The sequence below is a fragment of the Hemicordylus capensis genome, chromosome 1 (genome assembly GCF_027244095.1).
Source record: "Hemicordylus capensis ecotype Gifberg chromosome 1, rHemCap1.1.pri, whole genome shotgun sequence".
Lineage (NCBI taxonomy): Eukaryota > Metazoa > Chordata > Lepidosauria > Squamata > Cordylidae > Hemicordylus > Hemicordylus capensis.
In genome coordinates this window covers 181593030-181728977 of record NC_069657.1, presented here as the reverse complement: position 1 = coordinate 181728977, position 135948 = coordinate 181593030, and the positions used below count along the sequence as shown (strand labels likewise).

General features: G+C 43.3%; 2 protein-coding genes and 1 long non-coding RNA gene across 8 annotated transcripts; all 3 read left to right on the top strand.

Moving 5' to 3' along the window:
* Positions 1 to 28444: 28444 nt before the first annotated feature.
* On the top strand, positions 28445 to 34568 carry LOC128332748 (uncharacterized). Of its 2 annotated transcripts, none has more exons than XR_008310752.1 (2): positions 28445 to 28930; positions 29569 to 34568. It is a non-coding gene; the product is annotated as an uncharacterized LOC128332748 (long non-coding RNA). The 2 variants fall into 2 exon arrangements; XR_008310751.1 differs by having other exon boundaries at positions 28445 to 28934.
* A 2687-nt stretch (positions 34569 to 37255) lies between these two features.
* NMI (N-myc and STAT interactor) lies at positions 37256 to 65203 on the top strand. 5 transcript variants are annotated; one of them, XM_053267376.1, is made up of 11 exons: positions 41745 to 42018; positions 42355 to 42451; positions 46097 to 46167; positions 51408 to 51482; positions 51642 to 51800; positions 54300 to 54416; positions 56530 to 56686; positions 57790 to 57896; positions 59484 to 59670; positions 61670 to 61776; positions 63244 to 65203. In XM_053267376.1, exons 3-11 carry the CDS (start codon positions 46120 to 46122, stop codon positions 63439 to 63441), a joined length of 1155 nt encoding a protein of 384 aa, XP_053123351.1. In that variant the 5' UTR covers positions 41745 to 42018; positions 42355 to 42451; positions 46097 to 46119; the 3' UTR covers positions 63442 to 65203. The 5 variants fall into 5 exon arrangements, with proteins under 5 accessions (XP_053123326.1, XP_053123351.1, XP_053123335.1 ...); XM_053267360.1 differs by having other exon boundaries at positions 42157 to 42451; XM_053267368.1 differs by lacking the exon at positions 42355 to 42451.
* Positions 65204 to 66436: 1233 nt separating this feature from the next.
* RBM43 (RNA binding motif protein 43) lies at positions 66437 to 82670 on the top strand. Its single transcript, XM_053267395.1, has 4 exons — positions 66437 to 66584; positions 77584 to 77782; positions 78294 to 78388; positions 81169 to 82670. Exons 1-4 carry the CDS (start codon positions 66582 to 66584, stop codon positions 81970 to 81972), a joined length of 1101 nt encoding a protein of 366 aa, XP_053123370.1. The 5' UTR covers positions 66437 to 66581; the 3' UTR covers positions 81973 to 82670.
* Positions 82671 to 135948: the final 53278 nt, after the last annotated feature.

Sequence of the window (135948 nt, the reverse complement as noted above, 5' to 3'; positions counted from 1 at the left end):
TTGTTGGGTGACAGGCACTTATTTTGTTGGTTTGTTGTCATTCTGCCTCTGCTTGCTTTCCCTCACAGTACCCGCCTCCGTGGCACCTTGCGGATTAAGTGCAGCCAGCTAGCTTGCTTTTACTGTTACAATTAAGCCATTGCTGCACCTTGCCTTGCCGTCAACACTCACCCAGCCTCACAGCTAAGCTCCCCTGACTCAATCCGCCTGCCCTCACCACTCACCAAACACCTAACGAATGTGGGCCAGCGTCGCAACTGTGCCGGAGCCATTATCAGCTGTTCCATGGCAGTGGCTGAGGCATTGGTGGTGGCATGCTTTTGAGGCTGGCCTTGGGCTTCCAGCCAGGCCCCAGTGACAGTTGGACTCAAGCGGCACCAGGACTTGCCCATGACCCTCTAGCAGCTCCCACATGTCCCTATTCTCAAGTGGCCCGTGTTCCCAGAACACACTCACCCAGCTCTGTTTCTGTGGCTCACACTGCCTCTCAGTAATTTACTGCGTTGCTGCAGGTGATCTCCTGCTCCAGTTCAGGGATCCCACTGAAGCTTCAAAGGCCTTCTGCAGCTTCTTCTTCAGTCTTATGCAAATATGTTATGCAAATGGGGTGGGGGTTCATGGCAAATACTTGAGGATCTGTGGGGTCCGTAGATGCAGAAAGCTTAAGAGCTCCTGACTAAAGTCCTTCTGTGCCCTGTAAGGTCCTAGTACACTGTCTGTGGTCAGAATGGAGAAACAAGGCTCTGTAACACCCTACAGGGGTCCCTCTGAAAAAAGCTTTGTCTGTACAATAAAGTGGATTGAAACCCATATATTTGGAAGGGGCAACCCTTTTGTCCACCATCTATATGTGCGACCTACCACTATCTGCAAATATCTCTGGAACAAGGCTTCAGAAAAGGTATTATTTTTACCTCATAAAAATAAACTTACGAGTGCTTCTGGTCATGGGTGTCTAGTTCATATTGCCTCTTCCCATCCACGCCTTCAAGTCTGATTCATGGTATGACAGATGTCTGCCTGTCTTCCCTTGTGGCTACAGGGAGAGTGCTGCTTCAGCAGCTGTTTTTGTGGACATGATGGAGGAAAGGTTAAGATGGAAAATCTCTGCTACCCCTTATTTTTAAAGGTCTTGAGGTGGAGTCCAATTTCTTGTATTGCACAAGTGACTTCCAAGCATTGTTTTTGCAATACCCCTGGTAGAGGGTGTTGTTTTAAATGGATATAGTTTATCTATAGCTACTTGTCTCAATCTCACATGACATGGTAAATTATTGAAAACAAAAAACAAAAACAGATGTGAAAACAAAATAATGTCTTGTCTCTGTGTTTCTTTATCTGAGGTGTCTGAGAGGGATAGGGAAGGAAAGAGCTGGTAGGTGGGGGTGGGACCCCACTCTTTATTGATGATGATGATGATATGATATAGTACTCTCTACTTCCCCAACTAGCAAGAGGTTTCTGGGGCAGTGGTATACAGCTTTAGATCTTTTGGATGAAAGAGTACTGGAGGATTAAAAGTGTCTTCATAATATCTGTTTTACTGACAAATATACAAACAAAGCTTAAGTGGAAGCAAATAGGCACCCTACTACTTGTGTCAGATTCCCAGAACAGAGCCCTCCATCCAGAAGATGCCTTCAGCAAAGTCACAGTGCGTGCGCTCTCTCTCTCTCTCTCTCTCTCTCATTCATCTAAACTGCAAAACTGTAAAGCTGCTATTTCTTCACCCACCAAGCTTCATCCTGCCCTCTGTGTGTGAACAAGTGACTGAGAGAGTAATCTCCTCCAAACTACCATGGATATCTCAGTCAAACTTCCTCAGAGATTCCCTGTCTATCAGAAAACCATCTGCTAATCATTTGCTCCCATCAGTTGACCATTTTGCATGATTAGACTAACAAAGAATAGTCAGTCAGCCACTGTAACATTATCCTGTTTCCTGGAATAAACAAAATTAATGCACAATCTTGTTTACATACACATGTGTTCAATGCTTTATATCCCTTTCTCACCAAAATAGCCAAGCAAAAGGGATTGCTATACACTTGATATAAAATGAAGTTGACTTGCAAAGAGTCCCACGCACATCCTCAAGCATTTTTGTTCACATACTAAGGCTTTCCAAGTTTTCTTTGTTGGCTGTAGCTTTTCTTAGTGTATTAGAGACTACTCTGGAGGGTCCCCTAACTTCCTGGAGCCGTGGGAAGGGAGGTGAGGGCCTCAGAACCTTGGAGCACAGATGGAAGCTCCCAGGGGCAGATAAAAGCCCCATCTGCGTTTTGTTTATCCCATCTTCTTTATCCTACAAGAACCCAGGTGTGCATGAATGGGCAGCATTAAACATCCGGCTTCAACTTGGCACACAGTTCCAAATCAACTTGCTTTGTAGTTTCTGATTATAGGGCTGATGGTGGTATCCAAACTGTGCTTCTTTTATAATGAAGTTGAATTTTTAAAAATAAAATATGACATATTAATCAGTTTTATGGACAGGAAAGGTGAAGTTTTGTGGCTACTGAACAAGCTAACATTAGATATGTCTCCATGCTTTCTCTTTTTCTCATTAAGAAAAATATACTTGAGTCCAAAAAACCCTCTGGGGAGATGAACCACAAGGATTTTCCTAAGTGGATCCCCTTGAGATTTCCATTTGAGGAGCATAAGAGTAGCAACAGTCAGGTCAATTTACATGACCAAATCAGTGTGCAGAGAATCTGGGCTGAGAGGCTTTGAACTATGAATATTCATATACCACTTTCCAACAAAAGTTCTCAAATAACGTTTATATAATAGATAAATAATACAATAGATAGGTTCTCTGTCCCCAAAGGGCTCACAATCACATTACACAAGGTGAAATAGTCATTAGATTACTTTGCCTCATGCTAAACTCACAGATCAACTCACATTTATCCTGCCAATGCTCCATCCAGTTTTGACAGATGCATGATAGTTGTGTACGTTTGTCCTGTGTGGTCAGCTGGATTATCAACTGCAATTGCTCCACCATGCCCAAGATCTTCTCAACCTACATTATTTACTGTATTTGAACAAGTCTTCATGCCTTTTCACAATATTACTGCAGAACAGATGAATACAGAATTGCTGATGGCTTCTGCTACATCTTTACAGTAGAAGAATGGAATTTGGTGCCTGTTTTGAATAGCTGGATTTAAACCTGCCAGATGAGCTGGGCAGGAAGATGGCTTGTAGGCAGGCAAAAAGCGGCAGGAAGATGAGCTCTTCCAGGAAGTGAAACACTTTCACTTCCTGGAGGATCTCATCTGCCTGCCTCTTTGCCTACCTACAGCCATCTTCCTGCTCAGCAAATCTGGCAGGTTTAAATCCAGCTATTCAAAGTCGGCACTGATGGTATTTTCTTTGCTGGAAGAATCCAGAATTGCCTCAGGGACCACCATTGCCCACAGTTTTCTTGGCAGTACAAACTGTCCCCATTTCCTCATTCAGCAGCAGTTTCTCTCACACATTGTCAGCGACAGCACATGCTTTCGAAAACAAAATCTCCCTACTATAGATTATAGTATAGATTGACCTTCTTATCCAGAAAATGTTGGTCTGTAACAAAACCTGGACTTTTAAAACCTAGGAACCTACTTCTGTTTATACAGCACTGAGTCTTTATAACTATTGAGTTCATGGTTGTGCAATTGCTTATTTTATTATAGGAATCTGCAAAGTGAATGGCGCATTGTTGGGGAAAAATCCAGACACAACATGATTAAATTTATATTTATACTGGAAAACATACTAAGAGCATTGGGCAAACTATTTTCTGACCTGAGGTAGTTTGGATCCATCCTGTATGAAGTTTTTGGCACACTGTTCCCAGACAAAGTCCGCACCTCCCCCCCCCCCCCGCCACTCTCCAGTGCCTATGAGCTTCAGATTTGTCATTACCATCAATAAAACATTTTTGTCCTGGACACAGAGCAGTTCCAGGACACTGTACCTGCTCCAAGATCTGGCTGTACAATGAACTCAGGAAGACGGGTCTAGCAGCAGGAATAGCTTAAGCAGGAGCCTTGCCTCTCTCCCACAGTTATGACTGCAGCAGCAGCAATAAATACCCGAAAGGAATGAGTTGGTCCTGACGGTAGGGTAGAGAAGGGTGCGATAGCAGTTGATCATGTTCTTACCACAGGGTTTGATCGCATTCTCACCACAGGAGTATGATATAGTTTAATCTAGATAAATAAGCTCTGCTGTACCAGTCTGTAATTTTTGCTTCAGGAATGACAGCCACAGACATGGCTGGAAAAAGACAGTGTTTGTTTATATTTTCTTGCACTTCTGTTGTGACAGCAGGATGTGAAATAACCACAAATGGCCACAATTGCTAGCTAATTTTCATAAACATAATCTGGAGTGACAGTGGACGGAAAGCTTGTATTCACTGACTGACACTGATCCTAATTAATTGGAACTAATAGTAAAGCCAAAGCCAAGAGAGAGGAATAGTATCTGCTCTGCAAATAGAATCCTAGAAACGTAGGGTAAGCAGGGATTTAATGCGCCATTTTCCAATGCTAGAAAAGAGTCCTACGTAAAAAGTATTCTTTGTCAAAGAACTGTGTGTGTCTCCGTCTCCACTGATGGACATCCTTTCAGAGGCGTATCTACGGAAAATAGCTCCCAGGGCAAGCACTGAAATTGTGCCCCTGTCCAAACATCTGACGCAAACTTCGAATAAAAACTGCTCTGTTCCAGTAAGGTGGGAAAAAGTAACTTAGAAGGGAAATATAGAAACAAGCCCACCTCCCACACAAAATCAGCACAAGGTTCCTGTAAGAATTCAGCAGTAAACTGGGTTTTCCAACAGTCCCCAAAATTGTCACCTCCCTATTGACTGAGCCATCCATGATTGATCCCTACAGGAAGCATAATTCATTACAGTAGAGGTTTTCAAATGTGTGCCCTCTGATGTTGCTGGACTACAGCTCCCATCATCCACAGCCAAAAACCCATTGTGAGTGTTGTAGTCCAACATGTTGTAGTCCAACACCTGGGGACCCATGTCTGAGAACCCCCTGCACTCAACAACCGAGAAACAAAGAAATAATTACTTTGACATTTATTTTTTACATTTGTATTCAACTCTCCTCCTAAGGAATTCCGGGTGGCATATATGGTCTCCCACGTTTTAGTCTCAAACTTGAAGGGGACACTCAAAAACATTCAAAAACCTGATTCCCACATGCACCCTGTAGTAAAAGGTGAAGGTAAAATGTGTAGTTAAGTTGATTTCTGCTCCTGCCGCCCACAGAGCCCTGTTTTCTTTTGGTAGAATACAGGAGGGGTTTACCAACCCTGAAGTGGTACAGTCCAATCTTTCACCCCAGGGCTATACCATATCACTTTAATGAATATGTAGGCTAGAGCTGCAGTGGATTCGCCTGTCACAAGCTCTTCAGACCTTGAGTAAAGATATTTGTAGCGTTTGCATTCTTACTGTAGCAAAAACTACTTTTATTTGTTCTTACAATAAACTCCTTTAGTTAATTAAAAACTCTCTCCCAAGCCAGCTTTCTTGAGTTCTGACACTTGCACAAATTAAAACTGCTTGGAACTGTCTCCCCTTTGGAGCTAAATTCCCCACATTTACCCAAATTGGGGGTGTTGACCAATCATCCCCAAGGCAGTTCCATCAACTGTACAGGCTGACAAAGGATGGAGAACAACATTGCGTAGTGCACACATGTACCTGATAAACACAGTATCACAGTTCCAGACTAAACAACAAGTCTGGAAGTGCCCTTCTATTCCTTTTGGCCAGAGAGATATTTGAAAAATATATTTTTTTAAAAAAACAAAGAAGCCATAAAGTGCTGAATAAAACTTCTGATAGTCATACACTGAGATTTTGATGCTTGTTGGCTTTCCTGAAGATTTACAGAAGCAACGTAGATACATGGGAAGCTGCTTTATACTGAGTCAGACACTCCATCTAGCTTGGCATTGTCTACTCTTGACAGGTAGCGGCTCTCACTGACTATTTTTTTTAAAATTACCTGTAGCCCCTTTGGGGGGCTTCTTAAATGCTGTGGGGGGCAGGTCCTGCAAAGGTTCTCTCTCCCCCTGCCAGCTTCTTAATTTACCGCCACAGCCTGTCCCAGGCTGATTTCCGGGCCTGTTTGGGCCTGCAAAGATCGGCTCAGTGGCTATTTTGGAGGTAGCCACACATGCTGAAATGGCCTCTGCAATGCCTGGCAAGGCCTACAGCCGCACAGGGACCATTTGAGCATGTGCGGTGGCCATTATTTTTAATGGCCACCAAAAACAAAATGGCCACCACACATGCTCAAACCCCAAATGGGCCAGAAAATTAACCCAAGATGGGCTGCTGCAGTAAATTAAGAGACTGGCGGGGGGTGGGGAACCTTTGCAGACCCCCCCACGGCCTTTAGGAAGCCCTCTGAAGGGGTTACAGGGTACATTTTTTTGAAAAAATAAATAAATCACAAACTGGGGAGGGGGTAGGAAGCAGCAAGGCACTGGCCCCCCCCTTCAAGCGGCACCCAGGGCACGTGCTCTGGCTGCCTTACCCTAGATATGCCTCTTCATCTTTTCATATATGCTGAAAGTTAGCATTAAGATGATATTGTGGATCATCCTGCCTCATTAATTGAATTCACCTACACAAATGGATCCCAGTAGATGCCTGACCTGCTCCTAAAGATCTCCCAATGAAAATTCCAGCACATCCCTAAGCAACATATTACTTTCTGTTGATTTATCTCCCAGTTTAATAATTTGGATTTACGCTCATTTTTCTAAACTTTAATTAGGGATATGCATGAAATGGATTTTGCATTTACAGATGACTGAAATGTTTTGTTGAAATAGCAGTCGACCCAGTTGTTTTGACAGAAGAAAAATCCAAATGTTTTGAATGTTTTAGCCATAGGGAACAATGGGGAAACTCAAAATACCCCATTGTTCCCCATGGGTAGCTCCTAGGGACACCAAAGTGGGTTGGGTGGTAGGGCATGATGGATGCTATCTACCACCCAACATACAAAAGAAAGGAGGGCCGGTGGGGGGGGGGAACAGTCAGTTGGCACTGAAAAAAGGAGGCACTCTTTGTCTATCTCTCCACTGCCGCCACCAGTTTGCTCTCTGCTGCTGCAGCCTCTGAACCTTCCTCCTTTCCCGATGTATCCTCTTCAAGAGAGGCACACTATAAGGGCTCTCTCTGTCTCCCAATCCCTTTAAATACATATTGAACCTCCTTTCTTCCTCCAAAATGGCACTCAAAGCATCAAAAGATTTCAAATCGAAACAGGGTTATTTTGTCCCGAGCTTGAAATACTCAAAATGGCCTGTTTTGAGTCGAAACATTTCAACATCAAAACATTTTGCACATCTCTAACTTTAACTCAAGCTTTATATGAAAGGAGCATACTATAACTATCATCCTCTTTAAGGCAGCCTTCATCTTTTGAAGGTTGATTTGAAGTACCCTGTAATCTTCTCTTCAGTCTAAACAAAGCTAATTCCTTGAGTATTTTCACATATATCTATAAAATGTTCTCCATGCCCACTATATTTTTACTCCCAGACTTTTTTCAACTTCTTCTTGGCTTATTTAAAATGTGATGACCAAAACTGGGCATAATAGTCATTATAAGACCTCAGCAGAGCAGAGCAGAGCAGCAGAAGACCCTCCTATATTTTACCCTCCTATATTTTACTCACAATCTGACTTCACTGTTAAGGCAAAAGTAATATTAATATGATGAATGTGACAAATATTTATATACCACTTTTCAACAAAAATTCCCAAAAGCAGTTTACATATAAATAAATAAATAAATAAATAAAAGGGCTCTCTGTCCCCAAAGGGCTCACAATCTTTAAAAGAAATATAAGATAGACACCAGCAACCGCTCCTGGAGAGATTCTGTGCTGGGGATGGATAGGGCCAGTTGCTCTCCCCCTGCTAAATAAAGAGAATCACCACTTTTAAAGGGTGCCTCTTTTGCTCAGTTAGCAGGGGACAGTAATGATGGCTACTTCCTTTGCAATGGTACTACGTTGCTTGCTGATTCATATTCAGTTTGTCAGATGTTTTCTGCACTGTAGTTTGAGAGAGTGGAGAGAGAAAGAGAGAGATAGAGAGAAAGACAGAAAGACAGATAGAAAGAAATTATCCAAGTATGATGATAATGCCTACGGTTCTTACTCAAGTCAAAGACCTTGCTCTTTCCCTTATTGAACTTCACTCTAGTTATTTTTGCCCATGCTTTCAGTTAGTTGGGATCATCTTGGAATTATGACTATCTTCACTCACCCTGAATTTGGTATCATCAGCAAAATTTGGAAGAAGACCTCTTCCTCCTTCATACATTTCATATATTGTACCACTGGAGGTTTTCCAAATAGTGATTTACTCCTGCTTCATGACACTTAGTATAGGGGTGCATTCATATGAGGGAGGTATTTACAGCACCTTCAGTTTGGTGCTGTCAATTCAGCTAGTGGCATTATTATATCTTCTTCCTCTTCCTCTTCTCCCTCTTCACAATTGGCCCCTAATGGGTAACATAAGCATCTTAAAAGGTTGCACTTTCCTGGAGATTTCTCATACTGGAGGTTTTACTGTGGTGTAAAGTGCTGTAAGCTAGGACAAGTTAGGATAAGAATATATAAAGTATATGTACTTTATAAGCATCAATAAACTTTAATAAGCATAAATCGGAGTAAATCTGGGCCATTTACATTGCTGCTTCCTATTACAGTTGATTATGCTTCCTTTTGTTTTTTCAGACATTGGTTTGTTCACACAACACTCTATCCTCTGATCCATCTTGCCCATTTCTGGCCAATAGGATTCAAGAGGAGGCAGGGTGCCCTGCTTTCTGCTTCCTATTGGTACACTCACCTTGAATCCAGGTAGGTGAGATGTACCTGTCTGCAAATGTATGGTGCCTCTTTGTTGTTGTGGGTTTTAAACATTTTATTAGGGCTTCATTGTGGGGGGGAGTGATTTTCGGTGGTCTTGTGGAAGACCAATCTCACATACGCTCATTCAGATCCCTGAGCAAACTACTTGGCTTAGTTAGTCATGTTTCTATTTTTTCACCAGTGGAGGGCTATAGGGGACTATAGCACAGTGTGCAGCCTCACAAACCCGCTTACTTCCCATTGCTGTATTTACCTCTGGCCCAGAAAGTGGGTGAAAAGAACACATGTATATTCTTATTTTTCTCTCCCCCCGCCCTTTGATATTATTGAGTGCTCTTGCACAAGAGTACTGGCATGCCAGATCAACTTGATGCTCCAGCTACTGTCATGGAGTACAGTACATCCCAAGCATCCCAACTTTGTGGGGGAAAGAGAAAACAGTCAGAAAGCAGAAATAACTTGGTGGAGAAGATTGGCAGGCAGGTAGTGGAAGATGGCAGGATTCTGTGTTCAAGTAAATCGGTCAATCTTTTGATTTTTAATGATTTTTTAAAAAAATGTTGAAGCCAAAGTAGCCCTAACAGAGAATTGCGGCAAAAAAATTACTTCACATCCAAGAATCACTGAATTTTAAAAATAAACATTTAGAAATCAATGTATGGATGGATTTACTTGAAATTAAATACACAACATCCTGCCACCCTCTACTACTCCCTGTGTGCAAATTTTCAGAGTTCTTTCCAGCCATTGCTGTGTTTGGAATGCTTCTCTGTCTCTCTTTTTGTTTGATAAGGTGTAATCTTGCACAGCCTCACTATTGCAAAAGGAAGAAATCAATACAGAAATTATTCTGAAGTAGCACAAGAGCACCTCCTTACTTACACCAAAAAACAAACAAACAAAACACCATAGCCTTCTATGAGAAAAAGAAGGGAAAACTCAGAAGATGGTAAGGGCTGGGCAGAGAGCTCTGAAAATTGGTACATGGATAATGGAGGATAGCAAGACTTTGCTTATTGAATTTCAATTAAATTGGTCCATGACTTGAAAAATCAGTGATTTTGGGATGTGAAGTTATTTTTTTGCCATGATTCCCTTTAGTGTGGCAGGTAGTCAACCTATCTGCTTTATCCAGGGGCATAGCTAAGGGAGAGGGGGCCCGTGTTCACCCCTCTCCCTGGCGGCCCCTCAGAATAAGGGAGATAATGAAGAAAATAGGGAAGGGTGGAGGTGGGAGGTCCCTCAGGAGCTGGGGGGGCCTGGGTTCTTTGAAACCATCCACTCAATGATAGCTACACCCCTGGCTTTATCCATAGGGTCTCTCCACATGGCTCTGCAAAAATGCTGGAGTATACCACACAATTTCAAGACTCCAGCTAAGTGCAGCTTCTAAAAAACACTCACTTCTACTAGGTATTGTGAAGCAGGAGCAAATCACTCTTTGGAAAACCTCCTGGAGCTACTGCTGAGCTTTGTGCTACCTCTTATATTACTAAACGATTTACAGCAATTCTTTGCATACTGCTTTCCAGTCAAATATTTGCCTTTCTAGACTGTATCCCATGTTTTGTTAATTTATTGAGCAGCAAGCTGTCAAAAGCCTATTAACGTCTAAATACTTGAAAATATTTGCTGCTTTTCCATTGTCACTTTTATTTTGATATGGTCTCCCCCTGTCCCCACAAACACACATTGACTTTTCTTCAGCAGCTCATTATGACTCATGTCCCACACCGACAATTCAATTAGTTGTGCAAGCATCTTTCCTAATATTGAAATGAAGTCTATCATTCCTGGGATCTTCCCGGTTCCCCCTTTAAAAGATAGGCACCACACTCTCCCTGTTACAATCTTTGGGATTCCGCCCAGCTGCCATGCTTTCTAAAAGTTCTTTGCCCAAAGCTCTACAATAATTTTAAACAATTAATCAAGCACTCCAGGATGTAAATTACCTACCCCATCAATTTCCTTGCCATACTAGGCGAACTTTGGCAAGGTGGCCAAATTTGCCGATGATACTCTTCCGGGTAGTGAAATCCAAAACGATTGTGAGCAGCTCCAAAAGGATCTCTCCAAACTGGGGGAGTGGGTGACAAAATGGCAAATGTGGTTCAGTGTTGGCAAGTGTAAAGTGATGCACATTGGGACGAAAAACCCCAACTTCAAGTATACGCTGATGGGATCTGAGCTGTCGGTGACTGACCAGGAGAGGGATCTTGGAGTCATGGTAGATAGCTCATTGAAAGTGGCCACTCAGTGTGCGGCAGCTGTGGAAAAGGCCAGGTCAATGCTAGGGATCATTAGGAAGGGGATTGAAAATAAAACGGCTAATATTATAATGTCCTTATACAAAGCAATGGTATGGCCACACCTGGAGTACTGTGTACAATTCTGGTCACCACATTTCAAAAAGGACATTGTAGAACTGGAAAAGGTGCAGAAGAAAGCAACCAGATGATCAGGGGTACCTTTCTTATGAGGCAAGGCTACAATACCTGGGGCTATTTAGTTTAGAAAAAAGACAACTGTGTGGAGACATGATAGGGGTCTATAAAATCATGCATGGTGTTGAGAAAGTGGATAGAGAGAAATTCTTCTCCCTCTCACATAACCGTGGGAGAAGGGCAATTTCATACCAGAAAGCGTGATTTTTCAAAAAAAAAGCTGATACAAATAGAGGATTTTTTACCCCTGGCATAATTTGGGCCAAGCTAGAATGTGCAGCAGTAATTCGTGGAAAAGCAGAATCGGGTGTGTACTGGTCCATGAAAGCTCACAGGGACTTCAGGGTAAATCCAGCTGATATGTGGATTTACACCCTCCACTCCAGAGGGAATGCAAGTTAAAAGACATGTGTGTAAAAGTCCCTGGGAAGAGAATGAAACCTGAGACTATCAGTCTAACAGAGGGAGAGTAGAGAACACATAGTCAGAGAGGGAATTCCCTTGCTCACTGTCTCTACCCATAGTGGTCAATAGGATTGCTGGTGCTAACAGTTGATGCCATCAGAAGCTGCATCTCCAGCAGTTTTGTCTTAGTTTTGTCATGTTTTTTCACCAGAAGACATATCAATATAAGCCAGCATTTGTTTGTCCACAGACTTTGCCAAGTTATGACATAAATAATGTGCTGTGGCTTTTCTTAGAAATATGGGGATATGGATGAGGTGAGCTGGGTTCAGATAATTCTTTGTTATTTCCATTTGGGAAAGGATGACTGAACTCTCACAGGAAGGGCAGCATTCAGCAATCAGAAGCTTTCCTCTCTCACCACTAACATGAGAAAAACTCAATTGAAGTAGATGGGGTTATCTGCAGGCACAAGGGGGATGACTGTGGGTCATTTTGTCTATTGTCCCAAACCTCCATCTCTGGGCAATTTACAACAACATAAAATAGATTACAAATGAAAACCACTTAAAACAATTTAAAACCACATGATCATGAGATCATGAACACAGAGCACCAGTTTCTCATCCCTATAGCCAGCTTCTGTATTCTTGGGGGCCACTCTATTCTCCTGACAGTGGTCCAGGGGTCAAAAGTTTATTTGCCACATAAACATACCCCTACATGAGTACACTCCATCTTCATGCGTGGTCAGACCTCTTAATAAAGCACTCAAATTCCATGAGCAGTCAGGCTCCATCTAACACTAATAGTGTCCCAGTTATTGAACATACACCCTGAGGCAAACTATAAACCATTATCAATGAAAAGGTAGACAAACTTATCCAGGCATTGCTTAAAATTAGAGGTAAGATAAAATTGCTTTGGGGACCAAATTTTCCCAAGTGCGGATAGCAGCTGGCCATCTCTGTATAGTGTATTTTACAAAAATCTTCCTTTGTCTTGTTGAACTGTGATCCGACTCTAGCTGAAATCTGTGGGCACTTTGCCTGTAAGGATCTTGGGTCCATAAATATGAACCAAGGAATGAGGTCTGGCATAGAGCACAACTTTATTTGTAGCAAGTCTGAACAGCAATAATAAATATATTAGGCCAAAACTTTCCACCTAGGTGGCAGATCCATGTCCACAAATTACCATTTTCTAAGAAGTGGTGGTCTTATAAGCTGGATTTGGATCTAATAGGAGGTCCCCTCACTTCTGGTTTCCCAAGCCACATGTCTGAATTGAGAAAACTGGAATTAAGGATGAAAAGCGACCCACGGTTTTCCTCCCCAAACTCCGCTCTGAACCTTCAGTCAGAGTGGAGTTTCACCACCCTCAACTCTGGTTTTGCGGCACCCGCCTTATATCCAAATGCTGGCACTACATTTTTGGCCCCAGGGGACTGGAGTTGAGGGAGGAAGCTCCTCCCTCAACTCCAGCCCAATTGGCTGTGTGAGCTGTCCTTCTGTCAAGAAGGAAGCCTGTATAGCCTGCTACCCCACCTCTCTGCAGTCTCGTTGACTGCAGAGAGACGGCTCTCTTGAACGTCTGAATTCGGGTGCAGGGAGAGGGTGCGGAACTGCGAGTCCGCTGGAATTGTTCGATTGTAGAATTAAATTTCCAATTATTATCACACCAGTTGAAAACAGAGTAATTTCTTATGGGGAAAAACCTTACTCAGGGAACTTACAGAGATGGCCCTTGTAACCATCCTTTGCAAGTTTTGAAAATGGCACAGGGAGTGTGGTGGAGAGAAGGTTGCTATCTGTCTCCTCTCCTTTCTTCTCCTCTCTCCCCCCTTCCCTTCTCCTCATGCTTCTTGCACACTTTGCAAAGAGTGTGAGGAAAGGAGGGCAGTCTTCTTTCCATGTTCCTTGAAAAGCTTGCAAGAATCAGAGTTCTAAAGAGCTGCTCTGATATGGTGGCAGAGGGCATCTTAGCACCCTGCCTCCTGGCCTGTGGCCACCTCACAAAAGGACTGCGTCTGAGAACTTGGAATTATAAAGCGCAAACGTTAGTGGACATGCAATGGAATTTTATGCATGTTTGCTCAGAAGCTAAATCCACTGAGTTCAAAGAGATTTACTCTCTAGTAAGTGAATTTAGGAATGCAGCCTTAGCTGACTCAAACACTGAGCACTGGCCACAGTGATATTTGCGAGAACGTTAAATGAGAGCAATTATTAAGAAAACACATGATGAAGACACTCAAGCTACTGCTCAGCCTTCATTTTTTTAAATATCGCAATATATTTTTACAGTTGTGCAGCGCTAACCCATACATGGTGATTCAGAAGTAACTCCCACTGAGTTCAATGAGCCTTATTTCCAAGATAGTGTGTATAGGACTGCAGCCTCAAATGCAGTAAAATAAATAAATGTGAGATAGATGGACAATACACGAATGATGGAAAGGCAGCAGAACTTGAGTTTAAGCTGTGAGCAATCCTTGTAGGCTAAAGTTTGTGAAACCATGTTAAGTATCAAAACACATTTCCAAACTATTACAAAACCATCCTGATGGTCGTAATCCAGAAGATTTACAATAAACTTGTAAAAAATTAGGGATCCAAAGCAAATAGATAGCAAAGGCATTGGTGGCAAAGTTCTCCAAGGAAAAGCTATTGAAGAACAAGCCAGGCAAAACAGAAAGACGCAGTAGGTAGTGTATCACTGTGCAGTCTTGCATAACCGCTTGCAAAGTCAATCTGTATTATAGACTCAGCCAAATTACATTCAGGTTATTTCCAAAGGAATGCTTGTGGCATTTATTTATTTTAAATTTTACGGTTTCTTGAATGAGAGTATATGGTAGGTAATGCTTAAAAAGAAACATATAACTTTTTTTAAAAAAACCAGTAAATTATAGAGTGTGGGTAGATGAGGCTGGGTTTGGAACCTGAACTGCGGGATGATGCCATTAGTGGGCATACTGAGTTTTATTGTTCTAACAATGTTTGAGGGAGAAATCAAATCACAGTAGTTCAAGTCTTTCCTATCCTCCTTCGAAAATGGATAGGATCATCAATGGATAGGAGAATAAAAAATGACATGTAGAACACTGCCCTAAATGTGCATTTCAAAATTTTTAATGCTGGTTTACCTTACAGGGATGTTGTAAGGATTACTAAGAATGCATGTGAAACATTATAAACTCATAGGTAGAATTAAATAAAACTGATAAAACTGATAAACCACATACTGAGTTGACACTTTCAGTGAGCTGTCCACCATGACCCCAAGATCTTTCTCCTGGTCAGTTACCGACAACTCAGACCCTATCAGTGTATATGGAAAGTTGGGGTTTTTTTGCCCCAATATGCATCACTTTACACTTGCTTACATTGAATGGCATTTGCCATTTTGGCACCCACTCCCACAGACTGGAGAGATCCTTTTAGAGCTCCTCACAATCGGTTTTGGATTTCACTACTCTAAATTGTTTACTGTCATCTGCAAATTTGGTCACCTCACTGCTTAGCCTAACTTCTAGATCATTTATGAACAAGTTAAAGAGCACTGGTCCCAGTATAGATCCCTGGTGGACCCCACTGCTTATTTCCCTCCATAGTGAAAACTGTCCATTTATTCCTATCCTCTGTTTCCTGCCTTCTGTTTTATTTACTTATTCCTATCCTTTTATTTATTTACAGGTGAAACTCAGAAAATTAGAATATCGTGCAAAAGTCCATTAATTTCAGTAATGCAAATTAAAAGGTGAAACTGATATATGAGACAGACGCATTACATGCAAAGCAAGATAAGTCAAGCCTTAATTTGTTATAATTGTGATGATCATGGCGTACAGCTCATGAAAACCCCAAATCCACAATCTCAGAAAATTAGAATATTACATGGAACCAAGAAGACAAGGATTGAAGAATAGAACAATATCGGACCTCTGAAAAAGTATAAGCATGCATATGTATTCAGTACTTGGTTTGGGCCCCTTTTGCAGCAATTACTGCCTCAATGCGGCGTGGCATGGATGCTATCAGCCTGTGGCACTGATGAGGTATTATGGAAGACCAGGATGCTTCATTAGCGGCCTTCAGCAATTCTGCATTGTTTGGTCTCATGTCTCTCATCCTTCTCTTGGCAATGCCCCATAGATTCTCTATGGGGTCAGGTCAGGCGAGTTTGCTGGCCAATCAAGCACAGTACACTGTATACTTTTCAGAGGTCCGATATTGTTCTATTCTTCAATCCTTGTCTTCTTGGTTCCATGTAATATTCTAATTTTCTGGGATTGTGGATTTGGGGTTTTCATGAGCTGTACGCCATGATCATCACAATTATAACAAATTAAGGCTTGACTTATCTCGCTTTGCATGTAATGCGTCTGTCTCATATATCAGTTTAACCTTTTAATTTGCATTACTGAAGTTAATGGACTTTTGCACGATATTCTAATTTTCTGAGTTTTACCTGTATTTATTCCTACCCTTGTTTCCTGCATGTAACTCCCACATTTACAACAATCCATCCAAGACTGTGCAGTCTTTTCCCTTTACTGAAGTACTGTCTGTTCACCTGCCAAGAGTGACAAATTGCAACATTATATTCTTGACATTATATCTCACTACAACATTTATTTTCTAGTGGAGCAATCTTAGGATTGCCCACAGTCAAAATAGGATATTCTCAGTTCTTCAGAAGCTCTTGCTGCTTGATCTCCATGTGCTAGTCATCAGTAAGCACCTCCATTGTTTCCCAAGAAAATCAAGCTGTTTTGTTAAAATAACTGGTTGATTTCCCATTTAAATACCTGGTAGCATAGCATGCCACACTCCCATATAGCTAGGGCCTAATCCACAGAGATATCAAAAAATGAGGGGAAGAGGAAACCATTCCTTTTTTCACTGTAAAAAATCCAGTTTTTTCAGCTGACTGTAATTGGTTACTAACATGGTTTATGAAGGCTGATCTCTTTTACATCTGTCATAATTTAGCAGTTTCATCATGGCCAAGTTAGACAAACCCAGCCATCTATCTGTGAATGTCGAAAGATGGTAGCTTGTTCTTAAAGAGCACTAACTATAAAAGTCACACCAGTTATGGCAATTTATACGCTTGTAAAATGCAGCGAGGCTCAAAAACAGATTTTTCTTTTGTGTGCTTGGAATATCAGTCAGCATTAGTCATGCTGATAGGGGACTGAATATTCTCACTGGTGCATAATTATTATTTCAGGATTGTAAAAATCCCTTTCTTTCGACAACGAAAAAAAATCTGCAAGGATTGGAAAGTTAACCAAAAGAACTCCAATCCCATGTGGGTGTTTAAGTGCTGTTATATTTTTAAGTTTTAACACGAGTAACTGGCTAGTTATCTGTTCAATCTTGCTCATTTTAGGGCATCTTCTTCACAAGCTCTTTTCCCATGATATATTCCAGGGCATAGTGGAAGAAAATGAAACTCTCAGTAAATTATTGCAGATAGTCCCTGGTAGTGGCTCCATTTCTGAATTTTGTTCCAAAAAAGTCAATGCCACTTTCAAGATACACAAACTTCCCCAGGAGGTCTTGGTAGACACCGTTAGGAGCTTTATTCTGTTCAATCTTGCTGAAATTCTGGATAAATTTTCTCCCAGGTAAGCACGCCTCCCTATTGTTTTGGACAAGTTTTAATGAGGCAGCGTATAAAGATATTCAATAGAATAAATACACTTTCAAGCTCAATATATTATTTATTAATTTGTAACCCACCTTTTTTTTTTACAAAGCAATGCAAAAGATAAAACACAAGATAAAATCCAGCACTGAACAAACTATTCACAGCAACTTAAAACAACCATTTGAAACAGCGCAAAAATCAGACTTCTAAAAAGTCTTCTTCAAATGATCTTCAGTGTCTGCAAGATGTGTGAATACCACATCTAGAATCAGTTTCTACATGTTTCTACTCTGCACACAAAACAACAGAATACCACTCATGTACAATGAGCAAAGCTTAGCAAGTCAACTTTTTTTAATATAAAAAGAGTTAAATACATATTCTGACTCACTAGGTTTTGCCCTATTGCTTTCCGGTCCAATCTTCCCAATAGTTTCTACTGTAGGATATTGATAAACTTATTATGTCTTAGAAAGTTTTCCATTTCCAATGTGTAGCCTACTAAGTTTCTTTTTCACTTACAAGTGTAAAACTAAGCAACTCATCTTGCTAGGTTTTTCCATTGGGTGGCTTCATACAACATGGAAGAAGCCGACTCTCCAGTTCCCAGAGTTTGGTGGCAAGCCCAGTTTCAAGGTGGGGGCAATAAGCCGACATTGGTCATATCGTCTGAATCCACCAATGCTTATACCACCCATTTTTTAGTTCCGGAACCAACATCTGTAACCAAGAGTTGGGTACAGATGTTGGCTCTGGAACCAAAAGGCAGCCAAAATAAGCTGATATTATGTTCAAATGACATAAACAATGTCAGCTTATCACCTCCACCTGGAAGCTGGAATTGCCACCAAATTCCAAGAACCGGAGAATCAACTTTTTCAATGCCATGTGAAGCCATCTACTATAATACAGTGAAAAGGTTTGGATATGCAATTGTAAAACATGATTTTTAAAAATAAAATTTAAAAGGGAGCATTTAGCCCCCCAATCAAGTAGGTATCAAATGCAGGGCTGCATTTTAGAGTCACATCTGAGGTTTGGCAGAGAGAGAGGTGACTGTGGCTGAAATCCAGACTAAACTACTCATGAGTAGTCCAATTTAAGTTAATAGGACATGTTAGTCATAACTAAGTTGCCTCATTAATTTCAATGGGACTGCTCATGAATAATAATAACAGGGGCGTAACGAGGCTGGAGTGGGCCCAGAGACAAAATTTTAAAATGGGCCCCTCGCTGATACACACACACTCACTTTAAATGTGACTTGCCTCTGGGGGGCCCCTCGAGGTGTGGGGGCCCCCAGGCAGACGCCTCCCCTTGCCTAATGGTAGTTACGCCCCTGAATAATAATAATAGGACTGCTCACGGATAATCTGGATGATCATGTGAGTTCAGTAAAGTTTTGTTACAAACAGTAGTTTGACTCAAGACTAGCTAGAAGAGCATTTGTAGGTTTTGCCATTGCACAATCCAGGAATTGTGTAAACCCCGATGAGCACAGCAGTCTATTTCATAGATGGGCTTAATTTCCTTAGCATAATAGTGTCCTTCATCTCCCTCCCCCCACCCAGTTTTACTAGATAGACCTAATTTGTGCATGCAAAGGAATGCCTGTGTAAATCACAGAGCCACTGCAGACTGATACAGACCAGGCCAAAGTGTTAGTGAGGGTGAGGTCTTGAGAGAACTGGAAGGGAGATAGAGAGAGGGACAAAAGGTGGGAGGGGGTAGATAGAAAGTAGGTTGGAAAAGAGACCTGGAAAGATGTAGGGGGAGGGGGAAGGGAGAGGGAGGGAGGGACTTGCTGGAAGAAACACTACACAAGATGTTTGGGTGTGAACATAACAAATAACATCTGTGGGATAATTGCAGGTACAATGCCTATATTCATGATGCAGCGTGTATTGGTTAAGAATATAAGAATATAAGTCCCCTTCCTACAATAGGAAGTCCCTATTTTTAATGCCATGCTCAGTCATGGATATTTATGTGGCTCCTCGGCCCAAATATGAAGATAATAGTAATACAAGTCTGCCTTACAGGGTCGTTGTAAACATTTCTGATAATATTATCACAGTTAGGGAAAGAGCATTGCTGTCCAAGGTTGTTAAGACTGCGGAGAGAATAATTGGGTGTACTCTTCCCACTTTAGATCAAATTTATGCCACCAGGAGTTTTAACAAAGCAGTAGAGATAGTGCAGGATCCCACACACCCTGGAAATGATCTCTTTCAGCTTCTGCCTTCGAGAAGGAGGTATGGGGTCATAAAGGCCAGGACCAGCCGCTTGAGAAATAGCTTCTATTCAAAAGCGGTTTTAGCTTTGAATGCAGCAAAATACAGTTTCTGATGGGGTTTTTGTTTTTCAGTTCTCAGAGTTCTTTAGTGCTTCTTTTAGAGTTTTTAGAGTAATGGGTATATGGGGGAGGTATATTGGGATATATTCAGCTATTCTTTGTTAGGTCCTGTAGAGGTTGTTGTAGATTCTTTCAATCTCGTTGTTCTGTACAGGACAATGACAATAAAGATTTATCGTATCGTATCGTATCGTATATGTGAAACCTTTTGAGTATTTAGATGCTAAATGCTAAAAAGTATTATCAATTTTATATGCTTTGGAGCTTTCACACCTGTCAAATTTATCTGGATCAGGGCTACAAAGAAGTGAATCCTGTAAGGCTACCTGGACCATGATCCTGCAAAACCCATCACGAGGAGACCAAACAATTTTTTAATTCCCTTTTTAATTCAGCAGTACTTTTCACCCCCTACAAATTCATTTGTACCCTTACCTCTCAACCACAAACTAGTTTTAAGTATGGAGAGTTTATGGATGTTATGATGCAGTAGAGTAAGAAAGTGCTACTACCTTTGACTTCCTGACTTCATGCTTCTCCATAATATCAGGAATAGAACCTTCATTCCTCCATCACCAACAAGATATGCCTATTGAGTTACTTCTGTACTGGGAACTTGTGCAATTCTTCATATAGATGCAAGTTCTGTTTCTGATTATAGGGAGAGCATGCCAGCTGGATGGCATGGGAGACTTGATCTTCCTGTTGCTCCTGCACCTTCATTATGTCCAAAAGTATTTATGCATGTGCAGCTATTCAACTAGAAAGGACACAGAAATCCAGATTTTAACTTCCCTGCTAAATCCCCTGCTAACTGGGCAAAGAGAAACATTTTAATGTGGTGATTCTCTTATTTAGCAGGAGGAGAGTAACTGGCCCTATCCACCCCCAGCACAGTACCTCCAGTGACTGTTGCTGGTGTCTATCTTGTGTTTCTTTTTAGATTGTGAGCCCTTTGGGGACAGGGATCCATCCTATTTATTTATTATTTCTCTGTGTAAACCACCCTGAGCTATTTTTGGAAGTGTTGTATAGAAATCAAATCAAAACAAACCAATCAATATGTGGATCAGGGATGTAGTATACCATCTCATATTGGAAATGTTCCCTGTTTATATATTTATTTCAATTTTTATTCCAATTTTTGACTCTCTGAAACAGTTATGAACTGAGCTAAAATTTTAAGTGATTTGTCATTATGGGACTGTCGTTCAGTACTTTCCATGCAGAAGGCGATAGGTTCAGTCCCTGACATCTTCAAGTTGGGCTTGGAAAGACTCCTGCCTGAAACCTTGGCAAGCGGCTGCTGATGTGGATACACAGTGCTGAGCTAGAAGGACTAGTGGTCTGACTCAGTAGAAGGCAACATATTGAGACATTGCTTTCATAAGTTCATCTCAAGTTTGACTTGCTTGATTACCGTGAAGGAGTTCATCACTGGGTGACTAATTGAAGGTCAAGGATTTTAGAAAGGAAAATTAATGTTCATTTATGGCTGGTAGCCTCTTTGCCTGTCTTTGGAATGTGATAAACCTTCGGCTAATAGGAAGGGTAATGAAACAGTGGATATCAGTTTGAATTTGGACAGAGAGATAAATATACAGCTGAATTTTTTTAGCTGGAGTTGGCTAAAATTCATATGCCCTGTTGATTCCGTTATGCAATTGATAATAATGCAATTATTGAATCATTATTCAATTATACTGTTTATGCAATTATTCTGTCTGTCAGTTAGGAATTTATTTTTTCCCCAAAGAGCTTGTATATTTCCAAGTAAATGCATATTACAAAATGTCATATGTCTCCAGGGCTTTCTTTCACTCAAAAAGAACTAAACTGTATATTGTTATTTTTGGACTTTTTAGTCCTCAGGAGTGGCTAATATTGTACTCTTTTCCAGAATTCCTTCAGTTTAAGGATCCCAACAAAGATATACATTAGAATGCAGTTGGGCACTTGCGATGAAGGAAATTTTGGATGTTGACTACAATGCTGTGGTTTCTTTATCCATCTTTGGATGCTCACCACTCCATGTAGCATAGGAACAAAGCTAAGTGTGTGTGGGCACAGCATCTAGCAGGGCTGTCTATAGCTTATGTGGGGCCCAGGGCAAAAATAGTTTGCAAGGGGCCCCCATGATGAATCTATTTCATCCCAGCCCTGCTGAAACTAGTCTCTGTGGGCCCCTTCCCATGTTTCACCCCCTTTCCATGACTATTATTGGGGTACAGATTTTATGACCCCCTCTATGCACAACAGCCTGGCATCCAGACTATGTCACATGTGAGGATCAGATATGGCAAGGTTTGTCTGGGCTCATGCTATCCAGGGCCAGTCATGCTTTCTCCCAGCATTTCCCTTTCGCTTGTCACATTTGACGGTCCTGTTACAGTTTCATCAAAGTGGTTCTAAGAGTGCATTCACATTGATAGGTTCCACTTGAAGGGGTTTTCCATGTGCCCTTTGTAGGGCACAATTCTGTGAGCAGAATCCTTGATGCTCATTGAAAGTCTTTGGTTTAAAAAAAAGCCATTCTTGCTTAACTTACCATTCACAATATCATCAAATAGTCATTGGGGCTATTCTCACGATGGACAAAAATCGGGCTAAGAGAGCCTAGCCCGATTTTTGCCGATCGTGAGAACTACTGGGCTTGGCTGCGAGCCTGGTGGTTCTCGAGCGGGTAACCCACTCAAGTACCCCTCTCCTTAGCCCGGGTTTGCGGAGCGAGTCACCTCCCAGCCTCCCAGCTCCAGTGGTTTCCCCAGTATGCCCTGTGCACTCGCACAGGGCATACTGGGGCTTCCGGGGGCTGCATGGCCCCCGAGCTCCCCAGCCCCCGCCGGCTCCGTCACAGAGCCGGTAATCGTGTGGGCGGCTGATCCAGCCACCCACGGCTCCCTCCCCGCTCACCCCACCAAACCGGGTCTCACTGATCGTGAGATCCGGTCCATCATGTGGATACTAAATGCTATATGAGACTCATTACGTGGTTTGGCAATGATTCAACTAAAGTTGCACTGGACATGTAATTATATATCCAAGGATTATAATAATTGTGTGTGTGTGTGTGTGTGTGTGTGTGTGTGTATAATTTGTTTACTTATTTACATTTTATATCCCACTCTTCCTCCAAGGAGCCCAGAGCAGTGTACTACATACTTAGGTTTCTCCTCACAACAACCCTGTGAAGTAGGTTAGGCTGAGAGAGAAGTGACTGGCCCAGAGTCACCCAGCAGGTATCATCGCTGAATGAGGATTTGAACTCGGGTCTCCCCGGTCCTAGTCCAGCACTCTAACCACTACACCATGCTGTGTATACACACACACACTTTCTTGATTATATTTGTTATATTTTCTTAATTGTTACCTCTTTTTGTTAGCACCCAGGATAAGAACAAGCAAACAACCAAAAATCTAACTAAATGAATATCTGCCTCCCCCTGCTAGTCCTGGTTAAAGCAGCGCCACTACTACTATTTATATACCACTTTTCAACAAAGAGTTCACAAAATGGTTTTACACAGAAGAAAAATAAGTTGGCCCCAAAGTCCCACAGTCTATCAAGAAACACTTTATTCTTGGTTTACAGCTAGTAAATACTAGTTTGTTTGTGGTTCCTCATTCACTTTACTTGATCACAGACAGCCGCTAGTTCCCATACATAATGACTCATAACTGCTGATAAAGCATGGCACACACGACATCAATAGCCTTTCAAAATCATAGGTGACTAATACAAACGCAACTGCACATCGAGTGGGATGCATGAAGTGCTGTATGTTTTCTCTGTTGCCATAACACCTCTCATAATTTGCTAACTCATTCATTTTCACCCAAACTCCATCCTTTCAACATACAATAAAAGTGCTAGCAGAACTTATGCCGTTTGCACATCTCTCCATTTGCATGAAGCTCTCACTGAGAAATATTTCCCTATTATGAAGATGTCATGAGGGGAAGAAAAATGTACAGTCTAAAGCAAGGCAATACTTTTATTTAGACCAAGTAAAGAATCACAAAACATTTAAACAATGAGCTTTTGAGTTCTACAGAATGATGGTAAGAAAAAAAGATGGCGGGGAAAGGAGGGCATATTGCAATGCCCCAATGGTCTGCAGTTTGTGGAATCCAAAGATGGGGTTTAGGAGGTTTAATGAAGACTTGGAATAGGAACATAGGAAGATGCCATATACTAAGTCAGACCATTGGTCCATCTAGCTCAGTATTGTCTACACAGACTGGCAGCGGCTCCTCCAAGGTTGCAGGCAGGAATCTCTCTCAGCCTTATCTTAGAGATGCCAGAGAAGTAACTTGGAACCTTCTGCTCTTCCCAGAGCAGCTCCATCCCCTGAGGGGAATATCTTACAGTGCTCACATGTGGTCTCCCATTCATATGCAACCAGGGCAGACCCTGCTTAGCTTAAGGGGACAAATCTTGCTTGCTATCACAAGACCAGCTCTTCTCCCATAATTTTGGGAGAATCAAGATTTTGTTTGCATATATAGAAGGCATAATTAAGAATTTAATCTTGAATGGATGTGAACATCCATTCTGAAAGATGTGAGATGGGACATTCTGAAAGTTGTGAGATGGCTGCAATACAGACCAAGGGCTGTCGAGACAAAGCAAAAAGAAAATTTATGTTTTGGAAATACAAAATCTGGAAGTTACTCAGGGCAGGTTCATACGACACATAAAAAGCCAAAACTCCAGTTACCAGAGTTCTGACATCTGTAACTGCCTTCAGCTCTTGGTTACCAATTTTAGCTCTGGAGTTATAAGGAGAATGGATGGTTCACACAACACAAATGAAAATTGGGCTCACTGCCAAACTCAAGTTTGGCTGTCTGCATGTCATGAGAACTCACCCTTAGTCATGATTAACTTTAGCTAGATTGGAGCCAATAGTTTTTAATAGGCTGTTAATCATTTAATGTTTCTTAATGTTACACTTACATGTTCAAATAATAAAGGATTCCATCAGGTTCAATTTCCATTCTAGTTTGATATTCTTGTGTAAATAGCTAGTTTTTGTTATCTATGGTTCCCACCCACCCCCGCCCCAGAAATGTTTTCTTTAAGTAGTATTTCAATTGAGAAACAAATACTGAAGATATAAGCATACCTTGGACATGTGTGGTGATTTGCTTTCAAGATTCAAGTATTGTCCTCAAATAATTATGAAAAATGAGAGGCAAAACCCTGCTTTAGGTTAGAGTCATACATTTTAATACTAACATTGATGGCTCTTTTCCTAAGATTAAATCCACAGAGCTTTAGATTTCCATTGCTCACATCTATGCTTTGTTTACCATTATCATCTGTTGATAAAGGCTAACATCCAGATGAATGCTGCTCTAGTGCAAACATGTTGCACTAGTGCAAGGATGCTGCACTTGCTAGTTCTGCTGTTGGGAGTTTACCTTCCAGGGCGCCTGTTACTCTGGCGCAACAGGTGTGCTTGCACAATCTATGGCATGTGTTCTGCTGTAAAACCTCTTCCTTAGTCCACATACAGTAAGTTGCAGGTAATGATGAAGCTTTCCACTATCCTTGTTGCACAAGCGCAATACTTGCACAAGTGGACCAAAACTGCAAGAGATTGCATAACTTTAAGGATCCATTCAACTATGTGAGTGTGTGTGTGTGTGTGTGTGTTCTTTGTTCGTTGCACTTGTGCAGTATTAATCTGGATGCCAGCCATAGAGAATATAATTATGACCATGATTTGGTCTTGCCATCATATCCTTCTGTCCGCTTTTCCTGATGTGAATGGCTGAATGTTTTGTGAACTGCCCTGGATTGAAAAGGTGGTAATTGAAAGGTGGCATCTAAATGTTAAACAGACAAACGGTAGCATCATGTAACATTTCTAATTATCTGATTGTTCTCCTTATGGACCTTAGTTAACATTGTTCTTTTAATTTCATAGTAGTGTTGAAAACCTTTGAAAATTAGTGACCGTGATTGCATAGTATGAGAGACAGAGAGATATAGCAGAAGGAGAAACCTCTGAATGATTCACCATTGCTGGAAAGCTGAATTCCATCCATTTCTTATTCACTAAACTGTCTAGCCCTTCAACTGAGTCAAGGCTGTTGTCCTCAATACTACATCATCAGCAATGATTCAAACATTCCATATTTGAATGTTGCCAATGAAAAAGTTCCCTGCATTTAGAAAAGTACATGCCAGGAAGAAGACTCTCCTATATGCAGGATAGTTTCTTTTGGTGGGAAAGCATTCAGAAGTGATCATTTATATAGTCTGAACTGGGACCATCCAGGAAAAGCAGCATTACATTATTTGGCGATATGCCCTAGGTTTTGTATTCCTTCACTTCAAATCACCAGAAAATTGCTGCTATGTTACTGGATATACTGTGTGTCATACGCATGCAGTGGAATGTGCCATTGTTTGTGCCATTGTTGCACAAGTGCAAAAACTGCTCAAATTGAATTGCACAACGGGTGCAGCCATATAGGGAAACACCTATATCAGGCAGCAGCAATATAGGAAGATGCTGAAAGGCATCATCTCATACTGTGCGGGAGGAGGCAACAGTAAACCCCTCCTGTATTCTACCGAAGACAACCACATGGCCCTGTGGTCGCCAGGAGTCAACACCGACTCGATGGCACACCTTTACTTTTAATGTCTTTCGTTCATTTTTGTGCCAATGCGATAATTTATGTAGCACTGTATTTCAAGTACTTTGCCATTTTAGACAAATGCTGACAAAATCAACTATAATATCTGGGTAACAGACTTTGCTCTGTATTTTATTATAAGATAAAATCCTGTGGTTTTCTTACACAATCCTTTGTGTTGTTGCTCAAGTGAATGTGCATATAACTTGTAGCCAATGACAAAATTATTTCACTCATAAATCACTTTTACTACATTGTTCTTTTTTGCGTGCTGGTCTGACTAAGAAATCTGTCTAAGTAACACCCTCCCTGTAATTTCCTTCCAGGACGTTTAGGAAAGCTACTCACAAGCAGCCAGAAACTTTTTTAAAGAGATAAGGGAAACATTTCAAGATTTTGTTTGCATATATAGAAGGCACAATTAAGAATTTAATCTTGAATGGATTTTGTCACAAGAAAAGTCCTATTCACACATAAAAGAAAACATGTTTACTCAGTGTGTGGTGCAGTGTAGCACTCAAGCTCAAATCCCTTGTGCTTTCCCTTCAGTGGGTCTAAACAGAGACTCACCTAGGTAATTGGGGTGCCTGGACTCAAGCCCACCCCCCGAAACCTGTTTTGGGGCCTCCCTGTACCTGCCCTGCCAAACCTCTGCCCCCCCCCGCCCAATTTAAGCCTCCATGTGCACAGCCGAGCAGTGGTAGCCAGGGAGTGAGCAGAGCAGGCCTCCCCACCCCAGTGGCAGATGGAGTGACCGCTGGGTCTGTCCATTCAGCCCAGTGGCTCTTGATAACTGTGAGGCGCTCCAGTGTGCCTGCGTCACGGGCTTGTGACAATCTATTTCAACTGCACCTCACAGTTACTAAGAGTCGCTGGGCCGAATGGACAGGCCCAGCGGTTGCTCCAGCCGCCACCACCGTGGTGGGTGGGAGGTGAGGCCTGTTTGGCTCACCTCCTGGCTGCCACCGTTCGGCAATGCACATGGCGGCTTAAATTATGGGAGGAGGGGAAAAGAGGTTCAGCACAGCGGGTGCAGGGTGGCTGCAGGAGGCCCCCCTGGCCATTTGGAGGCCCCCCAGACCTTGGAGGCCATGGACCGGGACCCCAAGGAACGGGGGTTAGAGCGCCTCTGGACCTAGCATACCTCCTTGAATATAAGTTGGAAGTGGCACTTAACTGTGTGCACTGCAGCATAGTAATAAAATATATAAAAAAATAAATAGAGTGACAGAGTGTCCAATGCCTGTAGGCCCAATAATTTGTAACTGTTGCCCTCATAATTGTTGAGTAAGAATCGCACTGGGCATGTACGCACAGGATGCTATGTGTGTGACATATGACACAAATACGTATGACATCCAATGTGTGTTGGTATTGTGGTCTGCCACAAGGAATCACAAGTCACTGTGTTTCATCTTTAGATACCTTTCTCTAAGCTTGGAATAACAGCAACCTGCCTTACTGGATTCCACAAATGCATATTGCCAGGACTGTAAAGCACTGTATACACTGAAAGTGCTATAGACACAATTAAAATAGTAATGAATGTGTATGTGTCACTAAGTTCAGGTCTTTAAAAAGAGCCTTCATTAATATTTATTTATTTAGTTATTTTTATTTGTATTTATTGTTCAATTTATATACCGCCTATCATTAAAAAAAAAACCCGAGGCGGTTTACAAAAGTTAAAAAATACAATAAAAATTGTGTAGAAACTATATGAATAAGCAACCTTGGCAGCGATCTCCAATTGTAGATCAGAAGGTTTTTAAAGTTCTCTTTTCAGAGGACTTTTCATAGTGATGTGTTTTAGAAAACCAAAGTAACTCCATTTTACTTAGAATACCAAAGTATCTCCAAATTTGCTTAGAAAACCTAATTCTAACTTAAAGTAACCCCAGCCAAGCTCAGAGACATCACGGCCAATGTCATTATCTCTCTCCACTAAAATGTATCTATGAAACTTGGTTCTCACAAGATTCTCATTGTTCTTTGCTGACAAGTTAATAGAACAGGATGTAACCAAATAAGGAGTGATCACCAGATGAACAATGAATCATTCGCATGCGTACTAGATACTTAGTCCACCATTTTACTGCCACGTATACTATGTCAGCATCATTCAGATTGTCTGTATAAATGTAAGATGCACCTATAACCAATTTGTATTCAATGTGAAGCGTGAGCTGCATTGGATATCTTGCTATCGCGAAGCAATTAAAGCCTCTGATTGATTCCCACTCTGTCTGTTTGATTGGCTTAAGGCGGACCCAGGGATGAACCGGAATTCACATCAATTTGGTGCCGTGACAGTCGGATGTGACTTGGGTGGACAGTCTGACCCATCACGGGACAGTGAGATCCAGCGCGCCCCACAGCTTTTGTCTGTGGAGGATTCTCATGGGCCCGAGACGCGCCAATCGTCACAACGCGCCACATCTGGGAATCGAGGCAAGAGTGAATGAAAGTGTGAACAGAGAGAGTGAGTGAGTAAGAGAGTGAAATCCCAAGACGTCTTTTGGTTCTCCTCAGCCCGTAGAGGGGCAAAGGGGAAAAAGCCCAGGGAGGGGCAATTTTCAGCCCGAGAAAAGGGGGGAAATCTTACAGCCGAAGAAGGGCTGCCCACGCAGGGGCCAATTAAGCAAACTGCCCAAGGGAGGGGCAATTTAAGCCAAAATCCCGAGAGAAGGGTGACTTAAGCCAAAAGCCTGAGGGAGAGGCGGCTGAGTCAAAAATAAACGGCCCAAGCACGAGCAAACTAAGGGGGGGACTATGGGGAGTAGAAATAGCAAGTACCTTTAGAATGCGTATTGAAAAATTGGGTGATTCTCACGAGAAGGGGAGGTGCCCTCAGAATGAAAGTTTAAAAACGCCTCTGTGCTCCAAGACAAGGGGTCTGAGGAAAGCATTAAAGAAGAAATAATGATTGTCTTTTGCTAAAATCATGTTGTCTCTATGTTCTGTTTCCAAGTTCAAAACTGCTAACAGTCTAAATTTCTTGCTGCCACTGTCCTGTTGTAACCAAGCCAAAAGATAAACACTGTTCTAGCTGCAAAAGTTTCTCTAACAAAAGGCTGCCTTTGTTCTCTCCCCGCCCCCCGCCACTTCAACTGCTGGCAGTTGGAAAAGAGGAAAGAAAATGGAGTTTTGGAGAAATGCACATGTTGAAGTTCTGTGAGAAAAGACTATAAGGAGACATAAAAGGATTTTGGTTGGAAGGTTGTTAAACAAAAAGAAAATTGATTGAAAGGAACCAGTAAGTTGGAAAATATAAGTTGTGGAGAGGTAATGTGGAAGTAATGTGGATTGTTTCTTAAGATGACTGTGATAAGTTTGTTCTATTTAAGCTACTTTTTAAACTGAGTTTATGGCTAACATATTGAAAATGTTATAAAATTCTTTGTAAAATTTCTTTTGTTTAGTCCCTTGTTCTGTGAAATACACAGACAAGCCTGTGTGTGTGTGTGTGTGTGTGTGTGTGTGTGTGTGTGTGTGTGCATGCATGTTTCTGAACGGGGAGCCCAAACCTCTGGTTCTGTGTAGGAATTCAACCCTGCATCAATCTTATAGCTCATCTCTGTGAAGATGAGGTTTCAGTTGTAATTATTCTGTTTATTCTCTTGTATTTGTGAATGTATTTATTCTAGTGACATGATGTTGTTTTTTCTGTAAACTGTTCCAGACCAAACTTGCTCTGACATTGAATTCCAAAATTCACAGTTGTTATATTAATTGAACATAAAATTGGTCATGAGCAACTGAATCTTCCCACCTCTGCAAAAGTGCTGCTTATGGCTGGCTAAATGAATTAGACATAGGAGCAAGCTCTATTTCATTCATTCTTATATCAAGTTGATTGTGATATTTCTGCCACTACTGAGTATCATAAGCCTTTATATGTTATGTTTACTGATTTCCTTGAGATGGTCTCTTACCTATTTTCCATGAGTTCAAAACTCTAAACCGGAAGTTTCCCTTTCAAATTCTTGCTCACAACTGAGCTGATCTCTGATGAACAACTCCGCCCATTTCCAGATGGGAGGGGGAAAGAGGTTCTCTGTGAAGCAGTTTGTGTTCCAGCCAGATTAATTGTGGGTGAGAAGGAAAAATGGATTTTAAGATAAATTAGTCTAATTGTATTACTGTCATGTTTTTGCAAAATCTATGCAATATTTCTGCTAGCTGAATTTGATGTAAACTAAGAGTATTGTCAAATGGTCTACGGCTTAAGTTTTAAATTTGTCTCATCCAGCAGCCCTGCTTTGCCTTCACAGTAGTTGAACCTTCAAATTCCAGAACCCAGACGGAAGATATGAAGAAATGAGAAATTTTGGTTTTATCACTCCTGCAAGTGGCAGGGAGTTCCAAAGTACCGGTCTGCAATTCACCTTATAAACTTCCCAGCTAAAGGGGATTAGTTTGGGGCAATAGATGGCTGATTCCCTCACACATGACCAAATATCATTTGACTTTGGTGGGGAATCCTAGGGTTTCCATGGCTACTACCTTTGTTCTTAATCCAGCTACTTTACTTCCTTTTGAGCCTACAGAAGACCAAGAACATAATTGCTTGCAAGCTGTGGACTGCATCTATGCCAAGCCGTCCTGATCTTAAAGATGCTGGTGGTGAAATCTCTTTCTCCAGGTATCTCAGCACAGCTTGCAGAGCTCATCACCTTCAAGGTAATTTTTACACAACTCATGGGGCCACTTGGAAAGAAAGAAGATTTTAACAGTGGGAAACAAGGAAGTAAAGTATGGGACACAGATATCAGAACTCTAGACTGCTGTTACACTACTAGAAGAGGTTGCAGCCATCCATAGCAGAGGTCACCAGAGGGAAATGACCCAGTGACAAAGAGTAATTGGATGGCAGATGCTGCAGTTAAAACCGCTGCTCCTTCTATTCCTGTTTCCAAGCATCTTTGATTCCTGTGCTAACTATCTTGGCACAAACCCCCCCCCACCACCACCACACACACACATATTCAGAAAAAGGACATCGACTTTGCACCACAGCAGGGGGGCGCACTTAGAAGAGGAAGGCTGGTAAAGAACAGCAGATGGATGTGGAATTCTTGCAGAACCAATCCTTTGGTTTTTCCTAGTCAATACAAAGACACTTTTGTGCCTCTTGGATGTACCCTTTTGCAAAACATGTGGCAACAGCCTGTGTAATTTGTGTAGTAAACAATCCTACTTTACCAAGGTATAGTATCTCACTGGACATGCCAAGTCAGGTAATGCCCAAGCTGTGGGTAAACAGAGGGCAGGGATTGACTTTACCTGTGCGGGGATCCTTTTCCTTGACTCGAGAGGTTGTTTTCGCTTTACAGAAATGTCAAACCCAAACTTGTATCCATCAGTGACTTGTTAATTATGAGGCTAAAGATGGAGGACTGGGACACCACAACTATGGAGATTGATTGCCCTGACAAAGGCCTGTAAGTATGATTTTCAGCCAACGTAGCACAGTGGTTAGAGTGCTGGACTAAGACCGGGGAAACCCGAGTCCAAATCCTCATTCAGCCATGATACTTGCTGGGCGACACAGAGCCTGCCACTAAAATGATTTGGCCTGCCTCACAGGGTTGTTGTAAAGAGGAAGAACAGGATGCAGAAGAGACTGTGAGATGCCACATGGAAACTGGACTTTGTTAGCAGTGACTATGCTTGACCTGAAAGGCTTTAATGCCTCCTCAAAGCCCCAAACTCACAAGGGGGGGTGAAAAATGTGAATGCCTTTTTCTTTTTGACTTTATTGCTTTGCTTTTGCCCAGGATTGCTGTTTTGTTCTCGTGATCAGACACCAGCCTACAACACAAGCCACCAAGCCTTAAAAGAAGACATCATCCCCTGTTCTGGTCTTCGAATAAGTGGGGGCCCAGGGAAAGCAAGGAAACAAAAATATAAATTGGAAAAAGAAAAAAAAATGCCAAAAGACCAAGTTGAAAATAGCCTCAGGTTTTATCCATTCTTTGTATTATTTGCCTTGAAAACTTGATTTTCCTTTTGTGCTGATGGTTGGCACCCAGAGACTTAGTCTCAGGATGCTGTCCCTACATGGCGGGGGAGGGAATTGGCAACTCACTTGCCTGTCTTTCTCTCAAGTAAACAGGTTTGCAACCAACCGTGCCTTGAATTGTCTTTCCAAGAAGGATTGGTCCTTCCCAGATCGAAGGAATACCTGGATCCATCGCCAGAATGTGATCCCAAGGGAGTCTCCATCAACAGTGACACAGGGAAACTAACCATCAGCAGCAGCAGCTACTCGAGGGCAGTGCCTATCTGCATTTCCAGTCCAACCCAATGGTGACAGGACATTCATCTGCTACCCTGTCCTGTGTTCAAAGAAGAGGGCCTAATGCACAGTTCATCTTCCTGCTCCTAAGTGCTGTAGGAGAGGAATAGACAACAAACAAGCCAGCCAATTTGTTCACTTTTCTCTGGAGTCATACATGCAACAGCATTTCCCTAAGCTGTGAAGCCCTGGAACCATCCTACCTGGGTAAGATACCTTGCCAAGGACACTATTTCAAATTCTGCCAAAGACACTATTTCAGATTGCCCACAAGGGGGGCGGGATCAAGGCTCCCAAACACATGAATATTCGAACAGCACGGATCAGAGAACATCCAGGATAGCCAAAATCCTGCAATGTTGTACAAGAACATTTGGTTCTCAACTGAAGGACTAAAATATATTTTTCTTTACCAAGGACTTTTAGATTTTGAATTCTAAAGCTCTCCATGGCTTCCTTTTTGGCCATGACAGACTTTAGAGGACACTAAGGGGGGTGGGAGTTGATTATTTACACCACTTTCTTATATTACTTTCTTGTAATGACTATGGGCTATCATTATGTTGTAAACCCTGCTATCTCTTGTGCTGTAATGACATGGACCTCACTTGTTTCACTTACATATTGTGCCAATCATCTCATTGTTTTCAACCAAAGCATTTACCTGCAAGTCTGCACCTATCCCCAAGTTACTGATCCCTTTATGCTGTAAGACATTAAGCTGGCCCAAGCTTTACCTGCAATTTTATAGACACTTGTATTAATCAGTGTGATTGTACATGACTTGTCATTGCTATCGCTTTCCACAAGCTGATATCCCATTAATCACCAGAAGCATCTGGTTCCACAATGCAAGACTGTTATTTACACTTTATTTGGGATAAAGATGGGTTAAAACAATGTTGCTTGCTATAAGTTGTATGATCTTTATATGTACACTTTGCTGTTATGTGTAAAACTTTTATATAAATATATCAAATCATGCCAGATATGGGTGGTTAAGGATATATGTGTGTGATATATAGAATTATATAATTATGTTTGTAGCTCTAGAATGTTGTATGCAATGTATCTAGTTTTATTGCCATATGTACAGCCCATTCATCACCTACTATTTCTGTAATGCTTAAGGCATCCCAAAACCACATATGTTCCAAATCCTTTAGCTACACAAAACACAGAACTATATTTCCAAGATTAGAAGTTTGTGTGTCAGAAAAGAACTATTATTAATATTTCCAACAGTTAGAACTTTCATTTAACTAATATGGAAAACCTATTGATTTATGGGGGATTTATAAATCGACCCAGGGACGAACCGGAATTCACATCAATAGGACCACATAAACAAGACAATCAAGAATTTATAATTCTTTCACCACATGTGGAAATAACAATCCCCATGCCTGTCTCCTACTGCCTGAAAGATTACATAATGCTTTCATACTGTTTCAAGATCCTCTAGCTTGGGTGTTTCCAACGATTTACTGTCCAAATTCCTTCTCATTCAAAGATTCTTGATACAGAAATAATGCCTATGTTCCTAAATTCCATTACACTTCTTTCCTGAATTCAATTTCACATCTGCTAATAGGCTGGTTGCATAATAAATTGTTAGCTGCAATTTTCTGTTCTGTATTCATTTAATATTTTGGTTGAAGTAGCCATGTTCCTGTTGACATTAGTAATGCTACCATGAAAAACTAGCTTGATCCTAGCATGTTTACTCAGAAGTAAGTCCCAAATAAAGAATAAAAGGATTGTAGGTTTTGCTTTTGTTACTGAACGTTTTTTTAAAATAAAAATATCTCTCTCTCTCTCTCTCTCTCTCTCTCTCTCACACACACACACACACACACACACACACACACACACGTCAAATTAAGATAGGGAGTGGAAAAGGACTTTTTTGAGAGGAGTAATTCAGCCTAGAGGAAGGTCAGTCATAGCAAAGGTGGTGGTGCTGGTGGTGGTGTCACAGGTGGCTTGTTTTGGTGTGACTCCTAATGTTGGACAAATGTCTTTGTTTGTATTTTGGTTTCTCTAATTGGTTAGGGAGGTGCCGCTTATGGAATCATCCCTTCAAATTTCTGGATGGGAAAGCAGGGCTGGGTTTTGGTGCCCTTGGCCAAAATAGTCCCTGGTGCCCCAGTATCAGATGTCGCCAAGCCCTGCTCCCCATCCCCCCGACGATGCCACCGCCACTCCTGCAGCAGAGCCAGTCTGTGCACTGCATACAAATATGATGAATTTTTATATACTGCTTTTCAACAGAAGTTCCCAAAGCGGTTTCTCTTTGGGAACTTTTATTGAAAAGCGGCATATAAATATTCATCGTACATATACAGAGAGAGAAAGAGAGGAGGTTGGGAGCTGCTGGCCAAGCGCTATGCTCCAGAAAAGCCAGGTATTTACCCTCTGCCATTGCTGCTGCTGCTAGGGATAGCGCAGCAGCCACCCCAGTCCCTGTTCACCCTCACAAACCTCCTTGGTGGATGGGGCTACTGATCCTGCTGTGCTTCATCCAATACAGTATTCCTTTTCTTTCTCTCTCCTCCCTCATCACAAGCAGACCTCATGTGCATTTTCTGCACTGGCTGCACTGGGTTCCTCTGCTCCCCAATTCGGCAAGGTCTGGGCAGTAAGATTCTCTTGTTTGGATTGGGTTAACTGGATTGGGTTAACCCTGGGCACTGGTTGTTCCTTTTGCATGACATCACTGGTACTTGAGAGCAATGCAAGTGGCTGGGCCTCAATGAGGTTTGGTGGGTCTGAGAGTGGGGCTTCTGAATCCCTAGGTGCCATTTCATTAGAGCTTGCTTGAGCCTGGCTGCATGTGACCACACTGACACAAGCATGTCGGGCAACCTGGTTGCTCAGATCATTTCCAGTCATAACAGGAGTTTGTAAATCCTTGTGCACAGTAACTGTCCAGGAACCCTCCCGGTACTTTAGGCAAATATTGGCAAGCGGGAGGTGTACCACTGCACTTTCAAGGGGTTTAACTGTCCACCTTCTCTCAGGCACAAACATCTCTGGTCTTACAAGGCTTTCATGCACAGAGGTAATGTCAGCACCAGAGTCTCTCCATCCCCTTTCCACCTTCCCATTTATAATTATGCTTTCCTGATGCTTGGCAGGAATGACATTTGAATCTGTTATGCGAATACTCACAAGGAAGTCTTGTTGGGGGTTGCTCAATTCATTTGAGGTCTAGGCAGATGGGGTGGCTTGCTCAGGAAGAGCCCGAATGGGGATCTGCACCTTGCTGAATCCTCCAAAATGACTCCTAATACCCTGACTAAAACTGAACAGAGATCACATTCATCTGTGTGTTTATTTACTCCTTTCCACCTTTTCTGTGCAACCTGGTTCTGGCTCTCAGTCAGCTTCTAGCAAAGTTCTTGCAAAACAATTCAATTTCTATGCCACTCGCTGCCAGCGAATTGTGATGAAACTGGGTGACTCTATGCTTTCCTGAATCTACTCTCAGGAAAGAGATTGCTCTGATCTCAAATTTAGGAGCACACCACTCCTTCAAGGTAGGCTGCCACCAGTTGAAGACTGATCTAAGCCATTGACCAGGCTTAGACACTGCTTCAACAACCTAGAACTGTCTGGCTTGGGACTTACAGGCACTGTACAGCCAGAGTCCACACTACCCAGCTCTAGACAACAAGATTTTATTCTGAAAACAACTCAACAGTAGCAAATGGCCTTACGGGGCACATGGGGAAGAATTTAGCAAGTAACCCTCCAGAACCTGTTAAATCAGATTGAAGCCACTTTTAAGTATCAGAACTTTATTAAGAAACAAGGGTTGTCTTTCATATATATATATATATGAAAGACAACCCTTGTTTCTTAATAAAGTTCTGATACTTAAAAGTGGCTTCAATCTGATTTAACAGGTTCTGGAGGGTTACTTGCTAAATTCTTCCCCATGTGTCCCGTAAGGCCATTTGCTACTGTTGAGTTGTATATATATATAGATTCTTATCGTATTTTTCCTATGTATGGGGAATGATGGAAAAGATCTTGTACTTGTGAACATGTATGGCTATGTCTCAGAGATCTTACACTTTCTGTTTCTACATTTTAAACTAATAAAAGCATTTTTTAAAAAGAAAAAAAAAAGAAAGAAAAGTTGCACACGGAATAAGGAATTGGGAGAAAGGTTGAAATTGGAAGTAAAAAAAGGCACATAGGAATTCAAAACAAAATATACAAAAAGTATTTACTAAGTGACTAGCACTCTTTACCTTAGTCTATCAGTAGGCAGGTCCTTGACTGAGAGAGTGTTAATCTCTACAGCTTCTCCAAGTGGAACCACCATCTGCAAATGAAAAAGGATGAACACTGGCCAGGCCATTGTCCTCTAGCTTTAAAGCCATGAGGGAGGGGGATTGCTCACACCTGTCTTAGTTTCCTCTGGGTAGTGAGATGCAAAGTGGCCCTATCTCCTATGTCAGATAAGATTAGGGAATTTTTGAAGGATGGATCTGTTAGATTTTGTGGAGTGAGATGATGGAGGTCTGCTTGTCTCGCTTTGATGCCCCTTGTCAAGGCCAATCTGGCCAAAGGCTTGAGCCAGCCCTGATGGGGAGGCCTTGGAGGCTGGAAAGAGCGGGAAGATCCCTGCCTGTGAGTAATAAGATAGGGACCAATTCAGTAGATGCCTGAGGAAAGTTATTTTCCTCTATTGTATTGCTTGAATCTCAGTTGCCAGGTTAATGAAAACTCTCTCTCTTGCAATCTGCTTTATGAAGAGACAATTATTCTTATTGATATTTATTTATTTATTTATTACATTTATATCCTACTCTTACTCCAAGGAGCCCAGAGTGGTGTACGTGGTTATTTTTATCCTCACAACAACCCTGTGAGGTAGGTTAGGCTGAGAGATACGTGACTGGCCCAGAGTCACCCAGTGAGTTTCATAGTTGAATGGGGATTTGAACTCGGGTCTTCCTGGTCCTAGTCCAACACTCTAACCACTATGCTATGTGTAGAACTTCCTGTTCTGGATGACAGGATAGAACTTCCTGTGCTGGATGAGGTTACACTCCCCCAGAAAGAACAGGTCTATAGTTTGGGAGTGCTTTTGGACCCAGGTCTCACCCTGGTGCCTCAGGTTGAGGCTGTGGCCAGGAGTGCTTTTTGCCAGCTGAGACTGACTCACCTGTTCCTTGAAGAGAATGACCTGAAAATAGTGGTGCACCAGCTGGTAATGTCCAGGTTGGACTAATGTGCTCTACGTAGGGCTGCCTTTGTACATAGTTTGGAAACTTCAGTTAGTTCAAAATGCAGCAGCCAGATTGGTCTCTGGGTACCCCGGAGAGACCACATTATGCTTGTTCTTAAACAAGCATAATGTGTTGTTCTTAAAAAACAGTTGCACTGGCTGTTATTTTGTTTCCAGGCAAAGTACAAAGTGCTGGTTATTACCTTTAAAGCTCTAAATGGCTTAGGTACAGATTACCTGAGAGAGCGCCTTTCTCAGCAAGATCCCCACAGCTCATTAAGATCATCAGGAGAGGTCCATCTTCAGGTGCCACTGGTTCATTTGGTGGTGATTTGGGATCATGTCTTCTCAATTGTCACCCCTAGGATGTGGAATGCGCTCCCCATGGATATGAGAAGATTATCTTCCTTGGAGGCCTTCAGGAGAGCCTTAAAGACCCATCTTTTTAACCAGGCTTTTAATTTTAATGTTCTTAAATATATATATGTTTAATTTTAATTGTTTGTGTTTTTGATTTTAATGTAAACCAGAGCTACTTTAGGGAAGGGTGGTATGTAAATCGAATTAAAAATACTCTTTTCTTTTAATCTAATAATAAACCCTTATTAGCCAACCCCCGCACAGAGCATCTGTTTGCTCTTTGGGGCCGGCTACTTCTCCCCAACCCCCACCTGCCCCAGTCTCTGGCCAGGCCAAGTGCCAAGCCCAGGCTGCCGGGCCAAGCTGAGGCTGCCAGGTTGAGTGCCGCAGCCGGGCCGAGTACCACCGCAGCGGCTGGACCTGTCGCCACGTCACCACCCTGCAGCCGGGCCCGCCGCAACCTCTTCACCCTGTGGCCGGGCCGGGCCTGCCGCCGCCACCACCACCACCACTGCGCTGCCTGCCACCCCCACACTGCCGCTGCCGCCTCACATCTGTGGCCAGGTCAGGCCCGCCAGCCAATTCTCCTGGGTGCGCCAGCCAATCAGGCGCCTCCGCAGCCCAGCCAATCAGCTGGGCTGCTGGGACGCATTTTCCCTGGGCACACCTAGGAGAAATATATATATATAGATGGGTGAAGTGTGCTACTCTTCAATTTGGGTCTGCCTTAGTCACATGCCTTTGGAGGCCTAGGACTGCTTAGCCCTTCTAGGGAGGGTTTTGCCATTTTACCCCCCCAGAAATCTTAAAGGAGAGTGGGTTTCCTCACATTAAAATAAAGTGGATGGTGGCAGCCTGGTGTGAATTCCTTACAGTCAAGGATTCACCCCAGTGAACTCCTGCTACCTCCTCTGGCTCTGGTAGGAGCTATGACAGAGCCCCTCAGCAAAGCATAGAAGAGGGAACCCCATTTATTTATCTGGGCTTACTTCTGAGTAGAAATGTATAATACTGGTACCAAGGACCCCATGCTAGGAAGTTCTGAAGAAGTAACCTCAAGGAAATCCTAAAAACCATTCCCACCCAGCACCAAGAAAACAACATTCTGGTGTAGGCTGCTCTTGAACATGGAGGTTCTACATCAGACCCAAACTGCCAGTGAATATGGAAGTTTCACTTGGTCATACTTAAGAAATAAGCCTCCATATTCACAGGCGGTTTGGCTCTCATGTAGAACCTCCATGTTCAAAAGCAGGCTACACCACAAGAATAGTTTGTTGGCACTGGATGGGAATGGTTTCTGGAATTTCCTTGCTGAAGTTCTATGGAGCTTTCTGGAAGCACGTAGCACTGTGAGAAAGAGGATGCTGGGCTGGAGAACACATGCCTTGTCCAACAGCATTTTGATAACTAAACCTGCAATTCTATGTGCACATCTAGAAGGAAGTAAACTCCATCAAACTCAGTGGGACTTGCTTCCATATGAGGGAATAATTTGACAACCCCTGGAAAATGGTCTTGGGGTTGGGGAGAATAATGAAAAGGTCCTTTTAAAAATGTGAGTGGGAAACAATGTAAAAATCCTGTGAGGTAAACCCAACACACAGATTGTTCTCAAAGAATCTGACATTAGCCAAAGCTTCCCACAGGGCACAAGATCTGTTAGTATATTTAAAACAAAAGTGCCAATAAGCCATCCTCTCCTACTTTGTAAAGAATACAGCAAGAAAGAGATTTTGACTGACAGAATGTGGAACATTTATTATTCAAAGTTATCCTACTGAAATTAAAAGAACAGGTTAAGGAATGCCGAATGTCCTTTTAATTTCAATGAGACTGCTTTGAGTAAGCTATTATCCTATCAGCCATTAAGTAGAGGCCTAAGGCTTAAAGGGAACAAATCTACTCCATCTATGCTCAGAGGCTACGTCACTGATGGTCCCACTGATGTGGGCTGCATACACACTAACTCCATGAAAGTTGAGAGTGCATAGCCCCCAAATTTGGTGTTAAAGTGGAAGAGCCAGCTTACATTTTGATGTTATTTGCAGCCACAGATGGCCAGGATAAAAATGAAAGAACTCTACCAGGATACCAAGCTCCTTGACAGTCATGAATTGACAAGGTTAAGAGGGTAAGGTTACTGGTATTTGTAACTTTAAACAAAATGTATAGGGATGCCTGAGCTTGAAGATTATTGCAGAGAAACATCCAGCCTTTAAAGCATTTACTAAAAAGGAAACAAGAGCTGTACAACATAGTGCTGGCATGGTGGGTGAATATGTGGATATATGTGATTTATCCCCAGTGATTAACAAACTCTGCTAAGCAATATCAGTACCTTTGACACATGGCTGAATGTTTCATGGCACAGGTTCACAACAGGGGCCATGGCTATTAATACCCCTAGGGGTACTTGAAGGGCTCCCATGGGGTACTCGGAGCCCTCCTGCAGCCCCATGATGTGACAGTGGCTGTGATTTTTGTTCCCCATCTGAGGATCGCCAGCTTGAAGCCAAGGCTTCCTTAGTGATATGTTTACTCAGAGGGACTGTGAAAAAGGCTGGAACAGGCCAGGGCAAATCCTTTAAAATCTAACTGGATCTCCAGAACAGTGGGATGTGTTAAGAGACACTGGAGCACAATAGTCTTGCACTGAAATATTTCTAATATTACACTTTTTCCATTCCCTTCACATCCAAAAGGGAATGGAACAACCCGGAACAGCCCCCTAACAGTCAAACTGGATCCCAAAAGTGAGGTGTGTTGGGGACACTGGAGAACAATATTTTAGCACAGAAATATTTCCAATTTTATAATTGTATTAACCTCTTCACAGCCAAAAAGGGAACAGAATGTTCCAATGGCTTCCAGTCCAATTTGGCACTCATAAAAATATGGGGCAGCTTTTAGTTCCAAATCCTGGCTCAGAAGTGTCAACACGCCAAGTGGTTTCTTGCATCCAGTTTGATATTTAAGAGGCTGTTAAGGGACTGTTCCATTTCTGGCTGTGAAGGGGTTAAAAAAAGTATTAGAAAGGTTGTCCTTTCTCTCAGCCCAACCTACCTCACAGGGCTGTTGTGAGAATAAACATATCCATGTACACCACTCTCGGCTCCTTCGAGGAAGAGCGGAAAATAAATGCCAGAGCCAACAAAACATTGCTCAAGTGTCTCTAAAGCATCCTACAGTTTCTGGGGCTATTCCACGCCGTTCCATTCCTTTTGGCGGCATTTTTGGATTTCTCAAAGAAGGAATGTATCTGAACAGCGGACAGCGGAGGTGCTTTGCTCAGGAGCATGGCCTGGGGCGGGCTATGTTGTGCTTGCGTAGGCTCCAGCCTTGGGCGTTTCAAAGCACTTGAAAAGAAAGGAAAAGAGAAACCAACGCTAGGAGGTGCCATTTTGTGGAGGGAGGTGCCTTCGCCTCCCCTCTTACGGCGTCCTCCTGATAACAAGGTATCGCCCCAGAGACAGAACAAGATTTTCGCCTGCAGGGGGCATTGCTCTCTTGCACTTCTCTTCCTCCACGTGACTGCCAGTGAGGCGCAGCCGTCTTCTGCTCTCGTTTCTTGCTGCTCGGAGTCTCTCCCCGAGTCCGGAGCCACCTCGGGGACTGCAGCCGGATTGAATTCTCCTTGCCTTGCCTACAGCGCACGCACCCTGTGAGTCCTGACACTCTCTTGCGAGCTTTCGCGGTGTCCCCATCCCTTACCAGCCACACACAAATGGCAAACTCCAGCGATCCATTTCCCCCACCTCGGTTTTTAAAAGTGAAACTAAATGTGGTTTCTTCTAAACAGGGCGTTGCACGCCTCTCATTAAAGGAAGCATACAGGCAGAAGAGCTGCCTCCGGGGCTTTTGGCTTGCTGCGGTGTCTTTGTTACAAGCTCGTAATCGGCCTTAAGCTCGACTGTCGATGGTTGTAGCTTCGACGACACCATCATCGTGGGAATCGGTTTGCAGTAGGGGCTTGTTCACAAATGCGTGTATGTTACAGGACGACTGACTCGCCGCCGAGGCCTGGTCGACCTCTGCATCAAAATGATGTGCGAATAGACTGTAGAGGCCTCCTGAGAGGATAGAGTGAACTGCGGGTAGTATTTGTAATCTTCTTCCTCGTTTTTTATGCTGAATGTCCCCCAGGTTGCTTTTTCTTCTGAAAAATTCTCTCTGCAAGTGCAAACAAACAAACTACTGTAACGGGGAGTGATCTGGGATAGAACTGTTCTCATTGATATGCTAGTTCTTGTTGGAAATTTTTTTTATTTTATTTAGAAGGAGCCCCCACCCCCATAGCTGGAAGTGGTACAGAATCATTTCCGGACTCTTTATCACTTCATTCTTCTTCATGTGTAAACGTGTGTGCGGTGTAAACTGATTTGGTGGAAAGCCTTTTTGTTTGAATTGATGTATGATTATGTAAAGGTTTTGTCTGGTATTTGATCTCTGCTGCCTCATTCACATGTTCAAGCCGTCCCCCCCCACCGAGCCCCATTCAGAGTGCCCCTTCATGTTCAATGAAGATGTGGGGGGGATGGAATCATTCCTGCTGTGATCCCAGAAGCTGATGCATCTACTGACTGCCCCAAGGTAGCTGTACATTCAGTTGTGCCCCCCAAGAAGCTCTGTGTTTATCTGCAAAGGACTGCAGAGCACACTTCAACACGATTTGGTACCCTGCCCTGTCATGGTTTCAAACTGTGGCAAGGAGGCCCCTCCATGGAGGGCCCCAGTAAACAAATGCCAAAGGCACTGCCACCTAGGGATGTGCCAGTAAGCATGTTGCATCCAGGGGTGTGGCTACTGGATATGATCCTGCTCCCCCCTCAGCTGCTAACTGAGAGCTCTGTTCCTGAAAAGGGCTGTCATATTAGCCTAATTCAGACACTATGCTGTATGTACATTCAGGTGTCTGTACACAGGGGCACATTTTTGTGTGAATAGTTGTAAACACATTCATTTTAAAAGTGAACATGAATACAGGTTCCCTCCAGTACAGAATACAGAAAGGAAGTGTACATGTGCTCAACGTAATGAGCCTCTTCTCACGATCTGTGAGAAGGGCTCTGGGGCGGTCTGTGGGGAGAGTGGGTTACACTTACCTTCCCCGCAGATTATCTTCTCCCCTTCCCTGGGTGGGCGGATCGCCCACACAGACAACCAGCGGCTGCTCCCAACAGCTCCCAGGGTTGGGGTGCTGAGACGTGCCACGATGCATGGCCCTGCCCAACAGAGCTCTGATAATGCACCGTGCGAGTGTGCAGTGCATTATGTGTTCCCTCTAACAGGGATTCCTAGATGTTGACTACAACTCCCATAATCCCCATGCAAAAGCCATTGCAGCTGGAGATGCAGGGAGTTGTAGTCAACAACATCTGGGAATCCCTGTTGGAGGGAAGACTGATGCGGATCCCCCACCCCGAGAGTGCCAGCCACGGCTGCTTGACACACAAACAAAGAAATGGGGTCAAGGGAGTGCTCGCTCCCTTATCCTCATTTAGTAGGGTGGCTAAACAGGTGGGTTTGCCGATCCCATGAGCAGTCCAATCCTGGTGGTTCACACGCGTGTGCAAAACTGGACTGGGCTCCTTTAGCCCGGTTTTGCATGCTCATCTGAATAGCCTTAGAGTGGGACTAACTGTGTACAGGTCTGTAAATGTATACACTGTACATAGATTGTGCATGCATTGAAAATAATGTGTGAATAGGGCTAATCTCATCAAGTGACCACTCGTGGTTTCCAATAATTCCACAGAGAAACATACTGTAATTATTAGCTTTTCCCCCTTCACCATGTTTTTGTACCACCCCCAAAGGGACAATGTATCTCTGTGTTTCAAACCTTCTGGTTCTAATTCTTCTTACTTTCTGCAATACTTTATTATCGTTAGGCCTAACCATAGGTATAGCCCTCTCCTCCACCAGAGAAGCAGAGGGGAACTGCTGCTGCTGCTGCTTGCTTGTCTGCCAGTGAACAGTGATGGCTGCCAGCAGGAGCAGCTGCCACCACTGCTGAGAGGGCAGACAAGCAAGTGGCAGCAATGGGCTGCTTCTGTTTACTGTTGCTGCTTGCTTGGGCAAGTGAATGAGTGGTGATGGCATCTAGGAGCAGGGGCCACTGCTGCTGCTGCTGTGGCATAGTCTCTCAATAGCAGCTGCTCCTAGCACCTGCCATTACTGCCTTCCTGTTCACATGGGTGCTTTTTGGTGATGACAAATAACCTACTGTCCAAGCGGGATGGTAGAGGAGGAGCAGGCAGGACCCATGGCAGTACATCTAGTAAAAGAGGGATAGGGTGCCCCCACTGGATGGCTTTTTTGTTCCTGAGGGGCCCTCAGACCTGGGGCCAATATAGTAAGAAGTTGTCCTTATCTGTGAGATTTGCTTACTCTGTGCCACTGAGCATGTTCAAATGCAGTGGAGCATGCTCAGTATGATCAAAGGAAGCAGTGTCCCCTGTCCCCCCAACTCCTGTATTATGATCTGTCTGGATCAGGGATAGGAAACCTTTGGCACCTGTGTTCCCTCTAAGGTGTGCGTGTGTGCACGCGCTCACACATTTCTTGATGTCGATTCATTCTAGATCCCGCTCAGGTGGAATCAGGAAGGCCCTCATCTGAATGCATGTGCATGCACACTGCCTTGATACTGCCGCCCAGAACAAAACTCATTCCGCACACAGATTATTATTATTATTATTATTAGAGAGAACACTGTTTGGCACTCCAACTATCCCCAGCCACAATAAATTGGTACCAAAGCTTGCCTACCTCTGGACTGGATTGCTGGGCGTGCTCCAGATAAAAGGTCCCCAGAATACACTGATTGTGTTTACTGCACTGGGTTGCTAGTTCTCTCAGAATCATGGCATGGCCTAGAGCAGGGATTCTCAACGTTGGGTCCCCAGTTCTTGGACTTCTACTCCCATAATCCCCAGCCCCAATAGCCTTTGGTTGGGGATTATGGGAGTTGAAGTCCAATAACATCTGGGGACCCAACGTTGAGAATCCCTGGCCTAGAGAATGCTTTCCCTCTTCTGCATTCAAAATATGCTCTCTGTGCTTTCCTGTGGCTGTTTTCTGCCGATAAGTAACATATTACCACTTTAAATTAGGAATGTACACAAAATGTTTCAGGCAGTGGGGGTGGGGTGGGAAGCGGTTTCTTTAAGGAGCAGGTATGCAGGTCCTTACCTGTTCCTCCACTGCCCCACCACAATGTTGCTGACCATGCAGATGTTGTCTGCACATGCACGGATGCCATGTGCATGCTGACGCTGTGTGCAGGCTGCTGGGAACAGGGAAGCAGCCACACACAGCCTTTTGAGCAGCACAGTGCCGTGACCTGAACGGCAATAGGGCGGTGGAGGAGCAGGTAAGGATCTGCCTACCTGCTCCTTACAGCTACTGCCTGCCTCCCCCCCCCCCAAACCTTTAGTCTGTGGCAACCCGAATTGTTTCTGTCTCTCTCTAATGAGGCACTGAAATGTTTCGTGTACATCCCTACTTTAAATGTCTTGCTTCCTTTCTCTGTACATAAACTGATATAACTGTAGAGGAGTCTTGAATCTTACTCACTTGTCTGCAATAAAAGCGGCACAGTATCCCGTTCCAGATGTTATGGCTGCCACCCCTCCATAATTTTGGTGAATTACGGCGGGGAGGGGGGGCAGCCCAGTTTAGACATTGGGGCACACACTCTGCATCCCAGTGCCTGAATATGGCTCTTGTTTGCACAGGGCCTTGTTCAGATGTTCACTGAATGCACAGAGAGCAGGAGCTGCTGGTACTGATGTCTTTTTGGAACCAGGTGAATATATATATCTTTTATTTGTCAGCCTTCCACTGTGCTGAGTAGCTGATTTTAATTGTCATTTTACAATTCTGCTGGATTTTAATGGCTGGTGCTATTGCAGTTTTATGTTTTATTGATGTTATGATTATTTTTATATACGACAGTGTGGCTTTATGCTACAGGGCGGCTTAGACATTCACTAAATAGGTAAGTAATATGTACATTTAAAATGTGATAGGTGAAGAGATTGGCATGTTTCAACCAGACAGTGTTGGTATTAAAGATTTCTGTATCCTGTGCGTGATGTGTTTGTTTTTTAAAATTTCATGTTCCAATGGATTTAGCAAGTCAGCCCCACTACCCGAAGGATAATTCCACTGGGTGTTGGCACAGCCGACTGGGATGATGATACAGACCATGCCATCATCCTTGCTATTTAAATAGATTTTATTTTTAGTTGAGGCCCCTTTTTTTTCATATTCTTTACATTTATTTAAAACAAATGTTTGCTGAAGTGACATGCTGTCATGGAATCCCTATTAATAAATATGTTTGGAAACAGATTGGACAGAGTTTTGGAAACAGTTGGGAATGGCCATATCCATTACTTGCAGGGCTACAGACAACATTACCTCATTTTTCTCCCCTGTCTAGGTTTTCATGATTCATATTGAAGAAAAGCTATGGATGAAAGTAGAGGTTTTGAGGGGAACAGATGTTTGGTTTACTTCCGGTGGATTTAACATTTTCGTGGTGGCTTCAGCGCTTCATGAGATTCATTGGCTAGGGATGTGCACGAACCTGTTCGGCGTCCTATTCTTAGAACACTGAACAGGTTCAGAATCCTTGTGTTCTAACCAGTTTGAACGGTTAGAATGGTGGGGTGGCTTTAAGGACGGGGGAGAGTGCACTTACCCCCTCCCCACCATGCTTCCCCCCCCCCCGGCGCTCTGTGGATAAATAGTTCGGCAGAACGGCAGCATATCTCCTTGCTGCCCCATTGTCTCCCTGACTGGAAGTGACCGGAACCGCTGTGCGTGCCTGCATTGTGCGTGCATTGCACACACATGACATGTGTACGCCAGTGATGTGCGCATTTGCACACAACACTTTGGGTCACTTCCGGTCAGGGTGCCATCTCGCCGGAATACCGCCCTGCAGCTGGGGGAGGGGTAAGTGCACCCTCCCCTGTCCTTAAAGCCATCCTTGCCCCACCATTGGCTTGAAGGGAGCTGGTTCTGTGTACATCCCTGTTATTGGCACTTAGGGCAAGTGTAACAAAAATTGGCCTATTGCTTTGTCAGGAAAGGATTGAAGCAATTAAACACTGGCCTGGTTCATACACGGGTGAAAGCTATTCACATGCTTCCTACTGGGGTGGAGTGTGCAGTGGTGGGGGGGAAGGCAGGGTTTCACCTATCTCCCCCCACCCCCCCATGATCTGCTGCATCTTCAGCGCATCACAGTGCATCCAGACGACCTGTGTTGCTCCATGCAGTGCGAAGCAATGGAGGCTAGGATTCGTTCTCCCGGCCTCCACATATCCCAAAATGCATCGTGTAACAAGCATGGTGCATTGGGGTACCCCATTACAATGGATACTCTAGGCTCCTGTCTCTGATCTTTCTTAGGCTGCACGCAGCCCAAGCACACACAACCCTAGCTCCGGGGTTAAGGGTGCACTTGAGCCATTAACTTCGGCTAAAAGCTGGGGTATAAAAGCTGAGTCAGACGGCTGGGCAGTGCCAGGATCAGCATGGATCCCGGTGCCTTACACATGCTGCTTAACCCAGGCTGGGCTGCCCTAGGCTGGGCTGTGTGTGTGTGAATCTAGGTTGTATGTGGGTTACCAACGTTCGTGTGATTGTGTGAACCCATGCCAAGGTGGGAGTCTCAGTTTCATTGATGACCATACACAACCTTGGTGTGGGTTCACATAATCACACTAATGTTGGTAACCACATACAACCTAGATTCAAATGTTTTTTTGAACTGGGTCATTGTGTTAAAGAAAAGGTAGTTTGAGGACTTTGCTTTCAGGCAACCAAATTGATAATAAACTTATTATGTACCGGTATTAATTAACAGAATTTCTATCCCACTTTTCCTTCTCAAAGAGATTCTCCACGCAGCTGACAGGTGATTAAAATAGTAATAATAACCTTTTAAAATAGCAAATTATAAGTGGCAAGATTTGTATAATAATGGAAAATTGTATAAAAACACTACATTGTATAAAAACTCTCGAGGGAGAGTGGGGAGGAAGGCTGCTAGCACTTACCTCCCTTCAGATGATCGCTCTGTCTTCGCTGGATGGGTGCCTCACCCACCCAGATGATTGCTGGTTGCACCCGGCAACGCGGAGGGTCAGGGCTCGTAGGCAAGTAGAAAAACGGGGCTAAGGGAACCCTTGCTCTCTTAACCTCATTTTGGAGGTGGCTCTAGAGCTGGGTTTGCCACTGCTGGGAGCTGAGCGGCTCCTGGCGGTTCTCACATGCAGGCAAAAATGGGCTGGGTTTCTTTAGCCCAGTTCTGCCTGCACGTGAGAACAGCCTCAGAGAGTGCATAAAATTAATAACTAGAACCTTGCTGGAATTAGAGGATCTTAAAGACGGCAACAGAAGTGAGGCTTGATCAGGTGAAATTCCCTGCATGTAGAGGTTCCATCTGTGTGGAGTGGAATAGTGCGCAATGATGAGCCGATATCCCCCTGTTTGCTTTAAAAACCATCTGGGCTTTATAGTCATTCCTTGTGAGTACAGGAAACACCTTGAGAGATTGTAGCACTCATTTAACAAACCTCACACCTTACTTGCAACGGGGTATAATCAGTGATAGGAGGGAGCCCTGGCTGCAGATATGCTGAGCATGCCCAGAAATGTCATTCTCTGCTGGGGTCTCTTGCGATTTGTTTTTTCTGGGCTGAGCTGGCCTGCCTGTGAGCTGGGCCTCCCTCTTGCCACTGGGTAACTACTCCCCTGAAACACTAAGGGGTCTTTTTGCTTGTGAAGGGGTAGAATCTTGCCGGAAAGTTGGGGTGTAACGTTCGTACCTGTTTTTAGGATTGACTTGACTAGGGTTCCATAGCCAGGGTTATCCGCTTCTGAGCCCCCTGTGCTTGCCTTGTTGTAATAAAATAATAGGAAATGTATATATAATGGTTTCCCTAAGTGTTCAAAGCATTTCATCTATGTTATTTTAGCAGTCCTTATGGTAACCCGGCTGTGCATGTCCCATCTTCAGGCTCACCAAATGTTCTAGGCTGTACATGTAGGCCCAAACCATGCAGTTGGTAGAACTCTGTTAATGAGGTGCTATAAACAGTGCATATATATTATAGATTCTGATGCAGCACATGACTTGTCCAGATTTTGGTAAATGTAAATATTCATACAGGAATGTTGAGCGTTATTAATTTTGTGAATGGCCGAAATTCACAGAGATACCAGTGAATGTTGATAGTCACCTAAAGGGGATTGTCAGTATTCACCAGTGTATAGGCCTGTTCACACAACCATTAAAATCAGGGTAGGGGCTGGGTTACCCTGTTCTATATGATTGTGAGAACCACACAAATCCCTTCAACCCAGGCTGCTCAAAACAGGGTAGCCCAGCTTTTGCACCTTGCCCTTAAAGTAGAAGAAGAGGAGAGGTCTCCCAGCTTGATTTTCTGGTTGTGTGGATCCACTTACCTTTTCTACCCGACCATCGAGATCCAGCAGGCATGGAAACAACCGAAAGCTGTGACTACAGGAACCACTGTCCATGGATGTGCCACTCTGCAAAGCATCCTATACCATAAAAGCCTTAAGCGTGCGGGCGTGCTGCCCGTGTCATTTTGGGCTGTTCTGGGCATGCGCAGAGCGCATGCCCAGATTGGCCCAAAAAGATACGGCTTCCCAGACACTGGCGGCCATGTTGGAGCCTGAGAAGCGGCGGCCTAGGAGAAGCAGCCGCTGCCAATGGGAGCAGAGTGCTGGCGAGGCGGCGGCGGAGCCGCGGCCTCGGACAGAGGTGGCGGTGGCCGCGGCGGGGTGACTGGACCCCCGGTGGCCGCGGCGGGGTGACTGGCGGCTGCCGCCACGGTGACAATGAGTGCGGGTGAGGCAGCTGCGGCCGCGGCGGGCCAACTGGCCCTGATGGCGGTGACGGCCGCCGCGGAAGTACAGGCGAGGCGGCGGTGCTCTGGCCCCGTCAGGCCCCTTTTCTCTGCGCTGCGGCGGGCGGGGGTAAGTGAATGGGCCGATTCCGATGGCGGCGGCCGCCACCGTGGGAGTACGGGTGAGGCGGCGGCGCTCTGGCCCCGTCAGGCCCCTTTTGTCTGCCCTGCGGCGGGCGGGGGTAAGTGAATGGGCCAATTCCGATGGCGGTGTCGGCGGCCGCCGCGGGAGTATGGGCAAGGCGGCGGCGCTCTGGCCCCGTCAGGCCCCTTTTCTCTGTGCTTCGGAGGGCGGGGGTAAGTGCATGGGCCGATTTGGCCCTTAAACGTGGGAGGGGGTTGGATGAAAAAGCAGTTGGGAGGGCGCGCGGCCGGTCGGCAACGGCAGCCGCGGGGGGAAATACATGGGCTAGCGCCCGTTATTATAATGGGCTTCAAATTACTAGTACTCTATAATCTTGTTGCTGGAGCCACTTCAACATATCTGGGTCTGCCTCCTGCACCTTCGTGGCCAATCAGAGGGCAGCTGCTGACGTCATGAGGTTTAACTAGTTTGCTGGCGGTGCAAAGAATGCTGGAAAGGCCTACTAGGCCTACAGAGGACTTTCCATGCTTACAGCTCCTGATCTTGACAATGGACAGCTCACCTGGTTTAATTTTGTGTTTCCTGGGTTTGCTTGACCCAAACAGAGGTTCTGATCATGTGCTGCTACTGGGGTAGGAGCTTTCTAACCCTCCAACCCCATCCCAAATGGTTTTGTAAACAGGCCTTATGTCTAGTAAGTGGGAGGGTACTTGCATTCACAAGATTTGTCTGAGATTGTTAACATTCACATGATAAATATTGAATGTCAACATTTACTTCATTTTGCACATACCCATGTTTCCCCAAAAATAAGACAGTGTCTTATCTTAATTTTAGCCCCCAAAAATGCACTAGGGCAATTAGCGGTACATCAGAAATTACTGCTAGGTCTTACTTTTGGGGTAGGTCTTACCTTTCAGGGAAACAGGGTACATTGTAATGTACACGCACACAGCTTTAGTCAAGTGAAGCTTGAAACTTTATTTTTATATTTCTGACTATGTTTTGTAGAGTATGGAGCAAGGTGATATTCCACGTGCATTTATAAATCAGACTGAAAAGCTCGAAGAACTGGAACAATGGAAGGTAAGTTCTTTAGGTGCTCATAGCACTTACATACTGGTGGCACCATGTACTGTATGCATAGGCTATATGTGGAAAGTAGTTGTTTACTGATTGACAAGCCTGCTAGCATTGTTTCATTTGAAGCTCTAAAACTGCCTTAATGTCTTTCATATCACCAAGGAGAAAGTTGACAAAGCTGAAAAAGAAAAGGCTGATATGCTTCTTTTAAAACTTGCTGCTGATGAGGAGAGAAGAATCCGGCAAGAGAAGCTGGACTTGCTAAAGCATATGGAGGAGAAAAAAGCTAAAGAAAAATTGGACAAAAAGTTGGAGTATCAGGTAATTAGGGAGGCTGTTCATACAATATTTTAAGAAAAGAAAAAAATTAGTTAATATGGGAAACGTGGGTGTTTACAGAGTGGACCTCAAGTCTATAGTACCTTCTGGCTTGAAAGCCCTGATCTCTAAAGCTGAGATTTGTGGGCTGTTTGTTCTTACTTTGTACAACTTTGTTGTGAGGATAAACAGGACCATATACATCATTCTGGGATCCTTACAGGAAGAATGGATATACATGTAGTAAATAAATAGTAGTAAATACGCTTAATTATATTTCCACATGCCCTAGGAGTGAGGTCTTGCATTTAAGCCAAGTTGGGGACTGAGCTCTGGCCCATGTTAAGAACTGGGTGTTTTCTGTGCAATGGAGCACAAACAAGAATCCAGAAACCATATGCCACAAATTATCTCAGGGCCAAATCCAGCATAATGGTCACCATGTGGACTCTGCTGGAAATGCTTGGGCACTGCAGAAGCTTCGGTCCCGGGAAGTAATGCTGAGAAAGCTCTTGCAATGCCTTCTAAAACTTGTTGTGAAGGACATCCTAAGCAATGATGTAGATCATAAATGACTAGAGAGTTCATACAAGAATTTGAAGATTGGGACATTGAAACTTTGATACTTGACATGGGAAACTAGTTTTCTTTCAGTTTTTGCAATACGTGTCAGTTTCATTAACATTGGTGTGTCAGGGTATTTTTTTAAGGTTTGCTTTTGCTACACATTTCAATTTCAGATCTAGCTGGAAGACTTCATTGGCAGCCTGCTCTACTACTAAAAGCCTTGTGGTCTTAGGTCTGAGTAGCATTCTTCTCTCACTCGCCTCTTTCAGATCAGAGAACAAAGAAGCAATGCAGACATGACTTCAAGCACAGGCATCCCTTTGGCAGAAGTCACTGCCTGATTGGGAGCCATTTTACAATTAGCTTACCCACCCCTGCCAGTAGCCATAACCAGCATGGACTGCTGGTGGGGAAGCTCACTGTGGGTGAGTTCACACAGACAGCAGCACCTCAGGTTCACATACGGTGCTGCAGCCCTGGGAACATGCGCTATCCTTGTTTCCAGGGGCAGAGCCACCATTGGGCCAAAGGGTTCAAAGAACCCAGGCCATGCCCAATCAGGGGCCACGTGTCGCGGCCCCGACACGCCTCCCGCATCTGACATCAGACGCGGGGGTGCTAGTTTAGCTCCCAAGCGGGGGCCACGTGGCCCCTTTGGGAGCTAAAATAAGCTGGCTGCGCGGCCCCTTCGGGAGTTAAACTCCAACTCCCAAATGGAACCTCAAGGCTCTGTTCGGGAGCCAGATCACCTCCCCCTCGCATCTGACATCAGACACACAGGTGTGGCTAGCCCCGTGTCTGACCTCAGGCGCAGGGGGCAGGGTCAGCGGGGCTGCGTCCGCATATAGGCCGCCGGCGGTCCCGCTTCGTGCCATCCCTCTTTCCTAGGTTCTGATATGCTAAGATGTGGTGTTTCGCACAAACACACAAATTTCAGCAAATCCTGCCCTACTTGCTGCAGGATTTGAACTCAACATCTCTTCCTCACTTCGAATTTAAGCTACAGATATTGGTTTCTCTGTAGCAAGTAGGGTGGGGAATGCCTAGATTGGTGGGTTCACACAACATGCCCAGTCTTTGCATATTGGAACCTACACCAGAAATAGGGTTGGCGTATGCTCCTAGGGCTACAGCACTTTGTGCAAATCTGAAGTGCCACCATGCATGTGAAACCGCGCCTGTGTGTTGGTGCTGACTGAAGTGTCGAGTTGTATTTTGCAATGTGATCAGGAGGTGGAAAATTCACCACAGGGAAGCTGATCCCATGGCACAAATAGTCAGAGTTTCTTGAAACTCTAGCATAGGCCTGCTCAACTTAGCGCCCCCCGCCCAACCAGGTGTTTTGGGACTACAACTCTTATAATCCCCAGCCACAGTGGCCGAAAGCCAGGGATTATGGGATTTGTAGGCCAACATCTGCAGGAGGGCCAAAGTTGAGCAGCCCTGTATCTAGCAGGTGTCAAGGCCAGGTTTCCAGCATTCCTTGACAGTACGCACACTGCGAAGAAGTGCCTCTCACTGATATCGGAGGTATTTACTTCCACACAAGTGTGTTTATGATTGCAGTCATAATTTCCTTCACTTTGGAGCTCAACAAGCTCACATGGTTTCTACCCAGGAATGGTGAGAGCCTGTCTGCCTCCTTCATTTCATTCTCTTGATACAAAAGAACTGGGTTCAAACTCGCTTATTTAGGGTAAACCAGATTTGTGTTACAGTTATACGGAATTTTATTGATTTAGTTTTGATTGAGAAGAATACAAGTTTTTTGTCTTAAAAGGTTTACACTCTTCTAACTTTAAAATGAGGTTGCTGGTGATGTTTATTAAATTATTAAATAAGCAAATACATATTTTTCTTATATTATATTATATTATATTATATTATATTATATTATATTATATTATATGTTTAATCTTCTCTCATACTCTGCAGAGAATGTTTTCTGAAATAAATGATCAAAATAATGCTCTGAGAGGAGAAATTAAGTTTCTTAAAGAGAAACTTGCAGTAAAGAATGCAAAATGTGAAGAGCTTGCGCAGAGATATCAGGTAATTTGTTTTTCTAGTTTGATTTTCCAAGGGACATACATTCTTCAGTATGGTGAGCTGATGGGAATGTTGCAAGACTATTACTCGATCAAAGAAACATTGATTGATTGATTAATCCATGAAATCTGTATAGAGTTCCATATAAGAACTCCAGAAAAAAAATACATTCAGAGTGATGGCATATTTGCTGGGTGAACAACTTTGCGTTTGCATAAAAGCTCAGTTGCATTAAAAACCAGAGATTTGAGCAAGAGTTCTGTTGTCTGTAGTGCCCTTTCACAAAAGTTCCCGTTAAAATAAATGCAGTGTGCTGCAGTTGCACAGCTGCAAGCATGCTTGTAGTTGCAGAACACTACTCTGGTGCATAAGCTGCAGACTTGCTGCCACAGTTTTGTGCTACTCCAGCATCCTCCTGCAAACATGCCATTGCTCTGGGTGGCAGCCATTGTTTTAGATGATGCACATCTGTTGAAACAGGAATCCGCTCAGATGCAGTATTCCCCCTTGTCTGTCACACAGGGAATGCCTCTTCTAAGGTACCATGTTCTATCTGCAGTTTTTGTATTAAAAATGATCAGAGCAATTAAAAATCTGCTACTGAATTAATAGGGTGCACCTTTTGGAACACACAGTATTTTTGAATAAATTAATCCAACTAATTCATCAATTAAGGACCAGTTCAGTTGATACTTTCAGTGTGTGATGAGATCCCTCTACATGGGTACAAATAATCACCAGAATAGAAAAACTTTGCTGGTCAAATGACCGTAACAATAAAGATCTGATTTTGTTTTGATTTGAATAGAAAAACAAACAATTCTCTACAGAAGATTTAAATACTAGAAATAGTGTAGGATTTAAAATGTTGGGTAGTCATTATCATGTGGTTAGATGCTCATCCATATTGCAAAGTGGTGTTTTCTTCCCTAATCGATTGAGTTTGAATTGTGAACACAACAAAGCCCAAGATAGGATCATTCATTCTACCACAGTGGTTCATCTGAATTTGTTTTCCAAGTGGGTATTTAAAAAACCACAGATATATTAATAGTGCATTTAAATTATCTTCTGAACTGGCCCTGTGTGTTGTAAAAATGTGAACAAGACATTGACAGAATTGAGCTGCGCAAGAGACAGTGTTTTAAATTTAGATTTGAAATGTTCTTACATACACAGTTTGCTACCCTGGAGTAAGAAAATAATGGGCAGGTTCAGATTAAGTGTGTGCACAAAACCAGAAAACCTTTTTTGGCTCAAACCGAACCAGACTCAAGCTGAACTGGGTTCATTTCAGTTTTGTGCATCCTGGAGCCCGGCCCAGTGAGGTTCAGTTTGGACCTGGCTCGTGGGGGGTGGTAAAATTGTCTTTAAAAAATGACAACTTACCACAGCTGAGGCTTTGGTGGCCTTGGAGGTGCTGCGTTGGCTGCAGGGGTGGTCTCTGGTGGCTCCCCCTCCCCTGCCGACCTCCCCCCTGGGTTGTTTCAGCCCTTTGTGCACATATGTATAATAATAATAATAATATGACACCATTTTTTTGGCCACTGTGCATGCGCACTGGCCACTGGACACGCACACAGGTCTGAAAGTCCCGAAATAGCCTGGGGGGAGGTGTAGCTGCTGGAGGATACACACCCCCTGCAGTTGCCACAGCACCCATAGGACTGCCAAAATTTCACTTCAAATTTCACTATGAAGATCACTGGCAACCTCACCAGGTAGGGATGCAGCTGGCCTTGATAAGGTTACTTACTCAGCAACCCAATATTCTTGTCTGGGTAGAATGCACTCTGAACTCTTTGGTAGAGTAGAATACAGGTAGGATACGATTGTAATACTTTTTTTTTTTTTTTTAAATGCTGCTAAGCAAAATATGCTATATGGTAACCAGCTAACCATGCAGTATTCTTTGGGGTAATCCCAAGTGAACAAATGCTGCTACCTACTTATTCTGGAGTAATTACATTTGTCAGTTTGAAGGCATCCTATCCTAAATCTTTGCATTGTTACATCATTGGGGCCTTCATATCATTGAAACATTTCATCCATTTTTAAAAATTAGAAGCTAAATAAACTGCTTATTGTCATTTTTGTTTTGTTTCTAAAACATCAGCTAAAAAAGTGCATACCTAAGAAGAAAGTGAAGTTTACACGTCTGGAGAAAACTGAGGATGAAGTTGAAGACATGTTATGCCTTTTTCATATAGCTTCAAAACTCCCACTCAAGCTGTGCCAAGGAGAAGCTCTGATCACATTTGAAGAAGCAGATGGTATAAAGTGGTATACAGGAGAACACCGTTATTCGCGGGGGTTCAGTTCTGGGGTGGGGGTGGGGCAGATTGTGAATCCACAAATAATTGGGCATCAAAGTGAATGCAAATTAGGTGATTGGGTTCCCGCATCACCTGTAAAATGGGCAAAATAAAGTGCCCTACCATGCTCCACTACCATCAAGGATTCTGAAGATGCCCCCCCCCGAGAAAAAATTGGCTGCAAATCATGTGTTTGCCCCCCTTTTTTGAAGAAATGATCCATAAAATGGCTCCCAAAGTCAAAATGGTGGCCGGAAAGGACCTCTGAGGTCATTTCTGGTCACCCTTAATCTGCAGATGTGTGGACTGTGCAGATATGTGGACAGCAGCTTTTTTTCTGCTGTGTCTTTTCTGTGTATACTGAGTTTGGGTGTCCATTATCCAACTGCAGATATTCAATACTGTGGGTGCTGGACCTGCAATTAATGAGATTATCTTGTAAAGAACTTAGGAAAGGGGCAGTTGACTACCAACAGAGCTTTTCTACTGGGTCTGCATCTAAAGCCACACTGGTGGATCCTCACTTTTACAGAGCACTGAGTTATAAATGGCTTCTGGATCCAAATCCAGCAGGCCAACAGGGAGGTTAAGGATAGGGCTAGTCTGCTCTTCTGGATCTGTCAGCACTGTTAGACAGAAACTTCAGCCTCTTCAGGCATATTTTATTTAAGTACATCTGGCTCCTTGTGTCATTCTCCTCTTGTGGGAGATGTTTGCCTTGTTGATGACTCTGACCATTAGACTCTGCAAGTGTCTGGTCAGGGTAATATGTGAAATGGGAAGCATGCAAAACTGTAGCAGTAGTGTCTGAGCTTCCCTTTATCCATGGACGTTGCTGCAGTAGGTGAAGTGGCTAGAACAGCAAGTCTGGAGAGACCCAGGTGCAAATCTCTGATCAGCTGTGAAGTTCACTGGTGATTATACTCTCTCGGCTTAATCTATCTCACAGAGTTATTGCAAGGATAAAAGTGGGTGGTGGTGGGAGATAAACCTTTGATCTTAGTGTGAGCTGTTTCAAAGAAGGGTGGGATAAGTGTCATGAACAGCATTCTGTCTTTCAGTTGCCAAGGAACTGATTAAACAACATCATCATACTGTGAGTTTAGAGAATGAGATGGTGGTTCTGAGAGCCTACCCTATTGTACAGAAGAGGGGAGTAACATTTGAGGTAAGAAAGAAATCATCATGCGACTAAAATGCCAAGGCTGTATTACCTCAATGTATTGGTCAGTGGAACTCCAATACAAAGATCTGTGCACACTTACCTGAGAACAGGTCCCATTTACCTCTCAGTAACATGCATAGGATAACTAAGTTGTTGCAGCCTATACAAATTTAGGAATAGGTCCCAATGACTTTGGGACTTCTCTGCTACTACTACTACTACTACTACGACTACTACTAATATTTATTCAACAAAATTCTAAAAGTGGTTTACATAGGGGAAAAAAAACCATAAATAAGATGGTTTCCTGTCCCCAAAGGGCTCACAATCTAAAAAGAAACATATGGTTGTCACCAGCAACAGCCACTGGAGGGATGCTGTGCTGGGGTTAGATAGAGCCTGTTGCTCTCCCCCTGCTAAATATAAGAGACTCACCACTTTAAAAGGTGTCTCTTTGCTCAGTTAGCAGGGGTTCATGGGGGGAATTTGGACATCCACACCCCCCCCCCCCAGTTTCCCCCTGGAGTTTTCAGATTCCTTAGCAGAGCGGGCAAGAGGAAAAGTGTTTCCTCCCCAAATGTCCCCATTTACGTCAGCTGAAGCTCACCTTTCCCAGCACATGTCTAGATACTTCTGAGTAAACGCGATAGACTCAGGCTGCATCGCGTTCCTCTGAAATCTCTCCTTGCATGATGTTTTTAGCTCCAGAATAGCCTAGTGGGCAAATAATTTGACTGAAACCTCATTGACCAGTTTTCCATCTCAGCTAGGTCAAGGATTCCCATTTTGTCTGTTTGTCTATATGATATATAGATAATCTGATATGTGTATCCCTAGGAGGTGTTCATAAGTTAAAATACAACAAATATAAAATAATTTTTTTAATTTTGTGATATAAAATAAGCCATTTATAATTAATTTAAAGCCTGCAAAAACAGGTGTGTTTTAAGGGTCTTTTGGAAAAATAGCCAGAGACGGAGAAGCTATTATTATGACTGGGAGTGCATTCCAGAGCCCTGGGGTGGCCACAGAGGTGCCGTTGGTTCTTGTTATCAGGGCTGCACGTTATCTGGTCTTCATGGGAAACTGGTTCCACGTACGTCCATGTCCTGATTGTAATATCTAGCACAGCTTGTCACTTGGATTTTCTTGATCAGCTAGCATTTCTACACCAGAAATAGATGTTTCTGCAGTCTAGCAAAGGTATAGAATTTCTCCATGCAGTTGGGAAGACCCATCTGATCAAACCTATGTTAGATGTCATAGCCAGGGTTTTGTTTTGTTTTATTTTTATTTTATTGTTTATCCTTCATCATACCTCAACACATACAATCTTACAACTTCACCTTAAAATTTGACAAATATATTTAAGCCTGATAGTTAAAGTCAAGTTTGTTGACGATTTCCAGTTTTTTGGGTTTTTTTGCTGTAATCGGCTTTGTAGTTGCCCATAGTACAGATGATGATACTATATTCTTGTCAATGAAAGTTCATAGCACCCTTTGGCTTTTTACTGCTATAGCTTGATATGGCTGTTCTTCTAGATTTGGTTTTACATGTTTAATTTTGGAACTGGATTGTGTTTTCCAGCTTCATGCTAAGATTTCTCTAAAGAGAATTAATGTTTTTAACATCCCAAACTTAAAAATCTCTGAAGAATGGATGAGAGACAAGTTGGAACTGAATTTCTACATAAATAAACTAGGAGGAGGAATACAGCATGTGGCATATAACCAACAGTCCCAGATGGCCCTCGTTACATTTGCGGAGCCTATAGGTAATTTCAAGAACAGTTAGCATTGCAGGAATACCATCCTCTTTTTATTGCATTGCTTGAACATTGTGCAGTTGATTTCAGGTAAGTTATTGCATAATTGGTACATCACTAAGCTGATTTCAAGATGGGTCAACATTGGACTCCTGGATCTGATTTTTGTGACTAACAAAGTTTGGATTAAAGTAGCAATGAGATCAGATTTCCAGATGTAGAGCCAAAGAAGACAAGCTGTTTTAGGCTTCTGTCTTTAGCCATGTTTTAGAACATGCTAGATGGGTCTTCTCTTACACTGTTTCATTGACAGGATACATTTTACCTGCTGCATTTCTACTATGAAATACTGAAAGGCACTTTATGCAGCTTTTAAGACTGAGAACTAGGGATGTGCCTGAATCATTTTGGTGCCTCTTTGAAGGGGTGCCGAAATGATTCAGCTCCCTGCGGCCAAAACGTTTTAGTGCGTGGCGAGGGGTTCCCTTAAGAGGAAGCAGGCAGGTCCTACCTGCCCCTCCTGTGAGCCTCTGCTGCCCCATTGCGGTGCTGTACTCTGTAAAGTTCTACCATGATGGCAGGAACCTGTGCTGCTGTCTCCTCTAAGGTGCCCGCCGTGGCGACGGGATACTGTTCCCAGCATCGCTTGCGCAGTGTTGGCCTTCAAATGGCACCTACACCGCGCAAGGTATGCTGGGGACAGTATCCCATTGCCACGGTGGGTGCTTTAAAGGAGACAGCAGCACAAGTTGCTGCTGTCATGGTAGAACTTTACGGAGTACAGCGCCACAGTGGGGCAGTGGAGACTCACAAGAGCGGCAGGTAGGACCTGCTGCCTCCTCTTAAGGGAACCTCTCCCCGCCCCCTGGGATGTGCCCAAAGTATTGCGTGCACATCCCTACTGATAACCCTGTGGTTAGTAGGGTCTGCATGAGAAGACTCGAGCAAGGAAAAAACCTTTTAAACAGTTTATGGATTTAATTATAGAATTAGGAACATAGGATGCTGCCATATACTGAGTCAGACCATTGGTCTGTCTAGCCCAGTATTGTCTTCACAGACTGGCAGTGGCTTACTGAGTTGTAATTTGCTTTGACCAAAGAAAGAAAGAACAGAAATTAACAGAACAAAAATTCAGGTAATCCATTTAAAAAAAAAATTAACTGAGATATGTTTAATCTCAAATCTTCCTGTATGATCAGGCAGCTAGAGCACTTCTCCCCACAAGAAACAGCTAAAGTGGTGGGCCTTTTTAGTTGGCGAGGGGGAGGACAATTGAGTGGGGTCATGACAGAAGTTCATACAGTTATGCATGGTGTGGAGAAAGTGCATGGAAAGAAGTTTTTCTCCATCTGTCATAACATGGAATCTCCATGTTCAGAGGAAGTCTGTCTCCAAATACCAGCAAAAGGCAACGGCATGGAAGAGCTATAGTCCTTGGGTTCTAGTTGTGAGCTTCTGTTTCGTCACTGTAAGAAAAGATGGACCCTTGGTCTGATTTTTCCTTTGTACTTGGACACCCTCCCCTCTGATATCTGCCTGGCTGCTTCTATTCATGCTTTGAAGAGGGGCACAAACCTGCTACTTTCCCTAACTCTTGTTTTAATTCTTCTCCTCTTATTTCACTAAATTATCTTTGTCTAATTGTCTTTGTTCAGCCCTTAGCATTTAAAAAAAGATTTTATTAGCATTAAATATTACATTTCTTACTGTTGCTTCCCTGAATCGGGACTTGCCATTAAACAGCATTGTTGTGGCAGGCCCTGTGACAGCAGTTTTGAATCTATCTATCTATCTATCTATCTATCTATCTATCTATCTATCTATCTATCTATCTCTTAATTGTAAAAGACTAATTTCATTTTTAAAATCAACTAGACTGTTAAGACACATACAAATTTGTAGTTTAAGATTTTATTTTGTGTGAAATGAACTTTTTCAGATGTTCAAATCTTTGTGTAAACCATATCTCCCACCCACCCCAATTTCTACTGTTTTTAAATTCCAGCTGTGAACAATATTGTGAGATACAGAGAATGCCCTTTCTATGCACATGGAAATTCTTATTCTGTTAGTGTATCCCCTGCCATACAGAGGAAGCTGGAAAGATTTCAGGTAAATAAATTACTAGCATAGCTAATGGCAGATAGTAGAATCATAGCATTAGAGGTAGTCTTGTGGGCTATCTAGTCCAGCCCACTGGTCAATGCCTGCAGGCATTAAATGCAGATACATTTCAGAGCAGGACAGCACCATTTATAAAATTCTGATGCTGTACCACTTTGCAAAAACAAAAAGTGTGACAGTTCTACAGATGTGCATACTGTTGCAAAGATGTGTCTCAGCCCTCCCACAAGCAAGCATCCCTTCTTTGTACTAGGCTGTTGCTGGGAGTGCCAGGGTCAAATAATCATTCAGCTCTGCCCCAGCACTTGGTACCCTTGTCACAAGCCCAGGAGGATGGGGGCTACTTATAAACTTTTCAAGGCTACTTTTTTCCTTTCTAAGAGCTATGCACAAAACAAACAGTCTTAAGGACTTCGGGATTGCAGTTAATCACAGGCTGCACATGAGTCAGCAATGTCATCTAGCCGCAAAAAAGGCTAATATGATTGTAGGCTACAGGAACAGAAGAATGGTTTCCAGGTCATGAGAAGAAATAGTTCCACCTTATTCATTAGATCTCATCTGGAGTACTCATCAGTTCCATGTGCCATGCTTTTAAAAGAATATAGACAAATTGGAACTGGTTGAGAGGAGGAAAAAACAAAGATGGTAGGGGACAGGAAAACACACACTATAAGGGAAGGCTAAAGGAACTGGAACCGTTTAGCCAGAACAAGAGAAGACTGAAGGAGGGCATGATAGCACTCTTCAGATACCTAAAAGGCTGTCACATAAAAGAGATCTCCGTTGTCCCAAAGGACAGAACTAGATCTAAAGAGCTTAAGTTACAGGAGGGAAGATTTCAGTTGGACATTAAGATAAACAACAGTAAAAGGAGTTCAACCATGGAGCCAACTACCTACGGGAATGATGGACTCTTCCTCACGGGAGGTCTTCAAACGGAGGCTGAATGGCCACTTGTTGGGGATGCTCCAGCTATGGACTTCTTGCACTTTTTGTTCTTGCAAAGTGGTACAGCATCAGAATTTTATAAATGGTGCTGTCCTGCTCTTAAATATATCTGCATATAATGTCTGCAGGCATTTTCTGGCAAGAACAACAGGATGATAGTTTTTAAGGGTCTTGCAGCTGGAGCAATAGCAGAGTGTGTCTCTCTCTCTCTTTTTAATGATGATTGGTCTAAGGCTGCAATTTGGAGATAATGTCCCACTAAGACAACACTTGTGATATTTGAGTAAACCTGGATAGGCTCAGGCTGCACCCATTACTAGACTAACTTCATTGCACAAAAACTCATCAGTTACTTTAAATCACAGATGAAAGGAACGAAAAATTACTTCTCAATGCCAGCAATTCTGATACTAATTTACACATTTCTTTAAAACTGTGAAAGTAATAATGTATATGTGTGTGTGTCTCTCCTCCTCCACCCCCGACCCCCCCCCCCCCGGTTAGGTGTTCTCAGGGGTTTCCAAGAGGACCATACTTTTATCTGGAATCAAGGCATCAGAGGAAGATGAAGAAAATGTGCAGGATATGATTGCAATCCACTTCCAGAAACCTAGTAATGGTGGTGGGGAAGTCGAAAACATCAAATATGTTTCAAAAGGAACCAAAGTTGTTTATTTTGAGAACGATGGGGAAATTAAATGACAGACTCAGGAGAAAGTTGAACAAAGCTTTGAATTAACAGAATAATTTAACTATTTTGTAATCTTTTGAATACTTATGCTTGATAGTGTGCTTGTTTAACAATCCACCAGTAAAAAGGTCCTGTCCCACAAACAACAACACTCTCATCCAGCTGAATTAGTCAAGTCCCATTGAAAGCAAGAGGATTGGTTTAGTCACAACTAACTTGTTCTCTTGGTGTCAGTGTGATTTGGTCGGGAGTCAGTTTACCTGAAATGGACCCCATGTGATTTCCTTGCTCGTAGTACTGTGCAACAGATGAATATTGGACATATCACAACTGAGTAATGCTAAGAAAATGAAAGTATGGATATATTGTTCATATTTTGCAAGCTTCAGTATGTCCCATGGGACTTTTCAGCATCTTTTCTTACCAGAAGCCAGAACCTTTTAGAGTGCCCTCTGCTGCAGCATGGCAAGCTGCAGTTAGAAGGGGAATCTGGAGAGTCTCAATACACACATGGAAGTACTTCAGTTTGAGAAAAGGATTCCTTCAGTACCAGCCACCATGCACTTCAGTACACAACAAAATGTCTGGTGTCTCAAGAGTTCTGGAAGATCGTCATGTTGTAGAATCACTTCTGTTATGTTGAGCCTTAATACTTCCAGCTTCCCATTTCGAAAGATAAACAACACTTCTCAGAGCAATAGAGAATTGTGGCTATGCAATAACCTCTATTCAAATTTCCTGACTGGTCTCTGGAATTCTATTCCCCCTCCCCAAAGGACCATCATGTCAAAGTTAGGCTACTATGTCTTTTGACTATGTCTTCAGCAAGAGGTTTTTTCCATCTCAATTGCATGTTTTCTTAAATACAAAGCCAATTTTGGCTTTGTGTGTGCCTTGGAAGCACTGCCATGCATATAACTTGTGTAGAGCAGAAACCATTCCCTGTGCAGCTTTACTTTCCCGTTCCTGAAGCTTTCCAATATCTGATAGTAAATACAGAAGGTTGATATTGAGTTAATATCAGTTAAGTTGATAGTGAGTTAATGTGGGTGGGCTACGGAAAAATACTGTAAAGAAGGCATTACTGGACAAGCATTGATTGATTTTTATACTACTATAGGAAACCACCCCAAGCATAGATGAAAGTTGACATAATAATTAATGAGCATGATTATAAAGCCATGTTATAGAAATCTTCACCACCTACTAAAATTTTAGAACTGAACTCTACTGACAGTTGGATCCATTGTTACTGCATTTCAGCTCAGTAGAAATCCATTGTTTCCTGTCTTAGCAGAATCCTTTTAATAAACTTAAATAGACTTCTTAGAAATCATTATAATCTTCATAATAAACATTTTCTTTGAATGCTTATTCACATTTTAAATCCCAAATCAGATACAGATTAACTTTTATTTACAACATGTGTACCCTGCCCCCATGTAACTCGGGGCAATGTCCATGGGGTCAGTCATCCTTTGAACAATACCATGAGGATGGTTAGAGTCAACGAGACAACCCGTGGAGGGCTGGGTGGGATTGGAATGCTTGATACTGAACAGTATCTTATTCTCATTTTGAGTTAACAATGCTGGTGAATTTAAAATATGAAAGAAAGTGATTCTTTAGAAGTCTTATTAGAGCAACAATTTTGTCTGGAGTATGTTATTTGAAGTAACTTATATCATGTGGTTACTAAAATTTGAGATTCTGTGCTCTGCTCTTTAATTTCTAAAACTATAGGTCACAATAAATTATGAGTAACTAAAATTTGTCCTGTTTTTGGTTTCTCTCTTCAAATAAAGGCTGCCAGCCATTTCTAAAAAAAAAATAAAAAATCCATGTAGTACAAAAACGGAATGTAACGGCTCATGGAGCCTTTCATTAGAAAATAAGATATTTGATAATCAGTGCAGAATGGATTTAAAACAAGTTGTTCTAGTAAGAACTAATCTGCCTACTTTCCTTTCACGTTCCCACAACTGGACTAAATTTGGTCCAAATTGGTTAGGCAGTTCACAAGTTAGCCCACTTGCACCTCAAACATTCATGTGTCTGCCATATTGAATTGGGGTGGATGATATCACAAACTAGGCATTTGAGGGGTCCCTACAACTGTACCAAATTTGGTCCAAATTGGTTTTCACTTGCACCTCAAACATTAATGTGTCTGCCATCTTGAATCTTGGTGGATGACATTACAAACTACACCCTTGAGCTGTCCCTATATAGATATATCCCCTATATCTTCTATGTGTCCCTACACCTGTAGCAAATTTGTTTCAAATCTAGGCAGTCCACAAGTTAGCCCACTTGAACCTTTGTCTGCCTTTTTGAATTGGGGTGGATAACATCACAAACTATGCCATTGAGGTGTCCCTATATCCGCCCCCCCCCCGGACTGCTGGGTGATCTCATAAGCCTACTGGAAAGTAGGCTAAAAAGAATTAGGTAGAGTTGTGCTGCTGGAACTAGTGGGGCTGACCCATAATTTAGGTGAAAGCACCGTTGTTAGATTATATTGATCTTTGTTTTACTTTTCTCAAACTGTTTGCAGAAGAATAAGCCTCGACTGAAGTTTTTATAAACAATTTGATTTAGAGCACACCAGTATTTTAAACTGATTTTGCCCCATTAATTGTATGGGACTGAAATGGCTCACAGGCTGAAAGCTTTTCTGGTGATGCAGTGATGGAGAAACCTTAACTTCTCGAATGTCTGAGTGGCCTGCCGTTTGTTCAAGGCACAGAAGGTAGTAATAGAAGTAAAGCAGACAGACATATGAGATCTATAGTATTAAATCTGGTTGTATGTAACGGCAGAAAAAGAAAATGCCAGTAGGGACTGAACGCTTTCCTGCCCCTCCTTTTCTTTAATAACTACAAAGAGTACAATAAAGTTTTTGTTCTTAGTTAAGGCAAGTCTCTAAAGGTCCGTTCTGCCCAGCGAAAGCTGCTATTTGGGGCTTATAGTTAGCGGTCCCTTTAAAAATTCCTCTTTCGCTCGTGATTTTGTTAGGGATGAACTACATTTCCCAGCATGCACTCTGCTCATCAGTGTCTGGTTTTCAGGAAGACAACACAAGTAGAAAAACGAAAGCAAATACTGAGCTCAGGCAAAGCTTCCTCAGGTGGTATCTATCTGCGCAACTATGGCAAGTTACTTATTGTTGGTTTTTCTTATCTTATTGCTAACGGTCATGTATATTGCATTAATTGGTGTTCCTTACTGAACAGATCTCTGGCTTTAGAAAGACGCTAAAGAAAGAGTAATTGGGTTGTGGTACTTCTGTCTTTGTCCTTCCAATTATTTTCCTGGCTTTTCCTCTGTTACACGAGTAATTCTGGTTGAGATTATTCTATGAACATCCAAGGAGGGTTTTGCCACTCAGGTGCAAGTGTGAAGTTCAGTGTGTTAAATGGGCGTCTGTGGGGCCTCTTACATTTTAAAATGTAGCCTGGATTGCTGTAAAATTGATATGCAATATCCCACCCACCTCCCACCTCGATATTAAAACCTGTTGGTTCGTTCGTATATGAAGCGTAGAAATCCCCGATTCATGGGCCTGTTCTAGTTCTTGAACTGAGTCACTCATGTGTTCCCTCTGCTGGTCTAAAATGCAATTTTAGGAAGTGTTACTATTGTTTATAAAGGTAAAGTGTGCCATACGGGAGGGGTTTATCATTGCCATCTCCCGCGCAGTATTGTTTTCAATATCTTCTTATATCACTGCTGCCTGATATATCTGGGAAGCATACGGGCGGGGATTCGAACTGGCAACCTCTGCTTCGCTAGGCAAGTTACTTCCCCGCTTTGCCGTACTGGTTTTGTAGTATGAGACCAACAGCATTACATGTATTTCTATTCAGGGCTCTTACCTTATATATACAGGTATACATGCATGCATGCATATTAAAAAGCTATCTGTAACCATTTGGTGATTACATATTTAGTATTTTAAAATAAGATTAGAGTAAAAAACTTTCCAAAATATGTGGCATCATTCATCAAGTGACTATATTTTTCAGCCGGCCTGCAGATACCTCTGTACTGAAGTTGCCAGGTATCTTTTTAAAAACATTTCAAAAAATCAATTATATATTTTGTAGAGTGAGTTTGTGCACAATAGTTACGTTTCCCAATGGTCTGTGGGTACCAAATTTTGCATACACAATCCTGCCACTGAAATTAGGTGAATGCACTACTTCTTACTCCGGACTATATTCAGTGAAAGTTTAAATTTAAATTTATTTATTTTTAGCAGACATGCTGAAGATAATGATCATATTTTAATTGTTCTCAACAGATTTTTAACACTCAGGAATCAGATCAATAATTCACAAACATGTCCCAAAGAAGCAGAGGATTTCTCTCTGATTCACATTTATCATATATGTTGATAATTCAATAAAATGAATTATATTTGAAGTTGAAATCCTACAAATTTCAGACTCTGTTTACTTCCCATTTGCAAGCACATTAATAAAAAATTCTATTACATATATTTAATTTTTTGAGCTTTCCTAGAAGTGTAATCTACACAGAATGATTTTGCTGGTCAATGAAGGACCTCATCTACTCATACTAAATATATGCAGATATACTTGTGCATGCTTATATAGAAATAACTTTGTTGGAATAATGATGATAATACAAAAACAGATCTGAGATCGAGGCCTGTTTGTGAGGTCAGAACCATCCCCTTCCAAATGAGGTGTCTGTTGCCAGGGATTGATGAGTAGGTGGAAATGTGCACCATTTTGGAAAAAAGGTGGAGAGACAACAACTATTTTGCCCCATTAATTGTATGGGACATTGTAAGATGTTTGACCACAAAAACCTCAGAGACATTGTATGGAGCTTAATTCCTCAATGAGGTACTTTCTGCTAAACAAAACCACAATTGGAGCACTAGCACAAACATAATGTAAGGTGATGTGTGTATTGCACAAGTTATTTCATAGAATCATAGTGAGAGAGATCCTTGAAGGCTGAACCTCTTTCTTGCTGCTGGATATCCAGAACCTTATGAAATTACAACCTGTAAATCCATTTCAGAAAAAGCACATCCATATCCTCTCCTTGGTGCTGCATTCTGTAACAGTAGGCCCATTCACATGTTATCCTCGACACTCATACAATGAGTGTACAATGTACACAGGAACAGATCTGTATGCAGGTATAGTCATTCACATGTTGTGCTGAACACAGGTATAGAAGTACACTTCCTATCTGGGCCTGTATCTAGGTTCACTTTTAAAATGAACACAGATACAGTCATTCACACAAACATGTATGAGTATACAGAAAAATGTAAAGTCGCACAGCATAATGTCTGAATCGGGTTAGTTTCCCACCACAACATAAGGCCCATTCACCCATTATGTTCAACACTCGTACAATGAATGTACAGTGTACACAGTTCCAGTCATCCCCATGTTGAACACAGAAGTACACTTCCTATCTGTACCATGCATGTGAAGGCCCGTCTATCCAGTTTCACTTTTAAAAGGAACACAGGTACAGTCCTTCACACAAACACATGTTTGAGTGTACAGACATCTCCATACAGCGTAATGTCTGAATCGGGCTATGGTTTTAATCTCCTTTTCAGTTTATTTTTAGCCTGATGCTCCGTGCTGGGCTTTGATGTTCACTCTCTTGGATTTCTGTGCAGGTATAAGTATACCTGCAGGGATATATTGATATATCCCCCTGCCTTTCCACCTGTTCTTTTTGAACTGATTATAGCCTTCAGTTGCTACATTCCAGTCCCTCAAGTCACACCACCAGTCTTGTTTATGCCTATTGAGTTATATTTCCTGTAGTAGGAGGATTTCAGGCTCATCTTATACTAAGAGTAAAAGTTCATTTCCCATATTCTGCACATTAGTGTTTATACTTTAAAGCCATGGATGATATTCTCCAATATATCTTGCTATTTTATTAGGCAACTCTGTAACACCCTCAGTGTCTTCTGTAGTGTAACAAAAACAATAATTTCAATTATTTATTGACTGCCCCGTAATCATTGTTCTCTGTATTTAATACTTATATTTCTACTTACTTTGGGGCTTTTACTTTTACTCCCCCCCGTTTCTTTAAGTCTAAAACTCTCTCACACAAACACAAAGAAACACATGCACACAAATTGATTACACACACACACGAGAAATATGATGGCTTAAGCAAAGGGTTGGTTGCTTAATCTCTCTCTCACATACAAAACAAACAGATAAGGTTTGGGTTTTTAAAAAATGTTTTACTTTCCTGGAGGGAGACAAGCCCAACAGTCAGCAACTCCATTCTCCTTGTGGCAAATTGCAGTACATGCAGAGGCTGGCCAGGGTAGGTGAGGAGCACAGGACCCCAGGAGAACAAATCAGGAAAGAGCAGGAATAGAAGCAGAAAATGAAGTTAGTTAACCTTTTTTTTTTTTTTTTGACGCAGCCACCACCGAGGAAGTGCCAGTCTGGATCCAAATTCACAGAGTGTACAACCTCTGGATCCCCCCCCACATTTAGTTTACAGCCCTCCAGATCAGATTTGTCAGGCTTTTATCAGACACATTTTCTCCAGTCTAGTAGCTCTTCTCTGAGGAGGTTTAGGCCATGGTCCTAAAGACCAAACCTCTCCTGTCAACACTCTGTGTAGGCAGTCATTCACCTGAAGTATTCTTCTCTTTCTTTGTCGTTCTCTCCCTTTTACAGAAAGAATTGACAAGAACACCACCTGACCCTCAAAATCCTTCAACTTCCTTCCCAGGGCCTTGTTGTCATATATTTATTTATCAGCAGGTCTGCAGAGGTTTGATACCTCTGTACTGAAGTTGCCAGATCTCTTTTAAAAATAAATAAATATGATATAAATAAAATTACACACTGCCTGATACATGCATCTCTAGATGGTATATACAATCCAAACCAAAACAAATACAAAACAGAATAAAAAAACACTTTCACAGGATAAACACAATTAAAGCACCTTCACAGAATAAAAAAATTAAACAGTTTAAAATGAGTTAAACCTGAGGAAACATTTGTGTCTTAAGAGTCTTTTAAAAAGCAATCAGAGCTGGAGAAGCTCTTATTTTGACAGGGAGGTGTATTCCAAAGCCTTGGGGCAGCCACAGAGAAGGCCCGGTCCCAAGTTGCCAGGAGACAAGTCGGTGGCAACTGTAGCCAGACCTCACCAGATGATCTTAATAGGCGGCCGGGTTCATGACAGAAGAGGCACTCTCTTAGGTAGCCTAGACCCAGGCCATTCAGGGCGTTATAGGTAATAACCAGCACTTTGTATTTTGCTCAGAAACATAACATAACATGAGCCAGTTCAGTTCTTTTAAAATTGATGTTACGTGGTCCCTCCACGTTGTCCCTGAAACCAGTCTGGTTGCTACATTCTGTACCAGTGGTAGCTTTCGGATTATGTACAAAGGAAGTCCCACTTAGAGTACATTACAGTAGCTGAGCCTGAAGGTTACCAGCATATGTACTACTGTTTTAAGGTCATTTGCTTCCAGAAATGGGTGTGATAGAAGTATCGGCCAAAGCTGATAAAAAGTGTTCCTGGCCAATGCCTCAATCTGAGAAACCAGAGAGAGTTTTGGATCCAGGAGCACTCCCATACTAAGCACTTGTTCTTTTTGTGGGAGTCTAACCCCATCGAGAACAGACAGATCTAAGCCAACACTCAGGACTCGACACCTCCCCCCCATCAGTACCTCAATTTTATTTGGATTCCACCTCAATTTGTTATCCCTCATCTAGCCCATTACCTCCTCCAGGCAGGCATTTAGGAAAGTTATGCCATTACCTGATGAAGTTGATATGGAAAGGCAGATTTGGGTGCCATTGGCAGATTGATATCACCCTGCACCAAATTGCCTGATGATCTCTCCCAGCGGCTTTATGTTCAAGAGCATTGGAGTCTGTATGGAGCCTTGTGGAACTCCATTCAGCAATTCTCACTTTGCAGAGCAACGGTCTCCAAGCGACACCAGCTGGAATCTACTTGAGAGGTAGGATTGGAGCCACAGTAAAACAGTGCCACCCAATCCCATCCCCCTCAGGTGACCCAGAAGGATACCTTGATTGATAATATTGAAAGCCACTGAGAGATCCAAAAGAAGTAAAGTATATATATGATACTTCATAGCTGTGCATGGCAGTGTCGTTCATTCCCATATAGATGAGCAAGAAGGAATAATTATCAGTGAGGTTGATAATTCTTGGTGACCTGTTTGTTGTATCTTGGATCCAAGGATCAGGGAGATCGCACATCTTATGATCCAGAGGATTCAGGTGACACACAGTTGCCTCCATACCTCTCCAACCTCTGCCACCACTCTTCTGCTAGTCCTTAATGGGTCTTTTCTATCTCGTATGGTCTGCTGTAGCTGTCCTTCATGAGGGTATTCTGGTTCTCCTGCTCCCTACAGTCATTCTCATGCAACTTCCTGGTCTTTACATTTCTCATCTTCGAGCTTGATGGTCTCCTCCTGCTGTTCCCCCTCAGCTTCCCCTCTGTCTGTCGATAAACTCCTCATCTTCTCTAATGAGGCGGTGCTGAAACTCGCTCATAAAGTCTTTCTCTTCTCTTCCCTTCGAGCAGGGCTGCCCAACTTCGGGCCTCCACTTGTTGTTGGACTAGAACTCTCATGATCCTTAGCCACAGTGAGCAGTAGTCAGGGAAAGTGGGAATTGCAGTCCATCCTCTACAGATGGGCTGAAGCATTAGAACAACCAGTTTAGATTTCCTGCACTTAATAACATTTTAATTAGGCAAGAAAACAAACATGGCACACAAACTGCAGGTAAATCACCACAAAGCCCCTCTTGTCTTTACTTCTTCTTCATGTCCTAACCTCTGCCTCTGCTGATGCTGTGCACTTCTGATTGTTCTTTTCTCTCTTCACTTGTTGCTTGAAAGTTGGTTGAGCCCCCATGATCTGTGGCAGCTTAGGGGATGGTTTAGCCTGCTGTTAGAGAGAGTGTGGGATGGTGAACAGCCTAAGCCACAGTCAGCCAATAGTGTTGTGATCTTTGGCATCTTCAGCAGAAGCTGCTGGGAAACTATGCAGACGAGCGTCTACCTCCTATCTCCCCAGACCTGTATCTTTTATACATTTGGATGCAAATCACATAAAAAAATAACTTGTACCTTGGAAACTTTTAAAATAAAATTAAGGTTAAAAGAAGAAAAGCAGCTGATGCAGACATATCCCACATCAAATGGTAGACTCAAACAGCCATTAACCTTTACATTTTTTCCCCTGTGTGTCAGCTCTAACCCTGCAGAGAGTTGATCATTTGTAGCCTTCAGCCATATAGCACACCAGCCGTTATCGTTCGTTTGTAACTGCTCAGATATCCGGGGAAGCAGGCTTTGTATTGTAACAGTTAGTTTGCTGCATGGCCATAGGCTACAGATAACTACCTCTTCATGAGATTAGAGTCACCACATGGGAAGTGTTAAGAGTCCAATATATGGTAAGTGGGTATTTCATTCTGCCTAGAATGTCTCATTGAAGAGCTCCTATGCTTAATTTATACTGCCTCCAAGAATCTCCCCCTTCTATTTTTTTTCTTTTACTGATCTCGAGTTTCTTGCTGAATCCACAGATTCGTCAGTGCTAGGAGAGTCTCCGATGGCATATTGCTCTTTAGGTGTATGCATTGCGACAGGAGCGCTGGAGTTGACACTTAGAAACTACTTTTAATTTGAAGCTCACTCACTCACTTCAAGACTTTGGGACTGAGGCCATGAGAACCCAAGACGAACCTTAGAACAAGCCCAACAGCATCCTTTTCCAAACAGGGGCCGGGCAGATGCTTCAGAGAAGCCAACAATTAGAGCATATTTTCCCATTTTAAAAGGGCTGCCCCGCTGTTTCTGTGGTGTAATGTGAAGGGTTCATTCAGCAATTTGACGTTTCAGTATCTTAATCTCCTCTCAGCTTTTGAAATGATCCTTTTTTCATTTTCTTTTTAATTTTCATTTTCTTTTTAATTTTCTTGTGCAAAGCTGCATTCGTGCAATTTCCTTTTTATTTGCTTTTTGCTCCTCTCCCTACTTTGTTAATGTTAAAATTATTGTCATTTTATTTCTTTCTGTTCTCCCTTTCCTCTTTCAGCCTCTGCCAGTGAGTTTTTAAATTAGTTTTAAAAATTGTCAGCCATCAAGGACTAGTTAAGTTTGTGCAAGCTAGAAAAGACTGCTGCCGCTGCAGGTGGCTTTTCACAAAGCCACCAAGGGGGAAAAAAGAAAAGAAAAAACCCCAACAACACTTCATCTCGTCATTGTCCCCTGCCTCCTCTGCAACACCATTGGCCCAAAATAGGGCAGTAGGAGGGCCTGGAGAGCACGTCTTACAAGCAGTATGAACAGTCCCTTCTGAGAAAACACGTTGTCATAGGTGGCAATACAAAGGACCACAGCTCTATCACAAACTACTCAGCAAGTGGCTTCTAGCCTTTATTTGCGTTTTGAATACGATCCTGCCAAGCCGAAGCATTTTACACCACCTCCAACTGCTGTAGAGCTCGCAGTCTGGAAACCACCCTGAGACTCTTTTTCTCCTTCCCCCTCCCACCCCAGTGACTGTCATTGCCGGCTCACTCACCTATGAGTCAGAGTGGATAAAGAGAGTATAGAGGCATGGTGGGTGGGCGTGGGATATGTCAGGCCTGATAGTCAGTTAACTGCCCCTCTGACGGCTTGCAAGTGATAGCCAGACTCAAGAAAGGGTTTTAGATAGGAGGAGGAGTGCAGTCACTTCCAGGCATAAAGACATGCCTGACAGTCGGCCGGCACTGCTAACTCCCCACCCTCATCCTCTGGAAATGTTGGGCTTTCCCCACTGAGATCTGGTGGTTTCAAGGAGGTCTGAGGGATGGAAGGTGGCCCTGTGAGAAGCCTTGGAATTAGAAAGATTGATTTAGTTGCTGACCACGTATTAAGCATATTTCCATTTTATTTTATTATCTATGTAAACCCCTTTGGGAACTTTTTTTTTTTTTTTGAAAAGTGGTATATAAATATTGGTTGTATTTCCATTAAATACAGTAGCATTCAAAATAATATTTACAGTGTACAGGAAAGCAACAACCATAATACGTTGATTTACCCTCACCCTCCTGTCTTATTATAACTGTTGCCAAATGTCCAACTGAGGCCCACATCTAATATACAAACACATAAATAACCCTGATATCAGTGCCTTCCCCCATCACAAAATAAAATATCAATATTAAAAATAAAAAGATATGGCTTGTTTCCCTTTGAGGCAATCATCACAATATTTTAAGAAATTATTCTATATTCCCTGGAATACATAATCACTTCCTATTTCAGAGTAATGATTTTTTTCACATGCTGCCAAGATCAGCAAATGGATTAGAGATATTTATTATAGTCATTTCCTATATTCAGTTGTATCAGTTTGGGTTTATTATAATAACTAGCATAAAGAAGGTTTATTTTTATTTTTTAATTCTAAGAGTCAGAGATTGAGAGAGAGAAAAAAACCAACCTAGTTTTTTGTAGACAACAGCTGAAAAGCTGCTCTTCGTTCAAGGCTTTTAGGCTATGACAATACAGCGAAAGTGCAGTGAGGAAAAGTTACTACGTTCTGTACTTTTTCATAGAAAAGTATGATAATGTGCTGAACGTTACCGTTATGTAAGTGAGTGCTTCTAGCACTTTCAGCTTGAAGCCTGTTAGACATTGTGTCGTCTTTGATTAAAAGTTTGTGGAGAAGGTTACTAAGCTGTCTCTTTGAATCTCTTTCTTCATTCTTGTTAGAAATAATAGAGAGTGATGGTCGGCATAATTCTGATTCCTTGTCAGTTAAAAAAAAAAGGCCTTCCTGCAGCAGGGCTTGTAGGCTTTAGCAGTGCTGCACTCACTGTCCTGTTTCGCTTCTGCAGCAGAAATCCAAGAGACAGATATTAAATACCTTCTACAGAGATGTGATACAAAACTGACTTAAATTGCAAGATGTCAGCAGTTGTTGACTGTTTCTTACTATGAACGCCCCTAAACTGACAAACCAAATTATGTGCAAAACCCCTATATTATCATCTCCATGCTTGCTAGTGGCATAAGACACTCCTGATTGAGGTGAGGTGGGGGATGAGGAAACTATTTTTCATCTGGCTCCTTCCCCAGTCAGCCCATGTATGCATATCAAACAACACAAATCTGTACTACACTGAGCGGGGGGGGGGGGGGGGCGCAGCTGTCTTTCACAGCTCTGGAAGATGCCATGGTAGAGTTCACTGTCCTCATATGAGCAAAGAATGAGGACAGTTTATGAAATCTATAACTTGAGAGCAAATTAATTAACAGTAAATTCTTGAAATGGTTTTAAAGTAATGGTTGGGGCTATTTTTTAAAAAACATTTCTTTAATTCATAAAGTTGAAAACACACATATATTTGAAATCCCTCCCAAATCAGTCTTCTATCCTTAAGATATTTTATTATTTAAATTATTCTGTTCCTTGTCAGCAGTAGGTCCAGATGGTTGATTGAATATACATTGCAGCAAATAGAAAGCAAGGAATATAGATAATTTCTTCACCAGCTCTATAATATAAAAAGACCCATAAAGCCATTTATTTTTAAAATGTAGTAGTGTAGTATCAAAAAGCCGGCTGATATGCCAGCTGCACCCGTTTCTCAAGATCAGTGACCTCAAAACAGTGGTACATCTGTTGGTAACCTCCAGACTTGACTTCTGTAATGCACTCTACGTGGGGCTGCCTTTCTACGTGGTCCAGAAACCAGGGTGGATTTGATTTAAATCAAACTGATTTAAATCACGATTTAAATCACTAGCAGGGTGGATAAAAATAAAAAAAAATCCAATTTAAATCAAAAAAATTGAACTTTTTTATTTAAATCAGATTTTTTTTATTTAAATCAGATTTTTTTGATTTTTATCCACCCTGCTAGTGATTTAAATCGTGATTTAAATCATGATTTAAATCAGTTTGATTTAAATCAAATCCACCCTGCCAGAAACTTCAGTTGGTTCAGAATGCGGCAGCCAGGTTGGTCTCTGGGTCATCTCGGAGAGACCACGCTACTCCTTTACTGATGGAGCAACACTGGCTGCCAGTACATTTCTGGACGAAATACAAAGTGCTAGTTATAACTTATAAAGCCGTAAACAGCTTAGGCCCTGGGTATCTAAGAGAGTGTTTTCTTCATTACGAGCCCCACCGCCCATTACTCAATCTGAGGAGCCCCACCGCCCATTACTCATCTGAGGAGGGCTGTCTACAGTTACCGCCAACTCGTTTGGAGGCTACACAGAGACAAGCCTTCTCGGTTGCTGCCCGATTGTGGAATGCGCTCCCTGCTGAGATACGATCCTCCCCATCTCTGGCAATTTTCAAAAAACACCTGAAAACCCATCTTTTTGCCCAAAGTTTCTCAGCTTCCTAAAAAATTTTAGGTTTTAATTTCTGGTTTGTTTTTAAATTGTTTTAAGTTTTTTGTATATGTTTTTAACTTGTTTTATGTTATTGTTAACCGCCCAGAGACAAAAGTTTGGGGCGGTGTACAAATTAGATAGATAGATAATATAGTATTGTCCCTAATGGTTAGAGTGCTGGACTAGGACCGGGGAAACTCAGGTTCAAATCCCCATTCAGCCATGATACTTGCTGGGTGACTCTGGACCAGTCACTTCTCTCTCAGCCTAACCTACTTCACAGGGTTGTTGTGAGGAGAAACTCAAGTATGTAGTACACCGCTCTGGGCTCCTTGGAGGAAGAGTGGGATATAAAATGTAAATCATCATCATCATCATCATCCCCTGATAGGAAATGAATAGTCAACTAGCATAACTTGTGTTTTCAGTGTACCATGTACCTAATGGTGCAGTGGGAAATGAATTGCCTAGCAAGCATGAGGTTGACAGTTTGAATCCCCGCTGGTGTGTTTCCCAGACTATGGGAAACGCCTATATCGGGCAGCAGCGATAAATGAAGTTGCTGAAAGGCATCATCTCATACTGGGCAGGAGGAGGCAATGGAAAACCCCTCCTGTATTCTACCAAAGCAAAAAACACAGGGCTCTGTGGTCGCCAGGAGTCGTCACCCGACTTGACGGCACACTTTACTTTTATGTGTTTCATCACAGGCTACTGCACAAGCTGCCAAGGCAGAAAGAACCATCGTGGTCTACGGTGTTCCAGATGGCGGCCTAAATGATGACATCATGGTTGACATACTAATGATTCATTTTCAAAAGGCAAAGAATAAAGGTGGAGATGTGGAAGGCATAGTCTATCCTACGCTAACAAAAGGAGTTGCATATGTAACGTTTGAAGATAAACAAGGTAATGTCAGAGGAAGGAAATGGAATTTTGGAACAGTAACCATTAATCCCAATCCATGTTCTGAAAACTTCCTCATTCTAGACATGCTGGCTTATCGTACTCTGGTTTGAAATTTTTTCACAGTTGTAGGATTTTCTGCCAGTCATCAGACATATAAATGCGTACAGGCTCTAGAGAGAGTATTTGTGTGGGTGTTTAAAATGCTTATACAAGAATAAAATCTGTACCTTGCTTGGTAGATGAGAATTTTGCAGCCAAGCCTTGGGGGAGTAAAATCACTGCCAATTAATCTTGTAAAAAAGACAAGCTGCTGTCTCTCTTCTCTGAACAATTTTGTGCAATGCATAAAATATCAGGAGACAATATTGAACGGTGGGGGGAATCCCAAAGGAAAATATGGAGGGGGGCGGGGAATACATGTGAATACAACTTCCAGCCATGAAGTTGGCAACAAAGCGTTGCTATTTTCTACTTGTTCTAGAAGACAAAGCAAACTTGAATTTCTTCTCAGTTGCAGAGAATGTTCTTGTAAAAGGCAAACACAGCCTAGAGGATAAGAGGCTACATGGGGAATATCCCCTGAAAATATCATTGTATGGAGAAAGTGTAAGTAATGTAATGTTTTGTTTGAGAACTATAATGCATTATGCTCACTGTTGTCTTCTGTCAAGAAGCTCTTTTTGTCAGGAGGTCAGTACCTTTGCTCTTTGTTGTATTACAGTTGAGGCTAGTGTGTGAATAATGGATTGCCTCTCCAGTTTAAGGTTTCAAAACAGAATCATAGATACACAGATAGGAAAGAGGAATTTGCAGGCAATCTAGTACAGCTGAGACTGAAGTCCTCTTTTCATATTCCATTTATGTGTGGTACAGGGGGCCATCTCCAGTATTCCCTCTAACAGGGATTCCCAGATGTTGTTGACTACAACTCCCAGAATGCCCAGCCAAAGGCCATTGCAGCTAGGGATGCTGGGAGTTGAAGTGAACAACATCTGGGAACCCCTGTTAGAAGGAACAGTGGCCATCCCGTTCCTGACCTCCACACATTCAGCACAAGGTGGGAATGGGCTCTACATCCATACATCTGTGTACACATTGGACCTGTATGTGCAGCTGAGAGCCCCAGTGCAACCAGTCATGCATAGAGGATTGACATATATACAGCTGCACGTGCATAGAACTTGCCTTACAATGAATGTATAGATGTCATGGGTGGGGCCAGTGAATGCAATCACACTTTCCCTTCCCCATGCATTCACTTAATTTTCCATATAAAAGCGTTCCGAAACAAAAGAAGAACAGCTTACATCATCCTGATTATATAGTGCCAGAAATGGAAAGCAAGAAAGATCAAAGTGTATTATTCCAGAGTAGTCCGTCAGGCTAGTATCACATTTACTCAAAAATAAACTCAAACGTCATAAGAAAGTTAACTGTGCGTCAGCAATAGAGAAAAGCCTTCCAGAATTGCCTGTCCGTTGAAGAACTGGTTTGCACAATGTTTTCATTAATGCTAGTGATGATTTTAATGGATGTGTATGCCATCACAGATGTAACACTATGGACTGTGCTTCTATATCACCTGACAACAAAGTTCACACATTTAACTGAGTCATTAACTGTAATCTGTATATATACACATATGCATATACACATACGCATGTGTGAACTAGTTCTAGAGAGAAAATTCCTTTATTTTAAACCACTTGGATATATTCCTAAGAATGAAAGGAAAGTCATTCTGCTCAATTTTCGGGTTGTCATCTCCAAGTTTGTTTGTTTTTTAAATTCCTGCACAGAGTTCATTTCATCTTACAGAAGTTTTCAGGACACAACTGATGTCCAAGAGAGATAAAATTCTTTCCTCACCCCAGTAGTTTACGAAGGTGAAGTTGTGCCATTGAGTCAGTGTTGAATCCTGGCGACCACAGAGTCATGTATGTCTGTATTTGTTTATTTCGGCCCAAGGCCAGCATAAATACAAGAAAAAGAAGGGAAACAACAACAATAACGACAATAAAATGGATAAAATACATAAAACACAGAATCATGTGGTTTTCTTTGGTAGAATATAGGAAGGGTTTACCATTGCCATCTCCTGTGCAGTATGAGATGATGCCTTTCAGCATCTTCCTATATTGCTGCTGCCCGATCTAGGTGTTTCCATAGTCTGGGAAACATACCAGCGGGGATTCAAACCAGCAACCTCTTGCTCCCTAGGCAAGTTACCTCCACACTGCGCAGGGCATTAATTTTAATGTGGCATGCAATTTACGTTTATTTTGCCCACTTCAGCTAATATCTATGAAAAAAGAGATCCTCCAAGATATGTAGGGCATGTCTGAACAATCCACATATTTTCAGCCTTTATAGTCCATTTCTGTTTGACATTCTGTGTTCAACAGTTTCCAGAGGGGTAGCCATATTAGTCCGCTTTGGCAAACACACAAAAGTGTTATGGCACCTTAAAGATTAGCACCTTGTGGCCTAACGTTTGTAAACAAGAACCCACTTCATCAGATGCATTGGAAGCGTATGTGACTGCAAGTCGAAAAGTGCCTGTCAGAAGACCGTGGGGCAGTTCACACGATTGTCATTCGGATAGGAGAAACCTCCGACCCAGTCTGAGAGTTGGGTGCACGGTGCTGTAAATACAAGGTCAGAAGTTCTGTCTGTGTTTGCGTGCTAAGCAGCAGCTGGGTTGAAGGAGTTCCTCCTCAGCAGCAGCAGTACCCAGCTGCTAAATGAGGTAAGACGAAAAGCCCTCCAACCCAGCCGCTGCTCAGCACATGAACACAGACAGCACCTCCAACCTTGTATTTAACTGACAGATGATCAGCAGACAGGAGCACACACAGCTCTCAAACTGGGGTTGGAGGCTTCTCCTATCGTAATTACAATCGTGTGAACGGTGTCTGTGTGTGTCTCCAGCAAATGTTTAACATAGATTTCATTATTATTCAAATACAACGCCATCAGTTTATGTGGAGGTGATGGTGATGATTATAATGACATGATGATAATAAAGAGAGTTCCCTGCCACATGAAGGTTACAGTCACACCTGAGAGAGTGAAGAGATGGGAGTGGCAAGTGTAAATAGGAATGAATACATGTAAGGAAATGTACACATGCTCTTGTAGCCTAAACATTCAGCATTGTCTTTCAATCAGTGTTCCCTCTAAGGCGTGTGCACACACAAGTTTTTAAATGTTAGCTCAGTTAATTTTAGATCCCACTCAGGTTGACTCAGGAAGGCCCCACTCTGAATGCATATGTGCACACACTGCCTTGATACTGCTGCCCGAAACAAAACTTATTTGGCACACTGATGAAAAAAATTAGAGGGAACACTGCTTTCAGTTATGAATTCTTTCTTTATATCTAGGTTTTTACCTGTGTCACCTGTGTCCTTGATTTGTCTTTATTTGGAGAAAAATACATCTTGGAGGATCTGGTGCAAGAGCTGAAGACGAACCTCGCAACTCTGTGTTTTGGGCCGTTGCATGCTAATGGGCAAATAACTGTGCAGGGGCCATTTTCAGCGATCAGAACTCTCCAAAGCAAGCTTTTATTAAAAATAAAAAATTCTTTCTCAGAACAGCACGCTAAGAGGAAAATAAAGGCACCAGATGACAGACCTGATTCCAGGCCAGCAATCAGTCCATTGTCGTTGGAATCAAGCAGGAATTTTGTTCCAAATGCAAACAAGGAAATAAGAAATAATCCTGTTCAAAGTGCAAGCAAGGAGCGACTAATTGTTGCCCTGGACACTGATCTATATCTCTACATGAAAAAATTCAAAGGCAAGCTGTATCAAAAGAGCCTTGAAAAATGTGGTGTTGTCAGCCATGAGTTTGTGGATGGTGAGATTACTACAATATATCTAGATCATGACAACGCTAAGCCCGGTCCTAAACAATTAAAAGGAGCCAAAAGTATAATTGAAGGTTTGGTGGCAGAACTACAGGGCTCCTTGCGCAAAGAGACTTTGCCTCTCTGTGGATCCGACAAAGCTGAGAAATTGAAACGTGAGCAGGCATGTGGGACCGTACGCACTCAGTACCCCAATGTTCTGGTTATTTCTCATCCAACACACATAGATATTATAGGATCCTCTTCCGACATATATGGATTTGCACAGCAAGTGAATAAAATGGTGGAGGGGTTCAAAAAAGGGCCTTGGAGATAGTCGGCAGTTGATTGATTGGAGAGAGTAGCCAAGCTGCAATTAAAAAACAGCAGCTTGCAGTAGAGTTAACTCCCCATAATATATAGGCGCACTTAGCGATGTTGCAAGGGCATCACAAGATCCTTGCCCCACATCATGGGCTGGCTGAAGCAGGAACATGGCGTTGGTAAATCTGCCCAAGCATTACACAGAGAAATGGGAGAAGCTGACAGAGGAGTGGTGTTTTTGGTGGCAGTACCGCATGGACTGTAATTACTCGTTCTGCCTTAAAGGTAAAGTGTTGAAACATCTTGGGAAAGGGTGTAAATGGACAGCAGCAATGAAAGCCGCACAGCTTAGCAAACATCTTTTTGAAATTATTCAGACGACATATCCTTTTGTAATTGTTCCTCAACATATTTTGTAAACCTAAATTAATCAAGAACCAATCCTGTTTCATTAATGGTTCCCTCCCCACACATACTTCTTTTTCTAGAAAAAAATAGTTCAGTATTTTTGGCATGTTAATCTTTAGTTGTAAACCTCACAATGCTTTCAACTTAACTTGAAAATTTTAAATTTTAATGTGTGTTGTGTTGTTTTTATCTGTTTTTATGAATTTTAAATGTTGTATATTTTATGTTTTAATCTGTACACTGCCTAGAGATTTCTATATTCGGCGGCATAGAAATTAAATAAAGAAAGAAAAAAAGAAATAACTTGATCTTGCTATACACAGATGATGTCACAGCACAGGAAGTGACTTCCAATTTTTCTCTCGGTATTTATTTACAATTAAAAGTGGTAAGAAGTATTTGCTCTGTATGTTGCTCAGTTTCACTACACTAAAGCTGGTTTTATGGATCAGAGGTGTTTCAAACCAGCCCTTTTTATAGTAAGATTTTTTCTGTATGGAAAAATAGGAAATAACTGAAGATATACTACTCATGTTTCCCACCCTACTCCCAGTAATTTTTCCTACCTGGACGCAAAGAAAGGGAAATTGGAAAAGTAGGATGATGTGGATCCATAGTGCAATTTAAGGTCCTCAATACAATCTGCAGAAGCAAAACTCAGAGATTTTTTCTGTTGGTCATAGATGCTGTTAATCAACATAACAAAATCAGAAGGTGGTTCTGTACCTGCTGATTTTGTGGTGTTCGTTAATAGCAGCTATACTGTGAGCAGGGTCACTGAAGATCTGCAGGAAAATAGAGTTGGTTATGTTTTTTAAGTTGTTATTTTTAGGAAAAGGTTTGCACCTCCCACCTACCTTACAACTCTTGCTTTGCTCCATCCCCAATCAGCTACCTTGCACCATTTGCTTTGCACCCAGGCTATATACTATAGAGATGCTTATGCTGACTAATTTTACCCAGATAATCACAGGAGAAAAAGATGTAGAGAGTACTGACCAGGTATGCCAAGCAGATCGTGCAGAGCTGTTGAGGTGTGTGAAGTTAGGTATGGCCCTAAGAAGCCCCAGTGCTCATTGCGTAAGACCACACTACTACTTATTGCAGGTTTTGTATTCCAGCTTGGAAAACTGCTACCATTACGAACAAATTAGTATTCAGAATAATGTGTTTAAACACAATCTGACAAATACAATGTGATATGATAAGCAAACTGCAGAAATATGTATGGCTTGTGGGGATGTGCATGAACCATTTGATTGTGAACTGGGCCGGTTTGATGGCTCAGTCGTGAACTGGACCAGCCTCCACGAGAGGCGGGCTGGTCCACATTCGAACCGGTTTGCAGACCAGTGATTCAGTTTGAGTTTGGTTCAGATTTGAACTGAACTGCTAAAGTCAGTCTGAGCACACTTGTGTTTGTACCAAGCCAAAATAAGACTCATATACTAGTTTCTCTGTTGCTCAGCTTAGTACCAGGTGATGAAGAAACGCAAGAAAGGAAGACCTGAATATTTCAAGTGTCATGAAAATCAAAAGCACAAGAGGGAGCCAAATGCCACACAGCTGCATTTCCAGCTCACAAAAATAAAATCTCTGCACATTTCTTCAGCTAAATAACTATACAGTTAGAATATTTCTGATCTGAATCTGCATGTTGTAGAATGCCAAAGCGGGGAAAGTCTACATATAATATACTAGTAAAATGGCTTGCCGTTTGCAAGCATATTAATGTCTTATCTCACAGTGTCTCTGCACTTCCCTGGCTTTATGAGGTCTAATCCCCTATGCTGTCCAATAGGAGAGTTTTACCAGATTTTCCAGGATATTAATGCATTTTTCTGAGGTTTGGGATTTTTTTGGTAGTCTGGATTAGGTCTGGAACTTACTTGGAAAAATTGCATTTTCCTCTCTTTTGTGGTTTGGTCTGGGAGTTTCATGCGAGTCAGGTCCAAGCAGCCTTATAGATGGCAATATGTTTGTACCAGCCAGCACATCTAAATAATTTCTGTGAGGTTACATCATGATCTTTGTTCTAAAAAACTTATATCTTGCCTTCCTTGCAAGAGCAACCCTAGGCATCTTATAAAAAGAGTAAAAGCAAAAGTTAAAACAAAATTAGCAAACTATACAACAAAACTCTTTCAAAATTCAGCATCATTCACCAATCCTAAAGCCTTGCTGGAAAGGCACGTCTTCACTTAGTACCTGCAAGAGTACTAAGTATACTTAGTACTCTTAGTATAGGGGCCAAGTGGGCCTTTGACAGGAGAGCATTTCATAACATTACATGTCCACACTAAGGTGAAAACCAGTTTGATAAACATTGTGAGATGTCTGAGAAACTGCACAGTGTTCGAGATCTCCCCACCAGAAGCATTACACAGGATTGGGAAGTTCCAGTAAAATTCTTGGCAGGCTGCTAGCTGGCAATGTTGAAAGCAGAGGGCATAACTTCGCAATCAACAGCTCCCGCTCCATGTTAGAGTGCTTGGAATATGAATCTGCTCCAGTTAGATGTTAATCGCAACAAAAAGGAAGGTGCTAGGTCATGTTTATCCTGTAAATGCTTGAGAGAAGAACCACATGTGCTTGAAACTGGTGTAGTCCGAACAGTATTTGGGCAATCTGACAATCCATGGGTTGTTTCGCAATGTCATTCTGGGTATGGCTGGCTATTTTTCCACCTTGGGTTGCTCTCTGCTTGGGGCATATTGATTGAATCCAATGCTACAAGCATAAACTTCCTCTCAAAATTTCTTGGATGACTTACCCAAGCAAGAACCTTTAAATCTGGCAGCTTTGGAGGATAAATTCAAGATGCTGACTGATGTTAAACAATGAACTTTCAGGACCAAATAACACATGACAGGAAATGCATGCTTGTATCTCTGTAGCTGGAGGGACAATTTAGAATGCGGGCATAATACTGGGGAAGGGGAGATTGAGCCCTTTCTCCAGCATTGTTTCTTTGAAAGGACTTACTTCCCCAAAGCTGCTGTTGGCCACAAAGAGGAAAAAGAGAGTACAATATGGGCATCTATTCCCCCACCCACCCACTTCATGGCTAAAAGGAGTGGAGGTGGGGTGATTTCCATAACAATAACCCAGCGAGAAATTATTAACAGCCCCCATCCCCAGTGTCATGGCTTTGATACAAATTCCCCACTATGGCTGCTTTTTGTGTGTGGAGGGAAGCCAGGTATTTAAGTCTCCATGCATAGTAATCAAATCAATCAATCAATCAATAGTAATGGGCTCTGGAGTGTGGTGGGTTAACCATGCTGGCCTGTGCTGATGCACAAGTTAATCATTGGCTTGGTCTCTCCCTGTGTAAAGCACTTGTCCGAAGAGGCTAGGGTTGGAGAGTTTCTTCCCTCAGTCTAGAATCTTGACTAGCCAAGATGGTTGTAGAATGCAGAAAGAAACTTCCCATGCTTTGGTGCTTGCCTCTGCAGACAAGTGCTGAATGTGAGGAGAATCAAGGGACATGAGCACAGAGCAGTCCCATCTCCCTTCAGTCAGCCTGAATGTGGGGATCACATTCTGCAGAGGGCTAAAGATGTCAGGAGATCAAGTCATGGCTTCCCTGCTTCATGTGTAGCTTGGCCCTTGGTACCATTGGTCCTCAGTATCGTTCCCTCTAAGCTGCATGGCTGGGTGCCCACACAAGGTTTTCTACCCCCACCTCCCACTCAGCTGATTCTGGTCTCCGCACAGTCCCTATGAATCGGAAGGAGATCGGCACAGCAGCAGCAGCAGATAGGATTGAGCCTGAAACCTCTCAGAGGCCATTCTAAAGGCCTCCGAAACGTTTCGGCTCGGGGGCGGGTTTGGCATTTCGGTGCTAGTGAGAGTGGTACTTTAAGGGCGGGGGAGGATGTAGTCACCCCTCCCGTCGCATTTCCCCTGCTGGCGTTCTGTTATTTTTAAGTCCCTCGGGGCGGCAGCATTCCTCCCTGCTGCCCTTTTCCCTTCATTGGCCGGAAGTCGTGACCGTGCGTGACTGGCAGGCGCCATGGAGGTGAGTACCACCCCTGCTGGTGCCAAATAACATTCGTGAACATCCCTAGTAGCAAAGTAGCGAGATCAGCAGTATTATGGTTTTTTTTTTAATTTAAAGGCTTAAGTTCCTTGTCTGTCTTAGACCTGGCCTCTCAGCTAGGGTTCAGCTGCATTCTTCTACAATGTAAATGGGAAGTGTGGGGAGAAGCTGAATGGGAAGTAGATAAAGCTGGGCTGGCTGGATGTCTCTCTCAAGGGAAGTAAAACAGAACACCCCTCCCCCACAAGCTTATATTTGTTTTATTTGATTTGTTCCCTTCGCTCAAGCCACTATGTTTCTTTTCCCCCCACCCTTTATGGACTGTTTGTGTTCAAAATGTGAGAGAAGTTCTCCCACTTGAAAATTTCCATTGATTATGGTATGTGTTTCTTTCCTCCCAGGCTGGCTAGCTATTTATTTATTTATTTATTTATTTATTTATTTATCGCAAGAAGTTTAAAAAACATAAAAACAAACATTTTAAAATGCACTGCTTAAAACAATATAAAAACAATTTTAAAACAATTCAGGACCAATTAAAACACTTAAAAACAATGTAAAAACCTTGGAAAGCCAGGCCAAACAAGTAAGTTTTGAGGGCTATCTTAAAGGTCTAAACAGTCTAAACTCCGGATATCTGCTGGGAGTGCATTCTGTAGGCCAGGAGCAGCTGCAGAGATGGCCCATGTGCATACATGTGCCTGTGTGCATTTGAAAGGAAATTTGCTTGTGTTTTTTCCTCCACCCCCACTTCCCTCCCTGGTTTGGAACTTGTGTGTGTCTGAGAGAGAGAAAGATTTTCACCATGTGCTGGCTGTTTAGTAAAATTTGAAGACACCAAACTGCTTATAGCTCTAATCTGGTGGTCCATGGGTTGTTTGTTTCTGTGTGTCTTTGCTTTATATTTATTATAAAAATATTTTTATGCTGCTTTTATAGCAACAAAGTTCTCAAAATGGCTTAAATAGCAACATATGAGAAAATGTTTATTTTGCAATACATTTCTCCTTATAATATTTTATTTTGCTTTGTGCTTGTAACAGTGGTTCATATATAAATAACTTACATATTGTCATTTTAATAAGCTTGTAATGGACTGAAATAACCCCAGCTCCTTGAAAGTGGCTTCACTAATTACTAAAATGAACATTAAGCATTTCCCCCTTCTCCACCAAAAGTCAATTTTTATACGCTTGCTTCATCACAGGAAACTCATTTTAAAAGCCTTTGAAATGCTTGCTTGTTTTTAAATCCTAAAAAATTGGGATAACTCCATATATGACATTCTGCTGCCCTGTGAAGCAAACTTGTGGGGAGGAGAGTGTTGGATACCTTTAGAGAGCATGAAAGGGTTTAATTATGAAAATGTGGGGAGGCTGTGGGCCCAAGCCCTGGATTTAGTCCTGCATGCTTGCACACAGAAGATTCTAAGTTCTCTCCTTGCTATCTCCAAAATAGGGCTGAGAGAGATTCCTGCCTACAGCCTTGGAGAAGCCGCTGCCAGTCTGTGTAGACCATACTGAGCTAGATGGACGAATCAGCTCCAAAAGATGGAACAAAAATGTACAAATTAATAAATCTACAGTTAAGGCCCTTTAATACTCTGACTTTGGCAAGCAGCTAGTTTGGTTAATCTGAGGCATGTGTTAGCTCCAATTTCCAGGATTTTTGGAAGGACATGGGAAGCGTACTGTGACTAACTATCCAACTGTAGGGGCAACTAACACTCAGGCAATCAACATTTTACAGCTAAGAGTTAGAAAGCAAGGATGAACTCAGATTTAAATAAGCAAAACTTAGATAAGTTTTTAAATTATTATTTTATAGGCCGCTTTTAACCACCAATGGCAAATACAATTGCTATTAAAATAGAAGACAGATAAATAGAATTGTAAAGTACACTCCTTCACTCCCATATTTATAGTGTGTGTGTGTGTTGTATCTATAGTGGGACATAATAATGCACATGTGCACGCACACTGCCTTGATTCTGCTGTCCAGAACAAAACTCATTCCGCTCACTGATGAAAAAAATTAGAGGGAACACTGTTCCTGAGAAGAAGGGTATCCTGCCCTCTCATTGCTGGATTGCTGTGGGTATTTGAGGGAAATGTGCTTCTCAGATTACTTATCTCAGATTACTTTATCTCAGATTACTTTTCTTTATTATATATAAACAACAAATATTTATATATGGCTTTTCAACAAAAGTTTCCAAAGCGGTTTACATAGAAATAATAATAAATAAGACCAATCCCTGTCCCCAAAGGGCTCACAATCTAAAAAGAAATGTAAGATAGACACCAGCAACTGTCACTGGAAGTACTGTACTGGGTATAAATAATGGGTATATATAAGGTATAAATAATACATTATTTATGTATTATTGCATCATCAGTGTGAAGAATGAGAAGACTATCATTTTATATTTGATGTTAATGTGAAATATACCATAATTTCAGAAATATAACACACACATATATAATATAAATAAAATATATAACATTTACATAAAATTAAACATATATAATGTAAAAATATGCCCCTTTCGTGCCCCCCCCCGCCCAATTTTTCTCGTGCTACCACTGATAGTGCAGAGTTCTTGACCAGGGGCTTAAACCCTGAAGATGCTGGAAAAGCAATGTTATACATATCCTGTGGTTTAATTGCACAATATGCAACCAATGTTAAACCAAGAACACATTAACATCTGCACCCCAGACCCTCTAAAACACATTGACATCTGCACTTCCGTAGAAACACATTAACAGCTACATCCCAGATCCTCGTAAAAATGGGAATGGTGACATAGTTTCACCAATGGGTCTGTTTTCTTGGGGTCTGGGGTAGTTCGTCTATGAGTCATTTCTCACGATCGCTGAGAAAGGGTTACGGTGTGAGCGGAGAGGAAGCCTTGAAATACTTACCTCCCCGCAGACAATCCGGACTGCTGGCCTGGTTGTGGAAATCATGCGAGCGCGGAGGGTCAGGAGCTGGGGCACGTCTCCTTGCCTCCTGGAACTCCAATTATGCAACATGTGAGTATGTGGTGCATTATGGGGACCCCCCCCCGATGCCGGCCAGGAGCCCTGCAGTCTCCCAGCCCTGTCTGCAAGCAGCTGGGGCTGGCAGACAATCATAAAATGGAGGACACGGGAGTGCTTGCTCCCTTAACCTCATTTTGGAGCTGGGCTCCAGAGCGGACTTGTGGCTGCGGTGCCTCCGGGAGCCAAGCGGCTCCTGGTGGTTCTCACAAGCAGGGGGAACCGGGCTGGACTTCCTTAGCCCAGTTTCCCCTGCGTGTGAGAACAGTCTCTATGTCTACATTAAAACCACTCCGGTATAGTACTGGATATATGCTGCGAAAGCCCTACTCTGATCTTTTGCAGCTGAAGAGATAGCCCCCGCTTTCTAAGTTCTTATTTAGCAATAGCACTTACATTTATATACCGCTCTATAGCCGAAGCTCTCTAAGCGGTTTACAATGATTTAGCATATTGCCCCCAACATTCTGGGTACTCATTTTACCGACCTCGGAAGGATGGAAGGCTGAGTCAACCTTGAGCCCCTGGTCAGGATCGAACTTGTAACCTTCTGGTTACAGGGCGGCAGTTTTACCACTGCGCCACCAGGGGCTCTATTTAGTCTGTCAGTTCATGTCTAACAATAGGGGTTGCCTTAGTGGGTCATCAGGCTAGCACTGTTTTAAAAACGTTGTGGAAAGTACTGGAACTGAAGCCACACACTCCACTTGCAGGTTAGGGGTTGTTCATGCCATTGTAGTTTGGTGGGAGAAAGTGTTCTAAGTTTTGCAGCTGGCAAGTGATACTTTTTGGGGTGACTACAGGGGTGCTGCTCCTTTGGAATGAACACTAGCCCTGTTCACCTGCGGTTGTCTTAAACGTGATGCACAATCTTGGTTCAGTATATGCATGTACAGAACTGTATGCATATACAGTTATTCACACATGTCCAGTGCACATATAGTAGTATGCTTCATATCTCTGCTCTGTATCTGAGAGAGCCTGTACCCAGATTCACTTTTAAAATTAATGCCTGCAGTCATTCACACAAAAACATGTACATGTGTAGAGACACCTGTATGTGTGTACATCATAATGTCTGAATAGATATGCCTCCTGCATATCTACCTGTTTCGTATCTGGTTGACCTACATGTTTTTAAATGGATATTGCAGAAATGCCGTCAGCAGCATACATACTCTCTGAAAGGGAAACTTATCTTGTAAAGCTATCTGAGAACTTCCTTCCACTTGGAGAACTATGGAGTGCAAAATAACCCAATCTTTTTCTGGATTTCCAAATACAAATATCTTAAGATACACCCTGATGTGGCAAACACAGATAAGTGGTTCACACTGTTGAGTCCATGTTGAGCTGGCAATGCAATTCAAGCAGTGATTCTGACTGGCAACTGTGGTGTATTCCAACCGGGAAATGGTGAGTCAGAGAAGTTCTCCCCAATGTTTACCATGTTTCCGCTTTCTGATCTATATCTACATCAGTTCAGAAACTGCAGCTAGAGCTATATAGCTAAAATACCCAAGGAGGGTAATCTGCCTATGTGGATATCTGACAGTTTCACACAAAATGTCTTATGAGTGTGAAAAGGTGCCCTGTCTTTTCAAGTTCTTCCCTAAATGTTATTTTTGTTAAAGAAGGAGTAACGACCTCACACTGAATTACATTAACTTTATAAAACAGCGCAAGCGTTTGTGCTTCCAGTGTGGGCACTCCTACAACTGCTCTAAACTTAGACATATTTGAAACAGAGATCACAGGTGGTTGGCATCTGACAAGGAAACGGAGCAATTGCTCAAAAATAATGGGTTGCACACTGTGCAGGGTGTGAGCCAAGTTCCTACACTGTGGCCTGATTTGGATACAGACGACGCATTCCAATCAGGCTCTCTCTGGGAGGTCCTTACTTTCTCCCCCATCATTTATTACATGGGCAGCGATGAAGGGGGAAAAAAAAAAACTTGGATCCCCACAATGCTGCTGGTGCTACAGTAATAAATAAAATAGTGTACTGTACATCTAGTAAAATCATAACAGATGAACAAGGGAGCACCTGGAACTAATTCAATGACATGTGGAACCAGTAAATGAAGGATAAGATAGGAACTGGTGGTTGGTTGGTGATCCCTCCCCGCCGCCATCTAGCACCTTAATCACTACCATGCTTCTAGCAGTTGGCATCTCATCTCAAAACTATTTGCTTATACTGCCCAGAATCCTAGCAGGAAATGCATGAACCTGCCAAATTAAGCAAGGGATCCGTGCATATAGATGGCGGATATACCTATTTGCATATTTACTGTTAGGTGCAGGATAGCAACTTTGAGTAAACCCCACCCACTGGGTAAATAGGAAATGTACCCTGAGCACTGATCCCGCATGGAGTTGCTAAGCAGCCAGGCACTATGCACTCCTGGTGCTGCTTGCAGTAACATGCAACTATTAACTGCTTGGCACAGGCCTTCTCATAGCATTAGCAGCTTGAACCACTTGCATAGTCAGCCATTTTCCAGACTAGGCCCGAATTCAGATGTATCATGAAATCGGAGTTGAACGTGGCAGAGGTTGGAACTCCAGTGCGTCCAAATCCATGAAACCATAGTTTCACTGCAAAAGTGACCTGTGCTTTGCCTCGCCAAACTCCACACTGAACCTTCAGTTTGCACTTAGGTTTTCTGCCAAGACCTCCAGTTTTGCCATTGAAACATTATGTCCACTCCCAGACACTGCCATAACTGCAGTTTTGTGCCAAATTTGAAACCACAATAAAAGAGAGAGCGGCACAGACTGAATCCAAACAAGGAAGCCGCAGTTCGGGAAATGGGATAGATTTGCCGGTTCTGGATGGGGTTACACTCTCCTGGAAGAAACAGGTTTGCAGTTTGGGAGCACTTCTGGACCCAACCCTCTCCCTAATACCTCATGTGGAGGCAATGGCCAGGAGTGCTTTTTATCAGCTTTGACTGGTTTGCCAACTGTGCCCTTTCCTGGAAGTGAGTGACCTTAAGACAGTGGTGCACATGCTGGAAACCTCCAGGCCTGACTACTGAAATGTACTCTCTGTGTGGCTGCCTTTGTATGTAGTCCAGAAACTGCAATTGGTGGAGAATGCTGCTGCCAGATTGGTCTCTGGGATGTCCCAAAGAGACCATATCACTCTGGTTTTAAAAGAACTACACTGGCTACCAATAGGTTTCCGGGCAAAATGCAAAGTGCTGGTTATTACCTATAAAGCCCTTAATGGCTTGAGCCCAGGGTATTTAAGAGAACGCCTTCTTTGGTATGAACCCCACCACCTAGTAAGATCTTTAGGGGAGGTTCATCTGAGGGTGCTGCCAGCTTGTCTGGTGACGACTCAAAGGGGAGAGCTTTCTCTAGTTGCCTGAGAGCTGTGGAATGCACTTCCTGCTGAGATTAGTGCTGCTTCATCAGTGTTGGCTTTTAGGAAACAACTGAGGACACTTCTCTTCGGCCAAGCTTTTTAGCTATTTGGTAGTTTTAGATGGATATTTTAATATGTTTTAATTGTTATAATTTCTTGGTTTGTTTTATTGCCATAAATCGCCTAGAGACTTTAGTAGTTGGCGGTCTACAAATATGTAAAAATAAATAAATAAAATTGCAGCTGCTCTATGGCTGTGGTGATTCTTGCTGGCCGCTTCTCCAAGCACCAGCCCCACCCTTCCTGCCACCTATCCTGTTGGAAATTCTCTGTGGTGAGAGAATCCCTTTCTCATTATAGCAGAGTGCACAGAGGCACAACACAGCGGAATTTAGTTAGGCGTATGTGCAGAGAGTAAAGTAACTTGGAGCCAATTCATAGTTTCAAATCAATATATAAGGCATTTATTAAGGAACTCCATTCTAGATAGGAAAGTGAGGAGTTAGGATCTCTAATCTATCTATCTAACTGGATGCAGATGGATTCTGCATCCTCTCTGCACACATGGTGCAGGAAGAGGAGCTTGCCATGTTGCAAGGTAGAAGGGCAGGTAGGGAAGAGAGAGAGGAAGGAAGTTAATCCCTGAGATTAGCAATCTACATATCAAAGGGATAGTATCAGAGCAGTGGAGAAGGGATGACCAATGTCTTGACCCTCTAGCCCTCTGACTCACTAGTCTGTCCTCCACTGTCTGAGACAAGAGACAGCGCAAAGTCCTTTAACTTCCAACATATCCAGCTATGGAGTTGCCCGGTAACAGGGACACTGCCATGTCCCACTGCAGACTTGTCAGCTTGTCAAGCAGCACAGTGACACAGGAGCATTCTCTCTTCCCACTCTGTCCCTTGCTCCTCCCACCTGGCAAGCAGGAGGTAAAGGGGATGGGATGACAGGAGGGGCACTAAGTGCTTTGCTCCCCAAGAAGGAAGCAGCAATGGTCTACAGCAGGGTTTCTCAACGTGTGGGTCCCCAGATGTAATTGGACTTCAACTCCCATAATTCCCAACCAAAGGCCACTGGGGCTGGGGATTATGGGAGTTCAAGTCCAATAACATCTGGGGACCCACACGTTGAGAAACCCTGGTCTACAGGGATGAGAGCTGGTCTTGTGGTCTTGTGCAAGCATGAATGGTCCCCTTAGCTAAGCAGGGTCTGCCCTGGTTTGCATTTGAATGGGAGACTACATGTGAGCACTTAAAGATATTCTGTTTAGGGGATGGAGCCACTCTGGGAAGAGCAGAAGGTCCCAAGTTCCCTCCCTGGCATTTCCAAGATGGGGCTGAGAGAGGCTCCTGACTGCAAACTTTGAGAAGTTTGTGAAGACAATACTGAGCTAGATGGACCAGTGGTCTGACTCAGTATAAGGCAGCTTCCTATGTTCCTATGTAATGAAGTCTGTTCACAAGCACAAACATTCCAGGTGGCAACATAAGCAGGGAACCTCATCACAGCGCTGGGAGGGGAACAAATGGCTAGCGTGGGGGTGTTCAGGGTTGGGTTTAAAAGGCAGCCTCAACCAGGGATTCTTGAGCAACCAAATTCTATTTTTTTCACATAAAGGTTGGGGAAGGGGAGGCCTAGCCCCTCCCCCATCAGCGAGGAGGGGAGAGAACAAGATCGCTAATAACGTGTGATGACAAAACATTCCCTTCTTCCACAGATTAGTCTCTCACGAGAGTGCCAGGACATTAGGGCTCTAGATCGAGCCAGGTTGCTGTATGGAGGAAAACCGCGGGGACAAGTACCCTGGCAACTGCTCTCCCTTGTCTTGGCAACTGCCACCAAGTAGCTGTCAAAGTGTTCCCCATGCCAGCCCATCTGCCCATGTGGACAGCTGCACCCGAAATGGTGACCCCGCTCTCCTGGGGTCACTGGAAATTAGGGCTCCCCTCTCTCACAATTCCCCGCACCAGCAGATCTGCAAACAGAGCAATGCCGCACCGAATCCGTGGATTTTGAATGGGTTTAAAGATCCATCCACACACCCAATGTTCCTCCTGCCTGGGCACGTGGCCAGGTTCTGACACATGGAGTGTCAACATCTCCTTTGGGCGTGCGCAAGACTTCACAGGGAAGGGAGTCTGTTTGTTTTTGCAGTAATTCTGGTCTGGTCAAGGCGGGGGCCCCCTTTGTTGGATTAGCTCAACTTGTGAGTCTGAAGGGGTTTCAGCCACATGGTCCTCCCCAGTAGACTGACCCTCTCATGAAAGGATGAGCTCACCAGCAACAAGCTGCCAGTGGAATAGGAGTTTGCTTTGGTTTGCATGGAATGCTTTGATGGGGTAATCCCTCTCAACACCATCCTAGGTCACGGTGGGACAGAACCCCCCAAGATCCTTTCTCATCCCTCATATACATATCCCATCCTAGGAAGTCTTAATGTTCCCTTCCCTATCCTGAGTAAGAGAGAGATAGTGCCCACCCAGACCCCCTCCCCCAATTGTGCTTGTGTGGGGCTGTTTGGGTGCAGGGCTCCTTGGAGGGTGGCGGTGCCATTGCTGTCAGAAGAAGTGCAGGCATGGCATGGCATTTACAGGGATTTAAATGCCCTTTTTCATGCTAGGGGTGGGCAGAGCGCTCTGAAAATGCACGATCATGCTTGGCATGCCCCCTGTGAGATGGTTGCCAATTGCAGCTGCTTTGCTGGCTTTCTGATGATTTATCCACAGTCTGGCTGTGGAGCTTTCTGGGATTGGCCAGGGTGGCTGAGCATCACGAAGGGGCTTCCCTCTCCTGGAACTGGAGGTTGGCAGGCTGCAGTTTGATGAACATCTGCGGTGCAATTTACAGTTTAAATTGAAACTGCAGGTTCACCAACCTCCAGTTTCGTGCTACATCTGAATTCAGCCTAGGTCAAATATATGGCAGTTGAAGCAACAGCAGTGGTGTTGGTAAGGTAATTAGGAAGAGCAAAGAGACACAGGTACAGATTGCTAGCAGAGTTTTCAATGGTTATCAGTGAGTCTTCACATGTTTTGAACCTCCATCGATAAAAATGAAACCTTAATCAAACTTGCAGGGGCTCCGATAGTACAGCCCTCTCAATTCCATGAGTGGGCTAGACCCTGCCTTTCTAGCTGACTATGTCACACATCACTGCAGGTATGACACAACTGGTGTTTGAGCCAATGTTGCCAGTGAAGGGCAGCTGGCGTGAAACCTGTTCACAAGACTTGCTTTGTCATTAGGTGACTGCTGGAAGTCATTTTGCAGAGGGAAAGGTGGTTGTGCCAATCCACTCTAAGATATATCATAAACAGATGGTTTAGTTGGCAGTGATCATCTGTGACGTACTGGAAACTGGAGTTGTTCACAATGACACACACTACCCTAGGGGAGCCCAGCTCACATGCTGATAACTGTGAGAGTATGGAGATACAGGCCGAAGGAAACATTTTCTCCAGTGTGTATTGTGTTTGCTCTCTCCCTAATTGTCCTGGAACCTTTCAGTGAGGTGCCAGTTCCGAGCAGGGGTTCTTGGCAACTGGAAGGTCTTTTGCCTTTTGACCCCCTGACAGCTTTACATACCAAGGAATGAGCCCCATGCCACATGGAACATTTGCCATTTACGCTTTAAGTGGTAATTATTGCTGCCACTGCTTCCAAGTTAATGTAACATCAAAAGGCTCACATTTGCCTTGCAAAAACAGCTTTGTGCTGCTAATGAGCCCCAAAGAGAGCAGAATGTCTCAACTGTTTGCTGTAGCTGGTACAGTTTGGCAGAAAGGAAGAAAAATCCTGTCAGTGGGACCGCATGGCATTTCTTTAGAAGTTTCCATTTTTCCCACCATCTTTATACCAGTTTTGCATTGCAGCTCTTCATCATGTGGCATAATTGTTCCATCTTAAAATGTTTATCCTTAAAAGGGTTTGTAATACAGTTAGGTAACAGGAGCACAGGTGCATATAGGTCTGTCATTCAAAAAAGCAAAGCAAGGCACATCAGGCACAATGTGATCCAGTTTCAAGCTGAGACAAATCAAGAAAAGAGTGGATGGTGTGAGTCATTGCATTGAAATTAAAAAATGCACTCATTTTTCCACAGAGAATTTTATTTAATACATATCCCAGGAGAGATGTTTATGTAAGCTGCCTTGTGCATGTGTCACCAATGGAAATGAGTAGGGATATGCACAAATTGATTTTTTAAAATTTGATTTGTACCAAATCTAATCACCCCTGATTTGTTTTGTGTCTAAATCTGTCCCCCCAAATCACCCTAGATTGGATTTGGATTTGATTTTATTTGGATTCAGATCAATTAGAACCACTTATAAAAGTCCTAGGGGCACTATAGTTCCTAGGGGTACCACCCATTTGGGTGGTGAGTAGGTCCCCATGGGCGCCACCTACCACCCAGATTTCAAGGCAGTGGGGCACTTGGTTGATTTTTAATGATTTTTATTTTTTAGTTTTTACTGATTTTGTATATTTCCACCATAGGAAATAATGGGGATCTGAAGTTACCCTTTCCTAACCCTAACATGGATCCCCAGTTTTCATTAAAACAACTAGGGATGTGCACAAAACTGGTTTGCCCAGTTCAGTTTGAATTCGAACCATGTTCAAACCAGGAGGGGGTGGTTCGGTTTTGGTTTTGCTCGAACCTCCCCCTGGTTCAGTTCGAATTTGAACCGGTTCAAACTGATTTGAACGAGTTCAGACACCCAAAGATTGGTAAGATGGTAGCTGGCACCCAGGGGTACCTGCCACCCAAATCCCAAAGCAATTGGACACTCGTACAATTTTTTATGAAGTTTTGAAAATTATTTCTATTTTTTCTCATAGGATATAATGGGACTCCAACCAGCCCATTATTCCTTATTGTGGAGCACCCATAGGTGCCAACAACCATGCAAACCCCAAAGCAATCAGACACCCCTATGATTTTTTATGAATATTTGAAATATTTTTAATTATTTTTCTCATAGGGTATGATAGGATCTGAAACAACCCATATCCCCTATTGTGGAGCACCTAGGGGCACAAAAGTGGGGTAGGTGGTAGACAACCAGAGGTGTCTGCTATTCACAAAGTTCCAAGGCAATCGGACACTCCTCTGATTATTGGTGAATTTTAAAATTATTTTGGAATTCCTCATAGAGAATAATGAGGATTGCAGCAAATGTATAGCTTCACGTTGGGGGGAAAGGGGTGTTCAATAGCAGAGTGTGATGGGTGGTAGTGCCCAAGGGGGGGGCAGGTAGCTATCAGAATTATTTGAAAGGAATTGGGCAAAGGGCTGATTTTTAAGTGATTTTATGTGTGAGTTTACGTGTCTTTAAGGTTAGCAGATGAGAGTGGATTTATGGTTTGTCATTGAAAATCTTATATGCTACCAAAGAATCTACACTCAGAACACTTCAGAAACAACAAAACCCAGTACCCCATGGGTTAGCAACCCATGGAGGTGGTTGGCACCCTCGCTCTGGGCCACCCCAGCACCCCCCAAGTGCAGTTATGGGGCTGCTGAAACCTCCATTCATCCCTATGGAGAAAAACCTTAAAGCCACTTGTGGGGTGCTGGGGTGGCCCAGAGTGAGTGGTGGTCTAGTGCAAAGAGGGTGCCAACCACCCCCATGGGTTGCTAACCCATGGGGTACTGGGTTTTCTTGTTGCTGAAGTGTTCTGAGTGTAGATTCTTTGGTAGCATATAAGATTTTCAATGACAAACCATGAATCCATTCTCATTGCTAACCTTAAAGACACATAAACTTCAAAAATCACTTAAAAATCAGCCCTTTGCCCAATTCCTTTCAAATAATTCTGATAGCTTCTTTGCCCACCCTAGGAACTATCACCCACCACACTCCACTCTACGACACCCCTTTCCCCCTGACGTGAAGCTATACATTTGCTGCAATCCTAATTATTCCCTATGAGGAATTCAAAAATACTTTAACAATTCACCAATAATCAGAGGAGTGTCCAATTGCCTTGGAACTTTGTGGGTGGTAGGCACCGCTGTCTGTTTACCACCCACCCAGTTTTTGTGCCCCTAGGTGCTCCACAATAGGGGATATGGACTGGTTCTGGTCCCATTATACTCTATGAGAAAAATAATTGAAAATATTTCAAATATTCATAAAAAATCGTAGTACTGTCCGATTGCTTCAGGGTTTGGGTGGTTGTTGGCACCCATGGGTGCTACACAATAAGGTATAATGGCCTGGTTCGAGTCCCATTATACCCTATGAGAAAAAATAGAAATAATTTTCAAAAAATCATAAAAAATCATACGAGTGTCCGATTGCTTTGCGGTTTGGGTGGCAGGTACCCCTGGGTCCCAGCTACCATCCTACCAATTTTTGGATGTCCAAACCAGTTCAAACCTGTTCAAATCAAACCACCCCCTGGTTCAGTTCGAATTCGAACCTGCAGCTCGAACCTGATGGCTGGTTCGGTTCAAATTCGAACCTTCGAACCACCCTGGTTCGAATTTGAATTGGTTTGCACATCCCTAAAAACAACAACAACAACACCCCTAAGCTCTAACCCATGTAGAAGTGGAGTTATGGAGCAAAAGGTGTGGTCACTATTTTTCACGTGTTTGTATTCTTCTGTGTATAATAACATTTCCTCATAAAGAATCTCTATGAGGACTCATTGCACACCTTCATTTCTTCAGTTTATTTTGACTGTCATTGGACAGTGCCAACTGTCAGCTGCCATGTGCCAACTACAGCCCCACACACAGACATTCACACACACCGGCACAGCAGTGGGGTTCTCAGTTTATTTTTTTAGGATTTTTTGAAGTGTTTAGATTCTTTGATGTCTTCATTACACACCTTCATTTCTTCTGTTCATTTTGACCCCATTGCTTTGCAGGTGAGGATGGGGCATCCCATGTGCCAACTACCCCCCAACCTGCAAGCCACTGGTTAAGGTAAAAGGTAAAGTGTGCAATCAAGTTGATTTCAACTCCTGGCACTCACAGAGCCCTGTGGTTTTCTTTTGGTAGAATACAGGAGGGGTTTACTGTTGCCTCCTCCCTCACAGTATGAGATGATGCCTTTCAGCATCTTCCTATATCGCTGCTGCCCAATATATGTATTTCCCATAGCCACTGGGTACTCAGTTTATATTTTAGGATTTTTTGAAATGTTAGACTCTTTGCTGTGTAATGGATCCTCATAGGGATTCATTATGAGGAAAGGTTATTAGACACCAAAAAGTCTAAACACTTGAAAAACTTCCTAGAACATAAACTGAGTAGTACCCCACTACCTTGTGGGTGGGAGGGGGGTGTAGTTGGCACATGGCAGTTGGCAGTTGGCACTGTCCAAAGACAGTCAAAACAATTAGAAGAAATGAAGGTGTGTAATGAATCTTCATAAGGATCCATTGAGGAAAAGTTATTATACACCAAAGAATCCAAACACTTGAAAAATAGTGACCACACATTTTGCTCCTTAACTCAACTTCTACAAGGGCTAGAGCTTAGCTTTTTAAAAAATATATATATAAATGAAAACTGGGAATCTGGGGGAAATGATAGGAGTAATCCGAATCTCAAAGCAATTCGAATCAAATCTGGCACAATTTGATTTGGACCCGAATCTAGCCAATAGACCACAGGAGCGATTTGTTCTGTCTCTAAATCACCTGAATCAGCTAGATTCAGGTACAAATCTATAGTACCCGAATTGATTCACACATTCCTAGAAATAAGTATCTTGATGCATGTGCCCCTCATTGCAATGTTTATTGAAGCTTCGTTGAACTGACTGAAGATGTCTTTTGATATGAATAGGGAGATGAATCTGCAGCTAAGGCCACCAGCTGCTGTGCATGACTATTGCCCCTGACAATAGGAAGGAAATTTGAACAGTTAAATAGCTGACCAATACAGCTAAGACATAACTTTCTAATAAACTATCTTTAAATGCTGTAAACAGCCAACAAAACCCGTTATGAAAATAGAAAGCCAGCAGGGGAGGGGGCAATTCTCAGTGTATTGCACAGAGTGTCGCATGTTTGATTATTTGCTCCATGGGCAGAAGTCATGGGTGTGTGCTCAGTGCAAGGAGCTTCTAGCTGTCAGGCAACAAGTTTGTTCCCTTGAGACCGAGATGGTGGATCTGGAGAAGCTCAGAGAGAAAGAGAGGCATGTGGACGGGACCTTTAGGAATGTGGAAGTGGGATCCCACTCCAAGGCTGATAGCTCCTCTGCTGTCAGGGAGAATGATATAGTGGGCATAACAGAAACATGGTGGAACAGTGAAAACCAGTGGGACACTGTTACCTCTGGATATAAACTCTATAGAAAGGACAGGGAGGGGCGCCTTGGAGGTGGAGTAGCACTGTATGTTAAAGAAGGGATAGAATCTAACAAGCTAGAAAACCTAGGAGGACCGGAGTCCTCCACAGAAATCCTGTGGGTGACAATACAAGGCCTAGAAGGAAATGTGCTACTGGGGATGTGCTATTGCCCTCCGGATCAAAACTCTGACAGTGACTGGGAGTTGCAGAAGGAAATCAGGGAGGCGTCAAGGAGAGGCAGGGCAGTAAAAATGGGTGATTTAAATTACCCATACATCGACTGGGTAAATTCACAGAGAGAACCAACCAGAGAGAAGGCGACCTTGGACTTAATCCTGAGTGGCACCCAGGACCTGGTGCAAGATGTCAGTGTCATGGACCCCTTAGGGAACAGTGAATATAGTGTGATCCAATTCAGCATACATTCAGAGAGAGAATCACCAAAGAAGTCCAACACAGACATTTTGAATTTCAGAAGATGAAACTTCTCCAAAATGAGGAGTATGGTGAAAAGAAAGCTGAAAGGGAGAATCAGGAGAGTCACTTCGCTCCAGAATGCATGGAGTTTAGTCAAAACCACAATACTAGAAGCCCAGTTAGAATGTATACCAAAAAGGAGGAAAGGTATCACTAAGTCCCAGAGGATGTGATCATTGCTAACTGTTGGAGATGGAGTTCCAGTGCATTGACCTTTTGCACCAACGATCCTAATGACCACTAGGGGCATTGGGAGTAGATATAGTGAGTGAGGGTCTCCCTATCTTTCCCTACTCTATGACCCCTGATCTGACTCTTCAGCACTTCCTGTGCCGAATCACAATCCTTCCTTTCCTCCTAGAGAGCAAATGGAAACATCTCTCTCTCTCCTTACCTATTCATTATGCAGTCCTTTAGATTAGGACTAGGACTTTCCTATCCAAATATAGTTAAACAACAAATACTACAAGAATCTCCATGTGTTTTCTCTAAATAGCTGCAACAACTAAACTATCCTCTGCTACCTACTCTGTAACTGGAGTGTGTGCTCTCTTCCTTAGTGCGCTGCTGTTTACCTACTGGGGGTAAAATTAACAACCCGCAACACTAACAGGTAAAGCCAAGGAAGCCATAAAGAAAAAGAAGACTTCCTTCTGAAATTGGAAGGCCTGCCCAAATAAAGAGAACAGAAAGGAGCACAAATTATGGCAAAAGAAATATAAGGTGACAATAAGGGTGGTGAAAAGAGAGTTTGAGGTACATTTAGCTAAAAGCATCAAGGGGAATAACAAAAGCTTCTTTAAATACATCTGAAGCAGGAAAACTGCCAGGGAGGCTGTTGGACTGTTAGAAAATGAGGGACTGAAAGGGATTATTAAGGATATGGAGGTTGCAGATAAGCTAAATGAGTTCTTTGTATCTGTCTACACAGCAGAGGATACTGTGCATATACCTGTTCCTGAACCAGGCTTTTCGGGGATGGAGGCTAAAGAACTGAGTCAGATAGAAGTGACAAGTGTGATGTTCTAAACTGCCCTCAGGTCCTGCCTGTAGGCTTCCAGTGGCATCTGGTGGCCACTGTGTGAAACAAGATGCTGGACTAGATGGGCCTTGGGCCTGATCCAACAGGTCTGTTCTTATGTATGTGCTAGATAACCCTGCACACAGGGATTTTAGGTTGGGAATGTGTTTTCATTTGAATATAGTGGCTGACAACCTTACTAATACTGAACATGTGCTTCTAACAACAGTGGCCATACAATGGTAGCCCCTGCACTCGTCCCCACACTTTCGAAATGCAGGTGCTCTTGCACACCAATTTGTAGCAGTGGATCAGACCCACCTACACAGCAGCATGGGCGTTTTTGTTTGTTTGTTTTGTTTTTACATTGTTACATCCACACAGGTGGGTCTGTTGCCATCTTTGATTCTCTCTGTGGTATGTCAGCCACTGACCAGGTGACCAGTGGTCTGACTCCATATAAGACAGTTTCAAATGAAAGAAAAGGAAGTCCAAGATCCCAACACTAACTGCTCTTATTAATTTTTAGATTTTTGGAGGGTCCTCCCTTTAAAAACCCAGTTACTGTTCTTGACATGCACAGAGTCCTCTCTCACATGTAGTACCATTTTGCGCGGAAGAAGCACCAAGGAGTTTACTTCACCGAAGGTGATCCTCGTGACATCCCAGGGTGTGTGAATTGCCTGTCCAGACGAGCACAGGCTCCTGCCGGCAGCTCTGAGGGTCGAGGTTCCAGGATGCACTGCCCCCCCGTTGCCCTGGCCCCTGGAGCTCCAATAATGCACCACGTGGATCATTATGCAGATCCCCTCCCCCTCCCCTCCCCAAGTCCGCCAGCCATGGCTGACACATGATCACTCAAATGGGGTTAGGAGAGTGCTTGCTCTCCTAACCCTGTTTTGAGCAGAGGCTTCATGGGTGGGTTTGCCACTGTGGTGCCTCTGGGATCAGGTGCGATCCTGGCGGTTCACATGCATGTGCTAAACCGGGCTGAGCTCCCTTAGCACGGTTTTGCACATGTGTGTGAATAGCCTCACAGTGTTTTACACCCTTTCAATAAACTTCACTGCATCAAACCAGGAAAGAGCAATGACTCAGCTAGTGTAATATGGCAGCTGCCTAAGTGTGAACAATCTCCCCACATAATGATTCTTAGTCAAACTTCTATGTGAGATGTGAGATGCATTAATTCTGATTAATGGACTAACAAGTGTATGGTCATTAAGAGCTGATACCCCTGCTAACTGAGCAAAGAGGCACCTTTTTTAAAGTGGCAATTCTCTTTATTTAGCAGGGGGAGAGCAACTGGCCTTATTCAACCCCAGCTCAGCATTCCTCCAGTGGCTGTTGCTGGTGTCTACCTTAAAAAGACTGTGAGCCCTTTGGGGACAGGGTGCCATCTTATTTGTTTGTTATTTCTCTGTGTAAACCGCCCTGAGCTGTTTTTGAAAGGGCGGTATAGAAATATTTGTAGTAGTAGTAGTGATACAGTTCTAGTGAGGCATTGTTTCAGAATCAGGTACTGCATTTGTTTCAGCAAAATATTATAATGGCAGAATATCTGTTTGCAGATAGGGATGTGCATGAACCTGTTCAGAGGCCCTTTTACGGGCCTCCGAACAGGATCAAACACCGGGTGGTTTGGAGGCTCGAAGGCAGTGGGGGGCAGTTATCCCTCCCTCCGCTTCCCCCCTGCCAGCACTGGGTTTGTAAATACTCCGTCAGGGTGGCAACATACCTCCCTGCCGCCCCATTCCCTCCTTGGCCAGAAGTGCTGGGTTCACGTGCCTGGTGTGCACATGCGCACCCAGCACTTCTGGCCACTTCCAGCCAGGGAGGGCACAAAGCAGCAGGGAGGAATGCTGACGCCCTGATGGAGTCTTTACAAACCCAGTGCTGGTGGGGGGCAAGTGGAGGGAGGGGTAAGTGCACCGCCCCCCGCCCTTAAAATTGTCCCACCACCGCCTTCAAACCGGCCCCTGCCGGTTCTGTGCACATCCCTATTTGTAGAGAGTGCTGGACTGAAAAATATAAGCCACACTTTGAAGGCAATATATAATAATGATACTTTCCTCAAATCATGTATCCATTAGTAAACCTGCCATAAATATAAGAAACCATTTTTTTTATCAGTCCATCTGGAATGATGTAACTTTGTAAGTTACACAGGCTTGTGAATGCTAAGGCCACACAGTCCTCTTCACACACCGAAGGAAACAAGAATGTGTTGGTAGGCAGGTTGAAGCCTCTGGATTGGTTAGTCCGATATAAAGGACAGCTTGGATTTCTGTCCTTGCCTTGTCATCACAGCAGTACCTTCTGTACTTTAGCATCTGGCACGGTGGTGTCTTTTAGATTCAAGCTCTGAGTCAAGCCCCCCCAACTCCCACTCAAGGACCCTAGACAGGAAAGGACCCACCCTGTGTTGGGCTCCCATTGTGGCCACTGTGGCTCAAATTTGGCCTTGGAGCTGCTGCAAATCCAAGGAATGAATAGTAAGAGAGAAAATCAAAATGTCACTGGCCATGGCAGTTCTATAGAGCATTCTCACTGAGTACGTGAGAATGGTATTTAATGTTTGGACTGGCAATTAGTATTAAAAGCTTCCATTTCGCACAGGGTCATAATCAAATAGGGCAGTCAGGAATAGTATCAACTCATGGGTGTCTTGTTGGAAAAGGAGAGCAGGAGATTATTCTCACCTCACAAAGGGTTAACCATTACCTTTGTAGGTGGCAACGCTGTTGGCCAGAGGAGGAACGTTGCCTGCAGAGGCGTATCTAGGGAAAATAGCGCCTAGGGCAAACACTGAAATTGCGCCCCCTGTCCAAGCATCTGACACCCATCTTTCAGATAACTTTACCATAATATCAGCTGAAAAATACAAGTCAGGCTCGTTAATCTTTTAATATTTCAAAAACTATTTTAGCAGTGGACTTAGCCAGACCAAAAAATGCTGGAAAACTACACATTTCAGTATGCTGGGGCTCATGAAATACCCAAATACTATGTGGAGGTGTACTTGGAAAACTAAACAGAAGTGCCTGTCTAATTCTCTACTATGTATTGTAGCATCACCATTACCTAAGTTTTAAAAATAAATGGAGAATTTGACTTTTCCCAGATACTCTGTAAATAATTAAAGGATATGCAGAGTAAACTGTGTCACTGCTTGGAATATATTCTAGTCTTTCAGAAAGACAGTTAAAATGAGAGAAAGAGAGCAAGAAACTCCCAGTGGGCCTTAATATTAAGGATTTCACACTGATTCAAAGACAAATTCACCATTAATAGCCATATTAGCGAGACATCACATTTAACTCACTTATCACAAGAAGCAAAGTAAGAGCAAATGAATACAATCCTAGTTCATAAGCATCAGCTCAGTATTCACAAGCCCTGATTCTCTGTACATAGTGCCAATCTGAATATGTGTACAGTGACATATTATATATTATTTTTTTTTACCTGTAGCCCCTTCGGGGGGCTTCCTAAAGGCTGGGGGGTTTGCAAAGGTTCCTCCTCCCCCCACTGGCCTCTAGGGCCTCGCAGGGACCATTTGAGCATGTGCAGTGGCCATTTAAAAAAGTCTTTTTTTTAATGGCCACTGAAAACAAAATGGCCACCGCGCATGATCAAATAGCCTCTGCAAAGCCTGGCATGACCTAGGGCCTCACAGAGGCCATTTGAGCATGCACGGTGGCCATTTTGTTTTTGGCAGCCTTTTTTTTTTAAAATTAATTTTACAAAATGGTGCCCCCTTCAAGTGGCGCCCAGGGCATGTGCCCTGCCTGCCCTACCCCTAAATACGCCCCTGGTTGCCTGACAACTGGGGATGTGTTAATCAAGTCTTGCATTCTTCTAGCTTCCAGAGTTCTTCTCCCCTTCATGTGTATGCACCACAGCTCTGATCTAGCCTAGTTTTGATCTACTTTATCTTCTTATTTTATTGTAAGTTCAAAGTACAGTTTAGTGACAATTCATCACTTCTGACTCTGTCTGAATGTCTTCAGAAATGGCAGTCCAGGCATAGGCATGTAGAGAGCCAGCCACAGGATGACTGATGCACCTGGAGATATGCTGGGGGGTGGGACTTCCTTTTCCTGCCATTCACATTTGCAACAGAATTCCTCAATAATGTTTGGAGAGGGCTGCTGTTAATGGTGATTAGGAATCTGACATTTATTTGGTCATAAAATGGATGGCCACACATTTGTAAACAGAAGCAGAGCTTCCTGGATTTGCAGAGTATTTTGAGAACACAACATAACATAGGCTGGAGAAGAAACAGGTTTGCCTTATCAGTACCAGATCACCCAAAATGGCTCACACTGGGCTTTGACTATGGTCCCTCACCCCCTTTTAATTTCATGGTTCTGTTAAGTGAATAATTTAAAAAAATGAGAATGAGTACATTTCTTGGCTTCTATGATTTGTATGCATCCTCTGTGTAGTTATTTAATCTCCTCTCCAAGCGTGCAACAAGCACAATAAGGAACAGAAAGTCTAGGCATGCTGTGGGGACTAAAAAAGCCATTATTGCCAGCGTTTTGGCCCATGAGTGATGACCTACAGTATATAAACACTACAAGAATAAAACATATATTCTGCTTAGTTTGTTTTTATTGTCTTGGAAGTTTAATGTAAAGGTCCCCCCCACTGCCCTTTGTTGGCAATACATTGAATGCAGATTTCAAATCTCTCTGCTGGCACTTGTATTCAGAGTAATTTTAGCATGTGCTTAATTCAGATCATATACTTGGCAGCAAATGTAATTTTTCATGCTCACAAAAAAGTTCATGAGTCTGGACCCAGAGTGTAGCTCCAATTTAACGAACCACAAAACATGCATGCTTGTTAATGAAGTGAATTCACATAATAGACTTAAAATGAGGTGTGCCGTGATCTCCCCCTCCACGTGTCAAGCCCTGTTAAATGTCAGATGCAACAAGGCTTGCCATTTTGTTGACTTTTTGCCCACTCCTGTGGCTCATCACCTGGCCTTTGCAGGGCATTGGGGGTAGGCTGGGGAAACTGGGAGAGAAGTTGGAACCTATCCATTTTCCAGTCCGGAGATTCAGCAACAGCCAATTCTGCAGTAGTTGCTATGCCTGCATCTTTCCTCTTAGGGGAAAGCAGTTTTAGCTTGGTTGTGACTCAGAGTGACAAAGGCGATTGAGTCTTCCAAACCCATCCCAAGGCAAACCAGTTTTACAATAACTAGTAGGTCAAAGTGTTACCCAAGGGTGCATTTTGGTGCTGAACAGCACAACAGAGTACAGATCTGCAGCACCAGTTGTATGGACAGTTGTCTGTTCAGCTGTTAGTGTTCACGTGAGCATTGTTGAAAAGATCTTCCCTGTGGTAGTGCTCTAGAGGAGAAAAGTGAGGTTTAAATGTTTCTCCTCCTGTGTATACGTGGAGTGTCATATATTAGCATCATACTCAACATAGGAACACAGGAAGCTGCTTTATACTGCGTCAGACCATTGGTCCGTCTAGCTCAGTATGGTCTACACTGACTGGCAGAAGCTCTCCAAGGTTTCAGGCAGGTGTCTTTCCCAACCCTACCTGCAGAGACCAAGGATTGAACCTAGGACCTTCTGCATGCAAAGCAGATGTTCTACCACTGAGTTATTCATCTGTAGTGTGAACCGAGGTAATGCTGTTGCCAGGTATAGGTGGGGCAAGGCACAGGTTTGGAAAAGAACTATGTTGGACCGGACAGACTTGCAGAGGGCAAAAGGAAGTCTGTATGTTGCAGTGCTGAAGTGTGTCCATAGTGAGAGCTATTTTGGTTGTTTTTAGTTATTTGTTTTAGGTATTTATATCCTACCTCACTTAATTAAGCAAAAGCCACATGATAATGGAAAAAAGAAAGAAAATGAAAACAGTATCATGTGTTCACAGCTGTCGGACCCAGTTAACAGTCTGACTGCCATTATGACTGATCATTCTACTGAGCAGTAACATGTGAAACTAGCTCGTCCATTCCACCCGATGACTGCCTGCCATGAAAACTGTCTTCTGAAGCAATGTGAGAAGATGGAGCAAATTCTAGAAATATCCGTGGAACTGAACCCTTTCAGATGACCAGTTAATTGCGCAACAGATGTGCATTTGTAGCTCATTTGCTTGTAGGATCCACATGTCGGCCCTTATGGAAGCACTTCTGTTTATCACATAATCACAATTCCCTGTCTTCAAATTGGAATGCATAATTGTTGAGGAAATACAATTCTTTCCAGAGCTAGTGATGTCACTGTGATTTCAAATGCTGTCCAGAGGTAGTTGTACAAGTGCTGCATGTATTTAAATTAAATGATAGCACACATGGCATCAGTGATGATGGGAAAACCACCCTTCCCAATTTGTGCAAATCAGCCAAACCTAAGAGAGGAATCACATGAAGACCAAAATTGGCTAGTCTACATGTGGGAAAGCGACTTTTAGTTTCACTTGTAGTGGTGTTTCTTTAGAGTTTACCTGGAGGTTTTACAGACAGGGCTTCCTCCCCAAATCCAATCCGGATTGGAGTGTGCCAGTCCACATATTCACTGGATTTAATCTGACCTCCCTGCGGGCTATCAGGGACCAGGACAGACAGGACTTTGATTCTCCCTGAATGGAGGCTGCAATGGCTTAGCCCAAGTTATGTCCGGGGTACAAAAAATTCCTCTATTTCCAGCAGTTTTTGAAAAAAACAACAACCCCAGGCCTCTGTTTTCTCCGAAGGTGTTGATGGAAGTGCTGATGCTATGTGAAGGAGATGCTGATGATGGCTATGCAAATGGTCCATCTAATCCCTTGAATTAAGATGTCTCGAACCTGTTGTGAAGCAGATTCGCTCTTTAGATACACCGAGGCATAGAGCCATGAGTGAAAAACCTCCTGGAGAAGTTAGCTGTATTTGTTGCTGTGTCTTCCCACAACCTATGGATATTTCTCTGCAATTTTTTAAACCAGGCATTTATTAAAACTATCTTAGAGGGAAAATCTTTTCAATTTACAATCTATGTGGAAAAAACCAGTTTTAATTCCCAATCAGAAGATTCTCATAACTCCACCAGTTTTGATATATAAAAATGCCACACACAGAGATTCCTTTCTCTTTGCAAATCCACATAACAAGCAAGGAATACAACCCCCCCGACTCATATGCAGTATGGTAGATATTTGTACATCCATTCAGCATCCAAGTATTTTGATATGCCTACTTTCCATTTGCAGCACTGAACATTCTTTCCTTATCCTTGTACACCTTCCCATGTACAATTTCCAGATATTCCTTTGTCAACTTGCCTGACTGCATTTTAAATAGACCACTCTTCTCTTCCATTTGGTTTATCTAGATCTTCTATCGACTGGTGACCCTTCCGGGGGCATGATGTGTGGCCTATTGTCATTTACTCATCTAGATCTATTCTGGGAAATAGCTTGTAGGATATCCTGAAGCTCCTTCCTGGGGAAAACACTTCCTTCCATCAGCGACCAAACAACATCCTGAATTGCAGTAGCTTAGAAGTGTTTGAGTCCTGTATGACAGAAGGTATTATTCTCAAGCCCTCAAGGCTGGCATAAAAGTCAAGTCTTTGCAATTTGTCAATACTTGCTATTAATGTTCTCCAGGAGCGACATGATTTAAACACTCAAATTCCTTTTCTCCGTGTGGCCTGCATTTCTTTTTCATAATCACTGTTGCAAAGGGATATCTAGCTTGTATGCACTTACTCCCTCCCACGCCAGCACAGGAAACCATGGCAACACTGTGTTCAGAGCATGTGTAAGCAATTTAATTTGCCCTAAACATTTTGCAAGCATTATTTTGCCCATTCCTTTTATATACATATATTCATACTTTTAAAAATAAAAAGTAGTATTATTGACCCTCCACAATATGCCCCCCATAGAAAACAAAACCATAATTCTCTGGAGCATTAGAGGTATCACTAGAAATCTCTCCCAACATTAGCCAAAGGTTGAGGGGGAAATACCTAACAATTTAATGGGTGTTACACAGAACTTGCTTGGCATTTTGTTTAACCTTCTGAATCAAGCTACAAGAACTCAATATAGCATTGAACCAGAGTGGCCTCAATCTGCAATTTCTCTAAGGATTGGTTTACATGAGGGCCGAGCTGAACTTTCACAATGTTTGATTTTTGCCCTGAAAAATGGAATTAGGCATCACTGAAAGGGCACCTAGGGGGCAAAATTCAGGGGGCACAATTGTTCACTGAACAGGCTGACCTCCTTTATGAAACAAAAAATGAGTTTTGTTCAAAACTATTTTGGGGATGCTGCTGAGGAAGAATCTGATGCCACCAACTCTGTTTTGACAAATGGCTTCCATAAGTAATGTTGTGGCATCTATAAATAATGTCATTTGCAGCAAATAAGATAGAGTGTTAGAAACAGGATTATATTGTATGTTGATGTGTGAGGTGAGGTGCTCATAACACTGTAGGCATAGCAAATTGACAAGATGCAGATACTAGCGTGATTACATGATGATGATGAAGATGATGATGAAGATGAAGATGAAGGTGATGACGACACTGAACATCAGTGCAGAACTGTATGATGGAAATCCAATGTAGACAAATGTGTCATGAGAAGAATCAAAAACTGCTGAAAAAAGAAGGCAGTTTTTAAGACAGATTAAAATGAAATCAAAAATAATTGTGCAGTTGCTTCAGTTTCACTTTACACATTGTAAGTGGTTCATTTTATACATTGTAAGTCATATTATCACACGAGGATGCATTTCTGCCCCAGACTTTTCTTTTGGATGTCTGCAGTGATATAGAGACCCTTGTATGGTCTGGATGGTGAGTGTTTGGTACACACAAGTGGCTCCCATAGGCAAACAGTGATCCACCTCAGATGCAGTGCAGAAGCTCAGTTGAACTAGAGCATTCTTTGTTTGTTTTCCCATCTGAATGCATCTCCCTAATTCAACCGCAGTTCAGTTTGGCCAAGCAAACCAAGCTTTGAAACCTAGGTGTGTAGATAGCTTGTTTGTTTGCTAAATATGCCATTGTGTTGCATCCAGCCCAACCTCCAGGCTTTATTCTTGGCTTGTTTCAAGAGACATGGCACAGAGCAGCAGAGAAACAGCCGTGGATTGGGTGAATGGCAGAGGGAGGGCCAAAGAAACCACCCAGCAGCAAAACAAACCACACTGCTTTCTGTCATCTGGTTCTCCACTTGATTTCAGAAGCTTGGTTAGAAACCTCTGTGGTTCCACATTGCTTCTGACACAGTGGCGTATCGGGGGGAAACGGCGCCCAGGGCAAGCTCTGGCCCTGAAATGGCGCCCCCCGGCCCCCCCGGCCCCCACATACCTGTGAAGGCGCGGCGGCACCCCCCAGGCAGCAGATCGCAGGCGGTGGCGGTGATTTGGCGGTGGCGGGTCACCCGCCGAGTGCGGTGGCGATTTGGTGGCGGCGGGCGGCGGTGAGCTCGCTGCCAGCCACCAGCCACCACCGCACTCGGCGGGCGACCCGCCGCCCGCCACCGCCAAATCGCCGTCGCACGCCCGCCGCCACACTCGGTGGGTGATCCGGGGGGGCAGGGGGAAGCCACTTTTTGGCGCCCCCCTCATGACCCGCCGGGGTGGCGCCCAGGGCACGTGCCCTGCCTGCCCCCGCTATTGTTACGCCCCTGTTCTGACAGGGTTCAGCTTCTATGTGGAATGATTCGCTTCTATAAGGAATGAATGGTCACCTCTTCATGGTGACCATAACATGTCAGCCGGCCCCAGGAGTCTACAGAACTGGGTCCACAATCCTGATGTTGCTTATTTTCTTGAAATAAAGCATAATGGCATCAGGCAATTGTTTCTAGTTAAGGTAAAAGAAGAATGTAGAAACAGCTGGAATAAAGCAAGGAGAGATGCCTATTACTAGTACTGACATTTGTCTCATTTTAAAAAAATTGCCTTGAAGACCTAAGAAATCCATATCATTTCTAATTTAATGACTTTCTACTTCTAATTTTACATTTTCCAAGTGCATTAGCTGAATGACCGTGTGAAAAGGTATAGTCAGGTAACAGGTTGCATGTCAGACATAAAAGCTTAATAAGCATCAGGCTTTACTTTTTTGGTGCTATCAGGATTTAAATGCTTCCACTCACTTGCTGCAACTGAAGGTAATTTGAACACATCTGTCAAAGCTTTTGCTAGAGATGGAGCATTTCCGTAACACAGTAACTCTGATTCAGAATAATCCATGTTCGAGTCTCCCCCACCCTCAAGATGGAGATGCAAATACTTCCAGCTTTTTGAGAGATGGTTTTTAAAGCAATGCCTGGAATTTTGGAGGGGTGAGATATGGGCTGGTCATCTCCACATATATACATTATAATGAAATCCTGTAGAAAAATAACAATGTAATGAGATTCTCCTCCCCCATTTACCAAATGGGCAATGTTCTATCTCCCTAACTTATATGGAATATAGAATTTAAATATAGTCTCCTAAACTCTCTCTCTCTCTCTCTCTCTCTCTCTCTCTCTCTCTCTCTCTCTCACACACACACACACACACACACACACACACACACACACACACACTACAATTATTAATCAGCATGTCCACTTACGATTCACAGAAAGCTGCTTTAGTAGCATGCTGCTATGCTTTAGAGGGCTGCCAATGCTGACTGAAGCTGTCCTGGAGATTCCACCCCCACTCGCTACGTCTCTCCCCCCACCCCAACATTTTTCATGATATCAAGCCACAAAAACATCCAGGAGCTTTCAACAGTCACCTGGAGATTGATGCCGATTTCTGGAGACTCCAGGACACTTTTGGAGGGTTGGCAACTAGTGATTTATGTGGGGCCATGCAATGCATTTTAAATGAGAAAAGGGGAGGAACAGCTTCACAATGCACAGAGAAGCTGTGAATATGTAAAAGACAGTTACAGGAAGGTGAAGGACTCTTGTTAGGTAAAATATATTCTGTATACATAAACACAAAAATGGGTGGTTTTCAAATTACATTGAAATCTGGTTTCACCTTATGTCAAAGCTGTGGGAGAGGATCATATCTGAAAACAATAATAGTTTTATTTGCAACAATGAACTCTGAACCTAGGAGCTCTCCCAGTAGTGTAGGGAGGCTGGCGGCGGCCCATGTGCTGCTGCCACAGCCCCCTGACTCCACCCCTGAGTCTGACATCAGACGCAGTGGTCCAGCTAGCCACACCCCCTCATCTGATGTCAGACACGGGGGATGTGGTCTCCTTCCCAAATGGGGCTGCGTGGCCCCATTTGGAAGGGAGATAGCCCCGCGCTGCATCGGGCAGTGTGGGCTGGAGCGACTCTCCCTGCCTTAAAGGCAGGGAGAGCCGTTCCGGCTGCGCTGCCAATACAGTGCGGGCCGATCTCTTTCCTAAATGGGGCCGGGCAGCCCCGTTTGGGAGGGAGATTAATTGGCCCTGCTGCAGTGGCAGCGAGACCAGGAGCAGCTCTCCCCGCCTTTAAGGCATGCTACTGGCTGTACTGCTACTTTAATAGCAGTACATGCTATTAAATTAGCATGTACAGTTTATTGTACATGCTATTAAAGTAGCATGTACAATAAAGTACATGCTACTTTAATAGCAGCATGCTACTGGCTGTACTGCCAATGCAGCGTTGGCCGAATTTGGCTCCAAATGGGGCTGCGTAGCCCTGCTTGGGAGCGAAACAATGGCCCTCGTGTCTGACGCCGCACTCGTGGCCCCTGATTGGTGGCGGCCCGGGTTCTTTGAACCCATTCACCCAATAGTGGCTCTACCCCTGAGCTCTCCTGACATCACTGCTAGTCATGAATAATCATAACAAGGGTGCATGTCCATATCATATGAAGAATCAATATGAGGTCATTCACACGACCAGGTGTGTGTGTGGGGGGGTGAGGCTGCTTAAACTCATCTTCCCCCCAGACAAGTGATGGCTTGTTTCTGTGAGTGCAGACTGCACTCCCAGATGAGCAGCTCTGGAGGCTGGGAAGAAGCATCCTGGCCTCCGGGAATCCCTCAACGTGACACACATGATGCTTTGGAGGATTTTCTCAAGAGATAGGTGCTTCAGGCGCCCATCTCTGTGTGAAGCTAGGCTGGAAGCAGCCTGAGCTAGGGGTGTGCACTCGAACCTGACCGCACTAGTTCGGTCCGGCACCCCTTCGAACCCCCCTTGTCCAGTCTGGGGTGGTGGTCACATTATTTATTATTTATTATTTATTATTACTTTTTTAACCTTCAGCCCCTTCAAGGAGCTTCCTGTAGGCCACGGTGGGGGGGGGGTGTTCCATGAAGGTTTCCCCTTGCCCCACCAGCCTTTCACATCACTGCCGTGGCCCATTCGGGGCTTCTTTTCTGGCCCATTCGGGCCTCCTTAGATTGGCGCAGTGGCCATTTTGGAGGCCGCCGTGCATGTGCAAATGGCCTTGGTGAGGCCGGGCATGGCCCAGGGCTTGCACAGACCATTTGCGCATGTGCAGCAGCCATTTTTTTGGTGGTCATTTTTTGAAATTTTTTTAAAATGGCCGCCACACATGGGCAAATGGTTTCCGTGAGGCCCTGAGCCATGCCAGGCCTTGCAGAGGCCATTTGCACATGTGCGGCGGCCTAAAAAATGGTTGTCGTGCCACTCTACGGAGGCCCGAATGGGCCAGAAAAGAGGCTCCAGATGGGTGGGCTATGGAGGTGATGTGAGAGGCTGGTGGGGGGAGGGTGAACCCTCGTGTACCCCCCCCCCCACGGCCTACAGGAAGCCCTCCGAAGGGGCTGAAGGTAATTTTTAAAATTAAAAAAAATAGTTCACTGACGTGTGGGGGTTCAGTTCCAGTCTGGACAGGACCGGGGGTGGGGGGTTCAGTTTGACCCCAAACCCCCAAAACTCCAAACCTAGCCACTGGACCCCTGGACCGGTTCTGCACATCCCTAGAATGAGCTGGCACATGAGCAGGAAACCCAGGTTAAGGGAGCGCTTGCTTCATTCATCTTGGCTAACAGCCGGGCTTAAATGCCAGGCTAAAAAGTGGGGCTAGTGGGCACTGCCCTGACGGGATTGGACCCGATCCCAGTGGTTCTCACATACAGCCCAACCAAGGCTGTCCCTATCCTGGGTTAAACTGCACATGAAAACAGTCTCTATTTAAGAGAGCATTTCGCACCTTCATGAACCCCGCCACATATTAAGATCATTGGGGGAAGTCCGGTTGTAGTTGTCACCAGCTCATTTGGTGGCAATCCAAAAACAGGCCCAAGGCTTGCCCCAAGGCTCTGGAACACACTCCCAAATGAGATCTCCCCATCTCTGGTTGCTTTTAAACAACTTTTGAAAACACATCTGTTTTATCAGGCTTTTAGTCTGATAAAAGCTGTGAATATGTAAAGTTTAATTTTAATTTGATCTTTAATTTATATGATCTTTAGGTTTTGGTTTGATTAGATTGTAAACTGCCCTGAGATTGTATAAAGGACAGTATATAAATGCACCAAACAAACAATCCTATTTCAGAAAAGCAATATTAATGTAACTGCTTTAAAAGAAGATATGGAAAAGAGAAATTTCAAGAGTTATCAGTGGAGCTCTGAGAGAACTTCCAAAACATCTCAAGCAGAATTTCTGATGCTTTTCTCTGAAATTTCATTTCAGAGTTCAATGTGCATCTACTTTAGAGTTTATGTGACAGGGAAACCACTTCAGAGCTGTGTAATTATGTTCATCACACATTGCTGAACACCTCTTGGAAACATTCTCAGCCAGAATCTGCCAGGTTCCAATACAGTCAGGACTTGCTCTTGTGCAATGTTCTGAAATGTCTGCGATAATACAGGGTGCAGCCAGCAAGAAAAAGCAGATCAAATTATTCGCCATCATGGTAATGACACTTCCCACTTCAGACAAATGGAGCCGTAATCGTGAAAAGCCAGGAGGAGGGGATGAGTGACATTGGTGGGGTGGGACTTCCTCCTTGCTTCCAGTGCTGTTAGTGTGGGCGTCGCTTGGACTGATAACATCTGAAGAAGACTAGAGTGTCCCAGATCCTTGACACAAAAGGCTTAGTCAGATGTTCATGAGTGCTGCTGTGCTCATGATTACAGCTCCCAAAGCCAGAAGGAAGTCCCACCCTGGAGCTCTCACTCAATCCCTCCAACCAGCCACTCACGGTTATGGCTTCATTTGTCTGAAGGGGGAAGTGTTGTAACTGTTAGGGATGTGCACAAAACCGGTTCGTCCGGTTTGGTTCAGATCCGAACCGGGTCCGAACCAGGAGGGGGTTGTTCGGCTTTGGTTTTGTCCGAACCACCCCGTTTCGGTTCGGATCCGAACCGGTTCGGATCCGAACGGAACTAGTTCAGATCTCAAAAAATAGCTAGGATGGTAGCTGGCACCCAGGGGTACCTGTCACCCAAACCCCAAAGCAATCGGACACTCTTACGATTTTTTATGAATTTTTGAAAAATATTTTTATTTTTTTCTCATAGGATATAATGGGACTCGAACCAGGCCATTATTCCTTATTGTGGAGCACCCATGGGTGCCAACAACCATGCAAACCCTGAAGCAATCAGACACCCCTATGATTTTTTATGAATATTTGAAATATTTTTAATTATTTTTCTCATAGAGTATAATGGGACCCGAACCAGTCCATATCCCCTATTGTGGAGCACCTAGGGGCACAAAAATGGGGTGGGTGGTAGATAGGCAGGAGTGCCTACCACCCAAAAAATCCCAAGGCAATTGGACACTCCTCTGATTATTGGTGAATTGTTAAAGTATTTTTGAATTCCTCATAGAGAATAATGAGGATTGCAGCAAATGTATAGCTTCACATCGGGGGGAAAGGGGTGTCGTAGAGTGGAGTGTGGTGTGTGGTAGTTCCTAGGGTGGGCAAGGAAGCTACCTGAATTATTTGAAAGGAATTGGGGGAAAGGGTGATTTTTGGTTAATTGTTGAAGTTTACGTGTCTTTAAGGTTTCCCCCCATTAGATATAATGAAGGGTGTATCGCTTCACGTCGGGGGGAAAGGGGTGTCGTAGAGTGGAGTGTGGTGGGTGATAGTTCCTAGGGTGGGCAAGGAAGCTACCTGAATTATTTGAAAGGAATTGGGGAAAAGGGTGATTTTTGGTTAATTGTTGAAGTTTACGCGTCTTTAAGGTTTTTCCTCATAAGAAGTTATAATGGAGCTTTCAGCAGCCCCATAAGTGCATTTGGGGGGTGCTGGGGTGGCCCAGAGCGAGTAGTGGTGTAGTGCACATAGGGTGCCAACCACCCCCATGGGTTTCTAACCCATGGGGTACAGGGTTCTCTTGTTTCTGAGGTATTGAGTGTGGATTCTATGATAGCATATTAGAGTGGATTCATGGTGTCTCATTGAAAATCTCATTTGCTATCATAGAATCCACACTCAATACCTCAGAAACAAGAGAACCCCGTACCCCATGGGTTAGAAACCTATGGGGGTGGTTGGCACCCTATGTGCACTACACCACCACTTGCTCTGGGCCACCCCAGCACCCCCCAAGTGCACTTATGGGGCTGTTGAAAGCTCTATTATAACTTATTATGAGGAAAAACCTTAAAGACGCGTAAACATCAACAATTAACCAAAAATCAGCCCTCTGCCCAAATCCTTTGAAAAAATTCAGGTAGCTTCCCTGCCCCTACCCAGCACTACCACTAACCCCACACCGCTCTAGGCCACCCCTTTCCACCCGAAGTGAAGCTATACATTTGCTGACACCTCCATGCTTCTTTATGGAGAAAAAGACGCATAAACTTTAAAAATCACTTAAAAATCACCCCTTTGCCCAATTCCTTTCAAATAATTCTGATAGCTTCCTTGCCCACCCTAGGAACTACCACCCACCACACTCCACTCTACGACACCCCTTTCCCCCCACGTGAAGCGATACATTTGCTGCAATCCTCAGCATTCTCTATGAGGAATTCAAAAATACTTTAACAATTCACCAATAATCAGAGGAGTGTCCAATTGCCTTGGGATTTTTTGGGTGGTAGGCACCCCTGCCTGTCTACCACCCACCCCGCTTTTGTGCCCCTATGTGCTCCACAATAGGGGATATGGGCTGGTTCGGGTCCCATTATACTCTATGAGAAAAATAATTAAAAATATTTCAAATATTCATAAAAAATCATAGGGGTATCTGATTGCTTCAGGGTTTGCATGGTTGTTGGCACCCATGGGTGCTCCACAATAAGGAATAATGGCCTGGTTCGAGTCCCATTATATCCTATGAGAAAAAAATAAAAATATTTTTCAAAAATTCATAAAACATCGTACGAGTGTCCGATTGCTTTGGGGTTTGGGTGACAGGTACCCCTGGGTGCCAGCTACCATCCTACCGATTTTCATGGGTCCAAACCGGTCCAAACCAGTCCGAACCGGTTCAAACGAACCACCCCCAGTTCGGTTTGAATCCAAACCGAACTGGGGGTGGTTCGGTTCGGATCCGAACTGCCAAACCAAAACCGGTTCGGATCCGAACCGAACCGCACATCCCTAGTAACTGTGATCGCTGCTTCTGCTTCTGTGAGCAGCAACTTGGATTACCTGAGATTGCTGTTCACAGAAGCACCAGCCATCACGGTTATGGCACTTCCCCCTTTAGACAAACAGAGATGTAACTCTGAGTGGCCCACTCAAGAGGGTGAGAGACAGCTCCGGGGAGGGGGAGTGACTTCCTCCCTGCTTTGGGAGCTTTAACCATGATGGTGGTGCAGTGGTGCTTATGGACATCTGAAGAGGGCTAATATGCAGATGAAGACCATGCACACTAAACATGCACACTAAATGTATTCATTGTTTGTTTGTTTTGTTTATTTATTTATTTAGATTTATACGTCGCCCTACTCCCATAGGACTCAGGGTGGCTTACAAGCAACAATATACACAACAACACAATTTCATAAAAATATATCTTACATAGCCGCATAAACCACAACCCCATACAATACTCATTCCACATAACATAATAACCATGGATTACAAGAGCACTCTATGACTAGCTATGTCAGCGACCGAACACCCGGCGGACCATTTTAGTCTTACATGCCTTACGAAAGGCCAACAGATCATGGAGAGCTCCGATATTATCCGGGAGACTGTTCCATAGAGTCGGGGCTGCCACTGAGAAGGCTCTGGCTCTCGCTGGTTGCAATTTAAGAACCGGTCTATGCTGACTAGAACTGAGGCAAAATTGAAATGGCATAAGCATGGGGATTTCTGCTGGGAGGGGAGGCGAGAGGTGAAATTTGCCCTCCTGGAATTCTAAATGTGCTGAAAATGTTAAATATGTGGAAATTAGGAAGCTCCATGATCGCTCTTTATTTAGCAGGAGACCTAGGGAGATCTCTGAGACCATTTTTAGAGTGAGAATAGTAGCATGCTCTGGCCTCCTACTCTGGATTGGAGGAGGGCCTAGGCCTCCAGCAGCTCACTGTCAAGGAAAATAGGTTTGCAGTAACATTCTTTTCCCCTCCATTTCCCCTCAAAGTAGTTTGCTTGCAACAGCCCAGGCCAGGCTTCCTTGTGCCCTGTCGTGTTTGCTTGTTTGTTCATTCTCTTTCCAGTTCAGGCTTTGCCAGAAGTCCTCCCTGCAAGCTGCTCTGGCTCTAGCTCGTACTTTCCCCTCAAGTAGAGGCTGAGGAGAAGAGGAATCCTCCGTTCCTTTTACCTCCACTTGAAGCCTAGGCACCAGGTATGTTCTGGGACTTGGAGGGTAGTGATTGTGGGTGGAAGTGAACAACTGGTGTGTGGTTGGGTTAGGGTCATGAGGTGATGAGGCCAGAGGAGTGGTGGTTTCAGTCAGGGCAGGGGATGAAGCTGTGAGAATAATAATATTTTAAACTAGAATGGAGAGGTGGAAGGGGTGGGGGGGAGATGCGATGGAAAATAAGGTAGTGTGCCCTGGGAGCTCAAGGTGGAGATGGCAATGGTCAACCCCTCCTACCAAAGACAACCACAGGGCAACATGGTCACCAGGAGTCGACACCGACTCTACAGCACACTTTACCTTTACCTTACTCACAAATGGTACATTACTCATGAAGAGAATCTCACACATGGGGGCGATTCTCACGATTAACAAAAATCGGGCTAGCAGAGGCTAGCCCGATTTTTGTTGACCGTAAGAACCACCAGGCTCGCAGACGAGTCCGGTGGTTCTTGAGCGGGTAACCCACTCGAGAACCCCGATAAAAAGCAGGTTTGCGGAACGAGTGCTCCAGCAAACCTGCTTTTTAGGATCGTAAGTAGCCGCAGCACGCCTTCGCGCCACGCCTACTCATGAGTAGGCCCCCAGCCGGGAGGTGAAAAGCCGCCTCCCGGCTCTGGGGGTTTCCCCAGTATGCCCTGCACGCTCGCGCAGGGCATACTGGGGCTTGCGGGGGCTGTGTGGCCCCCGCTCCCCCCACACCCCCACTGGCTCCGTCATGGAGCCAGCCATCTTGTCGGCGGCTGATCCGGACGCCCAGGGCTCCCTGCCTGCTCGTGAGACCCGGTCCATGTTGTTGTTTGCTTTATTATTATTGAACATAAGGACATACATAAGAACAGCCCAAGGTATATTTCGTTCAGCACCCTATTTTTCACAGTGGCCCACCAGATGTCTCTGAAAGAGTACTTCATACATGTGGCCATTGAAAGTAGCTCTCATCCTTCACTTTTCTTTTCTCCAGTATAAAAATTGTCCGGGTTTCATTCCCCCTGCTTTCTTCATGCATATCCTGCTTTCGTTCTGAGTGCAAGACCCCACACCTTCTTTGTATTTAAGCCAAGTCAAATTCCACTACCTTTAAATCTTCTCCTGTTCCACAAAAGTCTTGTTAAGCACTTGACTCCAAATAAGCCACAGTACGCTTGACTGGGACATTCTTTATGGTCTACCGGAGCCCACCAGTGCTGGCTAAATGTGCAATAAGTGTACTACATTTTTTTCCCATCACTGAAAACTCATAATGAGCCATCACTGTAAAGAGGCCCTTCGTGTCAGCAATATTTTTCTAACATTGTAAATGTTAATTCAACGCACTTTAACGAAAAAGAACTGCATGAACATATGCATACACCTGTGGCTTTTTTGCACAGGGCTTTTAGTTTGCATCTCCTCCGGAATGGAGAGTGGGCATTCACATATAGGCCACAATTCCCTGCAAATTATTGGGGAGCACTTCACATACAATTTGGGTTTTCCATTGCATATTAGAATGTAGCCCGATTTATATCCAGGGTGAAATAGATTCCACTTTTTGCATCAGTTTTTTTGAGCAACTTTGGACTCGCAGTAAAGCCTCATAATAAACTCGTGGTATAGCCTGCTGTCTATGTTTTAGCCTCCTATTAAAAATGAGGCAGAAATATTTTCCACAATATATAGCATTGTCAATTATTTAAAAAGTGTGTAACAGCATCCAGGTGTGTTAGCAATGCTTCATATTTATGAGTTCCAGTTGTTGCTTTCTGCCAGTTCTGACATTATAGGTATTGTGGCTCAGGCACATATTTACCATCAGGATTAAAAAAGCACAATATTAGCCGAATATCATTGACCAGGTCTTTTTTTTGTATGGCTGCCATGGAAGTCCATGGTAGAGGACCCAGTCTGGGAATACTAGAACTCAGACTAGCTTTAAACAAAAGGCAAAGCAGACAGTCCAAAGGACATCCCCTGTTTCTTTACTGGAGCTTATATATTTTTTAAAAATTGGCACGCAGATAATTAACTCTGCATTAGAATAGAAATAAGACCTTCTCTGGTCTATTGCATCTATTGGATACAACAGTTGTTTTTGGTTCACAGTTGGACTGACTCCACAATTTTGGCTGCAGCCAAATATGTATGTATGTATTAATTTACTGCATTTACAACCCGCTTTCCCACAAAGATTTGTTCTTATTGTATCAAGAAACAATCAATGGATATGCCAGTGTTTCCCACATCAAATGCCTGAAATATAACTTGCAGATTCGCTTCTTCCCTTGTGTGCCCAGGAATAGGTCTGGTGTCAGAAGCTGACATTGTTTGGCAGTTGCTGACTGCTGATCCCTGAGACCAGCTCTGTGCCCAACAGCTTTCATTCTTGGGACCTAACCAGGTAGGGGTGAAGTTTACCAAAGGTCCCCTGAAACCTGGAGCTGGTCCTGCCCAGGAATTATGTTTGGGTCATAGCTCGCTGACATTGTTCACACCAATGTACATGATTGGCAAAGGAAGTGAGAAGCCACTCTAAAGGGACTATTACAGACAACAGTGCTGCCATAATCTAGGAAAACTGCAGAGGTATTATTGTCATGGTGTCATGGGTTCGGGTGGAGGGAAGTTCCTTGTAGTCTCTCCCTGATATCTACATGTTCCCAGTCAGCTTTTGTTCCATTTCTATGTCTGAAAGCTCTAAGAATGATACTCAGTGATCCTGTTTGTTTGTTTGTTTATTAAACAACTTCCTGCCTTTCCATCAAAGTGTTCAAGACAGCAGATATCACCCTTGTTTTAACCTGGGTCACCAGACATGCCAAACATAACATGAAATGGCCCTGCTTCCTTTTAAACAATGGCAAAACACTTGGAAAGCTATGTCATCAGTCTCTAGAAGCATTCACTTATTTATTCAGGAGCCTCCTCCTTCAATAATAAATAGGAACCCAGATGCCCTTTGTCAGGTCCCAAAGGAATTTGATTTGTACAATCCGCTCCTTCTAAAGCAGTTTAATTCTAACATAATCATTCTGGGGATAAAATCTTGTAGACACTGGGACATGGTGACAATTTTAAATTTGAGCCATCATGAGGGAAACGGTTCTGTTTTGTTGAACTCACATTTGGATATACAAAACCTGAGCTCTTTTGTGTGTGCCTCACTCCAAAATGGGATCTGGGGACTTTTTCCTGGTAGTGTCACAAGAAAATTGAATTCTTTAGCCCAATTCCACGAGCAGGAGCAGTTGGGTGACAAAGAGGGGCGGTGTATAAGAACACCATAAGAACAGCCATACTGGATCAGCTCAAGGACTATCTAGTCCAGCATCCTGTTTCACACAGTGGCTCACCAGATGCCTCTGAGAAGCCCACAGGCAAGAGGTGAGGGTATGCTCCCTTTCCTGCTGTTGCTCTTCAACAACTAGTATTTAGAGGCATTGTGTCTCTGAGGTTGGAGGTGGCCTATAGCCACTAGACCAGTAGCCGTTGATAGATCTGTCCTCCATGAATTTGTCTAAGCCTGTTTTAAAGTCATCCAAGCTAGGGGCCACCACCACATCCCATGGCAGAGAATTCCATAGGTTAAGTATGTGCTGTGTATGAAAAAGTACTTCCTTTTGTTGGTCCTAAATTTCCTGGCCTTTAGTTTCATGGGATGATCCCTGGTTCTAGTGTTGTAAGAGAGGGAGAAAAATATCTCTCTCCACTCTCTCTACACCATGCATAATTTTATACACCTCTATCATGTCCAGGGGGGAGCCACCTTTGGGCAAATGGGTTCAAAGAACTCGGGCCGCCATGAATCAGGGGTCACAAGCATGGCCCCAGACACCACCCTGTGCCTGAGGTCAGACATGGGGGTGTTATTTCTGTCCCAAATGGGGCTGTGTGGCCCCGTTTGGAGCTGAAATCTGTCCACACTGTGTTGGGCAGTGCAGCCAGAGTGACTCTCCCTTCCTTAAAGGCAGGGAGAGCCTCTCGGTTTCCCTCCCTAATGGGGCCGTGTGGCCCCGTTTAGGAGATAAATAGGTCCTTGCTGCATTGGCAGCACGGCTGGAACGGCTCTCCCTGCTTCTAAGGCAGGGAGAGTCACTCTGGCCCATGCTGCCCAATGCAGTGCGGGCCGATCTCTCTTCCAAACAGGGCCACGCGGCCCCATTTGGGAGGGAGACCATGCCCCCGTGTCTGATGTCAGATGAGGGGGCGTGGCTAGCTGGCCACCTGCATCTGACATCAGGCACAGGGGACGGGGCCAGGGGGCCACGGCGGCGGCCTCACATGGGCCACCGCCAGCCTCCTTACAGTCCTGATCATGTCTCCTCATAGTCACCTCTTTTCCAGATTAAAAAGCCCCAGGTGTTGTAGCCTTGCCTCATAAGGAAGGTGCTCCAGGCCCCTGATCATCTTGATTGCCCTCTTCTGCATCTTTTCCAGTTCTAAAATGGCCTAAAGATATAGTGTAAGGTCTGGACTACTAGATAATGTGGGTAGATGGGAGGAAGTTGGAAATGGTGGATTAAATTGTGCTTAATTACAACACAGAAAAGTTTTTATTCCATAGATCCTATACAAACATTATCTTAATTTCAGCTATTGATTTGCTGGCAGTAGTGAGGAAATACAGATAGAAAATTATCTTTGGGTTAATACATACAGTATTGAGGTATCTTTAAAAAAAATAAATCATCATTGTGCTTTGCCAGAAATATAGATGGTTGAAATGAAGTCCAGTTGGACCAGGATATCCTGAGTGGTATTTTCCAAGAACAAAGTACAAGAGAAAACAATCAGTCATCAGGACTGATGCTATTGTTATTTTGTGAACTAAAAGCATCACCAGTGAAAAAGTTCAGTCTTAAGTATGAAAGCACTCATATGTCCCTAGAGATTCATCTTCTCTTTAAGTGCAGCCTCCCATAATAGCAGTAGATGCAACTTTCGGCTTTTCCATTGTCTCCATTCTTCCCACAAGAGTGGGGGAAAATCTATCTTCACACTAGATAAAATATTCATCATCATATTGACAATTTTTAGATGGTTTGGGTTGAAGAGGTCCCAGGTGGTTAAGGCAAATAGACTGCATTAAAAAACCACTTGGAAAATAGAAACCTTGTCTAAGAAGAAGATGTGTGCATGTCCATCCCTTGGTGAATGCAACATCAAGCAATTACTTCAATGTGTGGAGCAGATCAAACACTGCAGACACACAAAATGCTTGCATCACCTGGCATCCGATCAAACAATGAAGGCATTTCACACATACTGTAGCAATCTCACTCGCATGCCTGTAATCCATTTGACGTCTCTTCACTTATTACTTAGAGACTCTGTGATTTGCTGCTGAAAGAATGACCTGTGTCCACTGGAGGATATTGTGAGTGAGTTGTAACAGGTGCTATGAAATTGCTGCCCATCATGATTGGTCTGTGATGACTGATTCACACATTCAAGCCATCACTTGATGTTGCAGTCATGGAGGCACTGATGCTGCAGTCCTTAACCCCTGCTAACTGGGCAAAAGCACCTTTACAAGTAGTGGTTCTCTTATATTCGGCAGGGACTTTTACACACAGCAGGCTTTACCGCGAATTTACTTGGAGGCTTTACTGAGAACTCATAGTTGTCCCCGCCAAAATGGTGCAAAAAGTGGATTTTTAAAACCCTGGATATAAATCAGGCTACACTCTCACACACAGTAAAAAAAACCTGAATTGTGTGTGAACTGCTCTCCAATAACTTGCAGGGACTTCGGAGTAAGTCTGTCTGATATATGAACGCACCCACTCCATTTTGGAGAAGATGTGAGTTAAAGGGATTAAAAAGACCCGTGTGAAAAACTTCCAGGGAGAGAGCAACTGTCCTTGCTCTTATTTAGGAAATATATCAAAGACAGAAAAGGCTTACATGCCTAACTGCTCACTGCATCAGGAAGTGGGAGGAGGAGGAGGAGGAGGAGGAGGAAGTTGGTCTTTCAGGTGAGAGCATGAAACCTGAGCCTATCAGTCTAACAAAGGGAGAGTAGATAAAATGTAGTTCGAGAGAGGGTTCCCTTGCTCACTATCTCTGTCCCTAGTGCCCATAATGGTCAAAAGGGTTGCTGGTGCTAAGAGTCACCTCTCCAGATTGCACCAGGTATACACAAGCAGAAATGGGTCTAGGACAGTCCAGCTCGGTGACAAATAGTTCATATTGGTGACAAATATGAAAAAGGGGCTATTTTGATCCAATATGGTGTTCTGGTCATAATACAAAAAAAAAAAAAAAAAAAAAAAAAAAAAAAAAAAAAAAAAACCAACCCCCCAAAAGGAGAAAAAAACAAGATGCTGTTCTACTAAATGAGGTTATCACACCTCTTTCACTGCAGTACTACAGCAGAATCAAAATCTGAGAAGAGTCACAAATGTTTTTTTATTTTTTACTGTTGCATTTTTGTTGCCTCTCTAGAGGTGATAAATAGTTCAGATTGGTGACAAGTATGAAATAGGGGCTATTTTGATCCAATATGGGATTCTGGTCATAATACTGCTCCGGAGTCAGTAACAATTGTACTGTGGACTTGCAGAAATCTAGAAGCCTGAGCATGTATACACTTATCCAAGCTCTGGCAGTTGTACAGGGCTGGGCCCAGAAACAGAGTGGGGAAATTGATCCGCACCAGACATTTCAATTCTCATGGGGCACAACACCACATGTAGGAATGCAGAGAGATTCTTAGACAGTCTAACACCACACCAAATACAAGCATGTTTTGACAATTGCGTGGTTATTTTGAAACCCCACAGTGTCCAAGAAGAGGCTGTGTTCTGTATGGAGAGGATGCTAGGAGATATGCCCGTTTTCAATATGCAGATAATGCAGCCCAGACTACAGTCCAGTCTCTTGTTCATGCAAAAATAAATAATAGATAAAAGCCTAACAGTCTGTACAGTCCTGCAGAGTGAATGATTGGCGTGGCATCTTGATATCTTCTCTGCCATGTAAGCAGTTTTATGCTGGGCCATAGGGTGCAGTGAGTTGTACTTTCCTGCAGAGAATTAAAAAACAACAATACAACATACACACACACCTTGGCCAGGAAATCTCCTCCTAAGAGGTTTGAATCCTAAACAATTCAAAATTCAGCTACACACCAGAACCCCCAAGTGTTCTGTTAATACCCCTGGGATACACGTGAGGTAGTCTACTTTAATAAGAGAACTCAGCAGCAAGGTCTGCTGCTGCTTTGGGGAGACTCGCAAAGGGGCAATATGAGGAGGAAAATGGCAGTTCGCTTGCTCTAAAGCTCTGGTGCAGGCATCACACCTGACATTTCACTTCTCATGAGGCACAACCCCACAAGTAGGAATGCAGAGAGATTCTTCCTTCCACTGCAGAAAGTGAAAGACTTGCTTTGGTGGGTGGTAGGTGGAAATTTAGCTTCCTCTCGCCTTCCTCCCACTTGTCCCCTCCGGATTGAAAGCCAAAGTGACAGGACGGGCTTGTGTGTGTGGGGAGTTGTGTTGTTCCCTGCAGCGAGTTGTCCCTGCGGTGAGTTGGCCACGTCCAATTGACCGGCAGCGAGTTGGCCGTAGCGAGTTGTCATAGACCCGGGACAGGAGACCATCTTGACATTCCTTTTGCTGTTCTCAAAACCACGGTGAGAACTTTTTGTTGGAGAATGGGGTGTACATATTCTTAATAATTGTACTCATATAACAACACTATGCATGTGTGAACTCATCCTCTGTGTTACTATAATATATAGACCTGAAAACCATCTATTATTCTTTCAAATTCTGTATATAATGCCACTATTAGCTTTATGAAACCCCCTCAAGTTTCTTTGCGAGGGCTTTCCTTTTCCTGAAAGATTTTCACATAGGGCTTTTAAAGCTCTTTAGCTTGCATCTCCTCTGGAATGGAGGGTGTGCGTTCACATATCAGCTAGATATACCCCCATGTCCCGTGAGCTATTGGGGAGCACTTCACACACAATTCAGGGCTTTCAATGCGCATTAGAGGGCATCCCGATTTATATCTGGGGTAAAAAAAAGTCCACTTTTTGCATCAGGTTTTGGGGATAAATTTGAGTTCGCAGTAAAGCCTCACAGAAAAATTGTGGTAAAGCCTGCTGTGTGGAGAACATCCTGGTAAATCTCTGGAGCCTAAAGGAAAGTTCTTTGTGGTGTCCTTTAAAGTGCAGTCCCTTTATATGCTGATCAATTAGAAAGAGTCTACCTGCCTCTAGTGACTATAATGGATCTGTCTCTTCCTTCATAGCATAGCCACTGGCTAATACCTGCTGTGACTCTTCAGAAAATCTAGAGGGAATCTATCTCCAGATCCAGATGCCTTTTGCAAGGGAATCTAAATATAAGGAGCACAGCTGTGTTCTGATGTACTCAACGCTTTTCCATATTAGAGGACATTAAAGCTCAATTGCGTGCAGCAATTCTGTTTCCTTGCACTGTGGGTGAGGTGTCCTAGATCCTGAACTCTAAGCCCCCATATACTGTACATGTGATGAGGGGCAGGCTGAAATGGCTTACCCATATGGAATTCCACATGGAACATTTAACCTGAGCCCTCAGCCACCATGTAGCATGACCATGCAAGGGGGTACCAGCCTAGGCCATGGATCCCCTACATGTGCATGCACACGAGGTACACATATCAGGTGGTATATACATATGATAGATAGATAGATAGATAGATAGGCATGCAAACAAGGGATTCTGACTGAAACAAGATGTTAACTAAATGGTGTGCTGCAGTGAGAAGAGCCCACTTGGCATCACACTGAAATCAGCTCTAAGTGGTTTGGCATAGAACATTGCTATGAAACTGCAAGCTCATCATCCACAACTGTATTGTACCCCAAGCATTTCCTTTTTTTCTTAAAAAAAAATTAAAGAAAAAGGTTGGGGGGAAGGAAAGGTTAAAGTTAATGAGAGAGTGGGAGGATGATAAGAGAGGAGCAAACAGGAAAAAGGGGAACAAAGAAAAGACATATATAGTTAAAAAACATTAAAAATGGACCCCCATGCTGGGGTTAAAGGTCTGAAAAGGTGCCAGGCTCCAGGGGCATAGCTATAATTGAACAGGGCAGGGGGATGTCCCTGGGTCCATGAGGGAGAGCCCCCACTGACTGAGAAACACCCTGCTTTTCTTAATCCTCTTCTGCCCGCCTGACTCATTGGCAAACTGCTGCTGCTGCTGCTGCTGCTATGACTTCTACTACTGCTACTGATATTTATATACCGCTCTTCAACCAAAGTTCTCAAAGCGGTTTACATAGAAAAATAAACTATACATAAATAAGATGGTCCCCTGTCCCCAAAGGGCTCACAGTCTAAAAAGACATATACGGCAGGTACCAGCAATAGCGACTGGAGGGATGGTGTGCTGGGGTTGGAGAGGGCTAGTTGCTCGCTCCCTGCTAAATATAAGAGAATCACTACTTTAAAAGGGGTCTCTTTGTTCAGTTAGCAGAGGTAACTGATGGGGCTAAGGGTTAAGGATCTAGGACACCTCATCCACAGTGCAAGGATGGTAAGCTGATGGCTCCTGATCGGAGCAGAGGGAGTGTGTGATATTATTTGCCTAGGAGCAAAATAAAGCACATGTTGAGAGGGTTTGGTTTTTCACTGTGTCCATATAGATCTTCTGCAACAAAGACATGGCGTCAGGGGATGAGAGAAGAAGACAGGGGGCCTGGGGGCCCATCTTGTCCCTTTTCAACCTTGCTACACCCCTGCCAGGTTCCTATATACAATAGGCACTATGGATTTCCTTCACTGGCTCTTCTTGCCTCAGGTATTTCAGAAGGGAGACTTGGAAAGCTATGCAGGTTATTGACAAGCAACTTCTTTTCTGTTGACTGATTGTGAGCCCTTTAGTTTTTAAAAAAATTGTTTTTCGAGATTTCTCACCGGAACTGTCCCTCAAGTGTTAAGGGCCTTTTTTTCTGCAGAAGTTCTTGGATCCTTCCAGTCCTTGCCTTCTTCATTATCCCTGACTCCAAGCATGCAGTCAGAAAACAGATGGAAATTCAAGGGTTTGCATTTGTATTTGGGAGAACAGCAGGAGAGAAGAAAAAATTTTTATGCCATTTCCTCATAGCTAATCTGTTTTTTTGGGGGGGGGAGGGGTGGCAGGAGGAGGAACCAAAAACTCCAGTCTTGTGGCACCTTAAAAACTAACACTAATTTGTTGTTGTTGCATAAGTTTTCCAAATCTGTTTTGTCAGATATATGAACTGGTAATCTTAAGTGGATAGGAAGATATATCCTGTGTGTGTGTGAGTGTGTGTGAGACACATACTAGAAAGGGCAAAGATTGCCTTTTAAGTTTCTAAGCATTGTAAGCAGTTATCTGTATACAAAAATGTCTATATATTTCTCTCTGTATATATTATGAAAGTAAATACGTGAAATATTAGGTACAGAAACCACTTGGAGATAGAACACGATGTACGGGCTGGTGCTCAAAGAGCTGATATTAGTATTCAGAGGTCTTGCTAGTGATGTTTATTTAACAAGACACTTAAACTGTCTTTACAGTATCTGGCTGGCAGTAGTAAAAGTGAAAGATGGATTAGGTATCTTTGTATCTATGGGATTTAGGGTGCTATTTACGGCCATTATAATGCTTTATACAGCACAAGTGAGACCTAATTAGGACCACTGTGTCGTGTACTGCTGCAGCATTACAAGTTAGCAAAGTCCTTGCTGAGGTAGGAGAGAAGCTGCAGGAGGCAAAATGATCAGTTGGTTGAGGTCAGAGGGTGAAGAGCCGTTCTGACAGCTGGCTCAGGGCCTTTAGGGACAGGAGGGCAGCTGGGGATTGCCACTAGGGAGAGGAACTGCACTTTGCCCCCTCTGACCTCTCTTCACCCCTTGCTTGCCCTCTTCTTCCCTTGACAATGCCCTCTGTGTAGGTACTATTAAAACAGCACATGCATTAAAAGCATAGCATGGAAACAATTCTTCCAAATCAAAACTAAAAAAGAATTATTGCTTATTATTGGTAGCAAAGTCAAAGGGGATAGAACATTTACATCTCTTTAGTCAACATCTGCTGAAAAGCTCCTTCCACTCAAGGCTGATTAGGATACCAGTTAGATGATGGTCTGAAACTCATGATCTGTAGGTGTCAGACATGTATTTGTTGTTGCAGTTTCTTTTCCTTTCCAGGATCAGTTAACTTGTCAGACATCCAGTTAACTTGTCAAATGCCACCAGACTAAAATGGGTTGGAAAAACTGCACCATCCAAACCTACCCAGATCAGATGATGGAAACATTTTGACTTCCCCACAATGTGCTTTGAGCAATCTTGCTAGTTTGCCTATCTGGCTCTGTAAATAATTCGGCTCCTTGAGCATGGAGCATCTATTTGATGCTGCTGCTGTGTTCCTGTACAGTTTACACTCACCGTGGGTGAAATGTATTAAAAACTTGCTATGAAAATATTCCCAGCTGATGAAAAATGGTCCAAACTTGAGAAGAAAAAAGTAGTATAAAATGATTTTCCCACATTAAATGGGAATAGTCATATTGATCTGTTGTCGCAAAATATGCAGAGGCTTGTGGCACCCTCCCTGCACCAAAGGCCTCCATTTATTTTCAAGTTAGTCCTGAATCTGCCAGAAAGCAGAGAATCTTGGGCCCACTTGGAAATGCTTCCATTCGTACCAAAAGCTGTGGTTCCACCTTGTGTGAATAGATCTCTTCCTCCCTCCCTCTCATAATGTAACAGGGCTGGTCCTCTTTGTGATGAGCTGGTCATACTCTCCAGGGTCTCCAGGAAGATATAGAGGAAATAATAGCATGCATTTAGAACCTACAGGGTATTTCTCTTTCTGCACCAGTTCCAAATTCTCTAGATTAGTTTTCTAGATGGACTGAAGCACCTGCTCTTCTCCAATCAGCTGACCTCTTGTTATGTAAAGACTTACCTCTGGTTCCACTGATACTTTATGTATTTTTAAGTATAACAACAGTAATAAATAATACTGATTTATTATTTTTGTATTACTGGTGATTTGTGAATGCCTTTGTGCATGGAAATGCTTACCCATACACCATGGCAGCTATTTTCACTGCTAATAACTAATATCACACTTAGATACCTATGCATTTTGACAAGAGTGAACACCAGCATAATGCCTAAAGCACTACATAACTACTATCAAACTTGCTCATGTATACAAGGTCATTGGCTGACAGCCTGGCTAAATTACTCAATAGAAGTCCCATTGAAATTAATAAGACAAGTCCCTCACCAAAGGCTCTTGAGTAAGCTTAACAGTCATGTGATTAGGGGACAGGGTCATTCATGGATTGGTAATTGGTTGAAGGAAACCGAGAGTAGAAATAAATAAACAATTTTTACAATGGCGAAATGTTAGTGACTATTAGTGATTGACCAGGAGAGAGATCTTGGGGTCATGGTGGAAAGCTTGTTGAGTTGTATATTGTCAACTCAGTGTGCGGCAGCTGTAAAAAAGGCCAACTCCATGCTTGGAATCATTAGAAGGGAACTGGAAAATAAAACTGCTAATATTATAATGCCTTTATACAGAACTATGGTGTGGCCACATTGGGAGTACTGCATACAGTTCTGGTCACCGTACCTTAAGAACGGCATTGTAGAACTGGAAAAGATGCAGAAGAGGGCAAACAAGATGATCAGGGGCCTAGAGCACCTTCTTTATGAGGCAAGGCTACAAAACCTGGGGCTTCTTAGTTTAGAAAAAAGACGACTTAGGGGAAACATGAGAGAGGTCATGCATGGTGTGGAGAAATTTTTCTCCCTCTCGCATAACACTAGAAACAGGGGACATCCCATGAAACTGATTGCCAAGAAGATTAGGACTGACAAAAGGAAGTACTTTTTCACACAATACATCATTGACCTCTGAAATTCTCTGCCACAAGAAGTGGTGACAGTCACCAACCTGGGTGACTTTTAGAGGGGTTTTGATAAATTCATGGAAGACAGGTCTATCACTGGCTACTAGTCTGAGGGCTATAGGCCACCTTAAGCCTCAGAGGCTGGATGCCTCTATATAACAGTTGTGGGGGAGTAACAGCAGGAGAGAGGCATCAGTTCTTGCCTGTGGGCTTCCCAGGGGCATCTGGTAGGCAACTGTGCGAAACAGGATGCTGGACTAGATGGGCCTTGGGTATGATCCAGAAGGGCTGTTCTTATGTTCTTAAATGTACTTGGACTAATGCTTTTTAACTTATTCACAAATGATCTAAAAATTGGGGTAAGCAGCGTCAAGATTACATTAAACTATTTAGGATAGTGAAATCTCAAACGGATTGTGAGGAGCTCCAAAAGGATCTCTTCAAGCTGGGTGAATGGGTTATCAAAATGGCAAATGTGGTTCAAGTAAGCATACAGAGATGTATATTGGGGCAAAAACTCCCAACTTCACATATACACTGATGGGGTCTGAGCTGTAGTTTTTTCTCCTTGTCTCACAACACTAGAACCAGAGGTCATCCCATGAAAATAGTTGTCAGGAAATTTAGGACTGACAAAAGGAAATACTTTTTCACACAGCACATAATTAATCAGCTTAGACAAATACACAGAGGACAAGTCTACTAGTTTTGATGGCTACTACTTTTGATGGCTATAGATTACCTCCAGGTGCAGAGACAGGAGGTTGAACCTGTTGCAGGGGAGCAACAGCAGGAGATGAAGTATGCCTTCATCTCCTGGTTGTGGACTTCTCAGAGGCATCTCGTGAAGTTCCCAGATGTTTATGGCCTTCCCAGAGGCATCTGGTTTCCCACTGTGGGAAACAGGACTAGTAGATAGTCTGAGGCCTGATTATTAATTTCAGTGGGATTTCTATTGAGTAATTTAGTCAGGATGTCAGCCACTGCATTTACTTTTATAGCCATCAAGCATGGAACCAAATTGTTCTCACAATAAACCTGGTTCAAAAGTAACAAGTCTGTTCTCACAAGCAGCTAAGCCCAGGCGTGGTTGCCCATGGGAACGACGGGGAGCCGACTGACTCCCTCCGGCACCTCAGAGGCAAATCCGGCTAAGAAGCTGGGCTCTTAAATGAGGTCAAGTGAGTGAGTGCTCCCTTAACCCTGTTTACCCTACTGTTTGTTAGTGCTGGCTGCTCTCAGCCAGTGCTGAAGCACTGATGGGCACCTGCCAATCGCTGGGGAAATCCCCATAATGTACCTCATACTCGTGAGGTGCATTGTGGGATCTCCTGGGGCCAGGATGGTCCCCTCTAATTCAGGAAACCAGAGTTGAAGGGGGAAAGGGACATGCAATTTCCCTCCCAGAACTCTAATCTGAATCTTCGGTTCAGAGTGGAGTTTGGGTACCTTCAACTCTGGTTCTGCGGTGTCAGTGGTACATCTGAACACTGGCACAACGGTTTTAGCCCCACAGAATCGGAGTTGAGAGAGGAAGCTCCTCTGTCCCAACTGGCTGTGCAGGCTGTCCTTCTGTCAAGAAGGAAGTCCACATATCCAGCTTCCCGACCCTTCTGTAGTCTTGCTGACTGTAGAGTGACTGCTCTCCAGTATGTCTGAATGTGGACGGGACAGCAGGGGGAGGGGCTGGAACCATGGGACCACTGGAACTGTGTTTCTGCATCACATCTGAAGGGTTTTTTTTTTGCCTAAAGTTTATCAGGGTATATCACATATGTCTTTCAAATTTTGATGAAAATGACATATAAATTGTTTAGGCTTGTCTAAGAAATCAATCCTTTGTTGGTTTGATGAAGTTTTAACCAGCATTTCAAGGTTTCCCCACCCATTAAAGCCTATGCATGGAATGGTTTTAAAAATGTGTGCACAGAGAGGAAATGCACCCACATGCAAACAAAAACAAACCACACAACACACAGAGAAAAACACACATGCAACACACACAATATGTGCATGCAACACACAGACACACACACACAGACACACATAGAAGCATAAAAACACATGCACACAGAAATGCAATACACAAACACACAATGCAGCACAGAAACGCACACATGCAACACACAAACATACATGCCAAACACACACATGCATCAAAAACATGTAATACACAAGCCCATGCTGGTTATTACCTTTAAAGCCCTGAATGGCTTGGGTCCGAGTTACCTTAGAGAGCACCTTCTTCTGCATGATCCCCATTGCACATTAAGGTCATCTGAGGAGGTCCGTCTCCATTTGCCACTGGTACGTCTGGTGGCAACTCAGAGGTGGGCCTTCTCTGTAGCCTCTCCTGGGCTGTGGAATGCACTCCCTGTGGAAATCTGTAATTTGAACTCTTTATTGGCCTTCTGTAGAGCCCTTAAAACCCGGCCTTCCAGGGCTTTTAAACTGTTCTAAATGTTTTAATTGTTAATGGTTTTATACTGCTTTTAAATACTTTTGTAATGATTGTTTTTAAAGAACTGATTCACGGATTTTATTTTTCCTGCTGTGCACCGCCCAGAGCCATTTGGGTGGGGTGGTATATAAATGAAATGAATGAATGAATGAATGAATGAGAAAGTGGCAGGAAGTGGGGGGAGGATGTTCTTGGGATTTCTTTCCTGATC

What these genes read in the sequence shown, in the direction of transcription:
- NMI (XM_053267351.1), top strand. Translation starts at nt 37,274, where the DNA reads ATGATGGAGGTCTGCTTGTCTCGCTTTGATGCCCCTTGTCAAGGCCAA. An exon ending in ACAAAAAGTTGGAGTATCAG is followed by an intron (nt 51,801 to 54,299) that starts GTAATTAGGGAG and finishes CATACTCTGCAG; the next exon opens with AGAATGTTTTCTGAAATAAA. An exon ending in TACATTTGCGGAGCCTATAG is followed by an intron (nt 59,671 to 61,669) that starts GTAATTTCAAGA and finishes TTTAAATTCCAG; the next exon opens with CTGTGAACAATATTGTGAGA.
- RBM43 (XM_053267395.1), top strand. An exon ending in AACGTTTGAAGATAAACAAG is followed by an intron (nt 77,783 to 78,293) that starts GTAATGTCAGAG and finishes ATTTCTTCTCAG; the next exon opens with TTGCAGAGAATGTTCTTGTA. An exon ending in TATCATTGTATGGAGAAAGT is followed by an intron (nt 78,389 to 81,168) that starts GTAAGTAATGTA and finishes CTTTATATCTAG; the next exon opens with GTTTTTACCTGTGTCACCTG.